Here is a 124,641-nt window from a genome sequence, read left to right on the forward strand (position 1 = left end):
CAGCTGAAACCTATAATCAGCAGTTCACACAAAGCTAAATCATTGTACGTGTTTCAGTAATTGCAGTAATTATAGAGTCCAGACCTCGGGTCCTCATGCCAAGCTCTAAGTAGATTCATTTAGGTGGGCATTCCAACTTGAGGTAATATCCTGAGGGAAACTTCAGAGGGAGCCAGCTACTAACTAGATTGTTCAATGAGTATTTCGCCCCTATACCCAGGTCGGTCGACCGATGTGCACGTCAGGACCACTGTGGACCTCCACCAGAGTTTCGTTTGGCTTCGCCCTGCCCAGGCATAGTTCATTAAGCGTGCGTAAATGGAACGTAAATTCCATCTTTATGCACTTTTCTCTCTGCACGTATTCTGAATAGTATGCTATTCACCCGCTATTCGTTTTGGGGGTGGAGATCAAATAAATGAAGGTGTGGCAGAGGTATGTCAACAGATATACTGTATTCTGATCTTGACTCTGTTCCCTCATTATTCGACCACCTTTAGGCGAGACGAAACGATGAATAAGGTCGAGCAACCTATCGGTTTCAAGTGGAACAGCACCTATTTAATTTTTTTTTTTTTTAACGATAGAAACAAAGCCTTTCTCCGTGCACTGTAATTTACAAATTGATAAGAGCTAGGTCAATGAGTAAGCCGTTTGGATAAGGGGATTGTAAATATAAATGACAATTGTTTCAGATGTGAACAAATGTGAAAGCAGTCATATGGCAGCAAACTGAATCCACTCTCACATAGGTACCTGGTTGCAACGGGCATCCATATCTTAAAGGGGTGACTCTCCCATAGACACCAATGCGATAGCAGCTGGGTCTGGTGTACTGAGTTCATTGACTTTCATTGAAAGTCTATAATTGTAGTGTTGCGGCAGACAAAGGGCTATTTTCAGGTGTTGTGGTTTTGCTGTTGAGTCCCTGAGGGATGATGCCTCTGCCATCATTGTTTTACTGTCCTGTATGATTTGTGAGTTATTTTATCTTCTCAGCTCTGGCTTATGGAAGACAACTGCAGCTCCCTCTCTCCCTCTCTTCCTCTCCCCCTTTCCTTTTCCCCCTCCCTATCTCTCTACACAACAGTTTGGAAGCACACTATATGTGTGATGAATTGTCCAAAGTCAGGACAGGAGTGATTGTAGTCATTTTGTTATGGGTTCACCGCAGAACTGAACCAATAAAGATGATGGCAACTGTTTATAACAGACATGAACAAGGTCTTAAGGGTCTGGGGCTGGGTTTCTACTAAGCTAGCATATGGAATTGTTTTGAGATGGTCATACTAAGGATCATTTAGCTATTCTATTTTGAATTTTAGGACCCCTGTAGGTATCAAAAAAGATATATAAAAAAAATATTTGATGATACATTGAATTTGTCCTTACTGCTGTTAGCCCATAGAAATACATTGAATAACAGATTCATACATGGAAAAACAGTTAGTCCAAAAATATATCAAGAGAAGTATGTTTTAACAGGCAATTTGCCAAGGAAGGATACTCTGAGTGCAGCTCAATCCAGAAATCTGGCAGTGGCATCTGATTAAATTCTATTTTCACAGAACCGCTTGTTGCAATTTTGATGAGGCTCTCTTGTTCAGATATCGGTAAGTGGACTGGAGGCAGGGCATGAAAGAGCCATTTTTACTGGTGTCCAACATGTATTTTAAACTGTCAGGCATTCCCTTGTCAGCACGAACCTCTCGGTGGATGCTGCAGTGTACCCAAGTGGCGTCGGGAGCAACTTCTTGCACGTACGTTACCACTCCAGTGTGTCTCCCTGTCATGGTTTTTGCGCCATTAGTACAACACATCTTGACCACCAAAGTCCATTTGATGTCACAAAGCTGTACAGTACTTAAAAAATATCCTCTCCTGTTGTCCTGGTTTCCAGTGGTTTGCAGAAGAGGATGTCTTCCTTAATTGACCCCCCATAAACGTAACGGACATATACCAGGAACTGTGCCAGGCCCGCCAAGTCTGTTGACTCATTCAGCTGTAACGCATATAATTCACTGGCTTGTATGCGAAGTAGTAATTGTTTCAAAACATCTCCTGCCATGTCACTGATGCGTCATGAAACAGTGTTGTTTGATGAAGTCATTGTCTGTATAGTTTTTTTGGCCTTTACCCCCAGCATTGTCCCAGCCATATCCGCGGCAGCAGGAAGAATGAAGTCCTCCTCAAGGGTATGGAGCTTGCCTGTCCTAGCCACCCGGGAGCTCACCATATAAGACGCTTCTAGCCCCTTCTTATTAATGGTATCTGTTGCTTTTATACATGTCTTACTACTCGAAAGTCGTCTTAATTCTCGCTAAAAAAAACATATTTAAAAAAAAAGCCTTGTTCTAAATGTCTGCCCAAGAGTGAAGGTTTCATCGAGTTGTGAGATAGTACTTTTGCACATATAACACACTGTGGCTGAGGAAAGGCACTACTCCCAATATAAGTGAACCCCAAATCAATGTAGTTCTCATCATATTTGCAGCTCTTCGATGGTCCAACGTCCCTGTCTGTTGTTCAGTGCTTTCCCGGGTAAGGGGGCAGTAGCTCTTCGGCTGCATCAGATTCACATCTGTCAGTGTCCATGCTAGCTGGGCTAACAACAAATGTAGAATTACTGATGCCAACATTGGATGTGCTCGTGGAAGCAGAACAACTTGTTGTCGACAGATGCAGGTGTAGTACTGCTGGTAGTAGCAGTACTACCAGTAGAGCTGGTACTGTATGTGTCTCTATGGACGCGAGCCTTACTATTTTTAACCATTTATCCATTTTCAAATGGAATGAGCAGCAGCTATGTAACGGTTAATGTGATTGGATGTTAATTATTTGACTAGGCTACCTGTATTTGACATTGTGTTGTCATTTCACTGAACACAAGATGGTTTAATTTTATTTTTGGCAGTAAAACGAGACTGTGAAAATGTGATGAAAAAAAAAAATATATATATATATATATATATATATATATATATGTATTATTAAAAAAATAAACGTGAATCACGATTTTATTTAGCGTACCACTGACGGCATTGCACGCACCCCTGTTTGGGAATATCTGGGCTAACATATTACAAGCTGTGCAATAATTTGGGACATGTAGCCTATTCGAATCATTATGGAAGGCAAACCAAACGTAGCAGTTTAAATCTGGAGCCTGATGCATGGTTCACAATGACTGGACCGTTGTTGTCACAGTTCCATGATTAGTGAGGATTATTAGTGTAGATTTATAGTACTACTGTTCGACCCCTATTGTACTCATCTCACCCCCACATCTCACCCAATATTTTATGAATTGAACAATTGAATATGGCAACTTTCAGGAAGATTCAAACCACTGTATTTTTTTATTCCCCAATATATTTAGCACATAAAGGCTCTCCGAACCTGTTTAAAAAAAAACAATTATTTATAAAGACTTTCCTAACCCTAAATAATATACCACGTAAGAGGATTTAAAATATAACAATTGGTGCTGGAAAGAGAGAAGATGTGTGTATTTACATGGCTGCCTTTAATTGAACTCTAATATTTTGAACCATCTGTCTATATATTCTAGTGATTCTGTCGAGAAAATGCTAATTAAAGGTACACCAAATTTGAATGAATGTCTTTCGAAAAATGTGCTGAAAACCATATTGAATAAAAACTCCATGAGAAAATCTGTTGGCCAGCAAGTGGGAGGCTTTTCAGCTGAGAAGTGCATAGGAATGGCCTGCATAGGTAAAGGTCTTCGTAGAATGGTGGAGATAACCTGTCTGAATCGGGCCCTTAGTCAACTACTCCATGCCGTGGCAAGTCCTACACATTCCTAGGGAAAGGTGAGAGATAAAGGGATGCACTCGTCATGCCCTGATGAGGCAGGCACCAGATGGCAGAAAAGCCAAGGTGTTGTTCTGGCCAATATCATGAAGAGCCAGTGGTGTTAAACTAGGTTAGTGTTATGCCAAAATAAGCGTTAAAGCCACATTAGGGTTAGAGTTGGTTAGTATTAGTGTTGTGGTTGAGGCTAGGATTAGGGATGTGGCCGTGAAGTTATTGTTTGGGTTTTGGTTGAGCTAGAGTTGAACTAAACCTAACTCTAACCCTCACCCTAGCTTCATATCCACATCCCGATTAAACCCTAACCCTATCCTCAAATACAACCCTAACCCTAACCTTAACCCTAACCCTAGCCATAACCATAGACGTAACCCTAACGCTAGGGAGGGAGTCAAGTTCAACTTCCGACGCAGCACGATCTGGCTGTCAGTCTCCAGAGCCAAGAGCACCACGACATCCGGTCTATGGTTCATGCTGGGGTCTGTCGATGGCAGAACTTCAGTCCTGCAGCAGAGGGCACTAGAGCCACACATTCATGCCACATGGCCATCAGATCAGAGGGACATGGCCTAGGCTATGGAGCACTCAGTGTTCTTCTCTGTTTGATCTGTGTCTTGCGAGTCATGTGTTGTGGTGTATGAGTTGATCGTGATTATTCACAATAGTCCATGGCCTTAGAGGAGAAAACGTTACGAAGTGGATACAACCATGAAATTTGGTAGAAACATTCCTCAGGACTATTAAAACATCCCAGAATGGGTGCCCATTTCAAAGGGAACACTGAAACGAGTTATCAAAAAAATTGTAAATGGCTACCATAATAGCTGGTATTTGACCATAAAAAAACATTATGCAACAGATAAAAGCATGACATTTGGTACAAACATTCCTCAGATGATATGAAAACATCTAAGAAGGGGTGTTCATTTCAATCCAGATCAAGGGGTTGGGGAGACAACCAACATCTTGATCTGCTGGCATTATCCAACCACCAAGTTGGTAAGATGGAAGAACAGCCCAGCAAGGAGGACAATGATGTCTATATCCACTGTTCAAATGATCGTGGTTTGTGCACACTTTTGAAGGGAATCTTAAAGATGAAGACATACTCTTGTATCTGCCTCTTCGTGGTCATATTCCACCATTGATGTCAGAGCACCCTTTTTGTGACCACAGACTCATCAATTGTAGCATATATCTCTTTTTTTAAGCAGTGGTACATTATTCCTCTTAATGCTCTGATGGATAGATGTGTTCCTAACCACAATTACTTCCTTGAGATATGACATCTTCCAGGCCTAATGCCAGGTTCGGCAATTTACCTGTCTAACATCAGCATGCTTGCGCTCAGATGGGAGGGGTGGAAATATTTGAGGCGTGTCCTTAAAAACATGATTCAAAGTGCTAATTTCGGGCAACGCTGGTAGGGATATTTAAGACCAACCAAAAATTGTTTTTAGTGGTGACGCAGTTGGTTATTGCATGGATTTTGACAGTGGAAACGCAGCCTTTCAGCCGTTACGCACACTGCCCATATGCGCATAGAACAAGATGTGATTTGGTGCCTGTATACTTCGTAGAAACATCAAACACTGGTTTTTCCCCATTTTGTTTTATTTGATTTAAAACCTAGTATAGCCCCCCCTGTTCAATGAAGCATTTTTCTTCTTGTCCTGTCTAATGTAGCTAATCAAGTACAGTAGGATAGTCAAGACCGTCAATAAAGGGTTTGGCTCATGAGACTGCTTGGAAATAAATCTTAATCACCAAAGGTTTATTAAAATATGAAATTTGAGAGGAGCAAAACAGTGAGCTGACATTCCCTTTTTATCTATGTGTTGTAGGCAGGCGTACATTATTGTAGCCATGCTTTGGACGTGAGTAAAACTCCCTCCATGATGTAGGCTACATGTGTCCATGACCATCATGAAACGAGAGATGAGAACCTCTGTGAATAAATCAAATCACATTTTATTTGTCACGTGCGCCGAATACAACAGGTGTGTAGACCTTACCGTGAAATGCTTACCTACAAGCCTTTAACCAACCATGCAGTTTAAAGAAAATAGAGTTAATAAAATATTTACTAAATAAACAAAAGTAAAAAAATTAAAAGTGACACAATAAAATAACAATAATGAGGGTGAACCTCGTATTTAGAAGTTATTTTCCTGTAATAATTGTTTTCCGTTTTATATTTGTAAAACTAAGCCCTCTGTAAGCCACCCTTTCCCGAGGCCTACTATAACGAAGGCTGGCTCAACAGCGTTGCATTGTGTCTTTTTTTATGCTGGAGATGTTATATCATTACATTTAAAAAACTAAAAAACAAACAGATTGCTTGTTTTTCATTGAGTTGAATTAAAACCAAACTTATTAGAATGACTCACTGTCCAATGCCACTTCTGGAGAAGTGTGGATGCAATCTGTAAAATGGTTCCAATATGTATATAAAACATATTTGGGAGCAGTATAACGGTGAGTGGATATTCTCCCTTTCTCTTTATATTGGATCTTTGTCCAGCTACTGTGAAAAGTTTGGATGTGTGTAAAACCCTCCATGGATTGCGTTGTTTTGACATTTTTTGCCCACAGGAAGCCCATAAGTATGGTGCCTGTAAGTGTTACTGTAGACAAGGACTATTTAAAATAAGTTGTTTTGCTTTGAATTAGCTTTGAATTATTCGCTCTCTTTTTAGGATTTGTCAATAATGAATTGAATCTTGCTTATAGACAACATTTGGCATATCCACGCTCAGCAATAATGCGGGGCCTAGCCCCTATATCAGGGTGAATGCTATGTATATATTTCCACATTGAAGCCATGCAGTTACTTAGAACAATGTGGACTGCAGACAGGTTCAAGTTAACGCATTTAGCAAAGGTTTACATTTGGCTATTTTGTTCCTGTAAGCTGTTTAACAAACTGTAATGGACTAACATTGGAATTGGAGTTGATTCCAAGGCAATACATCATAGTGTAACGGCTTTCTTCAGTGGACGAAGGATCGGACCAAAGCGCAGCGTGGTTAGAGTTCAACATGTTTAATAAAGACCAAAAACGTGAACACTACAAAATACCAAAACAACAAATGTGAAAAAACCAAAACAGTCCTATCTGGTACATGGACACAAAGACAGAAGACAAGAAACAACCACCCACAAAACCCAACACAAAACAGGCTACCTAAATATGGTTCCCAATCAGAGACAATGACTAACACCTGCCTCTGATTGAGAACCATATCAGGCCAAACATAGAAACGGGAAAACTAGACACACAACATAGAATGCCCACTCAGCTCACGTCCTGATCAACACTAAAACAAAGAAAACACAAAAGAACTATGGTCAGAACATGACACATTTTTTTATTTTTTTTTAACCTTTATTTAACCAGGCAAGTCAGTTAAGAACACATTCTTATTTTCAATGACGGCCTGGGAACAGTGGGTTCTGCCCGTGAACTGCCGGGGTTTGAACTCACAACCTTCCGGTTAACCTTCTTACATAGACCTTCCTACATAGACTATAAATACAGAACTTGACGCAACCACATATATAGCCATGGAGCACCTTTTGATTGGCCAGTGAGGAGCCAAGCCTCGACACACCCACAACTTGTTTATTCATCAAAACCCAGCCCTTTCAAGCCAACCCAGCAACTGTGCTGATACCTGTGGTTGTGAAAATAGCAAAAATATTTCTGACACATCCCCCAAACCTATAGCGCTACCGTCATCGCTTAGATGAATCATAGCGTTAGGTTTGTTAAAATTGAGCTTTCTATATTGACTGTTGTTAGCAATGGTCTCAATAAATTAGCTGCATAATGTAACTCCTAGGGTGTTGCCAATTTTTAAGCTTGATAAGATGTTTTTAAGGTGATTCATGTAGTAGTTCAACAAAATGATGAAATATAATGGCATATTTTTGAAGACTGGTCCACTACTCACAAATACACAATATTTTGATTATATAAGGCAACAAAAATTCAACAGCAAAAAAAAATCTGATTCTATATTGGCGGCCATATTGGATTATGTCAAAAAGGAAATTGGGGTGCCCCTTCTAATATCAATGAATACATCCCAAAGAGAAGCTCTACCAAATGTCATGCTTGTATCCGCTGCGTAACAGTTTCATTACTTTTTGATGCTACCCACTGGGCACACACAGTTTCCATGTAATTTCAATGAAATTACACTGAACAAAAATATAAACGCAACATGTAAAGTGTTGGTCCCATGTTTCATGAGCTGAAATAAAAGATCACCAAAATGTCCATATGCACAAAAAGCTTATTTATCAAAACAAAAATGCACAAATTTGTTTAAATCCCTGTTAGTGAGAATTTTTCCTTTGCCAAGATAATCCATCCAACATTACACAGGTGCAGCTTGTGCAGGGCAACTTGTGCAGGGGACAATAAAGGGCCACTCTAAAATGTGTGGTTTTTTCACGCACCACAATGCAACAGATGTCTGAAATTTTGAGGGAGAGAGAATTTAGCATGCTGATTTTTGATTTCATGTTCATTTCTTTACAATAAACCGTCTCCAAAGTCGTTTTAGAGAATTTGGGAGTACGTCCAACCGGCCTCACAACCGCAGACCACGTGGCCCATTGTCGTGCCGTTCATCCGCCGCCAGCACCTCATGTTTCAGCATGATAATGCACGGCCCCATTGTCACAAGGATCTGTACACAATTCCTGGAAGCTGAAAATGTCAGAGTTCTTCCATGGCCTGCATACTCACCAGACATGTGACCCATTGAGCATGTTTGGGATGCTCTGGTTCAACATGTTACGACTGCATGTTCCAGTTCCAGCAAAATCTTAGAAATTGTTGCATGTTGCGTTTATATTTTTGTTCAGTGGGTAAGGCCCTGAACTAGAAGGAAACTTGTAATGCATTGTGTGGATTTAATTATTGTGTGGATGTATTATATTTTCATGTAGGCTACTTGTTTACAGAAAGAACAAATTTAAAGGGGGTGACAGCATTCACCAGGGAAACAGACAAAGCAGATCATGTTTTCATGTAATCAAATTTATTTGTTGTTGATTATTTTTTTATATGACAGCAATGTTCACAAAAATGCTAGCTTTGTATTTTAATTTCACTCAGTTTTGATCTTTACATTGTACAGTTGTGTAAGGACCATAGAAACCCAATCGACCTCAATATTGGTACAATGTAGTCGACTCGTGGGATTTAAAAAGCATGCAATCTGACTTAAAAAGGTTTCATTTTACAAAGATAAAGTTAGTTTTTGGAGACAAAACTCACATATGAGAAACTAAAGGAACATACAGCAAGCCACAGGTCTAATTCTATAATTTTGCAAACTATCCTCTAAACTACGGAAAGTTTGTTTCTTTTCCTTGTAAAGTCGATGACAGTAGAAATATCCACGAGCAAAAGGAATTTTGATGGAAACAAAGGCAAAAAAAGAGGCAATGACAGAGAATCGTACACACGGACAACTAAACCAGCAAATGAGATGATCTGACAATCATGATTGTTTTTTGTTTTTGATTACAGGAACGTGAACTATATGAAGGCAGTTTGGGCCTAATGTTGACTAATGTGCTATACATATTCAGTGTTTATCAGTCATTGTGATCAGTAACGATGCTCAGTAATGACCACAGATGACTAGCTCTATGATCTGCGGCTGACAGGGGATGACTTATGGCTGTTAAGTCTGTTGTTGACTAGCCTTCTACGGTAAACCGCCCTTCGAGTTGTTACAAATAATACACGAGAACAACGTTAGTTTCTTAGCTACATTATCGAACAAATGTAACTATTTTATCAATCTGTTTATTATTGTAGAGTAATATTGTAGTGAGGAACATTTCTTTACAACCCCATTGATGATAGTATTGGTTATTCATGAAAGCATCACCCCTGCATACAGTATTGTATAAAGGTTTGAATGGTCTCTTAAATGGACTCTATTTGGGGATTCCTAGCACCATGGTAGAATGTTGAGTCTGGTAAGAGAATATTTTACAGATATGTCCAAAAGCCCTGTCCAATTCGAATCAACTTTGTCATATGGTGTACAGTATGTCTGTGTATGAATCTGTGTGTGTTTGTGTGTGTGCAAGCTTGTGTGTATTTACAGTACCAGTTTGGACACAACTACTCATTCAAGGGTTTTTTCTTTATTTTTACTATTTTACACATTGTAGAATAATAGTGAAGGTGTCAACAATATGAAATAACACTTATGGAATAATGTAGTAACCAAAACATTGTTAAACAGATATATTTTATATTTGAGATTCTTCAAAGTACCCTTTGCCTTGATGACAGATTCACACACTCTTGGCATTCTCTCAACCAGCTTCATGAGGTAGTCACCTGGAATGCATTTCAATTAACAGGTGTGCCTTGTTAAAAGATAATTTGTGGAATTTCTTTCCTTCTTAATGCATTTGAGCAAATCAGTTGTGTTGTGACAAGGTAGGGGTGGTATACAGAAGATAGCCCTATTTCGTAAAAGACCAAGTCCATTTATGGCAAGAACAGCTCAAATAAACCAAGAGAAGTGCATTTGCAAAAATCATCAAGTGTTAGGATGAAACTGGCTCTCATGAGGACTGCCACAGGAAAGGAAGACCCAGAGTTACTACCTCTGCTGCAGAGGATAAGTTCATTAGAGTTACCAGCCTCAGAAATAAGTCCTGATGAGTCCAATTTGAGATTATTGGTTCCAACCACCGTGTCTTTGTGAGACGCAGAGTAGGTGAACAGATGATCTCCGCATGTGTGGTTCCCACCGTGAAGCATGGAGGAGGTGTGGTGGTGGTTTGCTGGTGACACTGTCTGTGATTTATTTAGAATTCAAGGCACACTTAACCAGCATGGCTACCACAGCATTCTGCAGTGATACACCATCCCATCTGGTTTGCGCTTAGTGGAACTATCATTTGTTTTTCTACAGGACAATGACCCAACACACCTCCAGGCGGTGTAAGGGCTTTTTGACCAAGAAGGAGAGTGATGGAGTGCTGCATCAGATGACCTGGCCTCCACAATCACCTGAACTCAACCCAATTGAGATGGTTTTGGATGAGTTGGACCGCAGAGTGAAGGAAAAGCAGCCAACTAGTGCTCAGCATATGTGGAAACTCCTTCAAGACTGTTGGAAAAGCATTCCAGGTGAAGCTGGTTGAGAGAATGCCAAGAGTGTGCAAAGCTGTCATCAAGGCAAAGGGTGGCTACTTTGAAGAATCTAAAATATATTTTGATTTGTTGAACACTTTTTGGGTTACCAAATGATTCCATATGTGTTATTTCAAAGTTTTGATGTCCTCACTATTATTCTACAATGTAAAAAATAGTTTAAAAAAATAAAGAAAAACCCTTGAATGAGTAGGTGTGTCCAAACATTTTACTTGTACTGTATGTTGAGAGTGTGCGCATGATTGCATAAGGTAGTCATTAGGGTTGATGAGGACCAATTGGTTTTTGCACCAAGTTAGAGGAATGCCTGAGTTTATATACAGTAACTGTAGGATGTCATATCCAAGTGGATGAATTACATGCATCTGAATTGAATAGTGTAAGGTACACAGTTATTGTGGACGTGTTTAGCTTGTACAGGTGGTTAAGTACATGTGTTGATAAATGTTTTTTTCTTAGGATTGTCTTACTGCAGTTTTAGGGCTCTATTCAATCCGTATGGCAGAAGTACAGCTTTACAGAGTGATTGAAATTTAAAGGCAATGTTCCCGCGTTCGCGGAGACTGCATTCACGGTGAACGCAATCTGTAACTCCTCAGCGATCCAGACATTTAAGAGCCCTTAGTTGCACTTGCATTCAAATCTTGGTAAACCATGACTAACATTTAAGATATACTGTAGTAAATTATATGATGGATTTAGACACCTTTTGTCTGTCTATAGATCTATTTACTACTTGAAAATCATTGACATGCTATTCTGGCTTTATGACTTGTCTTGGACACATGCTCTTTGGTGAGACAGAATGTCTACCAGACGTCTGGTTAGGTTTTACCAGAGGAAACAGTACAGAACAGCAGTAGCAGTGGTTCAGTGCTTGGCAGTAGCTTCGGCAGGTCTACTAAAGTGCCACTGTCTCAGCTGCATTGAAAGCAGTGTAAACGTGGGGAGCAGTCCCCAGTTGTGTACAGGGCAATTCATTTCCCAGACACCCCCTGTTTAAACTGGAGATTAACGTTTACTGTTGAGAGACTCCCGGTTACCATGGTGATTGAGACGGCCAAAATGGTGATCATGAACAGAATAGTAATACCATGCTTTTCACACAGCGTCTGCTCTTTTCTACCTCTTAACATCTCATCCAGACTTCCCCCTACCATGAACACACATGCGCAAACACACATGCGGACACACACATGCACGCGCGCACTTGCGCACACACACACAGAATAAAACACACTCACATGGACACTGTCAAATACATCCCCAAAACCTGTACCAAGGGACATAGGTATAGGATAGGGCTTGTATTGTGTTACCATGGTAACGCATCGCAGTTGTTTCCCTTGCTATTTTTAAAGGGTGATATGATCACTTAAAATCCCTTTCTAAATTCACCGACGGTTGCAACACAGACCACGCCTAGTAATGATCAAAAACAGACTGGAGATGGACTGTGATTGTGACTTCATCATGATGAGATTCATGGATGTGAATATGGATTGGTACTGTGTGTATGTATGGCAGTGGTGTGGCTAAAACAATGAGACAGAAATGTAAAATTGTGTTGCTCAGTTAAGACTGAGCGAACAGCCATCATTTGAGTACAGCCAGAACGGGAGGTGGAACACAACTCTTTTAATTGCAAAAGGGAATTGGTTAATACATAGAGTGAAGCACTGAAACAAGCCACTGTGACATTGCAAAAAACACCATTAAAGAGGACGTTGTACATTTCCCAGTAACCCAATTCATTCCATCAAGAGATTCATTCAGAGAGAACAGAAAGAGAGTATGTTTGCACTATGATATAGTTACCCTGGCATTCTATCAAAAACAATGTATGAGAGATCACACTGCGCAGATGGCAGCTCCACAATTCAAGACATTTAAAAATGCTCTACAAACAGTTTGTTAACAAAGAGGCCATGTCTTAGTTTTCCTGTTTGTTTTGTTTTTTTTATCATTTTTTTTTATTTATCAAAAGACGGCAATCAAAAAAAAAGAGGCACCACTGGAGGTGAGGGTTTGGCCCACACCTCCTGTATTATAGGGTGGTGGCAGCATCACACAAAACAACCGACTGACACTGTTCATGTTAAACTGTAGAAAATCTGGGGCAAAGAGACAAGATATTGAACAGCTGGTGAGATAAAGTAGAACTGAATTCTCCAGAAGAGACTTTTATTTGACAAAGTGTTGATTCCCAGAAGATGTAAAAGTGGACATGCAGCTGTAGTGCTGACATCACAGTGACATCACTCCCTGCAGATGGCGGGTGTAAGTAGTCGAGAGTGTGTTGTGCTGCTCATTTGGGTCAGATTTGGGTCAGGTCCAGAGAGAGGTTCACACTGGATCACTTTACATACGTAAATACCTTACATACGTAATACTTGGTCTAGTATTTCACACTATTCTTTGGGACGACCGCCACAGAAAAATGTCCATATGCCTGCACTATAACACAATGATGTGTTAATCAGATTTTGCCGGACATCCTCTCTAGGAACATGACGTTACTATAACCATTCATGTGTGACTCGTCAAGAAAAGGAACAATGTTTTAGACATATATATTACTTCATTTTTTTTAATAATACTTTTTTTTTCTTCGAACAAACAATTCAATTTCCTCCTATCTAAACTTTTGTATTCAACCAATAAGCACTAAGAAAAAAGATTTAGCCATGCAAAATGTGAGAAGCTCTACTCTATTGTTTTCTGTGCTGGTGAAAATCTATTTACCCTACATGGACATGGTCTGGTTAGAATGGTCTCTTGGGAGGCCCCAGTAACAAACAGACAGTACAGAGTACAATAGCAGACAGGTATGTCTCCACTGGGGGAACTACAGATGATCTACATTTTAGATTTCCACTTTGCTTGATACAATATATACTTTGGCTTTGACATTTTGTTTTATTGTCAGGATCATTTATTCTAAACTTGCCTCAATATAAGTACACCTGGCTGTATCACATCTCCATTGAAGTCTCCATCGTAGAATCAGTCACAAAAAGGAGTTCAAATAATCATCACCAAAATACATTTAAGAATCCTAAACCGTTATTTAATAAAACAAAAAAGGACGTGCTTGTTTGTTTTAAAAAGGGCAATTTTTTTTTCTCTGGCTTTGGTTGGTTTGTACACACTAGTATAACTTACCCCAGTAACCCTACTCTACATGCCCACGGTTTCAAAGCCGCTTGGCTCCACTGTGCCTTGCAGTTTTTGAAGACCTCATAGATAGACGATGCACAGAAAACATGTTATGTTGACTCAACGTTTGGCAGGCGATGTATTGACGTTTTGTGAAAGCATAGTTATGAATGTTAGGCATTAGCTGGGATGTTGCAATGGCTATACACAGTATTTACAGTAGATGAAAAGGAGGACATTCACCTCTCACGGCTAAAGCGCCTTCCCCTAAAAATGTTCTCGTTACTTTTAACAGCTTGAACCATAGCACAGAAAGAGAGAGGACAAAGAGGGACATTATGAGCAAAACGTGACTACTGACTACTACACCCCAGAGAAATAGTCCATTTGCTGCTTGGAATTGTGCACTTGAATTGGGAAAATCGTAGAAATGTGTGATTTGCCCTATATCAGAATGCATGGTTTTCAACTGGGAAAAAAATACACTTTTGTAGTTACATTGTGGGAACTGCATCTTTGAAATTGCTTGTTAGTAAATGATGTGCCCCTTCTGAGAGCATAAGAGTAAACCCTGGACTTTCACACAATAGAAGGATTTGGCGAATTTGTTAGATGCAGTAATTCGTACATCATTGTCGTATACGCCCAGCATATACATTCTTAACAACATAGGATATAAAAAACAAGATCTAGTGGTGAATTCTCAAGCAGCAAAAGGTGGAACAGCCGTGGTGGCCAAGGTCAGGTAGACATAGCACGTGGCACCAGGGAGAGATCAAATGGAGAAGTCCTCCCGGATAGTACACTAGAGGACGCTGGCCGTCAGTGAAGGTGGAGAGCACCAGAGATACCTCCGAGTGGCAGGCCAGGGGGAGATGGGTAGGCAGGCAGCAGCTGACAGACAGGAGGCTCTACATGGATTCCCCAAGAGAATCATCATCATCCAGAGATAGGGGCAGGTAGAGATCCTACAGGGAAAAACATGGAGGATCATAATCTGAATGAGCTAGGGGACACATCCTCTTCAATGAGTTCGGAGCTAAGCTATTGGGCTTGTAGGTGCAGTTTGAGAGGGGAAAGAGAGAGGGAGGGATAGGTAGTGGTATTTAGGTAGTGGAGTGAATGGGGTACCTTCTGCTTGCGGTGGATGCCTGGGCTGTTGGGGGTGGAGGTGGGGGACTGCTTGGAAATTGGGGTGGAGAGCTGGCTGCTGGAGGCTGTCCCATTGGCTGTGAGAACCCAAACGGAGCGAGAAAGAGAGAAAAGAGAGAGAATACAAAAGGTAAATGGAGAAAGAAAGAGAGAGAGAGAGAGAGAGAGAGAGAGAGAGAGAGAGAGACCAGTGAATTAGACAGTGTGTATGCCAGGGCTCCTTGGCCCCAGAGTAGGGTCATTCCTGGGCCTTGCCCTCACTTGGTTGTAGACAGAGTCTCTCTGGGCGGCTGACTGACTGACCAGGTCCCTGTTTGTTCCTCTCTGCTGGAGGACATTTGGCCATTGCTCTACAGCCCTGGCAGGTTGCTAGGATACCCTGGCCTTGACAGTGTTTACATCTGAGAGTGGTGTGATGTGTCGTAGTTTGTGTAGTAAGACTTTTCGAAAGGCTTTTGTCTTTAAGAGAAAAACAGAATCCTTAAGGAAAGACTTTGAAACAGATGGCTAGCCTCTCTTCCAGTCTGAATTGTAAACAGGCACAGTGGAGCAAGAGCTTTGCAGATGAAGCCAACTCCAATGCAATGAAGTTCATATCTTCATCCAGAGACCATGTTTAACTAGAACCAGGAAAACAACACTAAAAAAACCAAGAACGGCCTCAAATGTAGCAGTGTCATGTTGAGAGAATGACATGAAAGCAGTATCTACAGAACTAGGTGGGAAAGGCAATAAACAGATGCTTAATCTATTCTAGTCCATAGCCTATTGCAGAAGATTGGTCTATGGCTGTAGGTATATATGCTGCATGACAGTATAATGGCCAGGAGCTTAACTGTCACATACAGCCAACTGTTAGTCTGATTCCAGTCTTTCAATATAAACCAGAAGCAGGGGTTAAACAGAAACATGCACCACAGATAACTGATGACATGGCTTTTATTTCAAAAGAACAAAACATTTGAAATAAAACAAAACAAAACAACAAAACAAAAGTGTTAATAAAATGGTAAAACCCAAACCACCCCGGGGGAAACGGGGTATATGGGTTAATATTAGGGTATATTGGGGTATACGAGTTAATATTAGGGTATATTGGGGTATAGGAGTTAATATTGGGGTATATTGGGGTATAGGAGTTAATATTGGGGTATATTGGGGTATAGGGGTTAATATTGGGGTATAGGGGTTAATATTGGGGTAGATGTATAAGAGAGCAAGCGTGCTCGACAGGTAGAAACCATATCAGTAAGCCAGCCGAATAAACATATAAGAAATATACAAGAAACCATTTCAGACCAAGTCCTAACAACAGCAACATACAGCATTTCTGCCTCCATCCACGTCTGAAACTATGAAGGCTAAGTAATCAGTGTATCAGTGTATCAGATTGTTAAAAGGGTATATGTTGGATGACTTACATGTACAATTATGAAAAAAACCAATAAGAAAACAGTGTGATGGTGTCATTGATAATGTGTCTGACTGGGGCCCCTCTACCCTGTGTTTCCCCACCCCTCCTGATCCATCACCCACCCGGGTGGCCACCCTACTCTCATGTCTTGACTGTAAAGAGGCTGCTTAACCTTGGGTACATTAGGAGGAATACTAGCTTCTTGGCTGTCCATCTGCTGCCTTTAAGGGCAAGCCCTCCCCCGACCCCCCCCCCCACCAGCTCTCACTGAAATATTCAAGAGCACTGAGAGAGGGAGTCGGGGCAGCAGAGTCTGGCTGGGAGGACACACTGACCTCACATCCACCCGCCACCAGCTAGACTAGCCAGCCAACTCACTGTGGAGTGACACAGGTGACAGGGTGACGGGGTGACACCAAGAAACAATCTACACTACACCCCAGCCTGACACGTCAGCTAGGGTAGCACCTGGTGCGCGTGTGTGTGCTTTAGCCTAATTGATCATGTCGCTGGATGAATTGATGTTGAGTTGTTCAAGGTGTGAGAATAAAGTGGCTAATTACCGGTCCCTCGTGCCATAATCCCTCGGCCCATGTAGTGAACCCTCTGACCTGTATAATCAGTGGTTACAACTGGTCTAGTAGTTAGAGCTGAGGGAGACTGCTGCCCCTTCCCGAGCGTTCTCTTCAAACCTCTGTACCTCAAATCTCGTTGGCACCTCTCGTTGACACGGACAGCGTACGTCAAGGATAATAACCGCTCTGAGCGCAGTCCTCCACTACCTTTGTTTTCTTTTCATGTTTCATTATTTTTTTTAAAATCAATGCTTAAAGGACAGCAGATCTGTATTCATATTTTTTGGGGATTCGTAATCTGTGCAGATGATCCTGATCAAACAAAGGCTGGATTTTTTTTGGTGTCCCCATTTCTATGTATTTATTAGTGGGGGTTTGGGGTGGTGAGGCGTGCAGGAGGTGCTGCGTTACGGTGAGAGAGGACCGTTCCCACCAGTAAACACCGTCTGCCTCACTGTCTCACTCGCAGGGCAGACAACGAGCACCAGCGTCTGAGCAATGCAATCCTGGACAACAACATGCAGATTACAGACATAAAGTATAATTCAACATTTAAAACAAAAAAAGAAAGAAAGAATTGAAACAAAAGAAAAACAAAAGAAAAAAACTCATATTATATTAATGACATGACATGTATAAACAATAATAACCACATGCACATCCATATCAGTTGGTTTAAATCTAGCTGCTTTTGGAATCAGGGTGGCTGGATGCTGAGAGTAAGGGGGTGAGAAGTAGTAACTCTGTAATAGTCTATGTGATGAAGCCAGTCTATGTCGGGTGTGGGCTTCCATGGGCAGTCACGTTATAGATCAGACAATAATGAGCTCACTCGATTCAGCAGGAGACTTGCTGCGCCGGATCTGACCTGGACTTTTCTTCTTCATCATCCTGCAACCTTCTGTGGAGAGAAATACACACACACACGCACACACACACACACGAGCACGCGCAAACGCACACGCACACACAAACACACACACACACAGTGTGTGAGCGTAAGACAAACAAAGGCCACAGTAACTACAGTAGTATCTTCCACATGAAAGGCCACATTGACAAAGAAACAGACGTGTTCGTGCAAACAGACTAACACAATGAGAACATGGACACTGTAAATGGTCATTTATGGCCACATATGTGTCTTTCATGAAGTCCACTGTTGCTGCAATGTTTTCAGCAAGGAGGATTGGGTGACAGTTTGGTAGTGTCTGTTGTACAAAGAGTAACTTCATAGGGGTCTATGTGACTTCTGTGTGTGCAGCAATTCTATGTACGGTAGTTTGCTGATATCGTACTGTAGTTTGGTGACATTGTACTGTAGTTTGGTGACATTGTACTGTAGTTTGGTGATATTGTACTGTAGTTTGGTGATATCGTACTGTAGTTTGGTGACATTGAACTGTAGTTTGGTGACATTGCACTGTAGTTTGGTGATATTGTACTGTAGTTTGGTGATATTGTACTGTAGTTTGGTGATATTGTACTGTAGTTTGGTGCTAGCTTTGTATGGCATGCAGTCTAGTGTTTGTATGTAAAGCGTTGAGGTTTTGTGTATGTACAGTAATTGTGTATGCCGTGTGGTTTATTCTGGGTCATTGCATTAACCAGGGTAAACAGTGAAACAGTAAAGCCGACAGCCACAAAGACTCCTAGACATCCTCCCATCCTCCTTCGCCTTCCTTGCCCTCCCTCTCCACTCCCCCTCCGCTCTCTGCTCTCAGTACTCCGCAGTGCCTCCGCCTTCCTCTCAGTGCCACACAGCCGTTCTACACCTCCACCCTCCTCTCTCCTCCTTCAGAATGTCTGTTCTTCCACCTCTGTGCTCTCAGTGCCACACAGCCGTTCTACACCTCCACCATCCTCTCTCCTCCTTCAGAATGTCTGTTCTTCCACCTCTGTGCTCTCAGTGCCACACAGCCGTTCTACACCTCCACCATCCTCTCTCCTCCTTCAGAATGTCTGTTCTTCCACCTCTTGTGCTCTCAGTGCCACACAGCCGTTCTACACCTCCACCATCCTCTCTCCTCCTTCAGAATGTCTGTTCTTCCACCTCTTGTGCTCTCAGTGCCACACAGCCGTTCTACACCTCCACCATCCTCTCTCCTCCTTCAGAATGTCTGTTCTTCCACCTCTTGTGCTCTCAGTGCCACACAGCCGTTCTACACCTCCACCATCCTCTCTCCTCCTTCAGAATGTCTGTTCTTCCACCTCTGTGCTCTCAGTGCCACACAGCCGTTCCACACCTCCACCATCCTCTCTCCTCCTTCAGAATGTCTGTTCTTCCACCTCTGTGCTCTCAGTGCCACACAGCCGTTCTACTCCTCCACCCTCCTCTCTCTGTAAATGCTAATTGCACTGTCTGTCTGTCCTTCCTGTCTGCTGTGAGCTGAACACACTGTGTCTGTCTTTCTCCGTTTTCCTAATCTTTACGCACTAGGAGTCACCCACACGGCCAGATGCCTGCGTGCCAGCGCTAGTGTGAAATGCCACCGGGCATTCAAAAATCCTTCACATCCAAAGAGCACATCAGACACTCACCTCCCCTCTAACGCCCCTCTCGCCCACTCTCTCTCTGGCAAAGACGTACATGTTTAGGAGACACCTGCTCTGCAGCACCCCCTAAGGAGAGGAATGGCATGGCCCAAAGGTGACAGAAGTGCCAGATGGGCTTATTCTGAAAATGGGCATGTTATGCCCTCACTAAAACAGTTACTAGCTCAATAACATACTGCGTTTGGCAACATGTTTATGATGTTTTGCTCAAGGCTTATGCATAATGTATTCAGGCCTTGAACGGGTTAATTAAAGGGCCTTGAGTTAAGTCCACATTTGCCATGGCCATTTGAACTGGATCCAATTCGGCTTTTAGTGATGCTTATTACATACTGAGCTACAAACACTCCCCTCTGTCTCCTGCAATGGCCATAAAATCTGGCTGAACTTTAATGTGCAAATCTGATAGAGGAACAGGATCAAAATCTATACCAAATAGGGCTGTGTATGGTGATAAGATTGGACTATTGATGTGAAAACGCTGTATCAGCTTGGACCAGAGATAGGGCCCAGTCCTTCCCCTGCCTCTGGCCCCACCCAGGCCAACTCAGTGGTCTCCAGCAGACATGATATGATGTCAGTGTGATGTCGGCATGACCCCACTGACCTTGGTTATTAAAGGCCCCCTGGGCTGATTTGGGTTTGGTTCCAGAGGGGTAGTGTGCTGAAAGAAAGGAACCACAACATTAAAGCACACGGGTCAACTCCTTCACACAAGAACCCAGTGAGAGGCAGGCAGCGGGTCAGGAAATGGACCCCGCCTAAAACACATCACACTGATGCTGTATAGTAGTTCTGTATATTATGAGTTCCCCTTATTTCTGATCTCCCTGCTAAACTCAGCAAAAAAAGAAAGGTCCTCTCACTGTCAACTGTGTTTATTTTCAGCTAAATTAACAAGTGTAAATATGTGTATGAACATAAGATTCATCAACTGAGACATAAACTGAACAAGTTCCACAGACATGTGACTAACAGAAATTGAATAATGTGTCCCTGAACAAAGGGGGGGTCAAAATCAAAAGTAACAGTAAGTATCTGGTGTGGCCACAAGCTGCATTAAGTACTGCAGTGCATCTCCTCCTCATAGACTGCACAAGATTTGCCAGTTCTTGCTGTGAGATGTTACCCCACTCGTCCACCAAGGCACCTGTAAGTTCCCGGACATTCCTGGAGGGAATGGCCCTAGCCCTCACCCTCCGATCCAACAGGTCCCAGATGTGCCCAATGGGATTGAGATCCGGGCTCTTCGCTGGCCATTGCAGAACACTGACATTCTTGCAGGAAATCCCGCACAGAATGAGCAGTATGGCTGGTGGCGTTGTCATGCTGGAGGGTCATGTCAGGATGAGTCTGCAGGAAGGGTACCACATGAGGGAGAAGGATGTCTTCCCTGTAACTCACAGTGTTGAGATTGCCTGCAATGACAGTCCAATGATGCTGTGAAACACCGCCCCAGACCATGACGGACCCTCCACCTCCAAATCGATCCCGCTCCATAGTACAGGCCTCAGGGTAACACTCATTCTTTTGACGATAAACGTGAATCCGACCATCAACCCTGATGAGACAAAACCGCGACTTGTCAGTGAAGAACACTTTTTGCCAGTCCTGTCTGGTCCAGCGACGGTGGGTTTGTGCCCATAAGCAACGTTGTTTCCGGTGATGTCTGGTGAGGACCTGCCTTACAACAGGCCTATTTAGCGCTGTTTTAGGTGTCTCACAGTATGGCCACATCATGCCTCCTTGCAGCATGCCTAAGGCATGTTCACGCAGATGAGCAGGGACCCTGGGCATCTTTCTTTTGGTGTTTTTCAGAGTCAGTAGACAGGCCTCTTTAGTGTCCTAACTTGCCATAACTGTGACCTTAATTGCCTACCGTCTGTAAGCTGTTAGTGTCTTAACGACCGTTCCACAGGTGCATGTTCATTAATTGTTTATGGTTCATTGAACAAGCATGGGAAACAGTGTTTAAACCCTTTATAATGAAGATCTGTGAAGTTATTTGGATTTTTTACGAATTATCTTTGAAAGACAGGGTCCTGTTTCTTTTTTTGCTGAGTTTATATAGAGAGGTGTCGAGGTATGAAAGAGGGAGCTGAGTGTGCAGTGGCCTGTGTAGCTATTATGTAAAAATAGGCTACGAAGCCTGTAGGGAGTAGCCAGGGAAGCTTGGTAGCTCCTCTCCTCTCCACTCAAAATCAGTATCAGCACCACTGGATCATCTGACCTAAACCTGTCACCACCAAGATGAATGGCTGTTCCTCTTCCCATGCCTATCCCTCCCTGCTGCTTACTTCACACAACACGCACAGCAGGTCTATACATTAACAGACACTACCCACACATAAATACACAAAGCCACACATTCACTGAGAGGAATGATACATTTGCTCTGGTATGTAAGAGGCATCTGTCCCAGCGTAGCATGGAAAAATCTGTCCTATATGTAGGCTCGTCTTTTGAAATGTGATGTGAGGAAAACATAAATTCTACATTCCTTCCCATATGGCCCTGGTGGTGCCTGATCCTATTTGGCATTTGAGGCGCCCTAGAGACTACTTATCGATCAGTTAACATGGCTAAAGCCTCATTTACATTACGTCTAAATAATGAGCTCTAGTTCAGTAATGATGTGAAAGACCTAAGTGTTGGACTGTGAGGAGAAAACTCAAAAGGAGACAAAAGGGGATTTTGCTATGTGATGTATTTTCCAGTCATTCCATTGAACAGCTAGCTAGCCTACATGTGGACTGAGCTGCTGTATGTTAACTCTAGACAATATCTGGGTTCACTGGCGTGCAGATATTCATTTAATTTTCTATTTCAGATAGATTCTTTACTTTCTAAATCAGACAACAGACCTGTGAGTTCCTGCCTGAGTTCCTGTCTGGGTGGATGTGAGAGAGAATGAAATATACAGTAGTCAGCATACACTGAGTGTACAAAACATTAAGAACACCTTCCTAATATTGAGCTGCACCCCCTTTTGCCCTCAGAACAGTCTAAATTCATCGGGGCATGGACTCTACAAGGTGTCGAAAGCGTTCCACAGGGATGCTGGCCAATGTTGACTCCAATGCTTCCCACAGTTGTGTCAAGTTGGCTGGATGTCTTTTGGGTGGTGGACCATTCTTGCTACACACAGGAAACTGTTGAGTGTGAAAAACCCAGCAGCGTTGCAGTTCTTGACACAAACCGTTGTGCCTGGCACCTACTACCGTACCCTGTTCAAAGGCATTTAAATATTTTGCCTTGCCCATTTACCCTCTGAATGGCACATATACACAATCCATGTCTCAGTTGTCTCAAGGCTTAAAGTGGAACTGACAGCATTTTAGCAACATGAAATCTTAGCTGTTCCTAAACACCCCCAGGAAGAAAATGACAGTTTTTAAAAAACATTTTTTGACAAGCCGATCACTTAGATATGGTGATTTTCACGTTTTCATAAATTCTTAGAATGTTTGAGAATGACGTATACTAAGGCATTTGTGAAAATTCTATAGCAGTATAGAGTGGGAAAGCGGCAGTGCGTTTGGACAATTCATAGACACTGCAGTAAATAAAACATCTGTCTCATCCAGGACTGGAGTCTACGCTGACCGGTGCACCATAGCCAATCAGAGCTACAGTAGGCCTTTACGCAAACAAGCCATTGCCACATAGTCCTGCTATCATTCACTTTGAACTAGTCTTGTGTGTTTACATACAGTTGTGACAGCTTGACTTTAGATCATTAGAAAGCATTCGCCAAAAGCCACAAAATACACCTGAATGGATTTCTGCAAATAAGTCACAACCCTCGGGAGTCCTCTTACATTTGGGAAACATACAATCGTATTGATCAATCAACCATAAAAAGGTAGTCTCTCAACAAGATCAAGAACTAATGCTAACCAGAGCAAGATTAGCTCAAATATAAATATATAAAGAACATTAGATAAACCCTCTCAAACTTTTTCAGCTAGTTGGCCGTCAAAATTGTACTGATAAACAATGGGGAATTGTAGCCTTCACGTCCTTCTGCAGCTTGCCTGCCTGGCTAAAGTTGGCTAGCTTGCTATCTAGCTACTTCCAGACACAAATGAGAGAACACCTCACTCTGACCATTTTACTCACCCTAGCATAGCTGGTTAGCTAGGCTGTTTACATATCTAGAGTGTTCGTGACAAACCACTGTTTTTGCATATGTTGACTGACACCGGTCATATTCAGCAGGTTTGGCGTAAATTCATCAGTTATTCTCAGTGATGTAAAGTACTTAAGTAAAAATACTTTAAAGAACTACTTAAGTAGATTTTTTTTGGAGTACCTGTACTTTAATTTACTATTTATATTTTCCTAAAGAAAATAATGTACTTTTACATCCCTAAATTGTCCATGACACCCAGAAGTACTCGTTACATTTTGAATGCTTGTTTAATTCAAACACTTATCAAAAGAACATCCCTGGTCGTCCCTACTACTGCCTCTGATCTGGCGGACTCACTAAACGCAAATGCATCTTTTATAAATTATGTCTGAGTGTTGGAGTGTGCCCCTGGCTATCCATAAATGTTAGAAACAAGAAAATGGTGCTATCTGCTTTGCTTAATATAAGGAATTTGAAATGATTTATACTTTTACTTTTGATACGTAAATATATTTAGAACCAAATACTTTTAGTATTTTAGTCAAGTAGTATTGTACTGGGTGACTTCCACTTTTACATGAGTAACTTTCCATTAAGGTATCTAATACTTTTACTCAAGTATTGACAATTGGAAACTTTTTCCACCACCAGGTATTCTGCGCATTGGCACACACAGACGAGAGTGCTCTGAAATCGGAGTAGATAGCCCGAAGTGCATTTGCGAACGCAAGAGCTATGCTAACTGGATAACAGTCATTCAAGTTCTTGCTAGCTAACTAAATGACACCTGCATCTCTAGCTGAGTATAGCCACCGAAAAACGAGGGGGAAAAGTAATTCACTCACCCACTCCTCCAATGACATGACATCCTCCTAGCAGCTAGCTAGCTATCTAGCTAACGTTAGGCTCCGTGTTTTTAGCTTGCTACATAAATAGATACACTAGCCTATTAGCCACATTATGACTGACTTGTGATCATTGCCCTTGCTAGTTTGATTGTATTGACATTCCCAGCCTTAGTAACATTCGTCAGTTTTTCTCCAAAATATTGAGCCATTGAAACTGAAACAGTGCGTCCCGAATGGAGGCAGCAAACTATGTACCAGGCTAGCTGTGATTTACAACCTGGTAATCTTTTTTTGGACAATCAAGAAATGTATTGGTGAATTATATTAAGCACGCATTGAACTGCATCCATCTAAGCTGCCAACAATTTCTTAGTGTAAGTCATGGAATGTTGAGTCAAATATAATCTATTTTTAAAACTTCTGATGAAGATGGTTATGTAACATAAACTGGAAATGTGATATGTTTGACTTGATATTCTGTCTGTTTGTTTCTTACATGCAAAGTAGTTCAAACGCAATCAGTTCCACTTTAAAAATCCTTCATAAACCTGTCTCCTCTCCTTCATCTGCACTGATTGAAGTGGATTTAACAAGTGGCATAAATAGGGGATCATAGCTTTCACCTGGATTCACCTGGTGAGTCTATGTCATGGAAAGAGCAGGTGTGCTTAATGTTTTGTACACTCAGCACAATTACATTGACAGATGAGAGAATGTCTAAAAAAGCAGTGTTACAGTGGTGTAATAGGGAACTAGCGGTGTTACAGTGGTTTAGTAAGTTACTAGTGATGTTACAGTGGTGCAGTAGGTGACTAGTGGTGTAGTAGATGACAAGTGTTGTTACAGTGGTGTAGTAGGTTACTAGTGGTGTTACACTGGTTTAGTAGGTTACTAGTGATGTTACGGTGGTGCAGTAGTTGACTAGTGGTGTTACAGTGGTGTAGTAGATTAATAGTGGTGTTACAGTGGTTTAGTAGGTTACTAGTGATGTTACGGTGGTGCAGTAGGTGACTAGTGGTGTTACAGTGGTGTAGTAGATTAATAGTGGTGTTACAGTGGCAGAGTAGGTTACTAGTGGTGTCACAGCGGTGTAGTAGGAGACAACTGGTATAACAGGTCACTAGTGGCATTACAGTGGTAAAGTAGGTTACTAGTGGTGTTACAGTGGTGTAATAGGTTACTAGTGAAGTTACAGTGGTGTAATATGTTAATTGTGGTGTTACAATGTGAAGTAGGTGACTAGTGGTGTTACAGTTGTGTAGTATGTGACTAGTGGTGTTACAGTGGTAAAGTAGTTCACTAGTGGTGTTACACTGGTTTAGTAGGTGATAGGTGTTAGGTGTTACAGTGGTGTCGTTTGTTGACTAGTGGTGTTACACTGGTTTAGTAGGTTACTAGTGGTGTTACAGTGGTGCAGTAGGTAATTAGTGGTGTTACAGTGGTGTAGTAGGTGACTACTGGTGGTACCATGGTGTAGTAGGTGACTAGTGGTGTTACAGTGGTGTAGTAGGTGATTAGTGGTGATACAGTGGTGTAGTTTGTTGACTAGTGATATTAAAGTGGTGTAGTAGGTGACTAACTGTGTTACAGTGGTACAGAAGGTGACAAGTGGTGTTATAGTGGTGTAGTACGTGACTAGTGGTGTTACAGTGGTGTAGTAGGTGACTAATGATGTTACAGTGGTGTAATAAGTGACTAGTGGTGTTAGAGTGGTGTAGTTGGTCACTATTGGTGTTATAGTTGGGTAAAAGGTGACAAGTGGTGTTACAGTGGTGTAGTAGGTGACTAGCGGTTATACAGTGATGTACTAGGTTACTAGTGATGTTACAGTGGTGTAGTAGGTTAATAGTGATGATACAGTTGTGAAAAAGGTGACTAATGTTGTTACAGTTGTGTAGTAGGTTACTAGTGGTTATACAGTGATGTTCTAGGTTACTAGTGATGTTACAGTGGTGTAGTAGGTTAATATTGGTGTTACAGTGGTGTAGTAGGTTACTAGTGATGTTACAATGGTGTAGTAGGTTAATATTGGTGTTACAGTGGTGTAGCAGGAGACAAGTGATGATATAGTGGTATAGTAGATTACTAGTGGTTATACAGTGATGTACTAGGTTACTAGCGGCATTACAGTGGTAAAGTAGGTTACTAGTGGTGTTACTGTGGTGTAGTAGGTTAATAGTGATGATACAGTGGTGAAAAAGGTGACTAGTGGTGTTACAGTTGTGTAGTAGGTTACTAGTGGTTATACAGTGATGTACTAGGTTACTAGTGATGTTACAGTGGTGTAGTAGGTTACTAGTGATGATACAGTGGTGTAGTAGGTGAGGTGACTAGTGGTGTTACAGTGGTAGGTCACAACTGGTTTTACAGAGGTGTAGTAGGTGACTAATGAATTTACAGTGGTGTAGTAGGTTACTGGTGGTGTTACAGTGGTGTAATAGGTTACTAGTGATGCTACAGTGGTTCAGTAGGTTACTAGTGGTGTAGTAGATTACGAGTGTTGTTACAGTGGTGTAGTAGGTTACTATTGGTGTAGTAGGTGACTAGTGTTGTTACAGTGGTGCAGCAGGTGACTGGTGTTGTTACAGTGGTGTAGTAGGTTACTAATGGTGTTACACTGGTTTAGTAGGTTACTAGTTATGTTACAGTAGTGCAATAGGTGACTAGTTGTGTTACAGCGGTGTAGTAGGTGACTAGTGGTGTTAGTGTTGGAGTAGGTAACTATTGGTGTAATAGGTTACTAGAGGTGTTACAGTGGTGTAGTAGGTGACAAGTGGTTTTACAGTGATGTAGTAGATTACTAGTGGTGTAATAGTTGTGTAGAAGGTTACTGGTGATGTTAAAGTAGTGTTGTAGGTGACGAGTGGTGTTACAGTTGCAGAGTAGATGACTAGTGGTGCTACAGTGGTGTAGTAGGTTACTATTGGTGTAGTAGGTTACTAGTGGTGTTACAGCAGTGTACTAAGCTACTAGTCATGTTACAGTGGTGTAGTAAGTTACTGGTGATGTTACAGTGGTGTCGTAGATTACAATTGGATTACAGTGGGGTAGTAGGTGACTAGTGGTGTTACAGTGGTTTAGTAGGTTACTAGTGATGTTACAGTGGTGCAGTAGGTGACTAGTAATGTTACAATGGTGTAGTAGGTGACGAGTGGTGTTATAGTGGTGTTTTAGGTTACTAGTGGTGTTATAGTGGTGTAGTAGGTTACTTGTGGTGTTGCAGTGGTGTTGTAGGTTACTAGTGGTGTTATAGTGGTGTAGTAGGTTACTTGTGGTGTTACCGTGGTGTAGTAGGTTACTAGTGGTGTTACAGTGGTGTAGTAGGTGACTACGGGTATAGCAGGTTACTAGTGTTGTTACAGTGGTGTAGTAGGTTACTATTGGTGTTACAGTGGTGTAGTAGGTTACTAGTGGTGTTACAGTGGTGTTTTAGGTTACTAGTGGTGTTATAGTGGTGTAGTAGAGTACTTGTGGTGTTGCAGTGGTGTTTTAGGTTACTAGTGGTGTTATAGTGGTGTAGTAGGTTACTCGTGGTGTTACCGTGGTGTAGTAGGTTACTAGTGGTGTTACAGTGGTGTAGTAGGTGACTACGGGTATAGCAGGTTACTAGTGTTGTTACAGTGGTGTAGTAAGTTACTAGTGTTGTTACAGTGGTGTAGTAGGTTACTATTGGTGTTGCAGTGGTGTAGTAGGTTACTAGTGGTGTTAAAGTGTTGCAGTAGGTTACTAGTGTTGTTACAGTGGTGTAGTAGGTTACTAGTGTTGTTACAGTGGTGTAGTAGGTTACTATTGGTGTTACCGTGGTGTAGTAGGTTACTAGTGATGTTACAGTGGTGTAGTAGGTTACTACTGGTGCTACAGTGGTTTTGCAGATTACTAGTGATGTTACAGTGAGTGGTGTAATGGCGACTATTTGCATTGCCCCCCCCCCCAACCCCTCTTTTACGCTGCTGCTACTCTCTGTTTATCATATATGCAAAGTCACTTTAACTATACATTCATGTACATGCATTGTGTCCCACCACCCACCCCTCTTTTACGCTACTGATACTCTCTGTTCATCTTTTTACTGTTGTTTTTATTTCTTTACTTACCTATTGTTCACCTAATACCCTTTTGCACTCTTGGTTAGACCCTGTAAGTAAGCATTTCACTGTAAGGTCTACACCTGTTGTATTCGGCGCACGTGACGAATACACTTTGATGTGATTTGAATAAGTGACTAGTGGTGTTACAGTGGTGTAGTAGGTTACTAGTGGTGTTACAGTGGTGTAGTAGGTGACTAGTGGTGTTACAGTGGTGTACTAGATAACCAGTGATGTTATAGTGGTGTAGTAGTTTACTAGTGATGTAACAGTGGTGTAGTAGGTTCCAAGTGATTTTACAGTGATGTAGTAGGTTACTAGTGGTGTTAGTGGTGTAATAGGTGACTAGTGATGTTACAGCAGTGTAGTACTTAACTAGTGGATTTACAGTGGTGTAGTAGGTGACTAGTGGTGTTACACTGGTGTAGTAGGTTACTAGTGGATTTACAGTGGTGCAGTAGGTGACTAGTGGTGTTACAGTGGTGTAGTAGGTTACTAGGGGATTTACAGTGGTGCAGTAGGTGAATAGTGGTGTTACAGTGGTGTAGTAGGTGACTTGTGGTGTTACAGTGGTGTAGTAGGTGACTAGTGGTGTTACAGTGGTGTAGTAGGTTACTAGTGGATTTACAGTGGTGCAGTAGGTGACTAGTGGTGTTACAGTGGTGTAGTAGGTTACTAGTGGATTTACAGTGGTGCAGTGGGTGAATAGTGGTGTTACAGTGGTGTAGTAGGTTACTAGTGGATTTACAGTGGTGCAGTGGGTGAATAGTGGTGTTACAGTGGTGCAGTAGGTGACTAGTGGTGTTACAGTGGTGTAGTAGGTTACTAGTGGATTTACAGTGGTGCAGTGGGTGAATAGTGGTGTTACAGTGGTGTAGTAGGTGACTTGTGGTGTTACAGTGGTGTAGTAGGTGACTAGTGTTGTTACAGTGGTGTAGTAGGTTACTAGTGGATTTACAGTGGTGCAGTAGGTGAATAGTGGTGTTACAGTGGTGTAGTAGGTGACTTGTGGTGTTACAGTGGTGTAGTAGGTTACTAGTGGATTTACAGTGGTGCAGTAGGTGACTAGTGGTGTTACAGTGGTGTAGTAGGTTACTAGTGGATTTACAGTGGTGCAGTGGGTGAATAGTGGTGTTACAGTGGTGCAGTAGGTGACTAGTGGTGTTACAGTGGTGTAGTAGGTTACTAGTGGATTTACAGTGGTGCAGTGGGTGAATAGTGGTGTTACAGTGGTGTAGTAGGTGACTTGTGGTGTTACAGTGGTATAGTAGGTGACTAGTGGTGTTACAGTGGTGTAGTAGGTTACTAGTGGATTTACAGTGGTGCAGTAGGTGACTAGTGGTGTTACAGTGGTGTAGTAGGTTACTAGGGGATTTACAGTGGTGCAGTAGGTGAATAGTGGTGTTACAGTGGTGTAGTAGGTTACTAGTGGATTTACAGTGGTGCAGTGGGTGAATAGTGGTGTTACAGTGGTGCAGTAGGTGACTAGTGGTGTTACAGTGGTGTAGTAGGTTACTAGTGGATTTACAGTGGTGCAGTGGGTGAATAGTGGTGTTACAGTGGTGTAGTAGGTGACTTGTGGTGTTACAGTGGTGTAGTAGGTGACTAGTGGTGTTACAGTGGTGTAGTAGGTTACTAGTGGATTTACAGTGGTGTAGTAGGTGAATAGTGGTGTTACAGTGGTGTAGTAGGTGACTAGTGGCGTTACAGTGGTGTAGTAGGTTACTAGTGGATTTACAGTGGTGCAGTAGGTGACTAGTGGTGTAGTAGGTTACTAGTGGATTTACAGTGGTGCAGTGGGTGAATAGTGGTGTTACAGTGGTGTAGTAGGTGACGAGTGGTGTTATAGCGGGTTAGAAGGTTACTAGTGGTGTGGCTGCTCTCACCATTCTCATCCAGGGAGAAGTCATCCTGGGCGTAGCGGAACTTCTCTGGGCCACAGGCAATGAAGACATCATCATCACCAAAGAAATCCTGAAGACAGGTGACCTGGTGGAGCAGAGAAATACGGGACCATGTGAGAATGCAGCTCAGCGTCAATGCATACATACAATTCAGTGGGATCTTAACATGACATATCAGATATAAAATACATTCATCTTTGACTCTGACCAGTCTGACATCTCAGCACTACCACCTCCTTGACTCTGCACTTTTCTCCAGGTCACATCATGTCACTAACAGCATTACAGTAATAGCAACACACAGATAGAGCAAATAAATTCAGCAGCCAGTGTGTGCCCCACAAAGAGGGTCTTATACTGCATTAACATTCTCAAGTTCGCTAAACTGCTTTTAAAATGCTGACTGTGTGTTAATTAAAAAAGATAATACACGTGCATTCAACCACGACAAAACGTTGCCCATGATTGTGCAAGGTTTGAGATTAGTGAATAGCTGTGGGGCTAGCTCGTAGAATTATCTAAAATCCTGGGTTTAATACCGCTTAAATTAGAGATGGTTGTTGACGATAAAAATCTGTGGCTAGTAAAGGACTAAGACACGGGAGATAATACGACTGCAACATCCTACTTTACATAAAGAGCTATTATTAGGATCAACGGACATTTTTAGTATAAGGAGACAAAGGTGAACTTGTCTAAGATTTCATCTAATTGGGTCAGAACCCCTTCAGCCTTTGATGGAGTCCAACAGCAGACAAAAACTGCCAACGAAAGAAAGCTGGTTCTATTGAGTACTCTTGGCACGTTAGCATGGCTACTAGAGCCAAAAATGTCCCAATCACACACGGTCCAACGTTACTGAGTCTTTAATAATGACTAATAATTGTGTATCACAGAGCTCAGTTTCACCCAGTCCTCTAAGGGGTCTGATCCCCTTCACTGCAGCTGTTCACGTCAGAAGCTACTTACTGGACAGATGTCTCGGGCCACACCCCCCTTTCACTGATGACCCTCCAATAGAAAAGCCCTGTTACTGGAACTAGCAGGTTTATTAGGCCCTCCCCCGCTTCACATTCAAAACACAGTCTTCCTCTCTGGTCTCCCGGTTGACAGGCGTCCAGGGGGCCAGGCCACACCCCCGAGGTTCAGAACCTGGAGGGTAATACCCAGGATACATCACATCACAACCATCTTTGTGACACACTTCTAAACTATGAGCTGATGCTAATTCTGGAGCACCCCGCCCCAGCAGCTGCCTTGATGCTTGTCGCTACTGGAGGAGTGTCTGGTCTGTATGGCGTCTGCCAGCTGTACCTCCTCCATGTCCCACGGGTCCAGGCCATAGACAGGGGGCAGGAGTGGCACATATCCCTAGGGTCAAACCCTAGTGATGAAATTACTATATATAATCCCATTCTTATTGCTTTTTCATTGTAGACCACTAATTAACTCACCCAGTCTTTCAGTGTATCATTAAACAGTCAATATTGTGGGCGTAAAATGTTTGTTTTTGTTATTTTTATTATCTTCAATCCTACAATTGCCGTGTGGAATTTAGCAGGAATGTAGCTATAATGGGGACATTTTAAGGATGCCTCTCGGGCTGTCAATCATGTGTCAGATGGGAAGCGTGATGGGGTATGCCAGCCCTCCACCCAGCCCCCACCACATCTCTAGGTGGTGCTAATGGAGAGGGGATGTAAATGAGGTCTTTGGTGGTCTCTGGGGGGTCTGTGTGTCAATCCCTCTGATGACAACAGCCCATCAAGGCTGGCTGGGCTCCCCAGCTACACTGCTAATCAGGGGGGCCGAGGGGGCTAAGCAGGACACAGGGCCCTATGAGGGAGGCCAAACTTGACTATGGTTCATAACAGTCTCTCTCTGTCCATCCCCCACACCCAACCCCCATGCTTTTGTTTAGGGTCAGGATGAGGTAGAGGTCATTAGAGTGATGACAATACAACAGACTGAAGAAAGGAGCGATACTGTAGAACTGCTTAGAAGACTGAGAAACATTTAGTGAAAATATAATGGTCTGTAGAAACTCAGCTTTTCATATACCACTTTATGCAGTGATGGTCAACATTAGTACAATTCAATGTATTTATTTATCTATCTACTTTAGAATGATAGGTCCATATATGAAATCAGATCATCAATACAATTAGTGATCCTGGACATGATAAGATCCTGGACATGATATCATAGACCTGATAAGATCCTGGACACGATAAGATCCTGGACACGATAAGATCATGGACACGATAAGATCCTGGACACAATAAGATCCTGGACACGATAAGATCATGGACACGATAAGATCATGGACACGATAAGATCCTGGACACGATAAGATCCTGGACACGATAAGATCCTGGACACGATAAGATCATGGACACGATAAGATCCTGGACACGATAAGATCCTGGACACGATAAGATCATGGACATGATATCATAGACCTGATAAGATCCTGGACCTCATAAGATCCTGGACATGATAAGATCCTGGACACGATAAGATCATGGACCTGATAAGATCCTGGACACGATAAGATCCTGGACACAATAAGATCATGGACACGATAAGATCCTGGACACGATAAGATCCTGGACACGATAAGATCCTGGACACGATAAGATCATGGACACAATAAGATCCTGGACACGATAAGATCCTGGACACGATAAGATCCTGGACACTGTTATTTTGTGAAGGAATCCATTTCTGAGAAAAACATTGGAACTCATAGCCAGCGAGAAGCCTCTTGGAAAACCAGCTGTGGTGTGTGGATGTGGGATGAATAGAAAACATCTTAAGCGTATTACTGGGTTGCTGCAGTAATGGAAATACAATACTCTAAACCACAGAAAGGCCCAGATAGTCAGCCTTTTCTTTCCAGAGATCAGGTCATACGGCACTACTATTACCACCAGGGAAGTAAGGCTGTCTCACTATTGAAAAGCACTACTTCATCACCTAATACAACTGAATGTTTATGTCTGTGCTCAGACTTGAGTGCAGCCACTGCTGTAAAGTGCTATTGACAGCCCGCTCAGCACACCAGTGTGCTTTACACTAGAGGAGCTGTCATGTCATCCAGTGTGACAGCCACTCTGTGTGTGGATTTGTGCTGACAAATGCATAGAGCTAATTGACTGCAGAGCTCCTGATTATGAAGATGCCTGTCTGATCTGACAGCACTGCTACTGTGACACACATGGCCTAGGAAGGTTCAGGAGGGACAGGGACAGTAGTAGATGGAGAGAAACATTAGAAGAGGGAAAGGGACAGGCACCAGAAGTGAAGGAGGACCTGGGGACAAAGTCAGGGTCCTTGCTATCTGGGATCCTTGGGAGGTCCCTACCACTTTGAAGTTGAATGGTTAAATGGTTAAGGTAAAGGTTAATGTTAGCGTTAGGTAAGAGTTAAGGTTAGGGTTAGGTAAGGGTTATGGTTAGGGTAAAGGTAGGGTTTAAAGTTAGGGTTAGGTTTTAGGCTAGGGATGTCTCAAGGGTGCCAGATAGCACTAACCCAAAGCAGGTCGGACTTCCCATTGGGCAAAACGGTCATTATGACGTCACTACAACTAGTTTTGCCCACTTGCTTGACCTGTCCTCCATCCTGTTTTGCTAAAGATGTCTTACAGAGAGAGAAAGAGCGAGAGAGCGATAGAAAGAGAGAGATGGTGTTGATGGGAGTAGAAGCAGATCAGGTCCGAGACAGCAGAGAGAATGACAAGATGCCTGTATACCAGGTTAATCCTGATTGGTCTGGCTTCCACCAGCTCATATAAGGACCTGTGTCACGCTAGCCAAGGTAAGGTGGGGCAACTGACCCTTTTCTGTCAACTCCTGTCACCCCTCAGCCCTGCAGATACCACAGCTTACACTGACCAGCCAACCAATCACAACCGTCAGCCAGGCAAGACACCACAGCTTACACCTACCAGCCAACCAATCACAACCGTCAGCCAGGCAGACACCACAGCTTACACCGACCAGCCAGCCAATACATCTCACTAATTATGAGGAGGACAGGGGCCAATCAGAGACACGGTATACACTTACTTACACTAAGATCAAATATCTATTTGGAGATACTATATGGGTCATTTCAGCCATACTTTTGTTTTTTCTTGACTCTTATTAAAGTACTTATCCAGAGAGATTGCAGTTGTGACCTTTTTCAAGTCAATACATCCCAACTGCTGTTTATGTACTTACGGTGTAGTATAAATGCATTGATACTAAATCACATCTAAATATACCCTGACATCCAGCTAAATCTGTTCATAAACCCTCCTATTCCAAGGATAATAGTGGGTCTGAGAGAGATGATTCTCCAGATATCACATCTCTACATCTATATTAATGGCTTTGCTTAGGGCTTTCTCCTTGCAGGGCAAGGGTCGCATTGCCACGCAGTGAGAGTGAACGGTTCAGGAGCACAGTAGCACAGTAGGATGAGGCTGTTGCTGACAGGGCAGCAGACAGTGGTGATGTGATGTGATCTGAGTGGATGGGAGAGAGAGAGCGCCCCACAAAAATGGACCAGGGAGGAGGGGGTGACCTTCAAACGTGGATGAGCCTGTCAGACTCGCCACCAGCACAGTAGACACACACACAGAGCTGGAGCCAGAGACTGTCTAGAGCTAGGTCACCAACAAACAATATCAGACACCATCTAAAAAAAAAGAAGACAGAGACTGTAGCCTGAACAGGAACACACAAAAGCAGTCCTCAGCGGCAGTACTGACATATCACCACACCACTCAGACAGGGGGGGATCGAAGCTAAAGAGGAAAGGAAGTTTAAAACTGATGATATGAGATGACAGGTTGATGGCAATGCATTATGTCTGAGTTCATGCAATTGCAGACAAACCTTACTTACTCTTCTATTGGCCCAAGTCCCTTCCTTCCTACTCTATCATTGGTCTGTGCAGTTGGATTAGTAGCTAACACTGTAACTTAAGACCTCCATTTCAGAGGGATGGGTGAATTAGCACTTAATGGGTTAATCCTGTAGCCTACCGTATACCGGGGTGTTTGGAAATAGCCACGGGATGGTTTTAAAACACTGTCAACACCGTTGAAAATATTTCTTTGAAGTTTTTCAATAAACTCATATTTGTAGCTACTTTTTAAGGAAATAGCTGCAGTCAACGTGTGCAATATGTTAGGAGATAAAGCAGATCGCTTTCTTCATTTCACCTGTCACATTACTTTCCATTATGATGCTTACCATAGTTCCCCAGAACAGTTTTGAGTCAGTCACGTGTTTGTTTATAAATAGCACAACGGGAGAAAGCAGGAGTAGGCGAGTCCAACCTTGTATTGAATGTTTAGTGTTGTCTTTTTTTTCTTCAATAGAGTGATCAGGGACGTGCCACTATAGTTTTTCTTCACAGAAAACACGCTACCGTTCAAAAGTTTGGGGTCACTTAGAAATGTCCTTGTTTTTGAAAGAAAAACACATTTTGTGTCCATTAAAATAACAGCAAATTGATCCGAATTGATCATGAGCTTACAATAAAACAGCAAAGTCGTTTTTTGCGAAACATTATGCATGACCACCATATTTCTAATGTTTATCATAGAAAGAATGTAGCCAGCTACATTTGCTAATGTGAATTCTCATCCGAATGCAGAAGCGCAACTGAAGAACAACATTTGTCTGACGCCGAGCAGAAATTACAATAAGAAGCATTTTAGATCTGCGTTTACAAAATGCAGCAAATATATTTCTTATGCTTTTTTTCTTTCCTGGGTAAAAAAGACGATAAATGCTGCGTTAAGTTTAACTTGCTAGTTATCTAAATAAGTGGATGAATGGTTAAGGGCTCGTAAGTAAGCATTTCACGGTAACAACAACACCTGTTGTATTCGGCGCATGTGACAAATAAAATTTGATTTTTGATTTGATTTGAATTAATAAGGTGACGGGGCGTCATACTGTGTTAGCTTTCTGCTGTGTTTGAGAAGTCAAAGCCCTTTGGATGAGTTATCTATATAGCTGCCACTGCTATCTTTAGATTTCTTCTCTGAGCAGAGCAGGCAGGCCTGTTGCCCTAGCAACTCCAGACTCCACACAGACACAGCGTGTACACATGGTGCTCCAGAGCGGAATACTGATGTTTCTTCACACATGCATGCATCAAGACTTTGTTCAATTGCACAATGCCTCTCGTTCACATTCGCTTGTAAATGTCCAAACTCAAAACAAATGACATTCGGTAGCTCCAATATGTATAACTTCATGAGCTGGATTGCCTGTCTTTGCAATTCTTATATTTTGTTTTGCGCTCGCTAGGATATTTAGCTAGCGGCCTCCATGAAAATTCCATGAAAACACCCAATGGTCTTCCTTGCATTTTTTGGCACCCCCTAGTGTACTAAGCAGGTAATAGCGTAAATCCCAGGATGAGAGAAGGACGGTATGACCATATGAAAGTCTGGATACTGCTCCTAACATTGAACACAGTGAAAGAGTTATACAGCAGCTGAGTGTGTGTGTATGTGTGTGTGTGTGTGTGTGGTTTTTACTATCCTTGTGCGGAGCAGAAGTCCTCACAAGGATAGTAAAATGGGGAAATGACGGCGGTCCCCACAAGGAAAAATACCATTTTAGGCTTAGGGGTTAGGCTTATGGTTAGGGTTGCAATTAGGGTTACGGTAAGAATTAAGGTTAGGATTAGGGTTAGGAGTTAGGGTTAGGTTTAGGGTTAGGGGTTTTGGATTAAGCGTAGGGTTAGGGAAAATAGGATTTTGAATGGGAATACATTTGTTGGTCCCCACAAGGATAGTAAAACAAACATGTGTGTATGTATGTGTGTGTGTGTGTGTGTGTGTGTGTGTGTTTTCTCTGAGTGATGAAGCACTGCACCAATACTGCCTGTGCCTGCATCCCCCCTCTCCTCTACGCATGGGGAGTACTGGAAAGGTTCACTGGGGGAGGGGGGGGGAAGACAGCCATATACCTTTCTGACAGACAGCCCCAATCTACAAACTGGCACATTACCATAATTACATTTACACTTCATCTAGAAACACATTGGAGCTTTAAGACCACTTGCACTCATAAAACATTGAGCAGGAAACACAAAATCAATGAGCAGGGTAACCATGGAAACAGACACACAGGCTCCACACGGTGCAGGGAGCCTGAGACTACAGTTTCCCAGTCCTTGTATGTGTAGGTCTGTCCATCCCATTTAATCTCTGGTCTGGAGGTTTGGGCAGAGATTCTCACTCCCTACTACTAAAGTATGTCCACTACAGCAGTCAAGGCGACTTCAGTATGCAGACCAGTCAAATGACTTCAGTATGCAGACCAGTCAAGGTTACACCAAAGGACATTTACTACTGGAGGGCTTCCCAGAATTCAGCAGGTCATCTCTTGGGCACAGACTTCACATTGCAGCAACGCATCTTCTTCAGTCTTAAGAGACAACTGGCCACTTGGTGAAATATCACTTCAGAATATCCCTTAAGAGGATTCACTGGAGTCAAATGTTGTTTCAATATGTCTTAACAGGCACTCAACCCTCTGCCCCATTGGTCCAGGGAGACAGAATGCAGTGGCAGACAGCAGCAGACAGTACAGGAGATGATGTCATCCCAATCTGCCTGCTCCCTCCCGACCTGCCTGGCTAAAATGGCTGTACCAGCGTAATCCCATTAGAGCTAATCCCAGCTCGATGCGTCTCTCCTGGGTACAGCTCCCTGCTCCGTACCCCTCCACCCCCTCTCTTTCAACTGCCATGCCTCTGTGAGGGGTAGGGTGGGGTGAGGGCACACAGGGAGTCTAGGATGCCTCCACTAATTGAGATGTAGAGGTACAGCGACATCCGAGCACGCTGATTGGCTGCGTGAATGACTTGTGGGCCCTGAAAATGTGTGTAATCCAAACATCAGCTCTCATTATCGTAGAGAGAAAATAGTGTTTTTGGCTAATCCTATCCAAGCGTGTCCTGGGACAGTTCCCATAGTGAGTGAGGGGTGATCGAGGCCATACACAGCACAGCACAGCACACACATGCTTGCCAGCCTTGTTACAGGTCCATTGTTTCACCGTATAAACCGGTCTATGGAGATCAGTAGCGGTGCATGGGTAAAGTCCCTGGGTTAGCCAGAATAAAAAGCCATATTACAACCTATGTGTTGTGATAATTGTGTTGTCTGCTCTATAGCCTGTTAGTTCAAACTGTATGCCTGGCGACCGTGATATATAGGCCTAAGGGGGAGACCATAAGAAGACACAGTGGCAGAATAGATTCAACCACACCTTTGTTTCATCACAAAACCGGAGAGCTACCTCTGTCCGATTAAGTCCACAAAGCATATTGCATGTAACAAACAGCATTGTCAAGCTAGTTAATGTCCCCGACATTTTCGGACCACTAAAACAACTACTGATTTAGAACCACAGTTACCGCAAGTCGCAAAGAAAACAGGAGCTGCCTCCACTATTCCAGCACCATTTCAACTTCAACATCATCAAATCATGCGCAACGTTAGCTAGTTAACATTAGCCTTCTACATGTAGCTACATACTGAACTTGCATCCTCTCAGTCCATGGGCACAACAATGTATGAATTAATGGTTGGATCAGAATCACTGTTATAATAATTGGCCAGTATGGAGAATTAAGTAAAAACCACAGGTCCAAATCCCTATCTTCATCCATGGCTAATTTAGGAAAGGTCCAATTTTAGCCAGCCAGCAAGAGGACAACAACACAACAAGATGCAACTATTCAAGTTGTTTCAGTCTATGACGTATGCTCTCAATGCGATTTGATGGGAGTCACGCTCCCCTTGACACTTTGTTTTGGTGTGCCAGGACCATTCACATTTGAGCTCACTCAGTATAGCTCAACTCTGATTGGCTATTATTTTATACTTTTTTTTAATCAAGGGAGGCCAAATGCTCACTGGTTTCCCTTGCATTCAATGCTATGGGAGGTAACAATGTTATACTCTTCAGGACCACACAGCATCAGATAAATGAGCTACACATACAGAGACAGAGGGGCGCTGTTTCGCTCACTCAGATGCTTTCTCCGGTGAGATACATTCAACCTCTTGTGAATTGAAGGAAAATTGGCATTCCTTGGCATCCATGAATACATACCACTGCTGGAGGCACACCCAGGGGTGTTCATAGAATAGCTCTAGTCCTTTCTATCACAGATCAGGTGATAGTGTTTCAGTTTGGGGTGTTAGGATCAAAACACTACTGTATACACTGAGGGTATCAAACATGAAGAGCACCGTCCTAATATTGAGCTGCACCCCTTTTTGCCCTCAGAACAGCCTCAATTCGTTGGGGCATGGACTCTACAAGGTGTTGAAAGCTTTCCACAGGGATGCTGGCCCATGTTGACTCCAATGCTTCCCAGAGTTGAGTCAAGTTGGCTGGATGTCCTTTGTGTGGTGGACAATTCTTGATACACACAGGAAACTGTTGAGTGTGAAAAACCCAGAAGCATTGCAGTTCTTGACACACTCAAAACGGTGTGCCTGGCACCTACTACCATACCCAGTTAAAATGCACTTAAATCTTTTGTCTTGCCCATTCACCCTCTGAATGGCACAAATACGCAATCCATGTCTCAATTGTCTCAAAGCTTAAACATCCTTTAACCTGTCTCCTCCCCTTCATCTACACTGATTGAGGTGGATTTAACAAGTGGCATCAATAAGGGATCATCACTTTCACCTGGATTCACCTGGTCAGTCTATGTCATGGAATGAGCAGGTGTTCCTATTGATTTGTATGTTTCTCTATATACACTCTATATGCACTCTATATACACTCTATATACACTCTCTATAACCTAAAAGGCTTCGTCGGCTGTCCCCATAGGAGAACCCTTTGAAGAACCATTATTGGTTCCAGGTAAAAACCCTTTTGGGTTCAATGTAGAACCCTTTCCACTTGGAACCGAAAAGGGTTCTCCTATGGGGACAGCTGACGGACCCTTTCGGGAACCCTTTTATCTACGAGTGGAGAGCGCTGCAGCAGCTTCTACACACACAGCTGAAAGGTGAACGCATAGGACTGCATCTTCCCCCGTTGCTACGGAGACAGAGGATGTATGCTCGTATTTACAATGAACGGTTTGGTAGATATGTGGCCCATACGAATAAGGTCTAAATATTCCAGCGACACGTCTCACTATAACCTATTATACAGCATACAGCTAGGCTCCTATTGTAATGCTATGAGAAGACATCCATATGCGTAGCACATGAGCACAAATCTACAAAATTGATCCATGCACTGCATGCTATACAGCACTTCTGCTTGAGGAAATGAATAGCAGTTATAATGGCACTAGAATCAGTTTTTGTCCTGTTCTGGCCCCTGGCTGTTTCCCCTGGGAGTCTGCTAGATCAACATAGACATATTCCTCCACCACACTGACCTGTCATTCAGAGAGAACCATGTGATTCAGCCATCATACATAAACCTGCCCCCAACCTTGCCCCCCCCCTGCAATCACAAAGACTGGAAGGATCTCCCAATCAAATGATGTAACTGAGCAAGCAAACATTTTTATCTCAATTAATATGAATGAAACAATTCAGAGTTGTGTTGTTCTCTGACTGCAGGCGAGGCACACTGCATTTTGCAGACTGTATTTTGGTTACTGAATCTACATTATGAAGCCAGACAAAGAGGAAAAGAACAAAGCAATGGGATAGGTTCTAGGGTCTCTAATTCTTGATGATCAACGTCCCTGTATTTCCTAAACAGAAACCAGTGACCAACAGAAAGTCCTGGCCAAGGACAGAGACAGCAAGGCTTCCACTAGGTGCCAACGTTGGTCTGAGACAAAACGAATAACGTCTTCAAAGGAAGAGAATCGGCAACAATGAGTCTGTTGACTGTAGCCTTTATGCAGTGTGACTGACTGGGGTCTTGAAAGCAGACTAGTTACAGCAGAGGCTGAGCAGAGACTGAGGCTGAGCAGAGGGTGAGGCTGAGCAGAGGCTGAGCAGAGGGTGAGGCTGAGCAGAGGCTGAGCAGAGGGTGAGGCTGAGCAGAGGGTGAGGCTGAGCAGAGGCTGAGCAGAGGGTGAGGCTGAGCAGAGGCTGAGCAGAGGGTGAGGCTGAGCAGAGGGTGAGGCTGAGCAGAGGCTGAGCAGAGGCTGAGCAGAAGGTGAGGCTGAGCAGAGGCTGAGCAGAGGCTGAGCAGAGGGTGAGGCTGAGCAGAAGGTGAGGCTGAGCAGAGACTGAGGCTGAGCAGAGGGTGAGGCTGAGCAGAAGGTGAGGCTGAGCAGAGACTGAGGCTGAGCAGAGGCTGAGCAGAGGCAGAGGCTGAGGCTGAGGCTGAGCAGAGGCAGAGGCTGAGCAGAGGGTGTGGCTGAGCAGAGGCTACCCAGAGAGACAGAGCCCGTGCTGCTGCAGCTCCTTCTTCTAATCCCCTCCCTGTTAAACGCTGCGAGCCGGAGAATGATTAGTCCTGTACTCGGCCTCTCAGGGGTGCCAAGGAGAAGCTGACATATGCTAAACGGATCCTTATCAGCTGCCACTCACAGGGTGTTTGAGCTGTGATTTCCATAAATCAGGAGGAAGTTGAGGAAGTGAGAGAGCTCACACTCTCCTGCTCTCATCTGCAACTCTCTCCCAGTACTGGAAAGGGATGCAGTGTTTGGAGGGGTAGGATGGGCTGGGATGGGGGTGGGGATGCTTTCCTCTAGGAATCTACCTCACAGCAATGTGGTCCCATGTGGCCCGCTGTGTCTAGCCGCTCTTTATAGAGTTGATCAAACAAACGTAAACTCAGTGTGTCCTTGAGGAATAAATTGGCCCATATTTATTGTGTGCGTTTTTGGAACACAAGGGGATGCTGAGAATCTGGAAAACACACACTAGAGGCAACATTCAAATGTGACTGAATCTGACAAAAGCGTGAACGCACGATCATCGTCACACGTCTTGGGACAGACGCGACAAAAGACAAGGCGACTGTAAACAAACCATCTTTTCTGAGAGTCGTCGTCTATGTCTAGAGGCCTTACCTGCAGCTGGATTGTGAAATGTCACAGTCCCTCAGAGCCATGGCTGTAGTTAAGAAAGGGCATTCCAGCTTGAGGGATATTCATATTGGAGAAGATGAGCATCATGTCTGAAAAGGTCAGGCCACCTTGTCATCTAGAGTCACCTAGCAACAGTATCCAGACAAGTGGTGGGGTGACACAAGACTCACTCTCGAGATGTTCCAATATTCAGCTATTCATCTTCTATATGCAATACATATGTATGTTTATTTACATTTGTCGACACAGACTTCATGTATGCTCTGTAGCACAGTACAGTATCCACAGTATTTACACTGCATAGTCTATGCCAATATGAAGTACAGTTAAGTGTGTCTAGGTTTTCAGCCCCCCTAACTCTCTGATCTACAGAGAATGTCCTGCTGAGAGCCTGGCCACTCCCTCACTCCTGGTTCTCCCCGCCCCTCTGCCCCACAGATCCCACCCCTAATCCTTGCTTTACCAGCTGTCAGGGCCACATGGCCCCCCCAAAACTACCACCACAACCAGCACCAGCAGCCAAGCAGGGACCCCACAACTACAGCAACTGAATTATTCAAAGCTCTTTTCTTGAATGACACAATTCCAAACAATGGCTCGTAGTCCCAGATGCTTTACAATCTGATAGCAGTGGATTAGTGAGTAAAGTAATAAAGTCAATGTGTGTATTCCTCTACACTACTTTTATCAACAACGACAAAAAATGGAGAGTGTCCTCGAGCCAATGGAAAAAACGCTATCATTTCTCTGAGGCAGTGAAAAACATGTGTTTTCATTCCAATATCCAGTCTAAAGAAATAGTGGAGTAACATGACCCAATTACCTAGTCCTAGGCCCAGACGCTTTGCCTTTTAAGGAATTCATTTTCACAAAGTTGCTAGAGGCACGGCTAAGAGAAGGTGCTATAGATCACCCCCAAGAAGAGAGCTCATATACCGTAGCAGGAATGACACAAACGTCCGATAGTGTATCCTCATTCTGTGGTTGAATGTTGTGGATTTTTGTCGGTATGATAGGACTCATGTTATGCAAGTCAATAAGAACAACAGAAAATATATGCCTCCCTAATTGTTCAGATAGCAGCTAGGGGTATCACTTCCAGGTTTGACTGCTGAAAATGGGCACTGTATTTTAAAAAAAACAGATACTACAGAAAAAGGTCCATAATTGGACTATTAATTATAAGTCAGGACAAATGCCAAATGGTTTCAAATAAAAAAGCACCTAAGCCACAGTATAGAATTCCAATATATCTATACACATCAACACATAGTTAACCACCTTTCTTACCATTTTCCTCTGAGAAACAAAGACTTCAGACATCAGACTAAAGCATTAGGATTTCATGCCAGATAATAGCTGAACACCAGTTCCTTGACTATGACCTTGGTTTTTGTGCCAGATCTGACAAGCAGCAGGAAGCATTCCCCCCAATCCCCACTCTGGAATCTTCTTGTACAACCGTCACGGGGGTTTGTCTTGAATGCATTTATTCCCATATCTCTTTTGGCCCGGAAATGAATGAATGAACAAACGATGAGCCCTGAGGTACCTCTTCTCTGCCTGGACGCCATCCTTACTGTTGCCCCGGGCAACCATGTTAATTCATCTCCATGCACGACTAAAGTAGAGCAATTACTGCATTTTGGCTGAGAGGTGAGATGGGTGGCTAATGTAATCAGGAAGGAGCACAGACATGGGAGGGATCTTACTCGTCTTACCAACACTTGAGACTCACCGCGAATGTTAATGAGAACTCAAAAGAGCATCGCGTTGGAATCAATGATTAAACCGTCACTGATTACAGTCATTATCAGCGATCTGCTCCTATTTCCCCAGAAGAATCCGTCGGTGACAGTCAGATACATGCCTGCTTTTATTACAGGATGCAGCTGTTTCATATGCATCCAGTGCCCCTCGTCCACATGCATCATACTATCAAACTATCATACAAACACATACGTAGCTCAAATCGCTTAGCATAAGTCAAAAGGAACAACGCTAAACTTTGAGAGAACTTTGTTGGAGTTGTCTTGGGTATTTTCGGCCAGCGAGGACAGACATATTTGGCTAATTGGTAGCCTGTGATACTATTGATCTGCCGGGAGCTGTACGCGGGACTGTGTTTGTGTGCGCAGCACAGGATCAACCAGCAGGCCGTCTCACCGCTGCTGTATTCTACAGGAGGAGAGGGGCGAGGTGCGACGGGGGACAAAAGAGGGATCTTCTAGCTACAGACCCAAGCAGCCATGCTTAAGTCATTTCGGGCAGCTCTTCAAAGAGCAATTTAACAACATCTCCAGATTCACGATATGATCTGCCTCAGCACACACGGCCCATGATATCGCGAAACAAAGCAAGAGCCATGTGAAATATTAAAGCCCCTGGAACATGGGATATACGCTGCAGCAGAGCAGAGTGCATGCTGTTTCTGCCGCTCTAGGCTTTCTCAGAGGAGAGTGTCGGGGGTAAGAGGAGCAGAGCGCCGTCCCCCTGGCGAGGAGAAGCGGAGCAGTGGGCGGGGCTGGCATGTAGGTGGAAAAGACACGACTCGTTTTTTTGTGTGTTTTTTTTTTTACAAAACCATGCATGTGCATGTACTGTACAACGTCCAACTGAGTTAATATAAAATGGCATCAGGGATGCGAACGATAATAGGGAAAATGGGCAAAAAGAATACTTTGTCAAACAGTTTGGAACATGCAACAATGTTTAAGCTGTCTGCGATTTTACTGAGAGGATAAATCCTGTGCCTGATTCCAGGCAGAACCAGTACCTGACCATGCTCCCTGAGGCCAACCCCCACTCTACTCCCCCCTCTGCAGAGTCCTCACCGGGATCGATAGTGTGGGCTCTGAAGCCTGCATAAAACAGGACAGTTTTATCCTCCCAAAAACACTGTATTTCCCTCACCACCACCTGCAGTAGATAAAGCACTGTGCTACTTTTTCCTATTGATTGTGTGAAAGGTAATACTCTACGTGCTTTAGTCCTTAATGAAGAGTTAAGCAGAATGGATTACTCCCTTTCTCAACCAGCCTAAATCACACTAGGCTCCTAATCAACGCGTTTGTTTCAGTTATTTTAATTGAAAGGAAGGGCTTTGTAAGCAAATTCATTTCTTATTCCGCCGGTAATTTCTTTGCCAGGGATTATTCTGGGAATAGATCTGCTGCACTACTAAAGAAAAAGACAGATTGATGTAATCCCTCCAGATCTCTGACGAAGTTAATATGAAGATGGTGAAAAACAATGTGAATAGTCATAATGGCCAAGATGGCCTCTCTCTCTCTCTCTCTCTCTCTCTCTCGCTCTCTCTCTCTCTCTCTCGCGCTCTCTCTCTCTCTCTCGCTCTCTCTCTCTCTCGCTCTCTCTCGCTCTCTCTCTCGCTCTCTCTCTCTCTCTCTCTCTCTCTCTCTCTCTCTCTCTCTCTCTCTCTCTCTCTCTCTCTCTCTCGCTCTCTCTCTCGCTCTCTCTCTCGCTCTCTCTCGCTCTCTCTCTCTCTCTCTCTCTCTCTCTCTCTCTCTCTCTCTCTCTCTCTCTCTCTCGCTCTCTCTCTCTCTCTCTCGCGCTCTCTCTCTCTCTCTCTCTCTCTCTCTCTCTCGCTCTCTCTCGCTCTCTCTCTCGCTCTCTCTCGCTCTCTCTCTCTCTCTCTCGCTCTCTCTCTCTCTCTCTGATTCCCTGACCTGTCAATGTTTTTAATTTGCTGTTTTATACTCTCGTGAATTCAATGGTTTTTACTAGATTACCCGTAGTTTTTCATGTTGTCTGTCTGTAATTGTTCTGTAATGACTTGGTGCTGCCTATCTTAGCCAGGGCTGTCACGGCTGGCTAGGTGTGTAGCGAGGAATCAGGCGCAGAGAGCAGAGAGGCCCAGGGTAAAATACGGCACCAAAATGAAATGTCCGACACGCAGGGCGCAAACACTGACCAACCCAAACCAACGGGTAACAAGGTCCAGAGCACTAACAACACCAATGAATACAACGTGGACATCAAACTAATCCCGCACAACAAAGGGGCGGGTTCCATACGCTAGAATAGGGAAGAGAATCAAGCACACACAAAATAGGAACAGGTGTAACAAATGAGACAAAACTAACCGAAAAGAAAAAGGGATCGGTGGCGGCTAGTAGGCCGGTGACGACGACCGCCGAGCGCCACCCGAACAGGCGGGGGAGCCAACTTCGGCGGGAGTCGTGACAAGGGCGCTCTTGAAAAAGAGATTTGAATCTCAATGAGCCCTTCCTGGTTAAATAAAGGTTAAATCAATAAAAGGCCTATATTCTATGTCATATTTTCCTGCTGCACTCAATCAGTACAACTACAGGGGGCAAAAAAACGTATGATTTATTGAACACTGATTCCATGTCCCATTTATGTCCGCACAGAATACAGATCAGGGAACAACTGAAGGGGAGGACTGGTGGCCAATAAGGTGGTCAGTAACACTGTTATACTTCTCCTCTGATGCCATGTGGCTTTGAGACATGTTTTAATGTCAGAACCTAATCCAGACCCGGGCATTAAAAAAGAGATTATTTCATATTACTGTACATCAGCCTTCTCTGGGGGGGAAAACCAGTCAGCTCTCTGACAACTGAAAGAGATTTTTGGTCCCGGAGCGTTTGGGAAGGGTTCAGGCGTGTCAGCAAAGCAGCATTCAGGACACTTTGACCAAAACTAACTTTTTACAATAGCATTTGTTCCAATATATCATCAGTTTACAGGCAGTGTCCCAATATTAGGATATTTGGGAAAATATAGCTATGAAAGGATGGTGGCTCCTTTCACAATGGAACAGAAACACTACCGTTCAAAAGTTTGGGGTCACTTAGAAATGTCTTTGTATTTGAAAGAAAAGCAAATTTTCTGTCCATTAAAATAACATCAAATTGATCAGAAATACAATGTAGACATTGTTAATATTGTGGCTGGAAACGGCAGATTGTTTTATGGAATATCTACATAGGCGTACAGAGGCCCATTATCAGCAACCATCACTCCTGTGATCCAATGGCACGTTGTGTTAGCTAATCCAAGTTGATCATTTGAAAAGCCTAATTGATCATTAGAAAACCCTTTTGCAATTATGGTAGCACAGATGAAAACTGTTGTTCTGATTAAAGAAGCAATAAAACTGGCCTCCTTTAGACTAGTTGAGTATCTGGAGCATCAGCATTTGTGGGTTCGATTACAGGCTCAAAATGGCCAGAAACAAATAACTTTCTTCTGAAACTCGTCAGTCTATTCTTGTTCTGAGAAATGAAGGCTATTCCATGCGAGAAATTGCCAAGAAACTGAAGATCTCGTACAACGCTGTGTACTACTCCCTTCATAGAACAGCGCAAAAGGAGTGGGAGGCCCCGGTGCACAACTGAGCAAGAGGACAAGTATATTAGTGTCTACTTTGAGTAACAGATGCCTCATAAGTCCTCAACTGGCAGCTTCATTAAATAGTACCTGCAAAACACCAGTCTCAACGTCAAAAGTGAAGAGGCGACTCCGGGATGCTGGCCTTCTAGGCAGAGTTGCAAAGAAAAAGCCATCTCTCAGACTGGCCAATAAAAATAAAACATTAAGATGGGCAAAAGAACACAGACACTGGACAGAGGAAGAATGGAAAAAAGTGTTATGGACAAACAAATCTAAGTTTGAGGTGTTGTATATTGTATATTTTTTGTATTGTATATTTTGTTATAATATATTTACCATTGTACAGTTTTTTTCAGTGTGTCACACACTTAGGTTCTTTGTGGCACCTTTTTAAGTTGAAAATGATAACCATAACATAAAGTGGGAGATTTGTACAGGGTAAAAGGGATCTTGAAGAAGGAAGACTATCACTCCATTTTGCAATGCAATGACATACCCTGTGGCCGGCGCTTAATTGGAGCCAATGACACAATGACCCAAAGCACAGCTCCAAACTATGCAAGAACTATTTATGGAAGAAGCAGTCAGCTGGTATTCTGTCTGTAATGGAGTGGCCAGCACAGTCACCGGATCTCAACCCTATTGAGCTGTTGTGGGAGCAGCTTGACCGTATGGTATGTAAAGAAGTGCCCATTAAGCCAATCCAATTTGTGGGAGGTGCTTCAAGAAGCATGGGGTGAAATCTCTTCAGATTACCTCAACAAACTGACAACTAGAATGCCAAAGGTCTGCAAGGCTGTAATTGCTGCAAATGGAGGATTCTTTGACGAAAGCAAAGTTTGAAGGACACAATTATTATTTCAATTAAAAAACATGATTTATAATCTTGTCAACGTCTTGACTATATTTCCTATTCATTTTGCAACTTTTTTCATGTAATTTTTCATGAAAACAAGGATATTTCTAAGTGACCCCAAACGTTTGAACGGTAGTCTATGTGTACCTTGTTTTAGAACCTGCTCTCTGCTCCATAAACCCTCCAAACAGCCAGCTGAAATGACCTACTTTTGAATAATAAATACCCTTATCTATCCCAGCAGTCATTTGTGTATTTTCCAGGGGAAGCTGGCGGTTAGGCCTGTGATATTTTGGTGCGACCGGCGCTTCGAAGCCAGAGAAGAAGAGGAAGTGAACCGGCGGGTTTGGCGGGTTCAGGGATAAGAGAGACCCATGGAAGAGAAGGATTAGCAGGATTTAGAGGCAGCATCGTGGGTGTGCAGCTCACGTCACATAATATACTGTTTCTATCTTAGCCACTGTTCTGAAATGTTCTGAAGAAACCATCAAAGCAGAGATGATGACTTTGTGGAAGCTCCACGGGTCATACACACCATAGGTTACTTTGAGGTCAGAGGTAAATACAACAGTTCTCTGGCTTAATGACTATTTCATACCGTATGGGATCTTTTGACGCTTCTGTAATAAGGGTGGCACACCTATGACAAAGGTCAACTAGGTCTCCAAATAAGACAATGACAAGTAATATCGAGACCACAACTTTGGTGAATCAAAGTGTTTACCAGCTCTGTTGACAGCGCATTGCTACAACGTGTACTGTAAGGGAGGGGACTCTGCGGTAAATACGACAAACATATTCTGAAATTCCCACAAGTGGTGAGCTCAATTCAATGAGGTTCAAACGAAAATAAGGACGCTCCGACATGGATACAGTGCGTTGGTTTTTGAAATGAAAGGCCACTAGAGTAAAGGATGAGAGAAACAAGCCTGGGTACATTCAGCAAACAGACAGTAAACAGAGCAGGGGGACAAAACCTGGCATGCAGCTAAATCAGCAGATTCAGTCTCCACATATTGTTGGGGAGAATGGTAAGTGCCACTGGAGGTCGGCTCACAGGCTCGTTGTGGTGGGTTTAGTGCCGTATTAACCATGTTTTTTAGCCGGCTCTCTGGGCGGTTTCTCCCCTGATCCCAGTGTGCAAAGTTGGGCCAACTACTCTAAGTAGAGCACCCTACTTAGTGGGAAAGTGAGCACTGGTTACTATAACTTCCCTCTCAATCAGACATATGAGCCCTTATGTTGGTGTAACACACTAGATTATTCATGACTGCAATGACAGCTGACACAAAGAAAGGTGCGCAGGCACGCACACTCGCACGCACACACACACACGCGCGCACACACACACACACACACACACACGCGCACACACACACACACACGCGCGCACACACACAGAGTAATCACTGTTCTGGGAGCATTGAGGTGGATATTGGACCTTCTCTTTTTGTCAGCTTGTAATCTGATAAGGCTGACTGAGGATCCTCTTGCTGGTGAGGTAAAATGAACTCCTCTGCTTTTCTCTACATAGAGGTGAAGAGTGGCAGTAGTCCAGAACCTGGGGGGGGGTGCAAGAGACAAACCTAAGTGCCTTCAAATGGTTTCCCAGGTCATGAGACTTCTAGTCTATTCTCCCCTAACTTGCGTAAAGCATTTTTTTTTTCCTAACTGTGTTATCTATCAAATCGAAAAAGTCTAGAGGAGATTTCCTGATTTCCGTGCTGCTCGCCTCTTCCATATAAGGACACGTAGGTCCTAAGGAGTGGCCGCAATCATCACAGAGTCGGGGACAGGAGAGAACTGTTGAGTGCAGAGGGACCAGGGGCGAAGGAAGGAGACTATGATGCGTAATTACAACATCCTTAGATCTAGTGTTTCACAATCATGGCCTTTGGACCCACACTCACAGAAACAAACCATGCTCAAATCATTACATTATCATTACTATCTGTCCACTGGTCAGATGATACAACATCACCATGAACCTTTCTTCCTTAAGCACCCACCAGCTAACTGTTAAATGAGGAGATCCCTGCCTGTAAAAGCCCATAATCACCCTGTAACAGATCTCCGAATGGCCCATGCTTGGTGCTTACAACGGTGTTGAGGGTAGCAGTCAAACAGAAGGGGCAGCCAGATCTTCAAAGTCCTGGGGGCCAGCTGGTGCCTGATGCTCCCGGAGGCCCCCAGGGTCATACATCACAGCCGTGATGCCACTAATGGGCCCCAAATGCTTCTGTGGTTCCACCGTGCACACACTGCTGCCTCCATGCTATCTCCATGGAGATGGTCAGGCTGGCCATGTGACTCTGACGGATGTGGCTCTGCTGTTATTGGATTTATTCTGCTCATCCGCCCCAGGTTGTGGTCACTTGTTGATGCGGGCTAGATATGGGGGGGTCGGGCTATGCACCGGATGACTGCTGCAATGTCTGCTCAGTCAGGATGCATTATAACGTGAGCCACGCCCCTTGGTCCGCGCATCCATTTCTCTCTCGCTCAAATCCTGTACCAACGGGCTGGGTCACATGGGGGGGGGGTGAGGAGGAGCTCCTGCAGGTAGCGAGGGCAGCATGTACAGAATGTAAAGAGCGCGCTCAGCATATTACGCTGACGCAGCCATTTGCCACGGATAGCGAGTCCATCACTGCGGAGTAAATTGCCATGACAACCGCCTCCTCTAGCATGCCTTGCCAAACAGCCCCTGAACGGAGGAGCATGCAGACAGACTAACCATTGGAATCACCAGAGAAAGGCTGCTTTTGACGTGTTCAACCTGGGAACGTTTCAAACGTGAAGCTAAATCACACAATCGTGTGAATGTCCACTGTGATTCACTGGCCAAACTGGAAGGGTCTCTACTGTGCTAAGACAATAGCAGCATGACCTTGTGCAGGGAACATGAGATTGTATGAGATTGAATTAAGTTCCAATTAGCGTGTGCACTTGAGTGTACAAAACATTAAGAACACCTGCTCTTCCCACGACATAGACTGACCAGGTGAACCCGGGTCAAAGCTACGACGCCTTATTGATGTCACCTGTTAAGTTCACTTCAATCAGTGTAGATGACGGGGAGGAGACAGGTTAGAGAAGGATTTTTAAGCCTTGAGACAATTGAGACGTGGATTGTGTATATGTGCCATTCAGAGGGTGAATGTGCAAGACAAAAGATTTAAGTTCCTTTGAACGGGGTACGGTAGAAGGTGCCAGGCACACCGGTTTGAGTGTGTCAAGAACTGCAACACTGCTGGGTTTTTCACGCTCAACAGTTTCCTGTGTGTATCAAGAATGGTCCACCGCACAAAAGGACATCCAGACAACTTGACACAACTTTGGGAAGCATTGGTGTCAACATGGGCCAGCATCCTTTTGGAACGCTTTTGACACCTTGTAAAGTCCAGGCCCCGACAAATTGAGGCTGTTCTGAGGGCAAAAGGGGGTGCAGCTCAATATTAGGAAGGTGTTCTTAATGTTTTGTACACTCAGTGCCTATTTGTAGGAAATTAGTTGAAAAGACTTATGGCCATGCTCAGCAGCTCAGAACCTTGATGCAATAACGAGCACTGTACAGTGAGCGGGCTGCGATGCAGCGTACTCATTGTGTCCTTGAATGATTATGTGATTCAAAGAAAGACTGAAACGACTGATGTGAAAGCCACAAAGAATCGTATCGACAATTTGCCGGAACCCGCTGTTATAGGCCAAAGGCAAGCAAAAAAAAATGAAATCACCTGTTCTGGGAGAGCCATCTAGTTAAAGGACAGTGCCAGTCAGTGAGTCACTCTACCATGAACACAGCTATTAGGTGGAAATAGGGACAAAATGGCTGCCAGAGAATGAAGTCTCTCCTCCCTGATGTACCCTGTAGAGATGCTGAGGGCGAATGAAGGAATAATTATCCCCTGCAGTGAATATAAAACAGATCCCAATTTGCTGTCTTTTAAACTGGAGAATGCATCCTGTTCCCAATCACCCCGCCCCCCGCTCTCCATGGGTCTGAATGCGCAGGAGAAAATGTGGGCGATTTGCTCACTGACAGCGAAGGGGGGGGGGGTGCGGCTTGAGGGGCTAGCTTCACACAGACAGTGGTGAAGTCTGCATTCAAGGACACATAGCCATATCATAACATGAAATGAGCTGGTTCTCCACCTCTCTCGCTCTCTCTCTCTCTCTCTCTCTCTCTCTCTCTCTCTCTCACACACACACACACACACACACACACACACTCACACACACACACACACTGTCAAATGCTTATGCAATGCACACACACGTACCCAGACAGTGTACAATGAACAATGAACATACAGTACATACATGACAGCTGATATTGAAACACACACACACACACACACACCACAGGATGTGGTGACTGACAGACCAGGCCACACCAGCTGGGCTCTCTTTGTGCCTCGGATGTGGTCTCCTAGCAACCAGTCACACCAGCTGTCGGTGAGGAATGGGAAGAGGAGGAACGGTGCAGGATCAGGGAGGGGCTGGCACTGCATGAAGACTCCCCCTACCATACCACCAGCAGCACATCGCTCCTGCCTCGCCTGCAGTCTGCAGCTAGCCTAGCCAGCACTCCTCACCTGCTTCAGCACACAAAGAGCCCTAATACTACACATCTCATTAGTGTTTCATTACTCCAGAACAGGAAGTGAACCCTGTGTCTGTGCATTTACAATGAACCTCAGGCCTGGAGACACATTCTGAGACAGAGACACTTTGATTAGGTTGGTGACGTGAACACGTGGTTGGAGTGTGTGTGTGTGTGTGTGAGTGTGTGTATGTTTATGTGCTCCACAATACAGTATCTGAGAGCCATGTGGGTTCAAGAGCGTGCCGGATAATACCCAGATCCAAAGCAAATATGTGGGTTTGACTGAGGTAAAAACAAACCACATATGAAATGTACAATCATATCACATCAAACTGCGTTGTACACATGCCACACGCCAGCATTCAAATCAGTAGGGAATGCATTCTGATCAAAAATGTATAGCGTGCAACAGCTAACAGTTCCTGGAGAGAGAAAGAGAGAGAGAGAGAGAAAGAGAGAGAGAGAAACCAACAGAGAGGGTCTAGTGCCTTCCAAGCAGATGATGAACTTTTGACACCGTCTCTCGTTTAGGAAAAACATCCCTGATTTTGCATGAACGCTCTCGCCGAGGTTTGGCAGAACAGATGTGAGGCATATTATTGCTGTACTTCTCGTGCAGGTTTTGTGAGTGGTTTTAGAGGGCCTGGTGTGAGATAGCTTCAGGGTAGGTCAGTGTAATATGCTGATCAGACTCCGTAATGCGAGACTGTTTATGCCTGTTACATGCACACATGCACAAACATATAGTACGCCCAGCATGTTGCCATTCATATCCCTGTGTCAACAGCAACCTTATACCCCTAAAAATACCTAGAGTATAATATGTCCAGCCGTCACAACACTGCCTAGAACAAGTGGATCATTTCATTTGATTTCAATCACTTTTGTTGGAGCTTAGAACCTATTTTTTACATCTTCTGAGGTTTTTTGTGTTGTGCCCGCCATCGGTTGAGACACAGCATGCTCTTGAATACAGGGTGGGTGTCGTGTTTTGGCTGATAAATGTACTAAAATGGGAATACAATTGACAACAAGAAAAGCAGGGGAAACCTGACTTGTCCTCAAAGGCAGAGAAAGAGGGTTATTTCCTAGGTTAGCCTGCTGACTGTGTGATGACTGATACAAACAGACACCAGGGATTAGCAGTCCGTTCAGCCACATCAAAAAGGTGGGCCTGAGGAACAGCTGTAGACAATCAGCCTGGCTGGGCCTGGGCTGGGTCTATAGCGCTAAAGCCTAATATAGCCAGGCCTCTAGCAGCACTGGGCGGCCATGGGACAGCCAGGAGAAGAGAAGAGGACAATCTAACGAATAGTGTCAGATGGAATATGACGGGCATAATTGTCTTTTGCTTCCAGCAACAATGTGAAATCAAACGATGCCGTCTTCTTCAAATCAAATGACGCTCTACCACTGCCAACACACTTTCGGGCGTGGGTTTAATGAAATCATGTCTCTATATGTCAGCTCAGCAGGGTTGTTTGTAACTCCCGACGTGTCCTCTGTGTGTCTCTGGGACAGAGCTGGTCAGACCAGGGCTGTGGTTTGCTGCTGAGGTAGAGACACTTTAACCTCTCAGAGGATCCCCTCTCACACTGTCATTACCTCCATATCTTTACGGCTGCTAATTGCTGCACTTCCGAGTGGCTTTCTGGCAGTGTATACAGATGAAAGTGGATATTGGCTATTCAAATATGGATCTGTCTTATGGTGCATTACAACCACTCCTAACAGGCAATGTCCTACTCACGTTTGGGATGTAGAGCTCTATCCTACGATGAAACGGGAGAGTCTATTCACATATTGATTAACATGAACTATATGGGTGTCCACTCCACAGCAGGTCTTTGTAGACCAGAGCAGGCCAGGGAGCCAACGTAGTAAAGGAGATCTCCTGCCTCCCTCTGTCTGCCTTACTTTCTGACTGGGTGATCGATGGGTCGCTGTGGGAGTTTGTGATGTCTCTGACGTTAGTCCAGCTTTCTGGCCTACTGAAGGAGCTGCACTCTTTGGTCTCAGCCCTCTGCACCTGATGATGTTTCCCACCTTAGCCTTCTGGTGGGCTGCTTGGTCAGGTCAGGGACGTGTGTGTGTGTGTGTGTGTGTGTGTGTGTGTGTGTCTCCACAGGCAGATGAGAGTTGGACCCTGTCAGTGAGTCGCCCATGATCCATGGAACTCAACGTCACGTCCTGGTGCTGCTGTAGAGCGGTTGGTTTCTCCACTCAGCTTCTACACCACCACCCAAAATGGGATGATCAACCTCTGCACAAACGCAATAGAGCTCGGTCCAGTTAAAACCTGACTGTGGTAATATGAGACGTCTTTGGGGTGACATAGCGTGACTTCATTCTCCCAAGTCAACAGTACGCTAGACTTGGGTGATACACTGCACCGCTTATACCGTTTAAAAGGGGTGTTTCGAAAATACAGAGAGTATGATCTTCAACCACGTTTTTTGGGGGTTGGGGGCCTCGCAGGGGCTGCAAGGGTGTGTGCTACCCCGCTGCGTATAACAAAGTTAAGTATAACTAACAGAAATCTAAAAATGTGTCGAATAAATGACATCCAGCTCAGGGCTCCAGCTATGCATTTGGTTTGCTAACTTGCTAGCTAAGTGGCTAGATGTCAAGACCAAGCTTCTTGGTTAAAGCAGAGACATTCAACCCCCTCCTGGATCAAGGTCCTTGTTGCCTAAATTGTTTAGTGCGTCCCCTAATGTATTTATTTATACTTTAAATAGCACCCCTTGTGTGCACATTCGGTAATACCGTAAACCCCGGTATGGTACAGAAATGGTATGACGATATGACAATCTGGATATGTCGTGGAGGGGGGGGATACTATCACAAATACTCCTGCTCCATCCCTCCGGCGAGCGACATCGCCGGTCTACTAACCACCGGTCCTGGCAACTATAATTACGCACACCTGGTCATCATTTACTCCGTGATTACTCCCTCGTTATTTAGCCCTCAGTTGACATCAGTCATTAGGTAGTATTCTTCTCCCCCACATTCTGTACGCTTCTCATGTATGTTCATCGGTATCGTTTCTTTACTAAACTCACCTTCTGCACCTGCTTCCTGACTCCCAGAGTACATGTTGCAGGATACCGCCCCAACCTTACAGTACACAGTAGCAATAGCATTGCTTTAGGGCTACAGGCAACAAACAAATGAGCTTTTGTTGTATCTATTTTAAAACACTGTTTGCTACCCACAGAACGTATCAGCATTTCTAGGGAAACATTGCATGATTATTTCCATATGTATTGCAGTGGTTGCTTCTGTTTCCTTTGATGCTGAATGAAGATAATCGTCGCTGTGGTTGGGGTGAATGAGGGCTTTGTCCTGACCACAGTGGCCTGCTATGTTGTGGCCTTGCTTTAATCCTTCTCTTACTCCAGTTCGCATGTTCCCTAGAGCCTCAATAGAGAATACACTCTTAGAAAAAGGGTTTCAAAAGGGTTCTTCGGCTCTCCTTTTTAGGTTCCAGGTTAAAACTCTTTTGGGTTCCATGTAGAACCCTCTGTGGAAAGGGTTTTACATGGAACCCAAAAGGACTCTACCTGGGTTTTCCTATGGGGCCAGCCGAATAACCCTTTTAGGTTCTAGATTTTCTATGAGTATACGTCTGGGACTACATTATAGGTCTCTGTCAGAATGTCTCTCAATATCGACAGTGACAGAACTAAACACAAGAGACTTCTTAGGTATGTTTTTCATTCAAAGTTCATTTTAGATGTTTGTATAATGACTTGGCGGTAGTAGTGCTGAATGTGACCTTAGTCTGACATCTGTTGACATACTGGAGGTCACCTCCCTCTGGAAGCAGCAGAGGATCACACCATCTTCCAGACGAACAGGGTCATCTACTCCACCAACATCACGACCAGCTGGCGCAACTGGGTACGGCCATGGAGGAGGTCCGTGCCACAGTCATTTCCCTGCTGACCGGGCGGGCGTTGGCAGTGGGCTAAAGCCATCTGGGAGAGAGGAGAGGAGGAGCTGGGTTCCAATGAGAGGTTCATGGCTCTGTTCAGGGCGGTCTTCGACCATCCTCCAGAAGGCAGAGAGGGAGGTGAGCGACTTCTCCAACTTCAGCAGGGTGCCCAGACCGCTGCGGAGTGCACCCTCACCTTTCGGACTGTGGCAGCCTCCAGCGGATGGAATGAGCCGGCGCTCCGCACTCTATTCCGGAGAGAACTGCACGAGGAGGTCCAGACAGAGTTGGCGTGTCGGGATGACAACCTATTCTTGGACGCACTCATCACGATGGCCATTTGTCTGGATAACCTTCTTTGGGAGCGCCAGTGCCCACCTCGCCACTCACCTCCCTCCTTTGGCTGTCCTGAGGCAGAGCCTGAACCCATGGAGGTGGGGCCACACACCTCTCAGCGGCAAAGCGGCGTCGCTGGAGACAGCTGGGGCTCCCTATTGTGGCCAGGAGGGGCACCAGCTTCTGCGGTGTCCGGTTCGTCCTAACCCGTGGTCCACTAGAGCAGAGGGGCGGCCCCGTGAGTATTCCATCATCATCGTTTCCCACCAAACCCTTTCTGGTTCCCATTTCACTGGCAGGCTGTCCCTCAGGTGTTGTCTCTACAGCTCTAGTGGACTTCGGTGCCGCAGGGAATTTAATCGACCAGACCCTCGCTCACCTCTCCTTTTCCTGTCCAAGCCCTGGATAAGTGACCATTGGGTTCCGGCACAATAACATACATCTCAGCACCACTCATCCTCACCGTGGGACCCGTGCACCAGGAAAGCCTTCCCTTCCTTATCATCGCTGCACCTGTACACAAAGTCATCCTCTGCCTCCCATGGATTCATCTTCATAACCCCACCATCTCCTGCTCGAGGATGAGAATGACCACCTGGGGACCAGGATGCCGGAGGACCTGCTTCTTGTACCCTGCGGTTCCACGTCGGTGGAGGGTCCTGTGAGTGTACTTCAGCCCATCAATCTGTCATCTCGTATCGTTGGCCCCGTGTTTTGAGACGTAGATGTGGACATCCGCCAGGTTCTGGAGAGGGAACCCGCTCCTGCTACCTGCCCTCCAGAACGCATCTACAAGCCCATGGGGGTGAGAGATCGGCTGTTGACCTGGGCACACACATTCCTCACCGCTGGACACCCAGGTATCACCCGCACCATCCAATCCCTCTCCGATAAATACTGGTGGCCCACCTTGGCGCAGGCCGTTGCCCACAATATCAACTCATGTTTCGTATGTTCCCAATAAAAATCTCCCCTACACGCTCCAGCAGGGAAACTACTTCCCCTTCCCGTGCCTCAGCGGTCTTGGTCATATCTGTCCATAGACTTTGTAACTGATCTCCCCCTTTCTGATGGTTTTACCACTATTATGATTGTTGACAGATTCTCTAAATCCTGCCGTTTTATCCCTCTCTCTGGTCTACCTACCGCTCTCCAGGTCGCTGAGGCACTATTCCAGCAGGTCTTCCGGCACGATGGCCTTCCAGAGGACATCGTTTCCGATCGTGGTCCCCAATTCACGTTGCAGGTCTGGAAAGCCTTCATGGAGAAACCAGGGGCCACGGTCAGTCTCACATCCGGGTACCAGCCTCAGTCCAATGAGCAGGTGGAGAGGACCAACCAGAAGCTGGGGAGGTTCCTAAGGAATCACTGCCAGGACCGGCAGGGGGAGTGGGCCGTGTTTCTTCCCTGCGCGGAATATGCCCAGAACTCACTTTGTCACTCCTCCACCGGTCTGACTCCCTTCCAGTGCGTCCTGGGATATCAGCAGGCCCTGGCTCCGTAGACTCCAAGCCAGACCGAAGCCCCTGCAGTGGTTGAGTGGTTTCAGCACGCTGTCCGTCGTCAAAAGGATCAGGCGGACCACCACAGCAGTGAGGCTCCATCCTCCATTCCATCCTGGTGATTGTGTCTGGCTCTACACCAGGAACCTGTTTGTGGGGCCCTTTAAGGTCCTCTGAAGGTTCAATGAGGTTACCTATCGCCTAAAACTCCACACCAACTACTGGAACTCACCCTCCTTTCATGTTTCCCTCTTCAGACCGGTGGTTCCTGGTCCCCTGGCTGATGCCTTCCCCCTCGAATCACCTCCTATGCTGTTAGGTCCCTCCCCGACTCCCGACATTGTGGGGGTTGGCTCCAGTACCTGGTGGACTGGGAGGGGCACGGTCCTGAGGAGCGCTCTTGTGTCCCGGTGGCAGACATCCTGGACCCAAACATCATCCGGGATTTCCATCTCTGCTGTCCGTACCGGCCTGCTCCTCGCCCTCGGGGCTGTCCTCCTTGCCGACGTCGTCCTGCGCCTTGACTCGCACTTCGGGGGGTACTGTCATGCCTACTCCTACTCCCTCCCTCCGGTGATCGACGTCGGCGGTCCACTAACCATCGGTCCTGGCAACAATTATTACACATTCTGTTCCCCATCATTACGCACACCTGGTCATTATTTACTCCGTGATTACTCCTCCTTTATTTAGCCCTCAGTTGACATCAGTCCTTAGGTAGTATTGTTTTCCCCCACATTCTGTACACTTCTCATGTTTGTTCATCGGTATCGTTTCTTTATTAAACCCTTCTGCACCGGCTTCCTGACTCCTAGCGTTTCGTTACAAACCTTACAGTACACAGTAGCAATATTATTGCTTCAGGGATACAGGCAACAAAAAAATCTGCTTTTGTTGTGTCTATTTTGAAACACTGTTTGCTACCCACAGACCTCATCACTATTTCTAGGGAAACATTTGCATGATTATTTCCATATGTATTGGAAGTCAGTTAAGAACATATTTGAAATTACAATGACAGCCTACCCCATCCAAACTAGACAATGCTGGGTCAATTGTGCGCCGCCCTATGGGACTCCCAATGACCGCCGGTTGTGATACAGCCTGGAATTGAACCAGGGTCTGTAGTGACACCTCTAGCACTGAGATGCAGTGCCTTAGACCGCTGCGCCACTCAGGAACCCAGGTCTCGCAGTGGTTGCTTCTGTTTCCTTTGATGCTGAATGAAGATAATAGTCTCTGTGGTTGGGGTGAATGAGGGCTTTGTCCTGACCACAGTGGCCTGCTATGTTGTGGCCTTTTTTAAATCCTTCTCTTACTCCAGTTCGCATGTTCCCTAGAGCCTCAATAGAGAATACACTCTTAGAAAAAGGGTTCCAAAAGGGTTCTTCGGCTGTCCCTTTTTGGGTAATGTTTGGTAGATACACAGATCAATGAGATTCCAACCTATTTGCACCCACTCGAAAAGACAGCCAAAAGTTTGTTGAATTACCAATGTGTTACAACTATGTTTTCAACCGTCTTCCAATGGAAAATGAATGTACGATTATTTTCTTTAGTTGTCATCAAAATGTGTTAGTTTCACTGAGCTTTCAAAGCGCACCAAAAGGTCAAATGGGAATACAATGTCATATATTTTGTTTACTCACAAAACAACTTCATGTGTTATCACTGTACTTCATCTAATAGAAGAACCAAATGACCTGGATTGCATTTGAGATTACATTGATAAGCACATGTGCAAGTGATCAATGCAGTTTTAGAATCCGCACAGATTGTTACAGCAATTGTGAAGATCTCCACAGACCTGTGACGACGCATGCACGCTATGTTGAACATGCATGCTTTACATGATCATATACTAATCGTGAACGTCGTTTTATCATGTGTTGTGTGTGTAACCAAAGTATGGCGAGTAGGTCTACTGTGTAGCCTAGGAATAATATGTTTATGTTCGTACTTTTTTAAAAACCATTTATTTAAGAGGATCACGACAGGAATACGTTTTCACACCTTTTTTGTGTGTCATCCTTGATGATTGTAAATGCATGTGTGGTTGTATTGTGTTTCAAATGGTAAAATAAATTATTCTATCTATTCTATCTATCTATAACATCCACACTTTCTATAATTATATAAGAAGACATTTATTATTAAAGTAACCCGAAAATGTGGCCATGGACGAGATAGCTGGAGATGGAATCAACTCTCCAGTAGGAGGTGCTGCCCAGACTATTGCTTTTTTCTTATCGTGGATATTATGTTGAAGATCCGATGTTGTTTCAAAGGTACAAATTCAACATGTTTCATACAAGGTTTGTCTAAGTTGAAAATTGGTTACCGTGATGACATTATTCTGTGGTTGAAATGTTATCCTGAAAACAACAGATTCCACATCACAATATGCTGAAACAACGGTGATATAACCAGTTTGTGCCCAGTGGGCTGAGTGATTGAGGTGAGGTGTGCAAAAGCGTGACTGACCTGCTTTCCGTCCAGTGTGTAGATCCTCTTGACCACGCCACTCTCCAGCTTGATGGCCTCTGTGATGTCGGTGAGCACCTGTTCGAAGGAGTGCGCGGTCTTCTTGTTGAGCAGCACGCGGACGGCCTTCCTCGGCTTCACGCCACTCCGCATCACCGTCACCAGCTTGGGCCGAACAAACTCCTTGCCCTCCCGGGCTTCGCTGGCCTGCTTACTGGCTAGGCTCTGCAGGTTCTTCTGGCTGGCCGAGGCCTTCACGTTCACAGACCAGTTGGGGTTGACGTTCTTCGTGTAGTCGACCTTCTTGTAGATGTTCTCGGACGCACAGACGTAGCTCTCTCCTGAGGAGAGGACAGAGAGAAGCATAAAACACTGAAGTATTCGCCTTGTTTGACATCTCAAAACGTCAGTAGGTCCCCATTGGTTTCCAACTCCCTGAGGAAAGATTGGCTTCAATGTGAGACATCAGTACTATTGGGAAAAGGTGGGCTGTTATGACCTCAGCTCAGATATCACATAACGGCAGATCATATTCATGACTTTTGTATTTGGAGAAAATACCGACACATCCTTATGTAAACTACGCATACTATGCTACTATATCTTATACTAAAGGTATGGATACAACATAAACTTGTGAAGAGGATGGAAAAAACAGCCTCATACTCAAATAGGGCAATCTAGCTCGACTGAATCTGATAGTGTGTCGACAAACTAGCAGTTATTTTCCCATACATGTATAAATGGGCCAGTGACCTGTGCTTCCTCCCTGTCAATAATTGCTAGAGCATCTCCATTAACCTAATCCAAAGTGTGCTAACCCATGCACTGAACTCTTGCCCAATCATCAAACAGCAGGAGGAGACTGCTCCGTCAGAGATATGCCAGCCAGTGATGGAATATAACGATCCAGAACACGGAGCAATCAAACTAAAGGACCCGGATGTGCTCTTTCCCTCCCTCTTTTTTATCTCTCCCTCTCTCTCTCTCACATACATACAATACTGCAATGCCATACCACTTCATGAGTACTCCTTCACCCTAGTGTAACACAGCGATGTGAAGAGGGTTTTATTATACCTGAAGCTAAAGTGCTGGGTGTCTTCATCCTGTCCCTCTTTTAAACACAATAAGTCCATACTCATATTCTGGACTTCCTACTACACCACTCACACCCATCTACCTGCACTCTAGGGACACCTACACCAGTGGCATTCAAACTTTTCTGCGGGGACCGCATTTTTTTCTGCCAGAATTTGTGGGTACCCCATTTTTTCCCCCAATCATTTCTCGCAACCCCATCCTTTCCTGCGGTGGTCGTCATGAGAGCCAGTTTCATCATAGCGCTTGATGGTTTTTGACTGGTACTGTATATATATATATACACATCTTTTTAAAATATATCTTCCTTTAACCCTACCACCCTTCCCCTAATTGGAGTAAACTAATGAACAACAACACTTAGGCTTCTACTTCCAGCTTATTCATACTATGTACATTTTACAGACACAGTATATTTTACATGAGTTATATTTTCTTTGTTTTCCTGTCCTGTCCTATTACAATTAAGTACCTTAGTAACCACGTTTCCATCCACATTTTTTATGCGAGTAAAGTCATACCGTATTAAAAAAAAATCACTACGACTCGGGAAACCATGCAGTTTGAATTAAGATACAGACTAAATAAATGATGGTGAACTCCACAGGGTGGTGAAAGTGCAAGGTGATGAGCTTGATGCTCCTTTCCAATAAATGTCGAGGGTCTTATTCAAGTGACATGATGATCGATGCATGACTGACCGTTCGGACAAATGAAAATATTCTCATTATGTAGACTAGCCTACCGCAGAGCCTACCTGCACTGCATCTGTGAGCTGTTGGCTAGAGAGCACGTGTCAAGACCAGATTAGACACATTTTCTATTTAACACAACAGTTTTAGTGACACAACTATCGGTAGAGTTGAAAATGCGATGGAAACAAATTGAACGTTCAATTTTTATTCGGTACATGAAAACTCAAGCGAAAAAGTACATTTTGTGTGCACTATGATTTTTATTTGCAATGTCAGTTTGGTGGAAACACACCAATTGTGGGACAATGCGGATATTTTCTTTATGCAAATTTTGGACTATTCATATTGGAAATCTGTCGCCAATTGGATGAAAACCTAGCTTACTGTGATTATTTTTAGTGAAAATTGTCAAAAAGGGGGAATACATTTGATTCTTAGCAGTGAAATTTCTCAAGCAAGAATTTTGCTAGGACTGTCTGGGAGTGGTCTGACTGGGGAAGGGTGAACTGAAAACTACTGTAGTGGTTATTGGCAGAGGTTTGGAACTCTCTTTCTGGAGTTTTGGCCTGCCTTGTGACATCACCAAGCGATCAATTAGTTAATAATTGATGATGTCACAAGGCAGGCTAAAACTCAATAATTGGTCGCCTGGTGATGTCACAAGGCAGGCTAAAATTCAATAATTGGTCGCCTGGTGATGTCACAAAGCAGGCCAAAACTCCATAATTGTTCGCCTGGTGATGTCACAAGGCAGGCCAAAACTCCATCCCACCAAAACAGGCTGAAAAATCAGGCAGCTTTTTCAAACAGCTCTTACACTAAAAGGGGATTATCATACTTTTCACAATTTCACAGTATTATATATTATTTCAAGTGTGGAAATATATATAAAACAAAGGAAAATCAATTGTTTTAATGCACTAGGCCTTTAACATCAGCTGATGGAATTATCATAGATCCTAGAAGTAGTAATGATCTCCCATTTGTCCCTAGTTTTATGAACAGTGTTCATGAAGACCTGTGGATCAACTGTGACCCGTAGGTAGTGTTCTGTAGGAGGAGAGTGTAATGGGACCTGTCACTGTGGCTCAGCGGTTTGGTTACTCCAGGCCAGCTACAGTAAAGTCTTCTCTATAGACCAGTGGTTCACAACCAGGGGCACTTGAGAAGACTCATGAGACCATAGTCCTTCTGCTAAAATGCACATGGAGGGGGGTAAATCAGGGGTATTCCTGGGGAGCCACCGCTTTAGACCACTGACAGGATAACGCCTGCAGTACAGAGACTCGGGGATAAACATTTTATATACATAGAGACTAGGTAAATAAAAGGGACTGAAAATGAGGTATTACTATTCACATGACCCTGAGGTGCTGAGGAGAGTGTAATGTTTACAGGTAGGGGAGAGGAGAAGCAGGACAGTCAGTGGATAAACTGATGATCCCTGTCCCTGAGAGAGGAAGCGATGCAGAGAAAAGACAGATGGAATCTGCAAACAGGAGCAACAGCTGGGAGACAAACCTCATCAGTAATGTGAGGCTGATGATGAGAGATAGCTAGGGGACAGAGCAGCAATGATACACCAGAGGACAGGGCAAACAGCAGAGCAGTGTTACCAGGGGATCCGACGACGGGTAGAAACTATATAAAAATACAAATAAGATTTAAATCTTTTTTTTTACAGATGTAGAGCCAGTTTTCTACAGTAGGAAAATAATCCTGCAGCAACAGGAAATGTGAATTATTATGTGGATTATAATTAATGGATTTTTTTGTAGGGGTTGATACATTTTTTGTTAAAGGCAAATCAAGTCCGACATTGTAAAGTGGAAATGTCAAACTTTAGAAGCCTTTTTAAACCTTGAATACACTACGAGTTTGCATTTCCTGCTGTGTGGGACAATCCCCAGCAACAAAAGAGTGATCAAATGAACAACCCACATCTGTAAGGACATTTGAAATAGAGTCACATCACAGTGTACTGCCTGCAACCACTCAAACAAAGTAACGCTGCGACGAGGACTTTTTCCCTCAGTCTCCTGGGGGCCACATGCATACAACGCGGTCTGCATACTCTGACGTCTCACATAAGTGCACACCTTAAATCAGGACACAGACCGTTTAGGCCTAGGGCCCCTAGACTTAGCGAGTGTAGCAATACCAGTAGGTTAGCTAGCTGGTTTTGTAACACAGGTAATGTACATAACTCTCTCCAAATACTGAAATATGACAAAAAAACGAAGCTTTTCGTCACTTAGAAAATCAGTGGGGCTTCTGCTTCCACAGAGTCGGCCCACATCTTTCCCAGATCTGCCTGTGTGGGTGGGTGTATGTGCACAGGCATCTCCATTCTCCATGGTTGACAGGGCTACTCGTTATACTCACGGCATTTCTCCCAGACAGCACACGGTGAAGGCAAAGCCAGTGCTGTCACTGAGACATGATCATGTATAGCCTACTGTATGGCAGGCACATCCCTGGAGAACTCATAAAGGATTGTTAAGATGTTCCCCTCCCGAAAAGAAGGGGACTTTGGCTAAGCACGTGAATGAGTTGAGTCTAAAATGAACGCCGTCTAGCCGGAATACTAATCTGAATTTCTGCTAGACGTCTGTGTCTTCTTCCCACCTGCGCTGCTAAAAAAAAATCATGACACGCGTCATGAGATCCAACGTACTCTTAAGTATATTTATGCAGATGTTTTTTCCAATGGAAAGTGAATAAATTAGGCTCGCGCATGTGAGAGAGAACCCCGCGTCTGAAACTGTGGCTGTCCTGCGTAGCGGTGCATCGAGACAGCAGAGACAGCCCTTCAAAGAGCGTTATGACAGCACCTACCTAGAGGGCACTCCTTACGCACAGCGTTCTTCCATCGGATCATACAGATTCAGTAGAAGGACGGAGGACAACTACCTCCTACAATACATTTACATTGGAGTTACTATTATGGCTGAGCAAATCTACACTGTAGGCATACTTGCCCAGCAACAGTGTAAATGGCAGTGCTCGACTCTTCCACCCAGGTAAGCAGGTCCTGATTTCACTTAAGGACAAGAGTCAGCCAGTCCCACTAAGCCTTCTGCCTTGGTGGACTGGCAGCTTGGGCTGAGCTCTTTATGACTCTTTACGGTAGAGTACAGTAAGGACTAGAGGCCTGTAAGGTGGTGTGGCAGCTGGCTCAGGCTAATACTGTATCATGTGTCGTGTAAGCCTTCCTCAGCTGCCGGGGCTGCTTTCCCTACATGCACTGCACTGTGTAAGTGACCTAAATGAGAAAGAGGAGCAGCCAGCCACACCTCCTCCACCCTTTCCCCACCTCTCCGTCTGTTTTTCATAACACCCTCCGTCTTTCTTTTTCGAATCCAAAATTCTCAACGTCAATTCTCCTCCAATCGTTCCTTCATTTCCATTTCCCCAGACAGTCAGACACTCTCTCAGGGAGATCCAGGGGACATCCATCGGCTAAGGGCTCCCTCCCTGTGCCACAGCAGCACCATACAAAGGGCAGTGGGGATAATACAGTGCAGAGGAGTTTCTATTTAACCTTGATTTAACTAGTCAGTTAAAGAACAAATTCGTATTTTCAATGACGGCCTAGGAACAGTGGGTTAACTGCCTTGTTCAGGGGCAGAACGACAGGTTTTGTACCTCGTCAGCTCGGGGATTCGATCCTGCAACTTTTCAACACTCTAACCACTAGGCTACCTGCCGCCCCTTGTTCGTTATCTCCCGAAAGAGGAAGAGAAGCAAGGTGAACTGCCCTCCTCTCGCCACCCCAAGTTCATACATACATACAACTCGCTCTCTTGCAGAAACACACAAACACACACAAGTAAACCATCTCACTCACTCTCCCTGCTGTGACATACCTTGTCTCCTCTGGCCCGCCGGGGCCACCCCACACACACAGTACACAAACACCCCCAAGTCACACCTGGACGCCCCCCCCTCATTCCTAAGCAGCTCAAATGGAAGAGATGATCACCTCATTTTGATCAAATTAAGCCAGGGTTTATGTCTTTGTTTAATTTGCATAATCCAAGCCTCATTTCACCCCACCCGCCAAGCCCCTTTCCTAGAAAAAAAAAACAACCTCTAGGGCTTCCAAGCTTTTTGGAAAATAATTTTGCCAATTCTGTTCCTATTCATTCCAGTCATAAAAGAGACGAGCAGAAAGATTAGAAGACAGAAGGGTTGATGTGTCAGAGAGGAAGAAAGGAGGAAGTGAGGGCATCAAGGGGAGGGGAAGTGAACAGCACAATTAGCCAGGGGTGTTGAGTGTAATTGAAAAACTCTGCCTCCGGGGCAGATGGCGTTCAGGGAGAGACTTAAACAACACTGGCAGAGGACACTGAATTCCCAGGTCACACATGTCGAGAGGACAAGCCATTGCGTAAGATTACAGGGTTCTCCTACTCTGAGGAGTGTGGTCTCAAGGTAAGGAACCCAAAGGTAGAGAAAATCCACTGACAAGGTCGACATAGAACAGAATCATTCACTACTCATTCATTTTTCATGGTCCTACCCTCATTGGTTTATAACTTGTCCTCGCTTTTACTGTATCTTCCTCTGTGGTTGTACTCCAAACATGCAGACTCTCTTTCTTTTCCGCAAATCATCCCTTTTAATGACCGTAGAGCCTTTCCCAGCTGGCAAATGCCCAATCTGGCAGCATAATATCAGCTGAAACGTTTCATAACGCTAAGTAGCAGTAAGATCTATTTCTATTCTATTAATGGGCCACAATATGATCCATTTCCCCTGGAAATCTGTACAGGGAACCAGCTGGGATGGAGGCCTCCTGTTTCCCTCTCCCTGTACAGGGAACCAGCTGGGGAGGGAGGCCTCCTGTTTCCCTCTCCCTGTACAGGGAACCAGCTGGGAGGGGGGGGCCTCCTGTTTCCCTCTCTCTGTACAGGGAGCCAGCTGGGAGGGAGGCCTCCTGTTTCCCTCTCTCTGTACAGGGAACCAGCTGGGGAGGGAGGCCTCCTGTTTCCCTCTCCCTGTACAGGGAACCAGCTGGGGAGGGAGGCCTCCTGTTTCCCTCTCCCTGTACAGGGAACCAGCTGGGAGGGGGGGGCCTCCTGTTTCCCTCTCCCTGTACAGGGAACCAGCTGGGGAGGGAGGCCTCCTGTTTCCCTCTCCCTGTACAGGGAACCAGCTGGTAGGGAGGCCTCCTGTTTCCCTCTCCCTGTACAGGGAACCAGCTGGGAGGGAGGCCTCCTGTTTCCCTCTCCCTGTACAGGGAACCAGCTGGTAGGGAGGCCTCCTGTTTCCCTCTCCCTGTACAGGGAACCAGCTGGGGAGGGAGGCCTCCTGTTTCCCTCTCCCTGTACAGGGAACCAGCTGGTAGGGAGGCCTCCTGTTTCCCTCTCCCTGTACAGGGAACCAGCTGGTAGGGAGGCCTCCTGTTTCCCTCTCCCTGTACAGGGAACCAGCTGGGGAGGGAGGCCTCCTGTTTCCCTCTCCCTGTACAGGGAACCAGCTGGTAGGGAGGCCTCCTGTTTCCCTCTCTCTGTACAGGGAACCAGCTGGGGAGGGAGGCCTCCTGTTTCCCTCTCCCTGTACAGGGAACCAGCTGGGAGGGGGGCCTCCTGTTTCCCTCTCCCTGTACAGAGAACCAGCTGGGGGGGGGGACTCTGCTCCACCTACCTGTCAGTTTCCCCAGACTATGTATCACTTCAATCCCGGCAGAGCCTGTTTCATATACAGTTATAGCCCCCCTTTCAAACAAGGAATAATGTACTCCTGCTGTTGAGGGGATATTAATATGACACAGTACGAGAACCAGCAGCCTTCATGATAACCTGCTTCAGCCACAGGGAGATTGCTGATCTGACTGGAAGACTCCCCTGTGGATAAGTCTGCAGAGTCTGAGACTCAGTGCTCAGATCAAAGGTGGAGGAGTCCCCGTAATGAGGGGAGGAGACGTTACATCACGCCAAGGAAACGGGCAGAGACCCCCGTCTGTCTGCTCCTCAAACAGAATGATGCCTGAGCTCCAGCTTCCAGGGGGATGGGTGGCTCCAACAGGCTGCATTTAGGAACCGTTTTCCAATTCCTGGCTGCCAAGCCCTCTCACTGCTGTAAAGGCTCTAGTCTACACTTCCGTTGGGGAGAATTCCACGTGTACATGCCGCCGAGACGCCATGCATATCAATGACAATTGTGTCCACCCTACTGACAATGAGGATGGTGACGATAAAGGACGAGGGTGATCAGGTTGACAGTAAAATGCATCATTATCCTACTCCATTAGCCTTCAGAGAGACCCGGGGATACAGTAAAATGCATCATTATCCTACTCCATTAGCCTTCAGAGAGACCCGGGGATACAGTAAAATGCATCATTATCCTACTCCATTAGCCTTCAGAGAGACCCGGGGATACAGTAAAATGCATCATTATCCTACTCCATTAGCCTTCAGAGAGACCCGGGATACAGTAAAATGCATCATTATCCTACTCCATTAGCCTTCAGAGAGACCCGGGGATACAGTAAAATGCATCATTATCCTACTCCATTAGCCTTCAGAGAGACCCGGGGATACAGTAAAATGCATCATTATCCTACTCCATTAGCCTTCAGAGAGACCCGGGGATACAGTAAAGCAGTCATAACAGTGGCACATGCTTGAAAACAAAGGTGCTATCTAGAACCTAAAATGGTTCTTCGGCTGTCCGCATAAGAGAACCCTTTGAAGAACCCATTTCACTTCCAGGTCGAACCCTTTTGGTTCCAGGTAGAAGCCTTTTGGGTTCCATGTAGGACCCTTTTCACAGAGGGTTCTACATGGCACAGCCGAAGAACCCATTTTGGAACCCTTTTTTCCCCGAAGAGAGTAGTAAAGTGTTCCGCCAACATAGAAGTATTCTAGCACAACCGCAGCTCCACATGTTAGGAGAGTCCACCTAGCTGATGTTCTGATGCTGTGATAGGTCTGCTCCAGACATACTGGGACCACTGCTCTGTGGCTCCTGGGGCGCTGAGTGAATCCCTGGTATGAATTATTAAGGCTAAACAGCATGACTGTCGTGACTGCTCGGCTGCTCACTAACTACCGGCATTTAGCAGAGTGGCAGAGTCTCTGGAGGACACTGTGTAAACTAGCCTAGCATACTGTCCCCATGGCTCCATCCCACAGTAAACCATCGGATTATCGTATGTAATATATATTGCGATTACAGCCGATTACAGATTACAGCTCGACCGGCCAGACAGTCTCTTAATCTCATAGCAGAAGACGTTTGCGCCTCCCAATCTTTCCAGCGTTGGCACACTCGGCTGGTGATCTCCATCAGACTACTGCTGTGGTGTAACCTTTCACCATCACATTAACAGACCGTAGAATGATAAGGTTCACTCACAGAGGGAAACTAAGCACAAAAAAAGAGGACTATGAGGAGTCTAAACATGTAATAACACTGAAGTATGATGACCCCCCCATTCCCTACCTACCACCCAGCCCCCTGTGAGCTCACCTTCCTCCAGCTCGTCCATGACCCCCCCATTCCCTACCTACCACCCAGCGCCCTGTGAGCTCACCTTCCTCCAGCCCGTCCATGACACCCCCATTCCCTACCTACCACCCAGCGCCCTGTGAGCTCACCTTCCTCCAGCCCGTCCATGACACCCCCATTCCCTACCTACCACCCAGCCCCCTGTGAGCTCACCTTCCTCCAGCCCGTCCATGACCCCCATTCCCTACCTACCACCCAGCCCCCTGTGAGCTCATCTTCCTCCAGCTCGTCCATGACCCCCCATTCCCTACCTACCACCCAGCGCCCTGTGAGCTCACCTTCCTCCAGCCCGTCCATGACACCCCCCATTCCCTACCTACCACCCAGCGCCCTGTGAGCTCACCTTCCTCCAGCCCGTCCATGACACCCCCCATTCCCTACCTACCACCCAGCGCCCTGTGAGCTCACCTTCCTCCAGCCCGTCCATGACACCCCCCATTCCCTACCTACCACCCAGCCCCCTGTGAGCTCACCTTCCTCCAGCCCGTCCATGACCCCCATTCCCTACCTACCACCCAGCCCCCTGTGAGCTCATCTTCCTCCAGCTCGTCCATGACCCCCCCCATTCCCTACCTACCACCCAGCGCCCTGTGAGCTCACCTTCCTCCAGCCCGTCCATGACACCCCCCGTTCCCAACCTACCACCCAGCCCCCTGTGAGCTCACCTTCCTCCAGCCCGTCCATGACCCCCCCCATTCTCTACCTACCACCCAGCCCCCTGTGAGCTCACCTTCCTCCAGCTCGTCCATGACCCCCCCATTGCCTACCTACCACCCAGCCCCCTGTGAGCTCACCTTCCTCCAGTTCGTCCATGGTGGTGATCTTGCGCATTCCGTCGATGGAGAAGATGAAGCGGACCCCCTGGGGAAGGTTGATGTGGTCGGAGAGCGAGCGCGTCAGGTCGGCCAAGAGGGCGTCGAAGGTGCGGAAGCGTTCCACGGCCACGGCGTACACGATGCCCTTGAAGTAGCGGTCTCCGTTGCGGTAGAACCGCACCTTCTTGGCCTTCTTCTCGTTGGTGAGAGCCTGCAGGGTGCGCGTGCGGTAGAAGCTGCAGTGGGCGCTGTGGGTGGGGCTGGGCAGCCCGTTCATGCGCCCGCCCCGCGGGTTACGGGGCTTGTCTCGCTCGTCGAAATGGCCAAAGTCCAGCTCCATGGCAACAGAGGTCCGGGAGGGTCCGTGGTAGACGGGTGCTGAAGGTGGAGAGCTCTGGGGAGTCTAGCATTGAGAGGAATAAAACAACGAAGTTATAAGGACGTTAAATACAGTACACAAAAGGTGAATTGGTAAATATATTTCCATGGATGAACTCATAGACTCTCAATGACGGAATACCAAAGTGGGAAATAAATCCCTGAACATTCCACCATCTAGCCACTGTGAAATTCCCTTGCAGTGGGTATCACTTTCCATCTCTATCCCTCTCATACAATGGTGCACCGTGCACCACGGGCGTGCTGAGGTTCACATGCAGTAAACCCAGCCAGCCTTCCCCCCGTCCCTCCAGAGGGTGTCTGGTTTCTGCAGGATGAAGAGAGGCCGGGCCAGCCCAATCAATTACAGCCCTCACTATCGATTAGCCCACCCCCCTTACAAACACACACAGAGGTGTGTTAACCTCCCGCCCCTCGTGTACGTGTGTGTGTGTGTGCGTGCGCGCGCATGCGTGTGTGTGAAGCAACTGGAGAACGTTCTGCCATGACGGAGCTGCAACAGAGACACAAGCCTCATTTGGGAAGTTTCCGAGTTGAAGAGGGCATCAATATTTCATGTCCAGTGAACAGAATCATTCTGCAGTAATACTCAGTAGCACATGCCCTGACAACCCTTTAGTGACCCTAGAACAAAGGCCATTAACTTCTGAACATACATATCATTATGGACTAAACATTTACATCAGTTGTACACGTCTTATGTAGAGCTAGAGCTGCCAGGCAAGGCTGCCAGTGTGCTGGCCTACATTCAGCCCGGGCCCTTGGGAGATGGGAACGGAAGTGTGGCTAGCAAGAGGATCTTATTAAGAAGCCCCAGTGGATGGGTGATATTTTGGTGAAAAGGTCTCTCATCGGAGTGAGCTGCAGTGCGTGGTCTGACCAGGATGTTTTCACAGGAACCCGAGACAACTTTTCCTCTGGGCTCCAGGAAACGTTCGTAAGTGTGATCCTGGTTTCTGTGCGTTGCCTTACTACGGCCGTCGAAGGAAGTCAAATTTGATTGGTCGCCGACACATATTTAGCGGATGTTTCCGCGGGCGTAGAGCTAAAGCGCTTGTGTTCCTAGCTCCAACAGCGCAGTCGTATCTGTCAGTGACGTAGTATCTAAAAGTGATTCGCAACAATACAGCCACGGTGTCATGCTAATGCTTTGCGCCGTGCTTTTTTTTGGGGGGGGGGATTTTGCAAGTGTCGCATATCTTACAAGAAATGTGTTTCACCTCATGTGTCTTCTTAAAGACAGTAAGGCAGAAATATACCCGGGAGCATCCCGGATTGGTGGATCATCCCAGTCTGAGATATGAGCAGGCAGCCTGGGGAGGATATGTAGCTACTGTAGCATTCTCATCAACCACCTCCGCACCGTCAGCTAAGGGTTCTTGGACAAGAGAGGCTAGAGCTGAGCTGAACGTTTGGAGCGTTAGTCACTGATGTAAAGTAGATGGTGTCCCAGTCTTCTCTGTGGTGCTGAGCACCATGTGCGAGGGCGTATTCGCACTTTTCAACGGTTACTCATCCTCTACACCACAGGGTAAAGGTACAGGCGTCACACACCCACAAGTTGCGTGATCCAATGTGCAACTGAAGCCGGTCTAAAAATAACTGCAAGAGAGAACAGTACTAAGGGAGGTTTTTGTTTTTGGTTATCGGTAGATAGGATAACTAGTGTAAAGGCATGAGCAGGTCTCTTTCAGGGTCTCGCCTCTCTGTTACAATCTGCAGTGCATATAAAGCATTCGGTTAGACGCTGCGAGGGGTAGAGAGCACAGCAAGCAGTGCCAGAACTCTTCACTAACATCTGCTCTTTTTAAACGCAAACAGACCTTTTTATTCCCTCGGCAAAAAGACAGAAGAAAAGAATGCATGATGGGAGGAGCTAGCTGGCTGGCTGGCTGGCTGGCTGGCTGGCTGGCTGGCTGACTGGCTGGCTGACTGGCTGGCTGGTTGGCTAGCCAGAGAAGTGTCTGCTGCTACCCAGTTTGGACTGGAACTTTGCAATAGGCAGTTTGAATAATGAGGAGATCAGCCACTGAATGGGCAGAGAGCACCCATTACTGTGCCACTCTGAATGGGCAGAGACCACCCATTACTGTGCCACTCTGAATGGGCAGAGAGCACCCATTACTGTGCCACTCTGAATGGGCAGAGAGCACCCATTACTGTGCCACTCTGAATGGGCAGAGACCACCCATTACTGTGCCACTCTGAATGGGCAGAGAGCACCCATTACTGTGCCACTCTGAATGGGCAGAGAGCACCCATTACTGTGCCACTCTGAATGGGCAGAGACCACCCATTACTGTGCCACTCTGAATGGGCAGAGAGCACCCATTACTGTGCCACTCTGAATGGGCAGAGAGCACCCATTACTGTGCCACTCTGAATGGGCAGAGAGCACCCATTACTGTGCCACTCTGAATGGGCAGAGACCACCCATTACTGTGCCACTCTGAATGGGCAGAGAGCACCCATTACTGTGCCACTCTGAATGGGCAGAGACCACCCATTACTGTGCCACTCTGAATGGGCAGAGACCACCCATTACCGTGCCACTCTGAATGGGCAGAGACCACCCATTACTGTGCCACTCTGAATGGGCACTCAGCAGCCACCCTCTCTGCCATGTTCACATCTCACCCCAGTCATGAGTCTCTCTGCCGTGGGAGGAAAGAAGGCATCGGGAAGGTCATCGGTGCCACGCCCTACCCTGGATCATGCTGGGAGTCCTGCCCTGGTCAGACTGGCAGTTTGTCTATTCGCTCCAATACAACCTTTCTATGGCGGGCATTCATGAGTGGAACGAGCGTTTCGGTGAAAACTAGCCGACTGCAGAGCAGACAAAGAAACACGTCAGAGTCGTTCTACTCCAGCGGGGCAGGTTGCGTCGAAACAGCGACGCACAAAACCCCCTTTCTAATGAATCTCATTAGCCATCTCTGTGTGATACAATCAAAATGAATAGAATTCCTCTGTACGAGATGGAAAATGTGTGGTTATGACGACCACACAGTAGAGCTTGATGGTAGCTGCTGCATGACAGAACAAAGACTCACTGCAATACTATAGCGGTATACACGTGGTCTGGCACAGCCACAAACACAAACGCAGACACAGACAAAAAATACTAACACAGACATACACACAGACACAAACGCAGACACAAATGCAGACACAGACAAAAAATACTAACAAAGACATACACACAGACACAAACGCAGACACAGACAAAAAATACTAACACAGACATACACACAGACACAAACGCAGACACAAACGCAGATACAGACAAAAAATACTAACACAGACATACACACAGACACAAACGCAGACACAAACGCAGACACACTCAAAAAATACAAACACAGATATACACACAGACACAAACGCAGACACAAACGCAGACACAGACAACAACAAAAAACACAGATACACACACAGACACAAATGCAGACACAGACAAAAAATACAAAACACAGATACACACACACACAGACACAAACGCAGACAAAAAATACAAAACACAGATACACACACAGACACAAATGCAGACACAGACAAAAAATACAAAACACAGATACACACACAGACACAAACGCAAGAACAGACAAAAAATACAAAACACAGATACACACACAGACACAAATGCAGACACAGACGAAAAAATACAAACACAGATACACACACAGACACAAACGCAGACACAGCAGCCATACTGTACTGTACATGACCTGTGAATGAGGTTAGCTGCAGCGGGATGAACCTCATCCACACCTGCCTAGAATGTGCTGATACCCAAGTCTGGGCTGTCTGGCTGTATTTGTATCAGGCTTCCATCTTCTCTGTAAAGACACGCAGCAGATAACAGGAAGTAGTGGCTTTGTTTTTAACAATGCAAGTTACCAGGTATGAGATTTCTTTCTATTTCAACATCTTCTATCAAAATACAGTAACTATCAGGTAAAACAGAATCCCCACTCTAGGGACAATATGGGTGTCCTGGGATACACTGTGTCACCCAATAGGCTATAGTGCTCTGTCTAGCTCCAGGCCTTGTCCTACACAACGCTATGATGCAATTTCCTACATCTTTCAACCTTCGTCAATAGCCCCTCACACTCAGTTGCCCAAAATGGCCTCTTCTAAACAATGCTGATCAATAACCACTTGTCAACAATCCTATCCGCTTTCAGGCCCCTCGTTCACAAACAAAGCATTTGTCAATATCGCCCCCCAGTCTGAGTCACAGGATACGGGCCAGTAGGGTGTTGTGTTGAAGTGGGCAGGAGGTGTGGCAGCTACAGGAGGCAGGAGCAGGTGATGTATGATAAACAGCAGTCATCTTTGACAGCCTGACCTCCTCCCCACAGCCCACTGAGCCCCGTCCTCTGGAGCCCCCACCGAGACCACATCCCCTTCCTGGAGTGGACACAACAGAACAGATGCCAGAGGGAACAAGAAACATAACAGCACCCTCTCCACCCCCCCACCCACCCACACACCCCCCATCTACTAACACCACATCCCCCTGCCTGATGACATCCCAGGAGAAGCCCTTTTCATGTGACCTTAACTCATCCCATCTAAAAAATATATATTGTTCCTGTTGTGAGGCCCCTGGGGCACTTCTATATCCTGTCGAGAATGAGATTTGTCTGCTAAATTCTTAATGCAGTATTAGTATAAGAACGAGGCTGGAGGTGCTGCTCTCTGGAGAAATGTAGCAGAGGCAGGCCTGTGTTTAAGAATAGGGTTAGAGGAGCAGAATCACAACTGATTCACTGGTGACTAACTGACACCCTTCCAGAGCTTCTGCGGTGGCCTGCTTCACTCAGGGTACAACGAACTCCACAGACGGATTCTTCAGACTATTGTCTGTGAACACTGATTGATATGTAGACGATCGACGATTCGGTAATTCGCTGATACAGACTGAGTCTTGGATGAAACGCGCAACGGTGTCCCATTCTAACGTAGCACCTATAGTGCACCTCAGTGCACCATGTGGTGGAATCAACTTTTAAACAGCACACACACCCTGTGTCCTAGTTATATTTAGCTGGACAATTATTGGATTTCTCTGGGTTAGATCTGGGGTTGTCGGTTTGATTATTGGTGGGACTGAAATCCCCTATCTAAAAATTTAAAAAAACAGCCACCTGACAGTAGCAAAGTGGCTGCCCCTATTCACCATGCCCCTACCCAACCCAGTTTCCAGTATGTACTAAAACACAGACCCACACCTGGGGAGGGAGATGATGTTAGTGCATATCTGACCACTGATCAACCCAGGAGTTGGCACACGTTGTTATGTCAACACATTCAGTCCACCTTGGTCATCATTGTGTAGACTAGAAGCTGCTCCCTGTGACTTCTAAAGCTCGGATCTGTGCCAGGGGGACGGACGGATGGACGGACAGACAGAGTCCAGGCCTTGAAGCAGATTTACCAATTAAAGCCTGGCCACTTCCTGCCAAATCCACATCTAGTGGCTGTGACCAGTGACCACATCTCGATAAGCTCAGACAAAGACAAAGACATGCAGGCAGCCTAACCCCTCAACATCTCTATCACCCAACTCTCTCCACATACAATGCCCACACATGGGTCAGCTGCTGGGTAATGGCAACCTCATTTAGACTCCATGGTTTAACAGGGGCATGTTAACCCGTTTCTGCGTAAACAGTGATTGTGTGAGACTGCCAACGCCCCAATGGCAAAGGCCATGAAACTCACTGCTTTTAATGGTGAAATACTGATTGTGATTTATATGTCCTCCTCCCCTAATCCCTCAATAGCCCTGAAACACATATGTGCCCTTCATGGAGATAAACAGAGGACCACATTGTCCCCACCCAGGGATGTAGCTGGGACCACCCCTCCCCCGCCCACCCTCGACCTGCAGAGCACGGAGTCTGACTGGGGTTTTATGACAGCCAGGCCTTGGGATGCATGGGATGGGGATTGGGGTGGGACCGAGGGAGGGACCAGAGTAGGATAGGTTAAGGGCAGTGGTACTCCTCCTGACAGACAAGAGGTAAATCACTGACCCTCTCCTCATGACATCACTGGAGACAGCCCATCGTCTCACAGAGACACCCCCATTACTTTCACTACTATTACTACTGTAGTACTACTATATCACTACTATTACTACTGTAGTACTACTCTATCACCACTACAACTGCTGTAATAATAATCTATCACTACTACTACTGATGTAGTACTACTCTATCACTACTACTAGTGATGAAGTACTACTCTATCACTACTACTACTGTAGTACTACTCTATCACTACTACTACTACTACTGTAGCACTACTCTATCACTACTACTACTGATATAGTACTACTCTATCACTACTACTACTGATGTAGTAATACTATATCACTACTACTACTGCTGTAGAACTATATCACTACTGCTACTGCTACTATAGTACTACTCTATCACTATTTCTACTGTAGTACTATTATATCACTACTACTACTGTAGTACTACTCTATCACTACTACTACTGATGTAGTACAACTCAATCACACCTACTAGTGATGTAGTACTACTAGTGATGTAGTACTACTCTATCACTACTACTACTACTATAGTACTACTCTATCACTACTACTACTGCTGTGATAATACTATATCACTACTACTACTACTGTACTACTGCTGATATAGTCCTACTCTATCACTACTACTACTACTGTAGTACTACTACTCTATCACTACTTCTACTACTGTAGTGCTACTCTATCACTACTAATACCGTAGTAATAGTATATCACTACTACTACTGCTGTAGTAATACTATATCACTACTACTACTGCTGTAGTACTACTATATCACTACTACTACTACTACTTTAGTATTACTCTATCACTACTACTACTGATGTAGTACTACTCTATCACTACTACTACTACTATAGTACTACTCTATCACTACTACTACTGTAGTACTATTATATCACTACTACTACTGCTGTATTACTACTCTATCACTACTACTACTGATGTAGTACAACTCAATCACACCTACTAGTGATGTAGTACTACTCTATCACTACTACTGTAGTACTACTCTATCACTACTACTACTACTATAGTAGTACTCTATCACTACTACTACTACTGTATTACTACTCTATCACTACTACTACTGATATAGTACTACTCTATCACTACTACTACTACTACTGTAGTACTACTACTCTATCACTACTTCTACTACTGTAGTACTACTCTATCACTACTACTACCGTAGTAATACTATATCACTACTACTACTGCTGTAGTAATACTATATCACTACTACTACTGCTGTAGTACTATATCACTACTACTACTGCTGAAGTACTACTATATCACAACTACTACTACTACTTTGGTACTACTCTATCACTACTACTACTGATGTAGTACTACTCTATCACTACTACTACTGATGTAGTACTACTCTATCACTACCACTACTACAGTAGTACTATTCTATTACTACTACTACTGTAGTACTACTCTATCACTACTACTACTACTGCTGTAGTACTACTCTATCACTACTACTACTACTATAGCACTACTCTATCACTCCTACTACTGCTGTATAACTACTCTATCACTACCACTACTACTGTAGTACTACTCTATCACTACTACTACTGTAGTACTACTCTATCACTACTACTACAACTGTAGTACTACTCTATCACTACTACTGCTGCTGTAGTACTACTATATCACTACTACTACTGATGTAGTACTACTCTATCACTACCACTACTACTGTAGTACTATTCTATTACTACTACTACTGTAATACTACTCTATCACTACTACTACTACTGCTGTAGTACTACTCTATCACTACTACTACTACTACTATAGTACTACTCTATCACTACTACTACTGCTGTATAACTACTCTATCACTACCACTACTACTGTAGTACTACTCAATCACTACTACAACTGTAGTACTACTCTATCACTACTACTGCTGCTGTAGTACTACTATATCACTACTACTACTACTGTAGTACTACTCTATCACTACTACTACTACTACTGTAGTACTACTCTATCACTACTACTACTGCTGTAATAATAGTATATCACTACTACTACTACTGTATTACTCCTCTATCACTACTACTGATATAGTACTACTCTATCACTACTACTACTGTAGTACTACTACTCTATCACTACTTCTACTACTGTAGTACTACTCTATCACTACTACTACCGTAGTAATACTATATCACTACTACTACTGCTGTAGTAATACTATATCACTACTACTACTGCTGTAGAACTATATCACTACTGCTACTGCTACTATAGTACTACTCTATCACTACTACTACTGTAGTACTATTATATCACTACTACTACTGCTGTAGTAATACTCTATCAATACTACTACTGATGTAGTACAACTCAATCACACCTACTCTATCACTACTACTACTACTATAGTACTACTCTATCACTACTACTACTGCTGTAGTAATACTATATCACTACTACTACTGCTGTAGTAATACTCTATCACTACTACTACTGATGTAGTACAACTCAATCACACCTACTCTATCACTACTACTACTACTATAGTACTACTCTATCACTACTACTACTGCTGTAGTAATACTATATCACTACTACTACTGCTGTTGTACTACTCTATCACTACTACTACTGTAGTAATACTATATCACTACTACTACTGCTGTAGTAATACTGTATCACTACTACTAGTGCTGTAGTACTACTCTATCACTACTACTACTGTAGTAATACTATATCACTACTACTACTGCTGTAGTAATACTGTATCACTACTACTACTGCTGTTGTACTATATCACTACTACTACTGCTGAATTACTACTATATCACTACTATTACTGCTGTAGTAATTACTATATCACTACTACTACTGCTGAAGTACTACTATATCACTACTACTACTGCTGTAGTAATACTATATCACTACTACTACTGCTGTAGTACTATATCACTACTACTAATGCTGAAGTACTACTATATCACTACTACTGCTGTAGTAATACTGTATCACTACTACTAGTGCTGTAGTACTACTCTATCACTACTACTACTGTAGTAATACTCTATCACTACTACTACTGTAGTAATACTATATCACTACTACTTCTGCTGTAGTACTACTATATAATTACTACTACTGCTGTAGTAATACTATATCACTACTACTACTACAGTAGTGCTACACTACACTACTATTAGTAATACTGCATTCAAACATGAGCACACTAATATAATGTATCAATACTAGTGTTATTACTAGACTAATGACTCGCCCCAGTGCATTCCCACCACCAGAGCAGAAATTACAGGAGTGGCCCCGAACTATTGAAATATTTAAATTGCCATCCCCATAATGTCCAGACCCCTACTCATAGGGCAACCCCAACAGTTAATGTCATTCAAACCCTAAATATATATTTTTTTATTCATGTGTCAAATAATACATGCTCTCACCAGGCGTACCTAACACAGGGCAGTGCGCACACTGAAGCAGATAGACAGCAAGGCTGTTATATTGTGTGATAGTGACATGTCTAACTGCACCACAGAGATGTGAGCCTGAGTCTGTGCCACCACCATTCCCACCACTACAGCCGCCCACAGAAAAAAAAACCCTGATCATTCTACCTGCCCGCCAGCGTTCTGTATCCCCATCACAGCTGATCTGTGTAACACTAAGCCAGTCTTAGCTGGTTTTAAGTCATATTCAAACAAAGAAAAAAGTTTCTCTGTACTCCCTCTCTCATTTGTGTAACAAGAAAACCCATCAGTAGTGCCCATGATCTTAGAATAGTGCAGTGGTCGCAGTACCCTGCATACAGATGAGCTGTGTTAGTTGTGTACTAACGGGTACGCGCACACCTACAACCACCTGCTCAGCTAACTGCCTAAATAGCTTTACAATTCGAACAATCCTCAGAAGTGTTCAATAATCAAAACAACAGATCAACACACCGTCAGTAACAGAAGTGAAATACCAAAATAATATTTTTTGGCCATTTAACTATGTTTAACCCAAATATATAGTATCCCACTAACGGTACTCACCCGCGCTGGAGTGTATGGAGTGAAGTGGGTGGGTGTGGATGCTGCAGGAAAGCGGCACGAGCTCTTTTTGCCTTTGTCTGCCTCGCTCTAGTCCATGAGCTGTGCATACCTGACCGGCTGCACTGCTGGGTCCTAAAGCCGACCGAGGCTGAATCCGCCCTAGCAAGGCAATGGCACAGACCGGTATGTTAGGGTATTTCTCACAAAGGGATGACGTAAACCTTTTCAAAGCTGCAAAATGTTTACTTTCGGACTATTACTGTGTCATGATTAATACTTGTTCTAATTCAGATATCCATGTAGGCTATAATGCTGCCTAATGAAATCATAAATACTCATCTGAAGAAAGAAAAACTGCATTTAATCCCTGTGTTTTGAGAAAATCATGCCTCCATTTCATTCCTCTATTTTACCACTTCTATTGTAAGGTAATGTAGTGCTGATAATCCCTAACAACAGATTGAACTGGGTGGGTGTTGCGCCTCTCTTCACACCATACATGTTACAGCATATTTCCAGAGGCAGAAACAGCAGGATAATAAATTGATACATTTGCAGTTGAGTGTGTGTGTGTGTGTGTGTGTGTGTGTGTGTGTGTGTGTGTGTGTGTGTGTGTGTGTGTGTGTGTGTGTGCGCGTGCGTGCGTGTGCGTGCGTGTGCGTGCGTGCGTGTGCACGTGTGTATGTGTGTGTGTGTGTGTGTGTGTGTGTGTGTGTGTGTGTGTGTGTGTGTGCACGTGCGTGCGTGAGCTGGCTTCAGAAGGTAAAAGCCCATTATGTACACCACTGCCAGAGATAGAGGAGAGAGGATAGCTCTAAGAGCTGATGTCCTTCCAGATAAGAGGCTATGACATGACAAAGCAGGACTGCAGTCACCCACCCTCTGTATATGGGATGTATCTGCCGTGTGTATCAGGTGGAAGTGGAGGTGTCTATGAGCACCTGTGTTTGCGGCTGTGTGTTTGTATTAACTCGTCATGCAATCCAGTCTTGTGCGTAGTGAACTGAGACAAAGTCATCAGAGTGCATCTCTTTGAGACTAATCAGTAATGACGTTGTGATTCTGGGCCCCTATGGGGAGTATGGATAAAAAGCCTTAAACACCTCAATACATCTGTCCAATCTGCTTTCCTTCTGTGGAGTTTTTTTTTTTTTTTTTAAACAGGCCCTTTAAATCAAATCTGTGTTTTGGCCCAGTCAACAACACACACCATCACCCTGTGCTGACAGGGTATCAAATACACACCAACACCTCTTTATAAGGCTCCTGTCACCATCAATAACAATACAGCTCTCCATCAGATAAATGATCCATTGGACTCTGTCCAAGTGAGTCTCTATAGAATTTGATCTAGCGGATGTCATACTGAATTTACAGGCTGTACATGGCTATGTAAAATGTACCATAAAATAAGAGTATGGTGTAATGTAGTGTTGATGTTAGTGGCATCCTCTGACATGGCAGTGCAGGCATAAAGTGTAGACAAAGTGCAACCCGGTCTCGGAGTGTTTCGTATCATTCTGTACGTAAATCTGAGACAAGCCATTTAGTTTGATACGTTACATTTTTTATGGTATGTATTTTATTTGTAGATGTCTATTTCCCATTTTGTATGATAGGTTACGAATTATAATCTGTATTGTGCATTATAATTTGGAAAACGTACACATTGGGTTAAGTTTAGAAGTTAAGTTCAAGGGTTAAGGTTAGGGTTTGGGTTAGAGGAAGGGTTAGCTTAAAGGGTTAAGGTTATGGTTAGGTGAAGGGTTAGCTAAAAGGGTTAAGGTTAGAGTGAGGGGAAGCGTTAGCTATCATGCTAAGTAGTTGCAAAGTAGCAAGTAGCTGAAAAGTTGCTAAAATGCTAAAGTTTTCAGTGATGAGTTTCAAACTTGCAACCTACATCTTTAGAACGCTTTTCCAGTGCACTTGATCCCTGCTTCTCCTATGACCCATCAACAGGCCAAAGTGTGTCAGGGAAGAAAAAATCGTGTCAGAGTAGAATGACAAAAAAAAGAACACAAAAACACCTACCAAGCCAGGTATGAAAACTGAAACAGTGGGTGGTGACTTCGGAGACCATGTGGACCGCTGGAGCTAAGTGAACGTTGATTTTCTCCATCTGTGAACCTATTTCAGTCGGATATGGGTTTCCAATATATTTCAAAGAAACTGCCACCAACAACCTTTGTAAAGAAATAGTTTCGAATTGATCCTGTAGTTCACAATAAGAAATGACCCGTGCCCATTTTCATACCACAGAAACCCCCAAGCTCTTTCTCTGTAACAAGAGAGAGCTATACTACAGTTTAATGTTTCATGCTCTCTGGTAGAGTTGGTGCCCAGAACATGGGAAGGGTGGAGGGCCGTTCTTGTCATTTTTCATTTGTTTCTCTATCCATTGTGTTTCTTTGGTCGATACAGAGAATGGTTTGTATATACACTGCTCAAAAAAATAAAGGGAACACTAAAATAACACATCCTAGATCTGAATGAATGAAATATTCTTCTTAAATACTTTTTTCTTTACATAGTTGAATGTGCTGACAACAAAATCACACAAAAATGATCAATGGAAATCAAATGTATCAACCCATGGAGGTCTGGATTTGGAGTCACACTCAAAATTAAAGTGGAAAACCACACTACAGGGTGATCCAACTTTGACGTAATGTCCTTAAAACAAGTCAAAATGAGGCTCAGTAGTGTGTGTGGCCTCCACGTGCCTGAATGACCTCCCTACAACACCTGGGCATGCTCCTGATGAGGTGGCGGATGGTCTCCTGAGGGATCTCCTCCCAGACCTGGACTAAAGCATCCGCCAACTCCTGGACAGTCTGTAGTGCAATGTGGCGTTGGTGGATGGAGTGAGACATGATGTCCCAGATGTGCTCAATTGGATTCAGGTCTGGGGAACGGGCGGGCCAGTCCATAGCATCAATGCCTTCCTCTTGCAGGAACTGCTGAAACACTCAAGCCACATGAGGTCTAGCATTGTCTTGCATTAGGAGGAACCCAGGGACAACCGCACCAGCATATGGTCTCACAAGGGGTCTAGAGGATTTCATCTCGGTACCTAATGGCAGTCAGGCTACCTCTGGCGAGCACATGGAGGGCTGTGCGGCCCCCAAAGAAATGCCACCTCACACCATGACTGATCCACCGCCAAACCGGTCATGCTGGAGGATGTTGCAGGCAGCAGAACGTTCTCCACGGCGTCTCCAGGCTGTCATGTCTGTCACATGTGCTCAGTGTGAACCTGCTTTCATCTTGGCGAATTTGCCAATCTTGGTGTTCTCTGGCAAATGCCAAATGTCCTGCACTGTGTTGGGCTGTAAGCACAACCCCCACCTGTGGACGTTTGGCCCTCATACCACCCTCATGGAGTCTGTTTCTGACCGTTTGAGCAGACACATGCACATTTGTGGCCTGCTGGAGGTCATTTTGCAGGGCTCTGGCAGTGCCCCTCCTGCTCCTCCTTGCACAAAGGAGGAGGTAGCGGTCCTGCTGCTAGGTTGTTGTACTGACCTGTCTCCTGGTAGCGCCTCCATGCTCTGGACACTACGCTGACAGACACAGCAAACCTTCTTGCCACAGCTCGCATTGATGTGCCATCCTGGATGAGCTGCACTACCTGAGCCACTTGTGTGGGTTGTAGACTCCGTCTCATGCTACCACTAGAGTGAAAGCACCGCCAGCATTCAAAAGTGACCAAAACATCAGCCAGGAAGCATAGGAACTGAGAAGTGGTCTGTGGTTATCACCTGCAGAACAACTCCTTTATTGGGGGTGTCTTGCTAATTGCCTATAATTTCCACCTGTTGTCTATTCCATTTGCACAACAGCATGTGAAATTTATTGTCAATCAGTGTTGCTTCCTAAAAGGACAGTTTGATTTCACAGAAGTGTGATTGACTTGGAGTTACATTGTGTTGTTTAAGTGTTCCCTTAATTTTTTTGAGCAGTGTATATCCCATGGAGTTCAAAAGCCTGAAAATAGAGCACCTAACTTCTTCTCTACAAATGTTCATCCTATTTATCTCGTGAAATGACATAACCACAGTTGGTTGTTTCAGAGGGATAATGCAAGGATAAGACTGGTCGCCTTAGAAAGCTAACATTGGTCCTTTCTAGAGGGGTCACTGTGGTTTTGACTGCCCCCCTCCCCTCAGGCGTAAAATACACTTTCGGACTCAGCTGTTGCTGCATTCTGGAGCCTCTCCTGTGCATGTCACACATAACTCTAATTCAGTCTGACCGCTGCCTCCTCAGCACCTCCCTCAGCTGTCTGAGAGGGGCTGCCTCCTCCCTGCAGAGCGCCGAGCCACAGACAGGAGGGGCAGTGGGAAGAGGGGCAGATTTGGACATTAGCCACTCAATGGGGTGCTGTGTCACATAATGCTTCAGGCAAACTGAACACGTGCCGTGCCTCGTTCAAAAGCTGTTGTGGATTAGTCTTCTTTGGGCTTCACTTCGAAATTATTTTGACATATGTTTACCAACGCAGAGGACCCCAAAATCAGATGAAGCTGTTTGTGTTTTCCTTTTGATTCCTAGCTTTTTGTACACATTATCAATGTCAATTATCAATATGTTCAAATGACGAACATATTCTTTACAGTGAACTAAATGTTATTTTGTCAGTAGGAATAGTAAACACCTTGAAAAACACCAAGTAGAAGGGAGCATCTCTGCAGATGGAGGTACTGCTCCTGTGACAGGGGTGAGTGGGATATGACTGAGACTGAGAAACTCACAGCTGGTGTTTTTGGGAAACATGATAAAAAAGCAGGAGGGCCTGTAATGGGGAGGGGCATGGTATCTTCGTGAGGGGGGCTGCTATGACGACGAATGAACGAGGATGTAAACAGACGATGGGCCATGGAGGCAGATGTCCAACAGGCTGGCAGAAAGAGGCACTGCCCAGGCTGGAAAAGCTATAGGAGACAGGTGGACGAGGGGGGTCCTGGCTGCTTAGACCTCATAGTGAATGTGAGACCCAGTAGGGTATTCCTTACATCAGGATCCACATATGCCCGCAGAAACTCACCCACTATTATTCTGTAAGACAGGGGAAATGGTCGATACTAGACTATATCCAATAATATAGTTGTTGTGTCTCGTCGTCCACTATGCTGTCAATGACACCATACACATGAAAACGTTTATTTTGCTTTCAGCCGTGATCAAATAAGGATCATATCCTGGAAATGGATTAGATAATTCAGTTTGTGCTAAATTTCATTTTATTACCCTGGTGGTGTGTGTTTCTAGAAAACCACCAGCTGCTTCCGTCTATTATGTCACAAAGAATCCGATCATACAAAAAGTTAATGATGCATATTATTACATACAGTACCAGCCAAAAGTTTGGACACACTTACTCATTATTTTCTACATTGTAGAATAATAGTGAAGACATCAAAACTATGGAATAACACATATGGAATCATGTAGTAAGAAAACAAGTGTTAAACAAATCAAAATATGTTTTATATTTTAAATTCTTCAGAGTAGCCATCCTTTAACTGGATGACACTTTGCACACTCTTGGCATTTTCTCAACCAGCTTCATGAGGTAGTCACCTGGAATGCATTTCAATTTAAAGATGTGCCTTGTTAAAAGTTCATTTGTGGAATTTCTTTCCATATTAATGCATTTGAGCCAATCAGTTGTGTTGTGACAAGGTAGTGGTAGTATACAGAATATACAGTAGAAGTCGGAAGTTTACATACACCTTAGCCAAATACATTTAAACTCAGTTTTCACAATTCCTGATATTTAATCATAGTAAAAAGTCCCTTTCGTCAGTTAGGATCACCACTTTATTTTAAGAATGTGAAATGTCAGAATAATAGTAGAGAGAATCATTTATTTCAGCTTTTATTTCTTTCATCACATTCTCAGTGGGTCAGAAGTTTACATACACTCAATTAGTATTTGGTAGCATTGCCTTTAAATTGTTTAACTAAATTGTCAAACATTTTGGGTAGCCTTCCAAAAGCTTCCCACAGTAAGTTGGGTGCATAATGGCTCATTCCTCCTGACAGAGCTGGAGTAACTGAGTCAGGTTTGTAGGCCTCCTTGCTCGCACACGCTTTTTCAGTTCTGCCCACAAATTTTCTATAGGTTTGAGGTCAGGGCTTAGTGATGGTCACTCCAATACCTTGACTTTGTTGACCTTAAGCCATTTTGTCACAACTTTAGAAGTGTGCTTGCGGTCATTGTCCTTTTGGAAGACCCATTTGCGACCAAGCTTTAACTTCCTGACTGATGTCTTGAGATGTTGCTTCAAAATTTCCACATAATTTTCCTTCCTCGTGAAGCCATCTATTTTGTGAAGTGCACCAGTCCCTCTTGCAGCAAAGCACCCCCACAACATGATGCATCCACCCCCCGTGCTTCATGATTGGGATGGTGTTCTTTGGCTTGCAAGCCTCCCCTTTTTTCCTCCAAACATAACGATGGTCATTATGGCCAAACAGTTCTATTTTTGTTTAATCAGACCAGAGGACATTTCTCTTTTTTCTCTTTGTCCCCATGTGCAGTTGCAAACCGTAGTCTGGCTTTTTTGTGGCGGTTTTGGAGCAGTGGCTTCTTCCTTGCTGAGAAGCCTTTCAAGTTATGTAGATATAGGACTTGTTTTACTGTGGATATAGATGCTTTTGTACCTGTTTCCTCCAGCATCTTCACAAGGTCCTTTGCTGCTGTTCTGGGATTGATTTGCACTTTTCGCACCAAAGTACGTTCCTTTCTAAGAGACAGAACGCTTTCCTTCCTGAGCGGTATGACGGCTCCTTTGTCCCATGGTGTTTATACTTGCGTACTATTGTTTGTACAGATGAACGTGGTACCTTCAGGCATTTGGAAATTACTCTAAAGGATTAACCAGATTTGTGGAGATCTACAAATATTTTTTTGAGGTCTTGGCTGATTTATTTTGATTTTCCCATGATGTCATGCAAAGAGGCACTGAGTTTGAAGGTAGGCATTGAAATACTGTCACGAATATTACCGAAGGTGACTCCCCTTCTTGTTCGGGTGGCGCTCGGCGGTCGTCGTCACCGGTCTACTAGCTATCGCCGATCCGTTGTTCTGTGTTCCTTTGGTTTTGTCTGATTGGTATCACCTGTTTCTTGTTTGGTTGTTAGGGTAGGGTTATATATAGTTTGTTCAGCCCGCTTCTGTTTCGTGCGGGCTTGTTAGTCTGTTTTGTTGTTTGAGTGTTTTATGTTTGTATTTGGGTTTCACGCTGTCCGTTTATATTTCTGATCATTTGTTTTTCTACTTTTGGTTCATGTTATGTTTCCGGGACATTAATGCGTGTTTTTTCCCACATCTTTTGCTCTCTGCCCCTGACTCCACACCTCCTCACTCATTTATCGTAACAAATACATCCGCTGGTACACCTCCAATTGACTCAAATGAGGAAGCTTCTAAAGCCATGACATCATTTTCTGGAATTTTCCAAGCTGTTTCAAGGCACAGTCAACATAGTGTATGTAAACTTCTGACCCAATGGAATTGTGATACAGTGAATTGTAAGTGAAATAATCTGTCTGTAAACAATTGTTGGAAAAATGACTTGTGTCCTGGTCAAAGTAGATGTCCTAACTGACTTGCCAAAACTATAGTTTGTTAACAAGACATTTGTGGAGTGGTTGAACAACGAGTTTTAATGACTCCAACATAAATGTATGTAAACTTCCGACTTCAACTGTAGACCTATTTGGTAAAAGACGAAGTCCATATTATGACAAGAACAGCTCAAATAAGCAAAGAGAAACGATGGTCCATTATTACGTTAAGACAGGAAGGTCACTCGATGCGGAAGATTTCAAGAACTTTGAAAGTTTCTTACAGTGCAGTCTCAAAAACAATCAAGCACTAGGATGAAACTGGCTCTCATAAGGACTGCCACAGGAAAGGAAGACCCAGAGGTACCTCTGCTGCACAAGATAAGTTCATTAGAGTTACCAACCTCAGTAATTGCAGCCCAAATAAATGCTTCACAGAGTTCAAGTAACAGACACATCTCAACATCAACTGTTCAGAGGAGACTGTGGGAATCAGGCCTTCATGGTCGAATTGCTGCAAAGAATCCACTACTAAAGGACACAAATAAGAAGAAGAGTCTTGCTTGGGCCAAGAAACACGAGTAATGGACATTAGACCGGTGGAAATCTGTCCTTCGGTCTGATGAGTCCAGTCCAAATGTGAGATTTTTGGTTCCAACCGGCGTGTCTTTGTGAGACGCAGAGTAGGTGAACGGAGGATCTCTGCATGTGTGGTTCCCACTGTGAAGCATGGAGGAGGAGGTGTGATGGTGTGATGGTGCTTTGCTGGTGACACTGTCTGTGATTTATTTAGAATTCAAGGCACACTTAATCAGCATGGCTACCACAGCATTCTGCGGCAATACACCATCCCATCTGGTTGGAGCATAGTGGAACCATAATTTGTTTTTCAACATGACAATGAACCAACACACCTCCAGGCTGTGTAAGGGCTATTTCACCAAGAAGGAGAGTGATGGAATGCTGCATCAGATGACATGGCATCCACAATCACCCAACCTCAACCCAAATGAGTTTTTTTGGGATGAGTTGGTCCGCAGAGTGAAGGAAAAGCAGCCAACAAGTGCTCAGCATATGTGGGAACTCCTTCAAGACTGTTGGAAAAGCATTCCAGGTGAAGCTGGTTGAGAGAATGCCAAGAGTGTGCAAAGCTGTCATCAAGGCAAAGGGTGGCTATTTTTGTTTGCTACATGATTCCATATGTGTAATTCCATAGTTTTGATGTCTTCACTATTATTCTACAATGTAGAAAATAGCAAAAATAAATCAAACCCCTTGAATGAGTAGGTGTGTCCAAACTTTTGACTGGTACTGTATATACAGAACATATTTATTTTCATAAATGCTAAGTGATGTACATTTCAGCTGTGGTGTATTTAAATGTTGGTTAGACGGCTGCATTTTGAGATAGCTTAGATATGGTCTCTGATCACTCCTCTTTCACAGAGGGTTTAGAAAGAGTGCCTGCATGTGTATCAGGCTGATATGATCATGGTCTCCAGGCTGGAACAGTGTAAAGTCTGACAGTCAGTCAGTCAGTCCTTGAACCATGGACATTTTAATAGAATTACCCATCATGCACCACAGCTTTCAGTCGGAATACGCTGTTAATGAATCTCATCATGATAAAAGTCATCAGCAAGATCGCTTTGATGTGACTTTTATGGATGTCGATTAAGGCAGCCCCCCGCACCTGTCTGATTCAGAGGTGTTGGGTTAAACGCGGAAGACACATTTCAGTTGAATCCATTCAGTTGTACAACTGACTAGGTATCCTCTTTTCCTTTTCCCTTCATTGATTGTATTTCAGCATCTCATTCATACTTTTATGTTAAAGACATGCTCCGGAACTTTGGCGACTACTAATTCTCCCACTTTGGGCTGGATGTGCCAATGTTCATACATGCATAATCTCTGAGCAGAGTTACTGTTTTACCTCACTTAGCCACAAAATCCCTAGTTTGAAAGCGGCTCTTTCTCTGGAAGCTGTGCATGCACCATTTTCCCTACATTTTCCCTGAGAGCAATGACTTGGTGCACATATTTGCATGAATGTGACTCAGTACGCAATTTACGGGGACCAACGTTGGCTCGCGAGAGCTACTTTCACAACTGCTGGCTAAAAAGTATACAAATGTACCGGAGAATCTATTTAAATTCATTGTGGATCGAGTGGATGAGCTAACGTGACTCTGGGGAACTGATTAGTGCTTTTTTATCGCAGCAGCAGTCTGAATGGATCCATCAGTCTTCCTGTTCTGCCAGCTCAGTCAGCACTCTGCTGGAGCCCTCAGTGACATCATCAGTAAGAGGCTGAGCAGCAGGACACATGACAGGGCATTCTCACACCAACCCGACCTGCAGCCCTGAATCAAACAGACAGGCAAGTCAAAAGGGCTAGAAGGTCCAGAAGGGTTGAAGTTTGTTGCCACAGAGAAAGGAAGATTAGGTGGAAAGGGAGAATTTGGTAGTGATGACAGTGTCATTAGGATGACGTGTGTCTAATGCTCTGAAGAGCCATAATCGGGTTTACAGTACATCCAGAGGCCCAGGGTTAAGTTATGAGCTCAGACACACACACTGCCAGGACATCATGGTGAACACTAGAGGACTAGAGGACAATGTCATGTGTGTGTGTGTGGAAGTATCTCTCCCTCAAAGATACTTATCACATCATCATCACATCTGGTGAATCACAGCTGCTCCACGTGTGTGTGATATCACAGCTTCGTAAGGTGATAGACAGTCAGTGCCTGTGCAGTCAGTGTGGCGGAGTGCTTTGTCTCTCCCACTGCCAGTTGAGACTGAGGCTGGCATACAGCCAGACTAGAGTCCGGTATGACCCCTCTAACTGAATGCAGGAGATAAAGAGTTAGAGTGGGGTCATGGCGGGTTCAGTCGGCCTCCCGCTACGAAAGACTGCTGCCCTCCTTCTCCCTGTGCCTTTGCATGACTCCCCCTCCATCTCCTGGTTATTGTATCAAACATCCATTCAATGGGCAATTTGAAAAAACAAGCACTCCAGAAATGCTACATAAAGCAAGCCCTCCTTTCATTCATTTAGTTTCATGTATGTTTAAATGTTTGTTCTCACGCAGTAGTGCTGAAGACTCTCAGAACCTCACCTGTGTGCTCCACTTCTCTTTATCTGGCTGAAGACAAGACTGAGCTCCTGGTTGTAATTGCTCTTTAGTGTGGTTCTACTGCAACTCGCCATTGCTATGGTAGACCGAGCCGTTCTGCCGTTCCTAAACTGGGGTCTTTTTTTATGCTTGTTACACTGTATGAAAACAAAGATGGCGTGTCTAGTAGTGAAAGCGGAGAGTGTTATAGAGACTGTGCAGGCATGCGGGCTCGGAACATTGTCGTCATATTTATCGTATGGCTTGGATTCAATTAAATTGGAGGTTAGTGGATGGGTGGGTATGGAGGAAGGGGTGGCATGGGAGTGGCGATCTAAAGAAAAAGACATGACCTGGATTTCCTTTATCCGCTCTCCCATCACTATGGTTACCACAGCCAGTTACCTTTTGTGCAGATTAACAAGTAGCCTTGTCTCCTTAGCCAATGTTCTAATGAGGTGGTTTGGAGAGGGATGACAGCACACGCTGCATGCTCACAGTGGAGGGGGAGGGCCATCAAAAGGGAATGGGCGTGGGACAGCCTCAGACTGTAACCCTCTGCTGGCAGTTTGGCAGTGCCACACAGACAGACAGCGGTGGCATTAGTTAGTTTGTAGCACTTATTTTATGCAGTGACTCACTGAAAGCCCCTAATTTAAACACTGTTTAGAAGAAGGGTTTAGGGAGGGGGGGGGCTTTAGATTTATTTTATTTTATAATATAGGTAAATAAAGAGAATAAAAGCAAAGCTCCCACATACTTAAATTAGGTGAAGAAAGTCTTTGTTTTGCAGCTGCATTTCCCACACTTAGTATTTGATCTCAGCCCAACACTGGATGTGATTATACAGCCCTCAGGTCAACCATGCTACTTTGATGTCCAATGTGAACACTTTCCTAATATCCCCCCAAAAACTGAAAGGGAATATCAAAGCATATCTTATTTTGTGTGCCAGACAAAAGGACAGCGAGAGTTCAATCCCTCGTGGACCACTACACTGCTAGAAATACTAACCAAAAGAGACCTGGATCTAGCCTGGGTACCAGTCTTTGTGCTTACATTCCACTCCTTGCCACTCCGTGTCATGCCAAACATTTGACATGGAGTACAAGGAGTGGAATGTTAGCACAAAACAGGTCTGTATTTCAGGCTAACCTGGATCATATTAGATCCACAACTATTGGTGCAAAAGAATATACACCTGTGGTATTGTGTGTGCAGAAGGCAGCTGGAGCAAACACCACGGAGCATCTCCTTGACATGAAAGGCCAGACAAAAGAGTCAAAACAGTACCCAGTTATTATGTTGACACCGGGTTGGCACCTTATTGTTAGACTGTGCCCATGTGCCTCCCTAATCTTAACTTTCCATGGAAACATTTCGGGAAGATGGGGTTATGCTGGGGTCGTCAGACGTATTATGTTTTTACAATCTGTTAATATCTTAGATTCTGAACTTGTTTTAATGAACCCTAATGATATGATCTGTGATTTATACATTGAAGAGCCATTAGATGACCCAGATGAGGGATTGCACAACCAATGAAACCCTGGCGACGACTGGTTTAGCTGAATGGAAAAAGTGCATTCATACTGAGTGGGGAAAAAAGGAACTGGCAGAGCATAAAGGCTTTGCCACAGAATAATCTATATTGTGTGGATAGTGGATTCTCACATTGTCATTTCTCTCTGATGAATAGCTGTGCCCTAAAGGTACCAGAGAAGACAAGACACTAAACACAAAACACAGGACATCGGACAAAAAGCATCCCAGGTGAGTTCAAACTCACCTCGGATCAAACAGGGGAGGACTAAGGACTCCACCCAGCCACGCCTTGCCTCTGACCAGACCTACCACACAATGAAATGGTTTCACATGAAGGGGAAGAGCAAAGATGGATAGATGTACATGTTAAAGATCCTCAGGGCATGGCTAGTTGTAAATGAGGGTAAAAAGAGAAGGACAGATATTGTGTAGGGAGTAGGGACATATCCCTCTCAACCAGTGATCGCAATCCCAGAAAGACAAAAGGACGAGACCTTTAACACTATCTGTCTCATCTTGACATCTTTAAAGCAAAGTTATCCATCATACTTGAGGATCAATAGCAGTAGCCCAATAGACCTGCTTAATTGTTTTACCCCAGACAAGATTTCTACTGGTGGGAACTCAGCAGATGATCACAAGGGCCAGACATCCATTGTGATGTCATAAACGTGAGACCAAAGTGCCATCTTGTGGACAATCGAAAAATGCACATTGAGCTCGTCTTTTTTTCCCATTACAGGTTACTGCCGTAAGGAGAGAAGTCCAAAAATGATCCGTTTAATCTGTTAATGATCCACTACCAGATATAATATTAACTGCAACATCTGTAGACTATTGCCCTTCCTTTCACGGGGATTGTATTTCAGCGATTACATGTTTGGGTCATTGCCATACCTTTGCATCTACTGAACAAAAATCGTGTGGCAGAAATTGGGTAGCTGTGGGCTAGGGGAGTCGATGTATTTGCATAAATTCCTCAGACAATCTATAAACGTCTGCATCTTTTCACCCTTATTGGTAAATCTTCAGCCAAGGTGAGGTTATTATATCTAGAGCCTGTCAGAGAATCTGTGCTAGTGCCTTCTGGCCTGTAGGTTCATAACCACACTCCACATCAGCCTCAGGGGCAGGAGGAGGACTGAAAACCTACTAGCACAGCTGGCTGGATTAAACTGAACATGTGTATCCAGGGTGTAGGATCCTATCTATCCATCCAACTGAAGGAGAAAGAAAAACAACATAGAACTGCTAACTGCTTATATTACTGCCACTTAATGAGTGGGTGGTGTAGCCTAGTGCGCAGGTAAAATCTTTGACAACTACAAAGCATTGCTACACTGACCTAAAGCCCTGGTGCTATTTATATGGGCATGACTTTCACAGCAATAACTGTCAAAGCAAGCTCCCCCTGAGAATACCTAACAGCAGCCATCGCTTATTTGCTTATTCTGAGGCCACGGGTGACAAATGAGCTCAGGGTGGCTAGTCACTCAGGCTCCTTAGGTTTTAATTCTCCTCTATTTTATTAATCTGGAAAAGATGTGCCATGTCTTAACGGTCGTCAGATTTTCCGACTACCTGCTCTGGCACCAGGTGATGACGTCAGCATTTCTCCAGGGAAAGAGAGCAGGACAAGCAATTATGGGGGAAAAGATGAGAAAACGCAGCAGCAAATAAAGCCATCGGATTCAACTGGGGTGGTTGGCTGTGAAGATACTGTTCCTCCATCACCGCTGAACAAACACAGTGAGTCTCTACGTGGACAATCTGACAGAGCAAACGCTGTGAGTCTCTACGTGGATAATCTGACAGAGCAAACGCAGTGAGTCTCTACGTGGACAATCTGACAGAGCAAACTCAGTGAGTCTCTACGTGGATAATCTGACAGAACAAACACAGTGAGTCTCTATGTGGATAATCTGACAGAACAAACGCTGTGAGTCTCTATGTGGATAATCTGACAGAGCAAACGCAGTGAGTCTCTACGTGGATAATCTGACAGAACAAACACAGTTAGTCTCTATATGGATAATCTGACAGAACAAACACAGTGAGACTTTATGTGGATAATCTGACAGAACAAACACAGTGAGACTCTACGTGGATAATCTGACAGAACAAACACAGTTAGACTCTATGTAGATAATCTGACAGAATAAACACAGTGAGACTCTACGCGGATAATCTGACAGAACAAACACAGTGAGACTCTGCGTGGATAATCTGACAGAACAAACACAGTGAGTCTCTATGTAGATAATCTTACAGAACAAACACAGTGAGACTCTACGTGGATAATCTGACAGAACAAACACAGTGAGACTCTGCGTGGATAATCTGACAGAACAAACACAGTGAGTCTCTACGTGGATAATATGACAGAACAAACACAGCGAGACTCTACGTGGATAATCTGACAGAACAAACACAGTGAGACTCTACTTGGATAATCTGACAGAACAAACACAGTGAGTCTCTACGTGGATAATATGACAGAACAAACACAGTGAGTCTCTACGTGGATAATCTGACAGAACAAACACAGCGAGACTCTACTTGGATAATCTGACGGAGAGGCTACGGTGGAGCATGGCTCATGAGCAGCAGCTGTCGTTAGGCAGAAAACACATGTCACATTGTATCTAATTAAGAAAGACATATACTGCAGATCATTTAATCAAAGTGAACAATGTCACTCACAGGAGAGAATTGAGAGATGTGAAGCAAAAGTAGGAAAGCAATAGGCCTACCAACAAAGTGAAATCAGGTCGGTAAGGGGCAAATGGTGGTCAGAGAAAGACAAATAGAATGCACACATGGTTAAAGGAAGCAGAATAATCTGCATGTACAAAAGGAATAGACAGCATAATCCTACACAGATATTGAGTGAGAGACCTACAGTACATTCAAGGCACATACATTGTGTAAAAGAATCTTAGTAAAATCCAGGCTGAATTGTAAATCAAATGTCATATAAATATGGTATTTTTGTTCTTAATTACATCCTGTTATGGTAACATAGATGAGCCAACACCTCAGACAGACAGATCGCTAACAGTGTTCTAGCCTGCCTTGAGTCTGACCCTTAGTGATCATATTGGCAGGTAGTCTAGCTGTTAAGAGCGTTGGGACAGTAACTGAAAGGTCACTGGTTCATATCCCTGAGCTGACTAGGTGACAAAATATGCTGCTGTGCAGTTGAGCAAGGCACTTAACCCTAATTGTGCCTGTAAATCACTCTGGATGAGAGTGTCTGCTAAATGACTCCAATGTAAATCAGGCAGGTTGTCATGTCAGGCCCTTCACTGTGGTGGCTCCTGTTATGCAGGAGATGCTACAGGTGGGGGGTGGGGACTATGAGGTGGGATGAGGGCTCTCAACACAAGAGGGCAACCAACCAGGAACTCATTCTCTGCCTCAATTAGCTTTCATGTACTCAAGAGCACTGAGGCTGGGTCCATTATCTTCCCACCACAGCTCAGGCACCAGACGGATCTGCGAGTAGCCTAATACAGGAATATTTTAATGTTAATCTCCTGCCAGAGCTTTAATTTAGCATTTCATTAAAACATGATAAGAGAAAGTGCACTTGAAAAAGCAAAAACGCCTCAGCAAGTTAACCCTGTAGGCTACACACACTAAATAATACATATATGCTCTCCTAACTGATTCAGTGTGCTGTGTGAAATAATGGCTCTGTAATAGCAATATATATATATATATATATAAACAACACTACTAGAGGATCCACCGCTGCAGGTCTTAAATGTTAGATGCGGAGATAGTGTATGCCAAAATAGTCAAAGGTAATATCAAGATCGTAAGTATGGCACAATTTTCTGATAATTGTTCAGCACTGCCACTGTTTCAATGATCCAGAATTTGCTGACAATTCTGCTTAGCTGGCACTTGAAAGTAGGTTGCATCCTACTACTGAGAAAGGTGAGAGGAACTTTACAATATCATCTGTTTATCTAAACAGTACCCCAGCTATAACAAGACAGGTACTAAGGACATAACATAACGTTTTCATTTGGTTTAGGAGATCACAAGATAGACGAATATTTTCCAAACATTGTTCGAACGTTTTTAGTCAAGAATGATGTTGTTCTTTTCAGGAACATGTCTCTGGAGGTCTTAAATTAGCATAAATGCCAAAGAAAATGCTTAAATGTAAAATGATTTTACAAGTGTAAACATTTATAGCATATAAATCACAAAACAATTAGACTAATTTGATCAGCACAAAAGTGATGAGAGAGGCAGCACGACGCCTCCGAGTGGGCGCCTGCGATGGTCCTCCGAGTGGGCGCCTGCGATGGTCCGAATGATGATGCTACACGGCGGCCAGTTCAACTTGATCTGGAAACATCTCCGTATGACCAGCGTTCTCCATATCCGAGGGCAATGGAGCAATTTTGTGTTTGATTCGGTAAAGCATCACGATCAACGCGGCAATCAAAAATAACAGTAAACATACAAAAAGTCCAAGGTACGTCGACAAACTTGGTAGCCTTGGGTCTTGACGTCCTATTTCCGCGACAGTTGTTGTCCAGATGTGTTCGTCGCTGGAGTTTATTAACATTTTGGAAAATCCATCGGGGCTTGGAGTAAGAAAGTTCCTCCAGATTATTTGGCCATTCATCATGGTGAATATTATAGTGCTGTCATCAAGCTGTAGACTCCGGGTTTCATGTGAACAAATGGTTATGTCCAGTCGCGCAATGCCCAATGTATGCCCCAATTACATTTGAATGTACAATTATCCACATCATTCAAACGGTTTGGTGAGTACAGTCCGAGGTCGGGTTTCGAGGATACACCGTAGTAGTTTATTGGTTTTGAGGTGTGTGTAATACGGACGCGGGCGCGCGGTTTTCTGTCACGCCTGAGTGCGCTCTTCGCGTTTTCTTTATTTGGACGATCGGTACGTCACTCGATCAGAGCAAATGTATGACACAAATGTTACCAAAACTCCCCGCCTTATTTGAAGGGATTTAACATTGATTTTTTAAATGTTCTAAAGGTGAAAATAAGTACATCAATTTTCTCGTTATTTTGCGCACTGTCGTGACCGCGTTTTTTGTTGCCTCCTCCGGCGACATTTAAACAATTCATGAACGGATGAGTCTTGTGTCAAGAATTGAAGCAGTGACCTTGCATTATGTTTAAAAAAAAATAGCTCGGTCATATAGACTCGGATTTCTCTTACAATACCCTGAACGTTGAAACAATGACTGGAGGCATTAGTTTTGGGAGCATAAGGGTTGTAATGTATTACATTGTTTCCATCCATATGGTTTTCTTCTTCATATGAGATTACAATCATGTTTCATGCGCAGTGTCCTATTTATGCTGCTACCTTGTTCTTTATTTTACTCTTATTATTATCTATCCAGATGCCTTCATGTACATACAGTATCTACCTCACGTATCTTATACCTTTGCACATTGATCTGGTACTGGTACTCCCCGTATATAGCTCCACATTGATCTGGTACTGGTACTCCCCGTATATAGCTCCACATTGATCTGGTACTGGTACTCCCCGTATATAGCTCCATTCGCGTGTATTTTATTTTATTCCTCTTGTGTAAGTTACTATTTTATTTGTAATATTATTTAAACTCTGCATTGATGGGAAAGGTTCATAAACAAGCAAAGTCTATACCAGTTGTATTTGGCTCATGGTGATTAATAAAATAACATTTGATTTGATTTTAATTTGATCCTCTGATGGTGGTGATGGTGTGTGTGCGTGTGTGTGAGATGGTTTGGGATGAGTTGAACCGTAGAGTGAAGGAAAAGCAGCCAACAAGTGCTCAGCATATGTGGGAACTCCTTCAAGACTGTTGGAAAAGCATTCCAGGTGAAGCTGGTTGATAAAATGCCAGGAGTGTGCAAAGCTTCCATTCAGCCACAAGATAATTAGTGAGGTCGGGCACTGATTTTGGGCGATTAGGTCTGGCTCGCAGTCGGCGTTCCAATTCATCCCAAAGGTATTGGATGGGGTTGAGATCAGGGCTCTGTGCAGGCTAGTCATGTTCTTCCACACCAATCTTGTCAAACCATTTCTCTATGGACCTTGCTTTGTGCACTGGGACATTGTCATGTTGAAACAGGAAAGGGCCTTCCCTAAACTGTTGCCACAAAGTTGGAAGCACACAATTGTCTAGAATGTCATTGTATGCTGTAGCGTTAAGATTTCCCTTTACTAGAACTATTATTATTCCTCCTCCACCAAACCTTACAGTTGGCACTATGAATTCGGGCAGGTAGTGTTCTCCTGGCATCCGCTAAACCCATATTTGTCCATTGGACTGCCAGATGGTGAAGCGTGATTCATTACTCCCACAGAACGCGTTTCCACTCCAGAGTCCAATTGTCGTAAGCTTTACATCACTCCAGCCGACGCTTGACATTGTGCATGGGGATCTTAGGCTTGTGTGCAGCCACTTCACGGCTTAGCCTTTGCTGCTCCTAGACGTTTCCACTTCACAATAACCACACTTACAGTTGACCGGGGCAGCTATAGCAGGGCAGAATTTTGACTAACTGAATTTTTGGAAAGGTGGCATCCTTTGCTGATGCCACATTGAAAGTCACTGAGCTCTTCAGTATGGGCCATTCTACTGACAATGTTTGTCTATGGAGATTGCGTGGCCGTATGCTCGATTTTATACACTTGTCACTAACGAGTGTGCCTGAAATAGCCGATTCCACTAATTTGAAGGAGTGTCCACATACTTTTGTTTATATAGTGTATGATTAAACAGGGACTCAAGTGGGGCAGATATAGTAGTTACAATGTCTGAGATGTATAATCCACCACTCTGGATCCACTGTGTGAACACAAGTTCAGACCTGCATATTGAAGTCACCAGCCACCTATGCAGACCGGGTCTTGACTTACAGATAGGCACTGTCCAGAAGTGTACCAGATGTCTGGTGATGATATTTGTACGTCTGTGGTTGTTCCATGGTTCTCCTATGTGTGTCTCGCTCGCATTTCTTTCCCTCTCTCGTCTCTCTCTCTCTCTCCCTCTCCCGCTCTCTCAATAATTCATCAGCCATAGAGACAAAGCCCACCTCTCATCATCATCGAAATGCCTTTTATGCTCCTGCTCTGACATATTCAGTAATGGCCAAGACTAGGTTTATAGGCCGTCATTGTAAATAAGAATTTGTTCTTAACTGACTTGCCTAGTTAAATAAAGGTTAAATAAATAAATCCAATATACAGTATTTACACTGCAAAGTTACCATAAGAGCCAGAACATGTTTCAATGAAAGGACAAATGCAGTTGAATAACGACAAATCCACTCCAGGGCCAAAGTCCACCATTGATGTGATTCAATATAACCTAATGTATGTACAGTGTGCAGTGATGGATTGTATATCGTAGAATAGTTTATCAAATCTATTAGGTTCATTGTGCTCCAGTTAACAGCCAATGCCATATCAGTTGACCAGACGGGGGAGCACGGGATCTAAGTAAAGCGCATTGTGCGCACAGACAGACGCGAGGAGGAGAGAGGACTTCAATCAGGGTTTTCATCCCAACTCGCTACAGTCGATTCTGAACTTTCGGATTGAGGGTGTTGGAGGACGCTGTCACAGCTTTTCTTCTCTGCTCTATTTCAACACGCGTGGATCGAAGTAAACTTAATATGAAAACATGTCTGTAAATGAAGTGTACGTTTTCAGACCATTCAAGTTGATTGCTTTACTTTGTGTCTTTCTGGCATTGTGTCTGGACATTGTAGCGTTATTGAGTCCCGCCTGGGTAACCGCAGAGCGGTTTTCTTTGTCGCTATGGGAATCATGCACCGAAAAAGACTCTGGCTGGAGATGCCTTTCCACCCTCACATCTGGTAAGAAGATATTTTTTTCCTACTAAAATTCTTCTTACTTTTGATGTAAATGATGCCTTTCAAGTGTTTTTCTATCCAGATGAAAAGGGATCCCCAAAATGAGTTATAATCCTTGACTCCCAAAAATAATGTAGAAATATTTTGGCAGCGAATGACGGGGGGACTATCACTATAGGAACCCAAAAATTGTGATATTGGCATTTTTTTCATGCTTTCACCCCTGCTCTTAAGGCTCATTATCTATTACAAACTCTATAAAACATGGCCTAGAAATTGGTGCAGTTTTTTCCCTTTCACAACCTTGTTGAAGTTCTATAGCATACACATACACTCTATAAGACTGGTCCAGATGGATACAGAATGAATGCGTAAAGCAATCGGATTATAGTGAGAGAAATACCTGGAATTTACGGTGAATTTCTACTGTATGTAGGTCATGGATGAAGAGCTCAACAATGGACCAATTGTTAATGTACTGTAATTAGCTTGTTCAACATCGCTCCGGCTCCGTTGATACATGTCTACTGCAACACTTGCTTTCCAGGGACAGTATTTTGTAGCCTGGTTGCATCTCGGGTTAACTATTCCGCTCTTTGCCACTTGCCACTATTACATTCCACTCCTGTCATGAGTGGAATATGTTAGCTAAGAAGACTGGTATCCAGACTAAATATTTTTGCTCCCGCCCTGCCAATCAGTGCGTACCACTTCTGTGAGTGATTATCGTGATACAAGTAGATGTTTAGGCCTATCTGAGGCTATTCTCTTTGAGTGTCGCCACAGTTTGTTGCGGTTGTAATGTGAAGTTCTCTTTCTCAGCAGAGTGTTGTATTGCTGAGCAATTAGTCCCCATGACGTGCCATCTGGGAGCTCCACTGACCTCTGCAGAGCTTTCTGACTGGGCACAGACGTCAGTTCAACGTCTAGTTTGGATTTAGCCTACATTTGGTTGAGTTATCATTTAACACTAGAAGAAGAAAAACAATCATAATGTCATTGGAGTTAGGTTACATTGATGACTTATTGCAAATCCAATCAGTTGTCATGGTTGATTTAATGTCATCACATAGAGTTTTTGGGTTGAAATGACTGGAAACCACGTTGATTCAGCCAGTTTTTGCCCATTGGATTGTGATGCAGAGCAGTGGTCCACCTACTGTTGCATTCCTCTGGTGGAGAGGGCAGTCTTGCTCTGGTATCTCTTTTTGAGAGTCTCTTTCCACTCTCACTCTATTTACATGGGGATAGAGGGGCTGCGGTTATGGCCTGAAAGCATCATCATAGATACATTTCACGGTTTGGGGGGGTGTTCTCACGCATTCCGACATAGGCCTAAGCCATATATTTAGGGTAAGTGGCAACCCCTCATTCAGGGCAGGTGGTTGGTAATCTTCTCTAGTTGCGCCGTAATTGGCTCAGTGTGCTGTCACTCACGGGGACACTAGTCTCTGCAAAATCTACAAGGAAAGCTTAAAAGTTCAAGCCCCCTTGGATACTGCCATAGATTTACATTAGAAGTGCCCATCCAAGAAGGATCAAGGTCATTGGCCACATATAAAATAATGTCAAATCAAGTTATATCTACCTTAGCCTTTATTGGACTTATTGTGTCAATATCATACTTGCAAAATCTTGTCAACAGTAGCAAGCTAGACAAGCAGTCACCATCATGAATCACGTCGACAATCTGCTGGCAAATCCTTTTCAATCCTTGTCATATGAAGAGAAAATATAAATAAAATGTATCAGTGCTCATCGGCCATTGGACATAAACATTACTGAACAAATTGGAAATCGCAAATTCAACAATGAGTGGTTTGGAAGGAATCAGTGGCTAACTCTAAGCATTGCAAAGCAATCACTATTTTGCTTCCCCTGTTATTCAGTGAAGCGGGTGTGTGGTCCAAGTTTGGGTTTAAGTGTCTCTTTTCCAAGCTTAAAAGGATAAACATTCACATGCAATACCATGGATCAGAAAATGTTGAACACATTGGCCATGCTGTCAATCCAGGGTGACTACTGAGTCATGTTTAAAACAACTGGAAACTTGGAACTGGGAAATATCAGACTTCGGTGAGTTCAAGACAACTGGGAACTCTGAAAAAAACAGTCTCCGACTGGGAAAATCAGTTTTGAACGGTCATCCAACGGCCTCTTTCTAGAGCTCCGAGCTGAAGATCACTGATGTCATGATTCGACCTTGTTGTTTTTTGTATGTTACCACGGTTACCCTACATGAAACACAGTCATTATTTTAAGTGCTACTAAAATCCCCTAAGGGAAAACTGAATGGTGGAAAAACGATTTAAACCATTTCCCTATTTGACCTCTAGGTTTTATGGGTATTATGACATCTCCACTGTGGAGCTCTAATGTTGGTCTCTTGGAACATTACTTGCTACTTCCTTAGTTTCATCCCTCTCCTCTACTGTTTCTCAGTAGTTGTTTTGGCTGAGCCTCCCAGCAGAGTAGAATGTGCTGTTAGGGAAAGCCTCAGTGAGGATGCTACTGCCACTGCAGCCAGCTTTACTACTCCCTCCAGGCTCCAGCACAGAGCAGAGCGGACACCATATGGGTGCTGTGATCAGGAGAGGCAGGTTAACCCTGGCGGTCTCCTCTGATAGGACCCTCGATCTCAGTTCAGTGCCCTCCCCCTGTGGTGCCCAGCCAGCCACACCCTTTCCAAGCTTGATGGTCTGTCTCTGTCAGACTAAAAGAAGAAAAAAACAGTAAATGTGGAAGAGTTAAGATGGAGTGTCGCCTGGTTAATATTCCGGATGGAAACAACTTCAGAGAGCTAGATATTAGATTACGTTATCTAGCGGCAATGGAATCTCCGACAAAGCTGACGCCAACAAAATTGGTATGTGGTGTCTTGCAACTTTGTGGCAAGAACTTCATCTCGAAGAAAGACAGGCACTATCTATAGTCATCCGCTATATGTTTCACCGGAGACTGTAAACAAGTGGCATCACAGCCTCTCGAACTTTTCTCCTGAAAACCGGATGTTTCTGTTTTGTAACAACCCTGCGGAGCATGCTGTCAGACAAAAACCTGTCACATAATGAGCTGCTGTGATAGAGCTCTTTCCCTCTGTTGTTGTGGTGTAATGTGGAGAAGGAGGGGGGCTGAATGTGAGGCGGTCCCTAAGAGATGACCCTGTCCCTGGGCCTGGCGGAGCTCATTAGGACCAGGGCGTCTGGGTGCAGGGGCATGGTGGGGTTAACACTACAGGAGACAAAGGAGACAGTGACCTGGGACCTGGGGGCAGAGAAAGACATGACAGAGCGGAGCTCATTAACTGCCTCCAGTGGAGCTTCTCTCTGTTCTCTGAGGCGAGCCAGCCAACCGAGACGCAACAGACCTGCGGGAGAACAGTCAGCTGGATTTTTGGAAGGCTGCATCATGGCTATGTCTGCACAGCCAGAACCTGGACAGAGGTGAGGCAGAGGCAGATTGGATGGATGAGATGGAAGAAAGGGTTTTGCACGTGGTCAAGTGAGCATGTTTGAAGTAGCTCTGTGGATCAAGCTCCCTTCACTGTCTAAATTAAAACACTAGAGAGAACTGTGAATGTTGGGGAATTTTAAACTCTTTCTTGACCACAAATACACACACACACGTGTTTTGAGTTGTAACAAGAGCAGTAGGCTATTTGTTTCCTGCTTGTCTCTCATCACTGGTCTGAGTTTATGGGGGATCCATTCAATTCCACCATACAGTCATACACTACATGTTTGGAACATCTCATTCCAAAATCATGGGCATTATTTATGTGGAGTTTGTCCCCCCTTTGCTGCTACAACCGCCTCCACTCTTCTGGAAAGGCTTTCCACTAGATGTTGGAACATTGCTGCGGGGACTTTCTTCCATTTAGCCAAAGAAGCATTAGAGAGGTCGGGCACTGATGTTGGGTGATTAGGCCTGGATCGCAATGAGCATTCCAATTGATATCAAAGGTGTTCGCTGGCGTTGAGGTCGGGACTCTGTGCAGGCCAGTCAAGTTCTTCCACACTGATTTTGACAAACCATTTCTGAATGGACCTCGCTTTGTGCATTGTCATGCTGAAACAGGAAAGAGCCTTCCCCAAACTGTTGCCACAAAGTTGGAAGCACAGAATCGTCTCGAATATTATTGTATGCTGTAGCGTTAAGAGTTCCCTTCACTGGAACTAAGGGGCCTAGCCCGAACCATGAAAAACAGCCCCAGACCAAACAGCCGCAGACCATCCGCCAAACTTTACAGTTGGCACTATGTATTGGGGCAGGTAACGTTCTCCTGGCTTTGGCCAAACCCAGATTCGTCCGTCGGACTGCCAGATGGTTAAGAGTGATTCATCACTCCAGAGAAGGCGATTCCACTGCTCCAGAGTTCGATGGTGGCGAGCTTTACACCACTCCAGCCTACATATGCAATTGTGCAGGGTAATCTTAGGCTTGTGTGCTGCTGCTCTGCCATGGAAACCCATTTCATGAAGCTCCCGACAAACAGTTCTTGTGCTGACGTTGCTTCCAAAGGCAGTTTGGAACTCGGTAGTGAGTGTTGCAGCCGAGGACAGATGATTTTTATGCGCTACGTGCTTCAGCACTCAGCAATCCCGCTCTGTTAGCTTGTGTGGCCTACCACTTCACGGCTAAACCATTGTTGCTCCGAGACATTTCCACTTCACAATAACAGCACTTACAGTTGACCGTGGCAGCTCTAGCAGGGCAGAAATTTCATGAACTGAGCTGTTGGAAAGGTGGCATCCTATGACGGTGCCACGTTGAAAGTCACTGAGCTCTTCAGGAAGGCCATTCTACTGCCAAAGTGTATCTATGGCGATGGCTGTGTGCTCGACTTTATAAACCTGCCAGCAATGGGTGTGGCTGAAATAGCAGAATCCACTAATTTGAAGGGGTGTCCACATACTTTTGTATACATAGATTGTATTTCACTGAGTGATTAGAACAGGAGTACCCTATGAATCAATGTTGGTGATGGTCATTTGTAACGTGTCTCCTCCTGCAGACTGGCAGATAGCCACCCTCGTGTTGCTGCTGGCCGGTGCTGCGGTGACTCTGGTGGCCTTCCTGGTGGCCCTCATCTCCCTGTGCCGGGGGACACACAGACTGCACTACCGCACAGTAGCCGTGTTCATGTTCGCTGCAGGTGAGTCCACCAAACTTGAACTATCACAAACCCAACACCATACAGGGTCATACTGCGCCACAACACAATCACATACAAATCAAATCACATTTTAACCATCATATGCTTGGTAAACAACAGGTGTAGACTAACAGTGCAATGCTTACTTACGGGCCGTTCCCAGCAATGCAGAAAGAAAATAGAGATATAATAGAAAAGTAATAACGTAATAATTAAAATAATAATGAATACACAACGAGTAACGATTACTTGGCTATATACACAAGGTACCAGTACTGAGTCTATGTGCAGGTGTACGAGGTAACTGAGGTAGATATGTACATGTAACATGGAATAAAGTGAATAGTCAACAGGATAGATAATAAACAGTAGCAGCAGCGTATGTGATGAGTCAAAAGAAATGAGTGCAAAAAGGGTCCCGGTAGCAATTTGATTCATTATTTAAGCAGTCTTATGGCTTGCGGTAGAAGCTGTTTTAGGGTCCTGTTGGTTCTAGACTTGGTTCATCGGTACCACTTGCCGTAGGGTAGCAGAGAGAACAGTCTATGACTTGGGTGGCTTGAGTCTTTGACCATTTTTAGGGCACCGCCTGGTATAGAAGTTCTGGATGGCAGGGAGCTCGGCCTCAGTGATGAGCTACCCTCTTTAGCGCTTTGCAGTTGGATGCCAAGCAGTTGCCATGCCAAGAGGTGATACAGCCAGTCAAGATGCTTTCAATGGTCCCACTGTAGAACTTTTTGAGGATCTGTGGGCCTATGCCAAATCTTTTCAGCCTCCTGAAGAGGTGTGTACACTCTTCACGACTGTATTGGTGTGTGTATCACAACTCAGGATATGTCCCAGATGCAGGCACAGGAGGTGGATAGTTTGATTCTCAGAATATTTAATATAACAAATGGGCAGGCGAAAGGCAGGTCGAGGGCAGGCAGAGGTTTGTGAACCAGGTCAGAGTCAGGCAGGTACAGGACGGCAGTCAGGCTCAGGGTCAGGACAGGCAGAAAGGTCAGAACCGGGAAGACTAGAAGACAAAACCTTGAGGACAGGAGAAACGGGAAACCCGCTGGTAAGACCTGACAAATCAAGTTGAACTGGCAACAGACAAACAGAAAACACAGGTTTAAATACACAGGGGATAATGGGGGGGAAATGGGAGACACCTGGTGGGGGGTGGAGACAAGCACAAGACAGGTGAAACAGATCAGGGTGTCTTCACTACAGCCCCATTGATGTGTTTGGTGGCATGCTCGGACCTCCGTTTCCTGTAGTCTACGATCAGCTCTTTTGCCTTACTGATGTTGATGGAGAGGTTGTTGTCCTGGCACCACAGGTCTCTGACCTACTCCCTATAGGCTCTCTCATCGTTGTCCGTGATCAGGCCTACCACCGTCTCGTCGTCGTCAGCAAACTTAATGATGGCGTTGGAATCATGCGCAGCCACGCAGTCATGAATGAACAAAGAGTACAGGAGGGGAGTAAGCACGCACCCCTGAGGGGCCCCTGTGTTGAGGGTCAGCTTGGCGGATGTGTTGTCACCTACCCTCACCACCTGGTGGCGGCTCGTCAGGAAGTCCATCATCCAGTTGTAGAGGGAGGTGTTCAGTCTCAGGGTCCTTAGCCTAGTGATGAGCTTGAAGGGGACTATGGTGTTGAACGCTGAGCTGTAGTCAATGAACAGCATTCTCACGTAGGCACAACATGGAGATACAGTGTAAATTCTTTCCCCATACCGCATTGGTCTCCATACAGACAGAATTCACCATTTGAGGTCATAGTCAAGTTGTTTGCACAAAACTAAATAGACACTGACTGAGACTGTAAGGGTGGAGAAGGAGAGGGCGGGGGGGGTGAGAGGGGAGTTGTGGGTGAGAACTCTTTTTGTGGTGCTTTGAGACCCAGAAAGCAGGCTGATGCGTGCCAAGAAAAAGCAGCCGCAGAATTTGCACAGTTACCAATGGAGAGAGGAATGTATTCCCTCATGGATAATATCCATGAAGAAAGAGATGAATTCTCCCACAGCTCTCTCTGCTCAGTCTGCTCCGCCTCTCTCTGCCCCCACTCTCTGCTCACTCTCTTCCCTCTCTCTGCCCTCTATTTCTCTCTCTCCCCCTCTCAATGGTCTCTCTTTCATTTTCTGCTCTCTCTCTCTTTCCCCCTTTCTCTCTGCTCTCTCCTTCACTAGGCCTCTCCTTCTCAGGCTCAGTCAAAACACAATTATGAGGCCATGCCCGAATAACAGTGCTGTGGAGCATTTAACTCTAAAAATTAACTAATTGTTCAAAACAAACTAATTTCACAATACTTTTTTATTTCTCTTCTGCGAACTGTAGCAAATCAACGGCTGCATATTACTACCAATGCATCACCATATAAAGCATCCACAGAGAGGACAAGCACAGTAAGCCATACTGAATAAGGAAGAAATATTAAAACCAACATCGCTTTTTGCTGTTTGTTCTTGTAATGTAAACGAGTGTGTGTGTGTGTGTGTGCATTTCTCTGTGTGTGTGTGTGCATGTTTGTATGTGTGATGTCAGGAATAGAGCAGTGTGCAGTCAGTCAGTCTTGTGGTTTGAAAACAATGGTGGAGCAGTGACAACAGCCTTTGCCTGGTTTGTACGCAGTCCCACATTCCCCAACATTCCCCAATTTGAAACTTTCTTATTTAACAGACAGGCACCCTGTTATTACATTTATATAGAATGAAAACAAACACCTTTGCTCCCACTCCCTGCACTTTCCCAGGCCTGAACACATACGGTGCATTTGTAAAGTATTCAGACCCCTTCACTTTATCCACATTTTGTTACGTTACCGCCTTATTCTAACATGGATTAAGTTGTTTTTTCCCCTCATCAATCTGCACACAATACCCCATAATGACATCACAATACCCCATAATGACATCACAATACCCCATAATGACAAAGGAAAAACAGGTTTTAGACATTTTTGCACATTTATTAAAAATAAAAAACGGAAGTATCACACTTACGTAAATATTCAGATGCTTTGCTCAGTACTTTGTTGAAGCACCTTTGGCAGGGATTACAGCCTCGAGTCTTCTTGGGTATGATGCTACAAGCTTGGCACACCTGTATTTGGGGAATTCCTCCAGCCGTGACGCTTGGCATTCAGGCCAAAGAGTTGAATCTTGGTTTCATCAGACCAGAGACTCTCATGGTCTGAGAGTCCTTATGTGCCAAGCAGGCTGTCATGTGCCTTTTACTGAGGAGTGGCTTCCGTCTGGCCAGTCTACCAAAAGGCCTGATTGGTGGAGGGCTGCAGAAATAGTTGTCCTTCTGGAACGTTCTCCCATCTCCACAGAGGAACTCTGGAGCTCGGTCAGAGTGACCAGTGCTCAGTTTGGCTGGGCATCCAGCTCTAGGAAGAGTCTTGGTGGTTCCAAACTTGTTCCATTTAAGAATGATGAAGGCCACTGTGTTCTTGGGGACCTTCAATGCTGCAGACATTTTTTGCTTCCCTTCCCCAGATCTGTGCCTCGACACGATCCTGTCTCGGAGCTCTACGGACAATTCCTTCGACCTCACGGCTTGGTTTTTGCCCTGACATGCACTGTCAACTGTGGGGCCTGATATAGACAAGTGAGTGCCTTCTAAAAAATGTCCAATCAATTGAATTTACCACAGGTGGACTGTAATCAAGTTGTAGAAACATCTCAAGGATGATCAATGGAAACAGGATGCACCTGAGCTCAATTTCGAGTCTCATAGCAAAGGGTCTGAATACTTATGTAAATAAGGTATTTGTGACCGATCTGCTCAATTTGGTCTTATGTAGCCAAATTTGAAATGGTGTGTTTTACATTGAATAAAAGTAGAGACTCAGAGCAAGAAAATTGTATATCATACACTACAGTTGAGGAAAATGGCCTTTGAATATTTTTGGTACACCTACTGGAGAGCTCTTCTTTGTCTACACCCATTCAGCATCGTTCACACCCTCTTAAGCTTTTGCCCCAACCATCTCTTTAAGGGTTGATCCGAGCGTTCTGTCCTAACAACAGCAGTCAAGCAACCAAGCTAACTAGCTAACGTTGGCAAGCTTGCTAGCTACTGCCAGACACAAATGAGAGAACAGCTCACTCTGACCATGTGCTGCTGGCAACAATTAACTTTTTTTTGCCAACGTTTACTGACACCGGCCATATTCAACAGGTGTTGAGCGTTCGTAAATTCGTCAGTTATTCTGTGCTCCGGCAGACTCAGACGAGAGTGCTCTGAAATCAGAGTAGGTAGCCAGAGCGAATTTCCCAGCTATGTCTATCAACAGCTGTCGCAGTGGCATCATGAACATTCTATTGAAATGGATACCTGCACAGTGGAGTCTTTTGTTAAGACATGTAGGTAGCTAGCTAGCTAATCAATGAACCATAATCTCAACTCATGACGTTACTACCCTCAATTAATCTGCAGGTAGCTAACCAACCAGGTTTAATATTAGCTAGCTAATATTAGGCTATAACTAGCAAAACAAATGGCTCTGAGATACGAATAATATTGCTACACAGATCTTACACATAACGTTAACTTAACATTAGCTAGCTAGCGAGCCAGCCGGCTAACATTAGCTAGCTAGCTAACAGTACACTTTAACTTGAAATGAAAATGACTTTCTGACAAAACTAGAAACGTGTAATATCTGAAAATGTAGCTAGCTAGACTATCTTACCCATATACATGGTTGGACACTTCTCCCTCTCTGTCACGGAAGCCATGGTTGCCCTTACTTTGAAGATGTAATCCGGAGGCAGGTGTTCTCATGTTCTCTCTCCTGTGAAGTAGTGACCCGCAACATACTCCTAGTTTCCTGAAACAAGTCACATTTCAATGTTGTCACTTTGTCATTATGGGGTATTGTGTGTAATATATATATATCATATTTTTTCACCTTTATTTAACCAGGTAGGCTAGTTGAGAACAAGTTCTCATTTACAACTGCAACCTGGCCAAGATAAAGCATAGCAGTTCGACACATACAACAACACAGAGTTACACATGGAATAAACAAAACATACATTCAATAATACAGTAGAAAAAAAGAAAACAAAAAGTCTATATACAGTGAGTGCAAATGAGGTAAGATAACGGAGTTAAGGCAATAAATAGGCATGGTGGCGAAGTAATTACAATATAGCAATTAAACACTGGAATGGTAGATGTGCAGAAGATGAATGTGCAAGTAGAGATATTGGGGTGCAATGGAGCAAGATAAATAAATAAATACAGTATGGGGATGAGGTAGTTGGATGGGCTGTTTACAGATGGGCTATGTACAGGTGCAGTGATCTGTGAGCTTCTCAGACAGCTGATGCTTAAAGCTAGTGAGAGAGATATGAGTCTCCAGCTTCAGTGATTTTTGCAGTTCGTTCCAGTCATTGGCAGCAGAGAACTGGGAGGAAAGGCGGCCAAAGGAGGAATTGGCATTGGGGGTGACCAGTGAGATATACCTGCTGGAGCGCGTGCTACAAGTGGGTGCTGCTATGGTGACCAGCGAGCTGAGATAAGGCGGGGCTTTACGTAGCAGAGACTTGTAGATGACCTGGAGCCAGTGGGTTTGGCGATGAGTATGAAGCGAGGGCCAGCCAACAAGAGCGTACAGGTTGCAGTGGTGGGTAGTATATGGGGCTTTGGTGACAAAACGGATGGCACTGTGACAGACTGCATCCAATTTGTTGAGTAGAGTGTTGGAGGCTATTTTATAAATGACATCGCCAGAGTCGAGGATCGGTAGGATGGTCAGTTTTACGAGGGTATGTTTGACAGCATGAGTGAAGGATACTTTGTTTTGCGAAATAGGAAGCCGATTCTAGATTTCATTTTGGATTAGAGATGGTTAATGTGAGTCTGGAAGGAGAGTTTACAGTCTAACCAGACACCTAGGTATGGTGTGAAATAATAATGTAGAACAAGGCTCTAACGTAACAAAATGTAGGTAAAAGTGAATGGGTCTGAATACTTTCCAAATGCACTGTATCTTTCTGCTTGGAAATGTTCTGCTTGAAGTCCATTGAGAGACAGGTGTCAGGATGTATACAAACAACCATTGGTTTCATCAGCTAGTTACTTAGCCAGTTGCTCTTATAAAAAGCCAAAACAGCCTAGAAGTCTCCTATACTGTAGCACCAGTATGTGGAGGGATAGATTGTGGTAGATGTCTGAGGCTTTCGCCATTTGTCATTTGCTGAGAAATGTGGGAGATGCAGTGTTTTCTTTCCCTCTCTGTAATTGCTTTCAGGCCTGTTAAGGATAAAGGTCTCCTTATGCAGGAGAGCCTTCAGTCACAGGATGGAGGGGGCAGGGGGGCTGTGTAAATGCCCCCAGTCAGAGAGAAAGGCTGAGAGTCATTGTTGTGCCTGTCTGCTGGCCAGAAGTACGGCCCCAGCCCACTTAGCCTGGCCTCTGTGAACAGTCACGTTCCTGAGCTTATGTCTCACGCCTCTTCACCTCCAGGTGGAGTCTCAGTAAATTTCACAATGTCCCCTCTCTGCGTCAGTCGACATATATGCACACTCACACGTGCACACACACACACTCACACACACACTCACACGTGCACATACACACAGGTTTTAATAGGGAAAAGGAACAGTAGTTAACTTTATGTCTAGAGAGCCCACCGTGTGGTATTTCCTCTCCCCCTTTTTCAACTTGACGCCTTACTGTTTGACCATAAAAGTAGGAGGAAGCCTCACCGCACATACGTGAGTACACACACACACACACACACAACACACACACAGACGGACCAACACTCACTCTGATTCATTGCCCAAAACAGTGACTGCTTTCCTGCTCTTAAATATATTCATTAGGAATGTGTTGACTCGGAATGTGATGTGACGGATGAGGTTACACAATGTGAATCCAAAAGTTAATAGTTATGTCTGTGTTGGTCTTCTAACAAAGTTCAATCGACTGACATTGGTGACTATGAACAGGACACTCGCGGATGTGTGTGTGCAGTCTAACAACTGTGTGGCAACGAGTGCGTCAAACCTTTCTTACTCCACATACAAAGTACACAGAGAGATGGTAACAAGGGATACACACAATGAAAGTTCGGTCGCTATAGGGATATTTTAGTGTGACCCAATGTGTTTTCTATTCTAAGCTCTGCTACCACAGTTCCGACCACAGTCCAGTGGAACACAACGTCACAGGTTATAAAAGCACAGTTTTTACTTTTCTTTGGAAGTTCAGGGTTATAGGCTTTGGCCACTTGACAGTATAAGCCCACAACGAGTTTGAATTATAATAGGCTTTTACTTACAGACTTCAGTTCAGTTCAGAATTGTTCAATACAATAATCCTATATTTAGGCTGTGGTCAGTAAAGGCTAGTGAAGCTCTGACACAACCATATGGTAGAGTGTTTCTCAGTGGCAACCTAAGGAGGATGCATTAGAACTTCATTAGAGAACCAGAGATTGGATACAGGATGCAGTAGTATGTTTGTTTACTGTGTAGTGGAGCATGGGCGGGTGGGTTTGTTGTTGGCTGCTGGCTGCAGTAATTAGCAGCTGTTGGGTCTCTGAAGGAGGGGCACAGAGAGTGTGAGGGGAACCCAGGAGGAGGAACAGGGTTTGTAGAGTGTAGAGGACATTGAGGGGAGGGGGTGTGATAGGACCCCCTGGGTAGCGGCTGGTTGGGGGTATCTATCACCCCTCTCCGAGCCTGGCTGTTGTCCCAACTCTGACACGCACGTGGCTCCAGTTTCCCATCAGCATTCTTGGCATCACTAGCTCTCTACCTGCACACAGGTAGTCATTCATTCATACAACAAGGCTAGCTGGTTCCCTTTTACCAGAATACATCTCAAATAGTAGGGCCCTATAAAATTTGTTTTTATCAAATACATTTTTATTTGTCATATGCGTCGAATACAACAGGTGTAGACCTTATAGTGAAATGCTTACTTACAAGTCCTTAACCAACAATGCAGTTAAGAAAAATACCTAAAAAAATCAGAAATAAAGTAACAAATAATTAAAGAGTAGCAGTAAAATAACAAAAGCGAGGCTACATACAGGGGGGTACCGGTACAGGGTTAATGTGCGTGGGCACTGGTTAGCTGGTGTAATTGAGGTGATATTACATGTGGGTAGAATTATTTAAGTGACTATGCATAGATAATAACACAGTAGCAGCAGCGTAAAAGAGGGGGGGGACACAATGCAACTTGTCTGGGTAGCCATTTGATTAGATGTTCATAAGCAGTCTTATGGCTTGGGGGTAGAAGCTGTTTACAAGTCTCTTGGACCTAGACTTGGCGCTCCGGTACCGCATGCCGTGCGGAAGCAGAGAGAACAGTCTATGACAAGGGTGGCTGGAGTCTTTAACAATTTTTTGTGCCTTCCTCTGACACCGCCTGTATAGAGGTCCTGGATGGCAGGAAGCTTGGTCCCAGTGATGTACTGGGTCGTACGCACTACCCTCTGTAGTGGCTTGCGGTCGGAGGCAAAGCAGCTGCCATACCAGGCAGTGATGCAACCAGTCAGGATGCTCTCGATGGTGCAGCTGTAGAACATTTTGAGGATCTGAGGACCCATGCCAAATCTTTTCAGTCTCCTGATGGGGAATAGGTTTTGTCGTGCCCTCTTCACGATTGTCTTGGTGTGCTTTGACCATGTTAGTTTGATGGTGATGATATTATTACAATTTGTTTTGGTATAAAAACACCACAATTGGGTGTTCTATGTCCACAACAATGCTTAAACCACATCAGAAGACCACTTTTGAGGTCTGGAAAAAATCTAAGAAATTTTGATTTTGGGGTGTAGTTACCCTTTAATGCCAATGTGCACCAGCAAGAGACTGTTGTTACTTTAGTGGTGCTTCTGTAGCACTCATGTGATTGCAGAGTTTGCAAAACAAATGGCCACTGGATTTATGCAAATAATCCTGATATCATTCTGCCAGGTAGGCATAGGCTACTTTGTAGTTAACATTTCATTGAGAAAGTTTTTGTGAGTGCCTTTCCATCTTCCAGAAGACAGTTGTCATTACATTAGCGTCATCGCTAACGGCTACACAAAGTGGTAGACAAACACGCACTCACAGGCAGGGGCATTCTTGTGTCATTGCCTCTTCATAAAGTTGAAGGAAAATATAACTCATTGATGAATTTTTTTTCATGTCTTATGATAATCATGGGCATATTAAGGAATGTTGAAATAATTTCAATACATTTAGTTGATTTCCTACTTCCCTAAAAAAAAAATCTATATTGTTGAATTCCGTTTTAGTGTCTGTATTCCGTGATTCCGTTGGCAACGTGGATTTTATAGGGCCCTAAATTAGTGTACAGAGATAGAAGACATACGTTGTCTAACTATAAAATGTTCACATGTTTATATTTTTTTCCTTGGATTTATTATCTAGATTTTTTCCCTTTCTTTCAGTGGTCCTTCAGGCCTGTGCACTGGTCCTCTACCCAATCAAGTTCATTGATGGAACCGTCCTGCAGACCTACCATGAGTTCAACTGGGGCTACGGACTGGGCTGGGGAGCCACCATCTTCATGCTAGGGGGAGGCATCCTCTTCTGCCTCCGGACGGACATGTACGAGGACGCTATGTACTGAGCCCTCATCTCTCTCCTTCTCCTACTCTCTCTATCTCTCTCTTGCTCTTTCTGTCACGCACACACACACACACACACACAAATAAATATTCACACCCATACTCTGGTACAACAACACACACACACGCACACGCGCACACGCACACACACAAATAAATATTCACACCCATACTCTGGTACAACAACACGCACACACACACACACACACACACAAATAAATATTCACACCCATACTCTGGTACAACAACACGCACACACACACACACACACACAAATAAATATTCACACCCATACTCTGGTACAACAACACACACACACACACACACACACACACACACACACACACACACACACACACACACACACACACACACACACACAAATAAATATTCACACCCATACTCTGGTACAACAACACACACACACGCACACGCGCACACGCACACACACAAATAAATATTCACACCCATACTCTGGTACAACAACACACACACACACACACACACACACACACACAAATAAATATTCACACCCATACTCTGGTACAACAACACACACACACACGCGCACGCACGCACACACACACACACGCGCATGCACGCACACACGCACATACACACACACATAAATATTCACACCCATACTCTGGTACAACACACACACACACACACAAATAAATTTTCACACCCATAATCTGGTACAACAACACACACAAATAAATATTCACACCCATAATCTGGTACAACAACACACACAAATAAATATTCAGACCCATACTCTGGTACAACAACACACACACACACACAAAAACACACACAAATAATTATTCACACCCATACTCTGGTACAACACACACGCATAAACATACACACACATGCACACACACCGCCTTCCTCTGCCAACATAGACACCTACATATATCTCACAGACACCACTCCACGCTGTTATTTATAGACAGAGTGTGAGGACTTGTTCTAAGACAGGGCTCCTGGCTCTGGCTGATCATCAGGAGAGATGAAGTGGGAGGAACAGCTGTGTGGAGAGAGTGTCTGTCTGTCCTCAGTGGGCTCCCAGAGACCCCCACCACAGTCAGACAGATGGCGAAGCTGTTAAAGCACAGAGATGGTTTTGGACAGAGATGGGCCACTCGACCTATGAACTTTTCTACAGCACATCCCATGGATCTCCATTCGTAGAGGAACAAGAAAGATTATCTGAGCCCTCCCCTCTGAGCTGAGGTGTTTATATAAGGGATTGGTATACATTCCGTTTATTGGGTGTATTTTTTTGGTTTAGAATTTCATGGTGACAAATCAAATTAGGGATGTATTGATATCATTTATCTTGCTATCCGATCTCCCACAGGAAGATATATTTTATGTATTGCTGTTTGATAATTGCAGTTTCTGAACACTGATAACTTAACATGGGATCAGAGGTGAGTCCCTAGCTACGTGTCTCCATAGCTGAAACATAGCTGGTTTTGCCAGCTCCTTACATTTGAAGTGTAAAATAAACAGTACTGTTATATATGTGAAAATGAACATGTGTTTCTCATTTGTTTTGAATTAATACAGCAGTCTTCAGCTTTTGCATAGCTCTGGCTCTGGCTTATGTCAACTGAGCTTTTACAAATTGAATTGGAGGTCTTTATCCAGTCTTTGGATCTGTTCTGTTTTTTTTTTCATAATGAAGAACACAAAACATTTGAACAACATACATAACAGAGGGTCTTTGAATAGTTGCACACATTTAGTTTGTCGAGTAGAATCTGTCTAACACCCCTACCATAAGACCTCGGGCCCAAAAATAGCCAATCAAAGCCATGGCAGGAATGTACCACTGAGCAGGGGAGGAGGGGGGTAAATGATAGGTGCCGTGCTTTGGAGGAAATGGCATGGCAGGGAGCCACTTGCTACATTTCTTACTGTACCATTCTCTCACGTCCCAGGACACAAGGGCCTCGCAGGCCAGAATGAAACAGCCGCAGGAACCCAATTATAGTTGCCATTACCCGTGTGGCTGCTTGTGGATCTACGGCTAAATGGGTCGTGGGAATGAGACTCCTGGGCTGGAGCGTAATGAGGTTCGGAGGTATTGGCTGGCAGGATATTGATGGTCTCTCAGGGCTTTACCAGACTCTAATAGTGCTACATCCTGTCCACCAGAGGCAAAATAATTCAGGACCTCCCATGTATTACACGCTTATGGTGCCATTAGAGAGATGAAGTATCATTATTAGCTATTTTGTCAGCTCTCCTCGTAATGGGTACGTAACTATCAACCACGTCCAAAGGCTGTGCCATTCATTTCACTTGTGAAATATTCATTTGACAGGCTATGGGTAAACATATGGGTATAACGATACATTCAAGTCAAAGTCATTCTCCTAGAGTCAGTCCACCCTTTCCCACAATGCATTCCTTTGCACACCTGTAACTCCCTTTCCATACACCCCCCCCCCTTCGCCTGGATATTATACAGAAGCTCACTGTTACGTAATCAAGTTGTCGTTTCAGGGGCTGTTGTAAATGACTTGTTTATTAGCTCCTCAAAACAAACCACCAGCGGTCTTGTTCCCCCTCTGTGACTCCGGACTGTTTCCCCCTGCAGGCTGTGTTTTTAAGACAGCGAGGGGAAGGGAACGCACTGACTGGGATGTTGTTTCAGTTGAGCCCATCTCATCTGGTTTCAATCCCATGGATACTGAGGACTGTGGTCAAATTAGCCTTGATATACATGTTTTTTTTTCAAGAAACCAAAAAAACGATGTTGGCATACCCAGCGAGGGAGGTCTTGAGCCTCTCTCCCTTTTTGTCATGCTCTCAGTAATGAGACTCATGTTGTGTCTGCGGGCCCCAGCAGGGTTGCTATGTAGCTGTGTGACTGTGTGTTCAGCAACGCAGGACCCAGATGAGGTGTCCAGGCACGCCAGTGCTCAGCTGTTCCTCCCGAACCACTGACTCTCAGGTGTCAGGTGGAGAGTCTGACCGCCTGGTGCCTGTCCTCCCTGGTGCTGCTTGCCCACTCCTCTGTCCCTGCCCAGCAGAGCGCACACTGCAGCAGCTGGGGCTCTCTAACTGGACTAGGGAGATTCTCAACACCATCTAACTTCAAGCTGTTTTGTATTTTAGCTGCACCAGTGAGAAAAGGGCCCCATGTTATTGTGCGTGGGTGCTCTTGTAAAACACTTCTGCCACGGTGTCGGCCTCTTGTCCCCAAGCTGTCAACAGCTTCTCACAGGAGTCTGGAGGGCGTTAGGTCAAAATGGATGCTTAGCTTCTCTGATCGTTTACTGGAGTGTCTGTGCTTAGGGTCAAAGTTGATCATTTTCTTATTTTAGAAATGACGTTCCAAAAAATCCATAGACTGCAGCTTGTTGGTTAGTGGTGCTTGGTCACGTGGTGTGTGGAGTATTGGGTACGTATACTTTACATAGGGGGAGCTTCTATAGAATGACAGGTGTGCAGCTGTGTTATGCCAAGGGCGTATCCTAGGTTGTAACGGGAGGAGTCTAATCTGTGGCTCATGTCATGATGCACTGACATGTGGAGTTTGGTGACAAAGGAGTACCACGTATTTATTTCATCATGCACACATGCACTTATTAATACACAGTAAAAGTTTGCACAGACACTTATTATTTAAAATGAGAAAAAAAATCAACAATCAACTTTATGGAGCTGAAGAATCATGTTCACTGCCACAATTGTTTTGTTTACTTTTACAATCCCTTACAATCATTATGGAAGAGCATCCGACAGCATTGAGGTCATTGGAGAATTTAGTCTGACCACACCTGCACTATAAACATGTCTCCCTCTCGCCTCCTAGTGGACAAACCTAACACTGAGCTACTGTTGGGAAACGGCATGGCCTCACTTGCCTGCTGAAGGAAGTGTTTGTGATGATGTTTTGGTTGTTTGTAGATGCTGTCTCCTCAGTAGGGCCTTTGTCTTGAGGGTGTCTCCTCTTTGGCAGGATGTTTCTACAGCTGCAGCTACAGGTCCTGCTGCTCACCTCTGAAGGTGTGGAAGGTGACACCATACAGGCTCCACAGTCAGCACCTCCTGACGAGTCCTGACACCATCACACCTGGCCCTTCTCTCCCCTCCCCCTTCTTCCCCCTCCCCAGACTTACACCAGCTCTGCTCTAGGTCAACATTCACACTGCTAAATAAACAAAGTAGGAAATAGTATCCCAGGACTACAACAAAACCAGTTAGAAGTGCAACTTGTTGGAAAAACAGCTGTAATTGCCCATATGTTCAATAATAATAATAAGGTCATGTCCAGACATAAAATGGAGTTGATGGTCCTTTATTTGCAAGTGTTGCGTGGAAATGGAGTTGATGGTCCTTTATTTGCAAGTGTTGCGTGGAAATGGAGTTGATGGTCCTTTATTTGCAAGTGTTGTGTGGTTCACACATACATACCCTGCCCAACTTCCGAAAACATCTGAAACCCTTCCTCTTCAAACACTCTTAAATAACCCCCCCCCCCTTCTTTAGCACTGACTCTACTGATAGCTACTTGTGATATGTGGTTGTCCCACCTAGCTACCTGTAAGTCACTCTTGACAAGAGCATCTGCTAAATGATTCAAATCTAAATGTGATGTTCACTGGTTCACCTCATGGATCCACCATGAGGTATTGTATTACACATTACAATGTAATCAATGTCACTACGCCGGCCACTCCTGTCTTACCACTACAGATGTGAGTCCAAATGCTGATATGCAGTAAGTGATATAGCTATACAAACAAAAAACTCCCACATGCAAACTATATACAGTACATATAACTCCCCAGTGAGTCCTCTAAAAGCGTGAGCAGCCAGGGTGAGCAGCCTGACCCCAGGGCGCAGTAACCAGCCGGCCCTGCTCTACAGTGTGTCTGCAGGGACAGATTCCAGTTACTGAGCATGGGGGACAGAGGTAGGCAGGGATGCAATCACAGGCTTGGGCAGTGAAACCATTAACAAGGGCAGGGCCGGCCCTGGGCATAAGTAATAAGCGGTCGATTAGTGACTCCTGACCTAAAAACAAATAAAGACAAAAACACATTAAAAAAATGTGCTGAGAGTAAGTAGAATACATAAGGTGCCATTTTGGAAATTGGTTGTGCATCATCAGTTTCTCTCTTGTTATGTCAGTCACTTACATTCACTCAATTAGTCTATGTCAGCAAAATAAAAATGGATTGGTAAATTAGTCTAACCAGCTATCTAAACCTTGTAGTAATCAAACCAAATTACCCAGGGGCCCTGACCTCCAGGGGCCCCCATTGATTTTGTTAGTCACTCTCACTCAGATATCATATTAGCATGGCAAAATGCATAGAATTACAGGAAATTCATTTGTCAACTTAAAAAAAAAATCTCACCTTGGGCCCTCAAAAGGCTTGGGCCTGCCCTGACCAAGGGCCATTGTCAGCACTGTTAATTAATATAGCATAATAACTGAGTAATTAAAAATATATGTAAAGAGGTTAGTCAAATTCCAAACAAATTGTTGATAAAAGTAAAGACTACCTCTGGTTGGCACCTTCTTCCCGAGACGAGGGATCCACAGCAACTCCACCACATGGCCCAGGAATAGGTGGAACAGAGAACAGGTAGGACACCTCAAGTGGCATGTGGACACTACCTAAACCCACCAGCAACCTGAGTGGACCAGAGAGCTCCCTAGCTGTCCCAGCCCTATGTCAGAGCCTGAGAGGTGTTCTGTAGCTCAGCACCTGCTCAGTCCAGAGCAGGACCTTCCCCCCTGACCCTGTACTTCAACACAGCCCCTCCTAAATTAAATATTAACTAGAGGAACAAACAACCCCCCCACCCACCCCTTTGCCAAGCATCTGCTCTCCACGCATCATGCTGGCCGGGTGCTCTGTGCTTACACCTCATGGAGGCTGGGCCTATTCAAGTGTATTGCCTTATTAATTATCAGTGAATTGCAATTAGTTACACATGATTCATCAATGCTGAATGCATAGTGAACTCAGCTGTGTGAGTCAGGGCTTTGGCTCCCAAACTGATTGTTGGACTCAATCATTTGATTCCTCTGATGTTATATAATAACTACACAACAGCCACCTTCCATCTAGGCATTTGCCGGCACTCGTCATGCGCTATTACAGAACATGCGAGATCAAAATCTGACAATTGTGTGTGCGTGTGTGTGTGTCCACGTGTGTATGAGTGTGCGAGCCAGTCTGTCACTCTGACACATCCCTGAGGCGCTAGCGCTGCTTTCCTCAGCAGTCTTGTCACATCAGTGCCTCTGTTCCCTGAGCTATTGAACCGAACTGTGTGTGAGTGTGTGTGTAGCTGTCCTCTGTCTCTGGCGGTTTGCAAATAATTAGTAGAGAAGTGTTACTGAGTGATAGTAGAACGGCAGGATTGTCTGGCTGTATAACTCCTCTGACTCCTCACTGGGATGAGTCCATTATATAACGGTCAAATTAGACACACAGCATGGAGACTGTTACTATTACTCCTTTCATGTAACCTGATGAGAGTAGACCAGTGTGTGGTGCTGTGGGAAGTGCTCAGCTGCTTCTGTGGCCTTGGGCATGTCCATCGGTGAAACAGTACAGAGGAGAAGTACCAGGACAAACACAAACCAGGTGGTCATTCTCCCAACACCGCAAAGGGTATTTATTTAATCATATTTACACTCTATAGCACGGCCAGAGGGTAATGAGTTACATATCTACTCAAGGCAGCTCAGAAGATTAAATTGAGTTGAAACAGATCAACCCGAAAAGCGACATCGCAGTAAGACAGAACATTTCAAGCAGTTATATTGAAAAATGGCGGAACACTTGCATACCCAATGGTTTTGAGCAGGTGCCGCACACAAATGTTCATTAGCAAAAAAAGACTCTGCACACTAGAAGAAATGCTCCCTAGTGTGTCTATTATAAGAAGAAGGTTTTGATCTTTCATCAGGTCTCAATGGGTTGAATGGCACTATAATAAATACTTGGAAGTGTATATTGTAGTGTGCACTATTTCTTTGCTGACTATAAATGTTCAGTTACATGAGGTAATTAACTTTTACTATGTGCACAGGGTAGGTGAAAACATTTGTGT

The 124,641-nt window shown here is 44.4% G+C and overlaps 2 protein-coding genes and 1 long non-coding RNA gene across 5 annotated transcripts; 1 reads left to right on the forward strand and 2 right to left on the reverse strand.

Annotated features, from left to right (window-relative positions):
- Positions 1-12,653: 12,653 nt before the first annotated feature.
- Positions 12,654-82,805, reverse strand: LOC112228860 (neuronal migration protein doublecortin). Of its 2 annotated transcripts, XM_042309255.1 has the most exons (8): positions 82,672-82,805; positions 72,132-72,555; positions 62,021-62,361; positions 30,846-30,948; positions 20,499-20,555; positions 18,168-18,236; positions 15,326-15,423; positions 12,654-15,162 (listed from the first exon to the last, which is right to left on the reverse strand). In XM_042309255.1, the coding sequence occupies exons 2-8, from the start codon at positions 72,490-72,492 to the stop codon at positions 15,106-15,108; spliced, it is 1,086 nt and encodes a 361-aa protein (XP_042165189.1). In that variant the 5' UTR covers positions 72,493-72,555; positions 82,672-82,805; the 3' UTR covers positions 12,654-15,105. The 2 variants fall into 2 exon arrangements, with proteins under 2 accessions (XP_042165189.1, XP_042165190.1); XM_042309256.1 differs by lacking the exon at positions 20,499-20,555.
- A 19,658-nt stretch (positions 82,806-102,463) lies between these two features.
- LOC112228859 (transmembrane protein 47) lies at positions 102,464-117,848 on the forward strand. Its single transcript, XM_024394564.2, has 3 exons — positions 102,464-102,791; positions 107,803-107,943; positions 117,364-117,848. Exons 1-3 carry the CDS (start codon positions 102,596-102,598, stop codon positions 117,543-117,545), a joined length of 519 nt encoding a protein of 172 aa, XP_024250332.1. The 5' UTR covers positions 102,464-102,595; the 3' UTR covers positions 117,546-117,848.
- Positions 117,849-121,098: 3,250 nt separating this feature from the next.
- LOC112228138 lies at positions 121,099-123,404 on the reverse strand. Of its 2 annotated transcripts, XR_002949991.2 has the most exons (3): positions 123,079-123,306; positions 122,931-122,982; positions 121,099-122,583 (listed from the first exon to the last, which is right to left on the reverse strand). It is a non-coding gene; the product is annotated as an uncharacterized LOC112228138 (long non-coding RNA). The 2 variants fall into 2 exon arrangements; XR_002949990.2 differs by having other exon boundaries at positions 121,099-122,982; positions 123,079-123,404.
- Positions 123,405-124,641: the final 1,237 nt, after the last annotated feature.

This window comes from Oncorhynchus tshawytscha, linkage group LG30, assembly GCF_018296145.1.
Source record: "Oncorhynchus tshawytscha isolate Ot180627B linkage group LG30, Otsh_v2.0, whole genome shotgun sequence".
NCBI lineage: Eukaryota > Metazoa > Chordata > Actinopteri > Salmoniformes > Salmonidae > Oncorhynchus > Oncorhynchus tshawytscha.

Bases quoted from the DNA above. Each gene is read 5' to 3' on its own strand.
- LOC112228860 (XM_042309255.1), bottom strand. From the start codon at position 72,492: ATGGAGCTGGACTTTGGCCATTTCGACGAGCGAGACAAGCCCCGTAAC. The intron at 62,362-72,131 runs GTGAGCTCACAG...TCCTCTCCTCAG, and splicing joins CATGGACGAACTGGAGGAAG to GAGAGAGCTACGTCTGTGCG. The intron at 15,424-18,167 runs GTGAGCTCATTA...GGGTTCTCACAG, and splicing joins CAAGTCTCCTGCTGAATCGA to CCAATGGGACAGCCTCCAGC.
- LOC112228859 (XM_024394564.2), top strand. From the start codon at position 102,596: ATGTCTGTAAATGAAGTGTACGTTTTCAGACCATTCAAGTTGATTGCT. The intron at 102,792-107,802 runs GTAAGAAGATAT...CTCCTCCTGCAG, and splicing joins CCTTTCCACCCTCACATCTG to ACTGGCAGATAGCCACCCTC. The intron at 107,944-117,363 runs GTGAGTCCACCA...CCTTTCTTTCAG, and splicing joins CGTGTTCATGTTCGCTGCAG to TGGTCCTTCAGGCCTGTGCA.